General features: G+C 34.7%; 2 protein-coding genes across 5 annotated transcripts; both read left to right on the forward strand.

The window, feature by feature from the left end:
- Positions 1-37,540: 37,540 nt before the first annotated feature.
- LOC149550638 (uncharacterized) lies at positions 37,541-76,295 on the forward strand. Of its 4 annotated transcripts, none has more exons than XM_089793625.1 (8): positions 37,646-38,017; positions 73,474-73,522; positions 73,597-73,699; positions 73,800-73,895; positions 74,041-74,115; positions 74,243-74,312; positions 75,692-75,795; positions 75,908-76,068. In XM_089793625.1, exons 1-7 carry the CDS (start codon positions 37,754-37,756, stop codon positions 75,773-75,775), a joined length of 741 nt encoding a protein of 246 aa, XP_089649751.1. In that variant the 5' UTR covers positions 37,646-37,753; the 3' UTR covers positions 75,776-75,795; positions 75,908-76,068. The 4 variants fall into 4 exon arrangements, with proteins under 4 accessions (XP_089649752.1, XP_089649751.1, XP_089649754.1 ...); XM_089793627.1 differs by having other exon boundaries at positions 37,697-38,017; positions 73,467-73,522; XM_089793626.1 differs by lacking the exon at positions 75,692-75,795 and having other exon boundaries at positions 37,541-38,017; positions 75,908-76,295.
- A 24,871-nt stretch (positions 76,296-101,166) lies between these two features.
- LOC149550639 (uncharacterized) lies at positions 101,167-104,483 on the forward strand. The gene has a single exon (XM_089793629.1). It carries the CDS (start codon positions 102,200-102,202, stop codon positions 104,093-104,095), a length of 1,896 nt encoding a protein of 631 aa, XP_089649755.1. The 5' UTR covers positions 101,167-102,199; the 3' UTR covers positions 104,096-104,483.
- Positions 104,484-144,179: the final 39,696 nt, after the last annotated feature.

Raw genomic sequence — 144,179 nt, forward strand, 5'->3', positions numbered from 1 at the left:
ATACTACATGATCCATCATCAGGATGTAAGAGGACATGAAGGGAAAAAAATGATGATGGATCATGTAGTATGATCCGAAACGTTGATGGTAAAAAACTACACACAATCAAATCCATAATTTATAACTCATAGCTTTGCAATGTCGAAATTCAATCCCCCCATGTGTTGCATTCCATGACTAGCTTTCCAATATCTTTTGTACAGCTTCCACACCTGCCTTCGATGGACATTTCAATAGTAATTTTAAATGATGATTCTTAACCAGTCCAAAAAAGCCCACCTGTTGGTTTTTTTGTTTTGAATGTGAATGTAGTGTCCATGCCTTCCCCATCATTCAGCTCACGAATCTCTAACTCCACCACACCCAAGAAAACCAATTCAAAGCCTTTCATAATAACTTTGTCTATATACACAATGCCTAAAAAGACCTTGCACTTGTGCAGTCCATCAATCGTACAATGTCATGTGTCAATATTTGCCACCACTGCTTCATTATTGGAACATAACAATAGATGTAATATGTTATGAGCATAATTTGAAATTAGAATGAAAAATCAATAAGATGAAAGGATTCTTGCTTGTTTTATTTTGGGTAAGAGCGTAACATAGTAATTTAAGGTCTATATCATCGATTCTGGGCAAGAAAGATTATTTTTATATTTTAATTTGTAAATGTGATTTTTCATTCTTGGAAAGCATTAACCAGTGTTAGGTAGTTGCCTTAATAATAATTACATCCTCTAGACCTTTGTAAAAGGTTCATGGTGAACCTAAGGCATATCTTGGTTAGAGTACAACCTTGGTTCATTCAGGGTGCTATATAGAGCATGTGGGCTTGCCCCATGTAGTGTACCTTGAGAAAACATGAGGCAAACTTAGCAGAATAAGTGTAGTTTTTGTTTCTTACAATCCTAATTTAACCAATGTCTCATCTATAACAAGCCTATGATCAACAAATGTTTGTGCCTAATAATAATGCTTATTTTAGGAAAATGATAGAAAGATTTAAGGCCTCTCTTATAATCCACTAAAGCATCATGAGTAAGAACCTCTCAAGTGAAGGAATCCAACAAAATTAGCATTAATAGTGCCCTCCCAAATGACACACAATTTTATATTTCAGATTTTCCATTGGCTTTTGGCTTTATTCTTGGCAGTCTTTTCCATTTCTTACATGAAACATTTCATAGAAAATATGATTATAAGAGTTATTTCCATCTATCACAAGAAAATGATGCATGATAGCCAAGTTTTCTATGCATATTTTTAAACCTAGCTTTTGCATGTTGCTGCCATGGACACATGTGGCATTTTTGAAACTAAAGTGGCCACTGCATGATTCCATATTATGCATGTATTGTCATTCTTAAAATGTTCCAATTCAATTTATTGTTTGCTACAACAACAAATTTATAGATATTAGGAGGGCTATAGTACTAAAAAAAGATAAATTATCAATGTTCACAATGGGTAGGCTAGGATTCAAGTAGGAGATTCGTGCTATGAGATTTACTCCCTTAAGCATCAAATTCAACCATATGGAACCATGCCTGGGTGAGTTTTATTTCAATTATTTTATCTTATATTTTTGGGATTTGAAATTGTGTCGATCTCTTCATTAGGAGCCTTCTCTCAGTGGGTTTTTGTTTGGTGAACTAGGTTTGCTTCATTTATAGTGGGTAGGTTCCAATTGAGATTTAATGAATTTTGACTTGAAGTTTTTTTTTTCTTGGCAGTAATTTCTCGGTGGGTGTGGCACACGAAGCTTTTAATATACTCTTCAACAAAACTAGTGTAGGGAAGCATGTGCCTAGAGCTATGTTTGTAGATTTGGAGCCGTTATTAACGAGGTTTGAACTATGAACTATAACAACATTTTCATCCCAAGCAGTTGATCTCTAGAAAATAAGATGTTGCTGACAATTCTTCTCATGGTTATTAGACTAGTAGCAAAAGAAGACTATTCTATGTCACTTGACTCTATCCGAATAAATTTGTGGTACCATATTCATCTATTATTTTTAATGTCTATTGTGTGAGTTTATGAGTTGACTTTAGGTGATTTAGGGTTAACTTGGATAACACTGTTAAGATATTTTAATATGGTTTAGTCTTAATTGTTACATTATGACCTAGGTCATGTGAATGTTTTCCTTACATTTCAATACTAAAGTTATTTTCAAGTTTTTAAAAAATGTTTCATGATGCGAATGAGATTCTGCACTTTTGTGAAATGTGGCAAGTTTGGATCATATACACACACATGGGATAGAATAGAATGAACTTTATTATGTTCAAATCATAACCTTGGTCACACAATTTCATTATGAACTTGTGCTTCTTTATGTTCCTAAAGGTTGCATTTGGACATAGGTCCCAACCATTATTTTCTCCCAGGTCTTCCAAGTGGATGTTTTTCTCCTGCATCAACTCAAATTCTACAAGTGAAACCCAATTTCCCTTACCCACACTTTATGTTCTACTAATTTGTTAATATTTCCTTATGGATACAAGTTGCCTCCCTACAAAATTAATATGTCCTCTTGGTTGTTGGTCACTGCACCAAGATCTTAGTGACATGTTACTCAAGTAAGGGCTCACTACTCCACTTGCTTAGTAATATATTGTCTTTGTTAAGGGACATAATATTGGTTAGGTTTACATTAGTTTTTTATTTTCATTGTTGTTGGAGGAGGAACTAGATCTAGTGGGTTCATTTCCTTCTTGAATGGCTTTCTAGTTGACCATGGAAAAACATCAAAGCTTGGGGATTTACCATATATCCATCTCCTCAGGTATGCTATGATTAAAACTACATAAGAAATTAATTTGGGTATATTTTGAACATTTTGCAAGAACTAATTAATGTTGGTTCTAATGTATATTGAGTATTTTGGTTTAATGGTGTGATCTTCCAAATACATCTCCCAAGATAAAGATCTTAAATCTAATGACATACAACAACTAACTAGTCACAAAACTCTATAATACAAAATTCATAATAAAAATTATTTACATTTAAACTTATTTTGACCTTAGGTTCATATAAGTAGTTGAAATATAGACTGCAATTGTCAAATTTTTGTTTTAATGATCTTTTCTCTTTCTTGAGTACAATAAATATTTCAAAAATAAATATAATCTTATATGTGTGTTAGTATTATGTTTTAAAAATAAAATAAAAATATTAGTTTTCTCCATCTTATACCTTCTTTTAGTTTCGTATTCTATTTTTTACTTTAAAATATTTCTAATAAGTTTATTTTACAATTTCATTCTTCTAATAAAATGGAAGCATTCACAATACTCATTCACTTACTTTTTAAAGTTGCCTTATAAAATGAGTTGGTTGCAATATTGATGTACATTATTTTTTTTAATAGCTATAGATTAAGATTTTTAAATTGTATTTAAACCAAATTTTTAATGTAACTTTGGAAAATGCACACGTCTCTTAAAAATATTCATTTAAATAGTTTGTTTCATTTCAAATCATCATTGAGCCATGTATTTGAAGCAAGTTGATGATTATTTGTTGTTTGAGATTTCATGTAGACATCCAATACAAATAGTTCTCCGTGCTCCTTTAGACAGGGACTTGAACTGCACACAACCCTGTATTAAATAAGAAATTAATCTTATTTATGAACAGAAGAATTGTTAGAATATATTTTTATTGAGGATCACATTTTTAATAATATTTATGTATTATTCTATAGAAAGTTAAAAATTGAATATTTTATATGTTTTATTTAATAAATATAATTTCAAATAGTTATAGTATAGTGATTATTGGATTATCTATGCAAATACATATTAATGTTTTGATTTAGGTTGTAATGGACTTCACTATTTTACATGGATCTTGCCTTAGAACTTCAATATCTTATGTAGGTCTTGCTAAAGTAGGGATTTGATGGAGGATAGGAAGGCAAAAATGTAGACACTAAAGCATCGAGAGTTTTTACTATATATAGGAGCTTAGGAACATGCACGTACAAAGACATCAAGGGATTTTGTATCTCTCATCTATTAGTATTATAAGGTCCAAGATTACTAAGACGGGGGCTAGGAGGGGGTAGTGGTGAATTGGTAATCTATTAGATTCAAACTTTTACCAATTATTTAGCCCAAATTAGATAAACTCATTAATCATTCAACCACATGCATCTAAATTTAACTTGTGAAGAAATAAACAATTAAACACATAAAATCATGCACAAGATGTAACATAAGAATACCTAGATTTTTTACATGGAAACCCTTGGTTAGAGGGAAAAATTATGATGGTAATTAGTAATCACAAATATTTGCACTCTTCTAAATTACATCTTGTTAAATGTCTATCGTTGTTAAGAGCCTACAATAATTATGAGCATACCTCATTAGGAGTCAACCAGTTAAGGGATTTGGCTCTAGTCCCATTAGGAGTAACTTTGTTAAAGGATTTCAAACTTAAATTAATGATCCACTTGGTTAAGAGATTTAATTTTTAGACCTTTTAGGATCCTCTTCACTCTGTTAGGAGTGTGATGATCAATGGATTTAGCTTGAAGAGCCTGTTAGGATTCAACAAGACATATGATTTGAGAGTAAAATGTCTTCTTTGCTTGTACATGTCTATTTAAGGTTCAAATTCTACATCTTCTTGCAGATAACCAACACATTGCTCGATCGCACCGTAAATTGAACATCTATAACCTTGCAAATACATCAAAAGGAAATACAAACACATTCTTCACTTGTAGGGAGTTCACCGCCTTAACCAAAATATATTATATTTGAATTTCACTTATGGCTTGCCAGTATGTATTATCAAACCCTAATTTATCATTTTCCAATTTCAACCAGCTTCTAATTTTAATTGCACATTGACCTAACCAAGAATAGCTAGAATATTTCTCTTTTTCCAACATACTTCCATGACTTCAAGAAATTTGATTACTATAATTGATGTGATACCATATCATCATTAAATGTCATACTATCACATCACTACAACACCTTGATCATGAAAGGTTTACTAGAGTTGGCCCACAACATCACTGGTTAAGGATCAAACCTAAACTATACTAAGTATTTTATGAAGTTCTCACATAATGATCTTCAATCCATTGAAACTATGGCTTTCGGTAGACCAATCATCATGAAATTGCAACATAAACCACATAGCATAGTATAGATAATGTGGATTGAATCACAACAATTGAATCCACACATATTTGATTGACCAATCAAATCATTCACCATCTATCATTGATTGTTCATTTGCTTGCACTAACATCCTTCAATTAATGAGAACTCTCTACAAACTTGATTATTGCCTATGTGATTGAATACACAACATCTAGAGACACCTATGAGTTTCCCATTCGAGTCATACACTCCAATTCAATCTCCAACAATGTCACAAGACATGATTCACCTTTTGCTACATTTTATTAGTTCAGTCGATAAACTATCCACCAACACAAGCCAAGTTGATATAAATATCAATACAATAACTAATCTCTTAGACACAAAACATGTATTACAACACTTCTCAATACAAACTACATAAGTTATTCTAACCATCTCCCCCTTTGGCATTGATGGAAACACCACCAACATAAATGGTAACAACATAAGATATATGATAATTAGTAATCCATGTTAGTTGATACTTCATCTTCTTTATGTCTTATGCAACCTTTCTTCCTCTCTTTCTTCAATCTTTAGGTCTTCCCCCCAATAGTCTTCTTGGTAAACTTCTCCCCCTTTGACATAAATGCTAAAGGTGTCATACAACATGAGTTATTTTTTTGTCACAACCAACTTATTCACCTCTAATTGCACATCATGAGGAGTAGTCCCCTTAACATTAATCCAATGTGAAATATTTAGAATGAATCTACTAAATTGATGCTGCAATAGCATCTAAGTTTATTTTAAGTATGTTTATAACCCCTAACCTCTTGAATAGTTAAAATTATCCTTAGGTAATGGTTTGGTGAAGATACCTTCTACACATTCTTTGGGTGGTAGATATTGAATCTTCACTTCCTCTCCTACACTTTCTCTCTTAGAAAATGACATTTGAGTGCAATATGTTTAGTCTTAGAATGTATAACACAGTCCTTACAAATATTGATTGCCTTGGTATTATCATAGAAGATAGTCACTAGTTCATTTACCATCTCATAAATCTCTTCTAATACCTACCTCATCCATATGGTCTGTGAATATTTTTTAGAAGTTGCCACTATTAGATAATTGGACGGTGGGGCGACGGGGGGGGGGGGGCAGTCAGGGTGAATATCCTATAGGACTTAAAATAATTTTCCACAGACATAAACACTTTAGACTTTCACTTAACAAGCATGGTAAACATATCAAACATTCAACTTAAACTTTCAGTAGATTGTTAACTTCATATATTGAGTATCAAAGTAAACTTTCTGTGTATACCAAGTTGCAACAATGAATGATAAACATGAAATGAACATGGAACACAATAAGCATCCACACAATCTGACCTTGTTAAGTTAAAAACCACCTAGGACTGAAAATCCAAAAATTTCACTCTTATGATGTGAGCTTTGTTAGGAGCTAATCTTGTTAAAGGTTACAAACACATTGTTAGAGAATTTTCACCAAACCTCATCTATACCTTATCACTCTTGAATATCTATAGAGTGGCCCTCTTTAAAAGACTTACAAAATATTCGATAGAATGTCACCATACAATGGATTTACAAATATCATTTTCGAGGTTCACTCTGTTAAGAGATTTTATACTACAATGATTAGAGAGTAACAATGAAACTACCTTTGCTTGTTCAGATATATATTTTTCTCTATCTCTTCCTCTATTAATTCTCTTTCTTCCTTTTGTTCCCGTTTGGTTGATCCCCTCACTCAAACATCAACTTAACACTCTCTTTCTTGATCTTCACAATGCACAACTGCTTGATTATCCTCTGGCTATCAACTTTCTTCTTCAGCTTGATTAGAAATAATGAACAATGCATTCATCCCTTAAATAGAATTTTTTTTGTTGCTTCACTAGGTTCTTCCATATTTTTTTCCTTAATCACAATCATCTAATCTTCATCTAACTTAGATTCATTGAATCTAGACAGTCGGGTATCATGCCTTCACCTTGAAATTTGTGCTTCAATTCAAATCATCAAATCTCCTTCATCAGACATTCTTTTCATTTCTCCAGGCATTGATCTTGTAACTAACTTTATCCTTATCTTCAAAACTTTTCAAACAATATTTATTTTCACCAAATGTCGGCCTTAGATTAATTCATCTTCAAAACTATTATTCCTTTCCTTTCTTGATCAACGATAGACTTTGCTTGGTCAATACTAGGCTTGAAAAACATTGTTCTTTCGTAGTTAATACTACACATCCTTTACTTCATCATGTGCTCAATGAAAACTATAGTAGCTCGGTTAATACGAAGATTCTTAATTCACTGACCAAACTGTCTTTCTTATACATGATCTCAACACTTAATCAAATCATGTAATATAATCAAACCAACATTATATTGTCAAAGTCTAACTCATTCAAGTGCCCATTGAATACCATAAAATTATCAACACTTACATCATCATTACACCTTCAAACCCTCTTCATCAATTGAATGCCACTCTATTAAATTAACATAATAGCTCACCAATTAAGGCTTGACATTAATGACAACATAACAACTAATATGACTCTTTCACATACATTAACATCATTATTAGCCAGAACTAGAAATATCTCAAATTGATGATAACACATTATTATTGTATATCATTACATTCAAACACTATGAAACAAACAAAAAATACCAAAACATCTTCAACTCTTTGACTTTACTTAGGTTCTCTATAACTTCATGATCTTTTCTATACCAGGTTCTTTATTTTGCATCTGGTTCTCATCTCCCCCTTTGGATATTCTCCTAGAACATGTTCTATCCCCCTTTGACAACAATAATCAACATCAAACAACATAAACTCCATTATTTTCTCTTTTTATTAATACATACATTTGCTTCTTTTGCATCTCCATACTAATTCTCTTTTGTTTCATAAGCATATCAGTAATCACTCATCTAACTTACCAATATCTCCCTTCGAAAACAATGCCAAAGGTCACTATAAGCTTCAATGAAAAACCTTGTAGTTATAACTTGTACCTTGCATGTACTGATTATTGTTAGAATATATAGTCCACTAATATAACTAAGTGGGGGGGGGGGGGGTTGTGAATCAATTATCCAACTATTATCACAATTATCAACCTTAAAAAAACTTAACCATATGATCAATATAAATTGAAACCACAACAAGATACTCATATTCAATAACATTATATATGTTAACTAGGGAAACCCTTGATCAGAGGGAAACCCCTAGTGGGGACGGTACCCACAAGATGATGTACTAATATAAATATTCATTTTTAGAGGATGGACCCTATTAGGAGTCTATGAATACATTCAATACATATGAGTCCCTGTTAGGAGTTATGGAAGACAAATGGACCCACTGCCCAAACAACTTCAAGGGCAAGACCAATGAACCCACTGTCCAAATGATATTTGTTTTGTTCCTTGCATAGTAATAGAAATGAAATTTACTTCCTTCCTCTTCCTCTATCCTTTCAACTAGACCCTTGTTCCCTCTGATCTTGTAACTAGATCACAACTCTCAGATCCAATAATCCCTTGGATCGTTTACACGCATTTAATAGGCACTCTACTCCTTTTCACACTTCGCACTTCAATAGATTTCCCACACACTTATGCTCACTTTTACAAATAAGACAAACATCTTTTCTTTATACCATATCTTCATAATAATTACTTGAGTCAGCCTTGAGGATTTTCCAATTAATTATAATAAGATAATTAATTAGTTACAATTACAATAGCACAGTCAACTCATAGTATATGCAAAACTTTACATGTGCGATGCTAGGGCTTGTACACTTGCTAACATCATTAATGAACTATCCTATGTCAGTTCCTGATTGCGCATCTTCTTACTCCATCTCAAATGTAATGTAGCAAACAAACATTAGGAACTACTTTCCCAACACTCTATCTTTGAACTGCTCTCTGTAAATCAGGAACAAATTTCATACCTCTTTGACTTATACTCTACGTACTTGACATTATCATTAAGACAATGTGTAGAAAATGTCCATGACTGTGCATCACTAAACAATCAAACCATTGTTTGTACCATTAAGATCTCTATATGCTACTTAGCCAATCTTTATAGAAACTATGTTTTGTTGACATCAATGAAAAACACAGTCATGAATGCAACATGTCAATACTCTCTAATGATTAGAATACTCCTACAAAGTGGTATCATAAACATTCATGCTAACAATCTCCCCCTTTGGCATTGATGGCAACATAGATGAAAAACCATCTAAGTTCCAAGAATACCAAACAATCTTCTTCTATTGTTACTGACCAGCATCAGTTTTCCACATCCTAAAAAGTCTCAATACAACAGCATACTCCTTCTTCTTAGACATCAATTGTTTACTTTACACTAAACAATTTAGTGCATATTCCTGCTTCCTTTCATGAATCTTTCTAAATCTCTCTAAAGAGATATTTCTCATTCATGCATATTCTCTCTCCCATACGTAGGAGTTATTTTGTCCCATACTTGGGAGATGTTTTTCATGCATACTCTCCCCCATTGACATCAATGTCAAAGGCCTCAATCTCAGTGTTACAACATACCAATTGCTAATATGTTGTTCCAAGTCTTCAACCAGCTTGAGTGTCCAATGACACTATTCAAAACCAAATACCAAGAGCTCTTAATAACTCTGCTCATCATAAATAGTCCCCCATATGGGAAGCATCAACATTTAGTCTAGGCTAACAATAGTGCTTTGTACCACTGGACTAATGCACTCTTTGCATCATCTACTCAAAAGTAGGCAGGGGTATAACCCCAAGCATACCTCTCAAGTACTCAAATGTATCTTGAGGCGAAGGCTTCATAAAGATATTTGCAAGATCTTTAGTACTCACATACTTCAATCTAATCTCTTTTTCTCTTTCTTTCTCTCTCAGCACATGATACTTAATAGATATATGCTTAGTCTTAGAATTCAATACAATATTCTTAGACATACTCATTGAACTTCTGTTATCATGGTAAATGATAACAAGTTCTTCAAACTCAATTCTAATATCCTTCAGCATCTGCTTCATCCACATAACTTCATTACATTTACTTGTTGCTACAACATACTCTGCCTCAAAATGTACTTCAAGAAACACGATCTTGCTTCTTGCTTAGCCAAGAAACCAATCTTCCTCTAAAAAAGAATGCTCCACCACTGGTTCTCTTTTTGTCATCTAGACCACCTGTCCAATCCGCATAAGTATATGCACATAGAGTGAAATCACTTGATATATCATACAAAATTCCATAGTTAGATGTTCCTTTCAAATATCTGAATATTCTCTGCATTGCTGAAAAATGATACTCCTTAGGATCTTCTTGAAATCTAGCTACAATCCCAACTGTATTTGCTATATCTAGTTTGGTGTGAGTCAGATGCCATAAACCTCCAATCATGGATCTATACTTCTTCTTCTCTACTGTAGGTGTCTCATCTTTGTTGGATAACTTGTGACCAATTATCATAGGTGTACCAAAAAGTTTACAACTTTCTAAATCTAACATTTGCAACAACTCATTCAGGTATTTAGCTTGTGAAATAAAAATACCATCATTGTTCTATACTATCTGCAATCCTAGGAAAAAATTCATTTCTCCTATCAGGCTCATTTCAAACTCATTCTTCATTTCTTCAGAAAACTTTTCACTATCTTCACCATTACCTCCAAAAATGATGTCATAAAAAAATATTACTATTATCAACAAACCATTCTCAACTATATTCTTAAACATCTTAAACTTCTCAAAACCTTCAAATTTCTCTTTAAGAAATGCTACCCACATCATTCTAGTGAAATCATCAACAAAAATCATAAAATACATTTCCCCATAGAATCCTGTTGTTTTAGAAGCACCACTAAAATCTATGTGAATGATCTCCAACTTCTATGTGCTAGTGAACTTCTTGCTAGGAAATGACACTTTCTTCTGTTTAGTCAAAATACATTCTTTACACACAACATTGGTAGGCTTTGTAATTTAGATAGTCTCTTACTATAAATGTGCTACTAATATTTACAATATTATCAAGGTTTATGTGACAAAATCTTCTATGCCACAACCAACTATTGTCCACTTTAGATACCAAACATGTCATTTCAATAGGATTCAACTAAAATACATTGCCTTTGGATCTTGTGCATATTCCAATCAACTTACCATCTCCGTCTTTGATAATGCAGGTCTTCTCAATAAATTGCAACTGATAACCCTTGTCCACCAACTGTCCAACACTCAACAAGTTATGCTTCAATCCATCAACAAAATAAACATCACCAGTGTTAGTTTTACCATCAAGAGTAATGGATCCAATCCCTGTTATATGGAAGGCCACATTGTTACCAACTCTAATAATACCTCCATCATATTCTTGAACTTAACAAAATAATTCATATGACTAGTCATATGATGTGAACAACCATTGTCAATTATCCAATAAAATTTATTTTCCACTTGGGAAATTAGAGCTCTTTCTTCTCTAATTTCTCTATCAAGACCATATTCCTTGATAGCCACAAATCCCAATTCATCATCACTTTCACTTTGACCTTTCTCATCAGATTCTTCATCTTCATTTGCATACAGGCAATTTCTATCTCTATCTCTTCTAGGCTTAAATTTTCCCTTATGCTTTTTCTCTCTGGTAGGACATTTAGATGCATAATGACCAAATTCATCAAAAGTCCAACATTTAAAGATTTTCTTATCATCTTTTTCTCTTCTCACAAGAAGGGCTATTCCTTCGTCAATATTTTTCTCTTCATCATATCTGCTGTTACTAGCAAAATATCCTGATATGCTTGCACTCCTTGTTAGATTAGGTCAAATGTTTAGGGCACTGAAAGTTGTTTCGACTCTAGCTAGATCTCTAGACTATCTCAGATCTACTTCTGCAGATTCTAATCCTCCAAGCAACGTTTCTTTTATGAAATCTTTAATGCAGGGCATTACTAGCTGAATCATCTGAGCTACTTGCTTGAATGGTGGTCTCAAACTTTTCAAGATCTTCCATATTACTTCATCTTCTTCCTTGGTTCCACCATCAGTCCAAATTCCTGTAACAATTTCTGATATTCTACTAATATAATTTCTTACAAATTCATCTTCCATCATCTTACTATCTTGAAATGTACATATCCAATTCTATAATCTCATTCTCTTTACATGTGTATCACCTTCAAAAATATATTCTAATGCTTTCCAAATTTTAGAAGATGTTTCAAGTGACTTTACCTAATTGTATTCATTCTTTAGAAGAGTTGATAGTATAGCTTCTCTTTCTCTCATGTTACACATGGAAAAATCTCTCTCATCTTCACTGCACCCTTCAATCTTTTCTTCTTCAATGATTTTGTTCTTACTCTTTATCAAGATCCAATATCTTGGACTTATGCACAATAGATGAGTCTTCATCTTCTCCTTCCAACTATCATAGTTGGCCCCATCAAATCTAGGACTATCCTTTTTGAAAAGATTCACCATCAATCTCCCAAAGTTGTTAAGCTTATCCTTCAAGGACATGATGCTTTGAAGCTAACTATTAGAATATATAGTCCATTGATATAACTAAGGGTTGGGGGGGGGAGGGGTGAATCAGTTATCCAACTATTATCACAATTATCAACATTAAACAAACTTAACCATATGATCAATATAAACTGAAACCGCAATAGGATACTCATAAACAATAACACCAGATAGGTTAGCTAGGGAAACCCTTGGTCAGAGGGAAAATCTTAGTGGGGATGGTACCCTGTTAGGAGTCTATGAATCCTTGTTAGAAGATTGACCTTTTTAGGAGTCTATGAATATATTTAGTACATATGAGTCCCCGTTAGGGGACTTTGAATCTTTGTTAGGAGATTCCAACCTTGTTAGGAGTTGTGGAAGATAGTTAAAACCACTGCCCAAATAGCTTCAAGGGCAAGAACAACGAACCCACTATCCAAATGATCTCTATATTATTCCTTGTAGAATAATAGAAATGAAATGTACTTACTTCCTCTTCCTCTGTCCTATCAACTAGAACTTGTAACCATATCACAACTCTCACATCCAATAATCCCTTGGAGTTTACATGCATTCAATAAGCACTATGCTCCTTTTCACACTTCGCACTTCAATAGATTTTCCACACACTTATGCTCACTTTTGCAAACAATGAAACCATCTTTCCTTTATACCATATTCATAATAATTCCTTGAGTTGACCTTGAGGCTTTTCTAATTAATTATAATAAGATAATTAATTAATTACAATTACAATAGCACTGTCAGCTCATAGTCGATACAAAAATTCACACATGTGATACTAGGGCTTGCCCACTCGCTAATGTCATCAATAGAGTGTCCTCTATCAATGCCTAACTACACATCTTCTTATCGTATCTCAAATGTAATGTAAAAAAAAAAATCAAGAACTACTTTCCCAATGCTTTATCTCTAAATTGCTCTCTGTAAATCAAGTACAACTTTCGTACGTCTTCAATTTAGACTTTGCGCACTTGACCATGTCATCAAGGCATTGCATACAACATGTCGATGACTATGAATCACCAAAAAATCAAACCATTTTTTGTTCCATTAAGATCTTTATCTTCTACTCAGTTAGTCTTTAGAAAACCATGCTATGTTGACATCAATGACAAACACAGTCATGAATGCAACATGTCAATACTCTCTAATGCTTAGAATACTCCCCAAAAGTAGTATCATCAATATTTATGGTAATAATTACATCTACTTCATTACAATCATTTTCACAACTCTACGATTGTGCAATATTGGGTCTACTATGTGTAGAACTAGATCTTAGTGTGCAAGGAACATTAACATTAAAGAAAGCATTCACAAAACAAAACTAAGTTCACATATATGCTTAGACAAAGAAAACAAACAAGAGATGCAAACCTCAAAAGATGAAGCACTTCATTGCTTTCTTGATTTTGTAGATGTGTCCTTTGATGTGGATGTATGCTCAAGATGCTCAAAGTTGCTTCAATGGTGGAGATGGGTAATAGCAAATTGGTAGCTTTGTGAGCTCTCAATTTGACATTATAAGGGTATGGGTATGGATTTTGGCTCTCAAAAGGGCATGATAACTTTAGCTCAAGGATTGTGATTGAAATGGCTTGGGAGGGGATTCAATTTATAGGCTAAGGGCTTGAAGGATGGAGGGCTAAGATGCAAGGAGAGATGAAGGCTTAAGGAGGGCTAGGATGCACTCAAAGGAGAGCACATGGATTGTGCTTGTTTAGCACCAATGGGAAGGTGACACTTGTCACAAGGAGGATGAGTGTGAGAGGGTAGGGTAAAGGGTTGGTTAAAGGCATGATGAGTGGGGTTGAGTATGTAAGAGAGATGTAAGAGGAATGAGTGTGGAAGAGGGAAGAGTGTGGAAGATGGATGTAAGAGTCATGAGTGGGCTTGTCAGAGTCTTTTATGATTTGTAAGAGCACTCATGACTTGGTGGTTGGGATTTTTGAGGGGAGACTTTGGTTTGGTTTAGGAAAGTCTTAAACTTGCTTAGGGAATGTGACAATATTAGGGGGTGGATTAGGCTTGAGTTTAGGATTAGATTAGAGATGTTAGAGATGTGCAAGTGGATGGCATTAATGAGGGTGGGTGAGTTAGTGGCTAAGCTAGATTAGTATGGGTGGATGGGGTGGATTAGGCTAAATGGAGGATTAGGGATAGGTTAGGGGTTTTTAGATTTGAGGATTTTATTTATCAAATAGATTTATTTAATAAATGGGGATTTTTGGAATTAGATAGAAGAATAGGATTTAATTGATAAATAATAGGTTATTTGATTTATCAATTAGGACTATAGATGATTAATTAAATTAATCAACTAGGGATGGAAAAGGATTAATTAAATAAGAATTTAATTAATGATGCCTTTAGAGATGGCTAAATTAGATTACCAAAGCGGTGTAATCAAATTTAGGTGTCTACACTATGTACTACATACTGCAACTTTCCAATCATTGATATGTACTACGTCTCATTCAGTTCAACTGAGTTGTCTTCTTTAGATAATTTACATCCAGATACTATAGGGTTGCTAGCTGGTCTTGAATCATTCATGCCAAATGTTTTCAAAATATCCTTGGTGTATTTAAACTGAGCCATGTATATTCCTCCTTTTTTTTAATGAACTTGTAAACCAATGAAGAACTTAATCTCACCAAACATAGACATTTCAAATTCTTTGCTCATCTAATCAACAAATGAATTACACAAAAAATTGTTACCCCCAAATATTGTATCATTTACACATATTTTTGCAATCAAGACTTTATCTGTAACTTCACTTTTCAAGTACATGTTATTGTTATCACTTGTTCTAACAAATCCAATTTTGATCAAATATGAATGCAACCTTTTGTACTATGATCTTGGTTCTTACTTCAATCCATATAGGGATTTTTTCAGCTTACATACTAGGTGCTTCTAATTTGCCTCCACAAATTCTTCAGGTTGTTCAATGTAGACCTCTTCCTCCAAAATTTCATTTAGAAATGCATACTTGAAATCCATTGATAGACTTTGAATATCTTGTAAGTTGCATATGCCAATAGTGTTCTAACTCTTTCTAATCTAGCAATAGGATTCAAAGGTCTCACATAGTTAATTCCTTCTTCTTATGCATAACCTTTACAAAAAAGTCTAGCCTTGTTCCTCACAACTTCTCCTTTCTCATTCAACTTGGTCCTAAATATTCATTTAGTTCCAATAATATTTTTGTCTCTAGTTCTCGGTACGAATGTTGATGTATTAATATTTTCAATCTAATCTATCCCTTCATTCATTGCATTAATATAATCATCCCTCTCAAGTGCATCTTTTTCAATTCTAGGCCCAAATTCAATAGTCAAACATGTATTATCTCTCAAATCACTTCTTGTCATGACTCCAACTCTCATGTATCCAATAATTTGATCTTGTGAATGGTTCCTTTTGACATACTTTTCTAAGAGAGGATCGGTTGTGTCTTCTCCAACATTATCATCATTCAGTTGGGGCTCAACATTCTACTCAACATGTTTTATGTATGGCTCGGTATTGTAGGCAGTTTCCTGGTAGCCCTTCATTGTTGCTCAGTTGTTCGTTGTTGTTTCTTGGTGTACCATTGTAGTGACTTGTTCAAGTGCATAGGTACAATATCAAGTGCATCATCTTGAACATAAATAAATCTGTTGTAATCCTTAGGCTCTTTCTTGCTCTCCTCATCGTTCTTATCTACAAACTCATCAATTCTTACATTGGCCTATGAATATACCTTCATCTCCTTTTGAATCAAAATTTCTATTTCTTGCATCTTTATGAATATAATACCTACTTCCAAAGATTTTGAAATAGCTTTCATTCAGCATATGACCATACCAGAGTTCATATGGTATCTTGTTTGTCCCTTTCTTCAACTGAACTCAGTTGAGGTTATTTACAAAAAATATTATAGGTTCTCTCTAGAATAATTGTGCAATTTTTTTTCAATCAACAGTGTTCTAACACAATTAACAATTGATCTATTCCCTCTCTATGAAATGCCATTTTATTGTGGCATTCTAGGTGCAAACAATTGTCATTTAATTTCATGTTCAATACAATAGTTAGTAAATTCATTAGACATAAACTCACCACCTCTATCATATCTCAAAAATTTCAATTATTTACCAATTTCCTTCTCCATTCTTGCCTTGTACCACTTGAACATTTGAAATGCTTCAAATTTTACCTTTAGAAACATCACAATCAATCATCCTTGAATAATCGTCAATTAATAGACCAAAGAATCTATCACCATAATAACTCTCGAATTTGATAGGACCACACAAATTAGAATGAACTAGCTCCAAAATATCATTAGTTGAATGTGATTTTTGTGAGAAAATACACTTAGTCATCTTACTGAGTTAACATTCTTTACACATAGCATTATCAAGTTTATGCAAGCTCCCTCTTACTTTCTTCTTCTTACTCACTTTAATCATATTATCAAAGTTCACATGATAAATTCTCTTATTCCAAAACCATACATATTCAACTTTAGAAAATATGCAGATACTTACAATAGGATCCAAGTAAAATAAGTTACCTCTTAATTGTTCTCTAATTCTGATCAATTTTTCATCAGCATCATAGATTTTCACATTAATGTTCAGAAACTCCAATTAATTACCTTTTTTATTTAGTTCTGCAATACTCAACAAATTATACTTAAGACCTTGAACCCAAAAAGAATCAACACATTTGATCTTATCATTCAACATAAATGATCCTCTACCTTTCATAGGACATGGAACATCATTTTCAGGCTTAATAGTTCCACCATCATATTCTTCTAAATTATCAAACTTATCAATGTCACATGTCATGTGATGTGAACAACCACTATCAATAGTCCATGTATCATTTTTTCTAACATGAAATATAAGGGATTATTCATTTTCATACCTTTCTTCATCTGAATATTCTTTAACAACAACATATAAAACTTCGTCACCTTCATTCTCATCATTTGATCCTAACTCGGTGTGCTCTTCCTCTACAATGTAACATGACTTCTTTCCTTTTTATTTATAATCCTTATTCGTTCAGTATTTTATCTCCTTCTTTTCATTATTGGTATTCATGTTGTTTTTAGGGCATCTAGCAACAATATGACCAACTTAATTATATTTGAAACATATCAAGGATAAACTACCTTTGAATCTTCCTTTACGTCTCCGTAACCTCCTAGTCAACCATGCTTCAAGATCATCCATCTCTTTGTCATTTGAATTTGAATCACTATCATCCTTGCTACACTCATATTTATTTGAGCTTTCAATAGTTAGTGATGTCTTGAAAGAATTCTCAATTTTAGGTACACTATTATCAAAGTTACTCAACTCAAATGCAACCAATCTACCTATTGGTGCCCAAATTAGTAGATTAGGTTTCGTATAGAATGATGATTCAATTTTGGGAAATCCTAATAGAAATTTCCCAATTGACGGGTTCCACTCTAATTGAATGTGAACATCTACAATTTTGGCTCTGCAGAACCAAGGCTAGTAAGCCTATATCTCACACTCTAGATGCTTTTTAGAGAAGATAATTTGTGAGATTTGAATGTTTTAAGAATTTTTAAAAGTTGATAAATATTTGCAGGTTTAATACATGAATGTGTAATAAATTTTATGAACTTTGTCACTTGCATGTATGTCCTTTCTGCAATCAAGATGAAGATTCAAAATAATAATCAATAGACTAATGCCTTAACTAATGAAGTCTTTACCACTATTCTATCAATCATCCAAAATGTTTAAAGTAACCATTAGAGACAAACAACAAATCCCTTTGAGATAAATTTTTATCAGTTCAAATTATCCTCCTTAAGAAGACCTAGGTGACATAAAGTTAGGTATGAATCAATGATAATGATTCACCCATATTGCTGTACAACCCTTCCCTTTAACTGATTGGCTACATGTACAACATAGGGATTCTCAATTAAGATTCATTATTATCATCTAGGATCACAAATCAATTATCTCTCAAATTTTGAAATTGTCGTGCTTGCCACTTTTCAAAAAATGCATGACGAATATAAGGTTGAATCAAATTCTTAAATCTGTCCATAAATGTTACAATAAGTAACTCCTTTTCAACATATTCCAACTTTTTTGTCTCTTTCCCCAACTTAGTTTCATTCTTCACATACTTGTAAATTTTGCAATTCAACTTTTTTGTTACATCAATATTTTCAATTTTCAAAGGAAATAGAGCCAATTCACCACATGTTTCACACAATCCTTTGATGCAATTTATTTGACTAGTTGGATCATCTATTTTGTCACATAGAATGGATGATATAAACTCACTTCTCCTACTAGGAGGAGAAGCATGAAAACTATTTGTGTCTTCTACAAACTTTTAAAATACCTAATAGTGGAGATCAAACTCAATATAATGACAACAACAACATGTTTCAAACACCTTGTTTGACCTCACAAAGTATGGCTTCAATTTTTCAAACAACTTTTACCCAATTTTTACATTAGGATGTTCACTACAAAATGTCATATATAACTCATGTTGTGTTGTGTCCAACCAATGTTTTGTATGATGTTCATATTGACCAGATGTAATCCTATGCCTAATAACATCTCTACCATTTGATGAAGGATGAGTGTTATTAATCCAAAATGATATGACTAAATTTTTGAATCCCTCATCAATCCTATCAGAATGAGGTAGTCTACACATGATTTCCCAATTGCCTTCCATAGTATTGTCATTCAAAACTAATCTTCTCTTAACATATTCTCTCATTGTTTTCCTACTAAAACCCATTTCAAACGAAATTGAAGATATTTGTCTATTTTGGGTCATATTCTTATTTACAACAGACATCAACATCACTTTTCTTGCCATGGACTTATCTTTAGTTCAAGACTGCTTTCCTATGTTTCTCAAACCTTGTTTAACATTTTCAATCACATCAGTTTGCATGTTAGAAAATCTTTTCTTCTTTGATGTCGTGTCTACACATAACAATTTCAATGCCTCTTGCAACTTTTTGTGTAAGCAAAAGTGAAAGCAATTGAGCTTGTTCAAGTGTTTCAATGTTATCAAATTTAGTTATTATTTCTCTTATCTTCTTATTCATTGAACAATATTTGCACCTTTTTCTAGCCCCATAATTCACTTATTAACTAGAACTTTGATCGAGCATTACCTATGTGAACAAACTCCTTTTTTACTCATTCAAGTTGCATTAGTTTTAGTTTTTTGAGCTTTTCACAGTGATGTTGACTTTGAGAGATTCTGACACTATGATTTTTTTGGCTTTTCTAGATCCATCTATCTCATTGCTCCCTACTAAGAATAGTTTGGACGTCTTAAAGTCTATTTTTATGTAGAAATTGTTTCATCCATTAGACCACTTCACTCGTCATTACTAGTAGTCAGAGATTGTGGCACTAAGGGTGGTTCAATAGGTGTTGGAGTTTCAAGAGATGGTGATGGTGTATTAGGATGGGATCTTGACACTAGAGGTGCATCAATAGATGATATGATGGAGTTTGATGATCATCCTCCAGCTCTTGAGACCTAGGTACATATATATAGTATTTTTAAATTTAAATATATGAAATTTAAAAATAGTTCAGATAGATATTAAAAAGTTATAATAAATTGTGTAGGCACAAGTTGTTGAGCACATTATTACATCTAGTTTTGGGTCATGGCATGTACATCAGAGAGAGGATTCTACTGAGACACCCAGTAGTGCTCAGGCACAAATTTTAAATAGTTTGTAAAGTTATTTATGTTTCAAACTATATGCACTCATATTCATGTACATATGTATATATATGTTTAGATAGTTCTAATATATATATTTGCAGGGCTCAGTTGTTGCACCTCAGCCACAACATGTACAGGAGACTCAATCAGAGAGTCATTCTGTTCATATGCATCTTGAGAGGTCCCTCCAGTAGTAGTAGATTTATATATTTTTTTGATGCATTTATATATTGGAGACTTTGTATATTCTAGAGACTTACATACATGTGTATTTCAGTACCTCAATTACATGCACATTTCACTATTTACTTGAGTATTTAGTACTTCAATAGTTGGATGACATGCATTTGTCTATTTATATTTTACATATACATGTTTATTCAAGACTTACAGTTTGCATACATGCATTTTAGTATAGATATTAGATCTAGACGTTTATTCTTGAGACGTATGTATGTGTATATTTTTGTATTTTAGTAGAACATTCTTCATGAATTAGATTATATATTTAAACTTTAGATTTGTTTGTGATCATTATAAAATAATCAAATTAACTCCTCTTTACCTACTTCAATACTTAAATATGAAGAAGTTCCAAATTGATCTATGAACCTAATTTATAATTTTGAAAAATAATAATATAGGGTGATTGAATTGAATTCATTACTTTTTTTTTTTAACATCAACTAACATTTAATTATGTTGTATTGTTATCATCACTAGCTTATGTTCAAATAGTGTGCCCATTTTATCTAAGCGATTGAATTATTTTCATGCCAATTATATTAATATAGGTGCTTAAAACTACTAAATTAACCCAAATGAATTAGATTATAGATTTAAAATATTATATTTATTTGTAATCACTATAAAATAATCAATTAGTAGGACTAAAGATACATATTTTTTATGTGGATAAATATATGCTAGTAGCTAAGCCAATACATTATTTTAAAAAACTTTTATAAAATACAATATTCTTAAAAACCTTCATCCATGGTAATTAATATTATTAAAATGTATACATTTAAAGGTCCTGAAATTTGATATATCAAGGCAAACAACTTTAAATTAATTCAAATTATTATAAAATAAATCTTAAGAAGAACTAATATCTATTTAAGGTAATATTATTAAATTAATATAACAGTCATCCCTTCTAATTGTCTACATTTAAAGGTCTTAAAATTTGATTTAAATTAAATTAGACCATCTCAAAGGCTAGTTCAACAATGATGTACACTTATAACATGTAATATCTTCTCATGATCTTCACTATCTAGTCTCCACTTGCGACGTAGACAAAGCCCGATAGCAACAACTAGGTGGTTGTATTGTAAAACCTTGTTGTTAGGTTGATAATCAACAAAAGTGTATTCCATGTTGGACTATATTGTCTTGCTTGAAATATGTTCCCTGTATGACAACAAAAATTGCACCACAAATTTAAATATTTTAAAATTTGATAGATATAAAGTTACCTAGATATATATATAAATTCATATATGTACGTGCACATGTATGTATAATACCTATGGGGAACAACATTTCATCACTTTCTTCAGGATCATATAACTTTGTCCTCTCTGCAGTACATCACAATAAATAATAACTGACACCTTCATGATTTCTAAGCTCAACAATTACTACAAAGACATCTCTTGCAGAAAAAGTATACATACATGTACAATATCTAAGACAATACATTGATAATTGAATAACAAGTTGAAATTGATTGGCAAGTTGAGATTAATTTTTATGATACTTACCCACTTTTACCAATCCAGAGATATGATTATAATCATTAGAAACAAATGGAATATCATCAAAATTTCATCATCTTTATCAAATCTATCGATAACATCAAGTGGTACCGAAATCCATGCACCTATATATCCATGTGTTTGATTGATGCATTCTTGATAGTCTTCATCAATGCAATTGTCACAAAAACATGATTATTCTCTTGTCTTCAATGTCCAATTGTGATTTATTTGTACTCACGACCGAATGTAAGGAACATGTCTTTTCTATCCTCTTGCAACCATGCATATTTTTTCTATTAACACATGAAAGTTCATTACATTGAAAATATGGACAAATTAAATTTAAACTTCTAAAAAATCAAGATAAAACTTTAAAATGAAATTTTAAAACTTAATTGCATAGAATTTAAACAAATGTACACATCCATATTTGTTACCTCTCAAAAGACTATATTGTACCTATTGACTCATTCTTGATGATGTCCCAACCTCGTTTGATGCAACATGTGTCTTACATCATTCAATACCATTATGTGCATCATTTATACAAATTCCCTGATAATTCATTTGATATTTTTGTAGAGAACATTTGATGCAAGCTCCAACACCATCATGTTCACCTTTTCCATGCCCAGTCTCGAAGAAATTTCATGTGTTCTATATTCTCATTATGATGATATCTACATAATGCATAAAATGGTCTAGATGATTTGAACTGTGTGGCACATCCATCAAACCAAACATAATGTTTATCAACATTTATGTCTCTTTATTTCAAATAAGAAAAGAACATATTGAAGCAATGTTCTACATAGTGAATGACATGTTCTTTATTATCACTTATATAAATGTGATATTCCTTTTTAATGACTCATGTTTTAAGTGTACTTTGAACACCATCCAAATCTAATTGTGCATGTCTATAAAAAACATGTACCATAATAGTGACCTACTTAGAAAAGATATAATCTGATCGAATTGCTTTATGATGAACAAAGTAATAGTTCTTTGTAAAATCAACGACTGATTAAACAATTCATAACATCCTCAATACTGACCTAGCAAGAGTTTTACTAAAAGTGGAGGATAAAATTGTAGGGGCAAATTGAATCAATACAATGTTTAAAGATTCAATGACCGGAATCAAAGGAATACATGATTTTGACAAGAAAACATGTTGTCCCTACAACCATGAATGACTCTTAATAACAATACTTCAAATAGAGATTGAATCAAAAGTAACCACAAAGATAAGCTTGACACAAGGGGAAAGTTTGATTTCAACTATCATAATAGGCCTCAACTTCTTTAAAAATATATTTATGAAGATGACCAATCTACAAATTAATCTTTTTTAAGAGAGTAACTCTTTCATTTTTTAAAACCTCATCCTTAAAATTGCCACAACAATTGTTTGGGTGTAGAAAATCACCTAGCTCCCAAAATTTGGGGAAACAAAGGTAAGAGAAGTAATACAATACAAATCAAGAAGTGAAGAGCACATATGCCTTATTTCTTATAGAGGAAGAAACTCCGGTTGCCATAGTAGAAACACGAGAAGCACCATTAACACAAATAATAAGAACCTTCTGACAAACTAGAATAGGAGAGAAGGAAAGGAGAATCATGACAAGGTGAATTCATAGAAGTTGAATCCACATTGATAGTATTAATATCATGCTCTTAGACAACTCAATGAATAAATCATCCTACAAGAAGTAAGACACATCAAATATGAAAATAGGAAATGCAAATAGAATAAGTTCAAACCCTAAAATAAACCTCACATTAGCATGAAAGAGAACAACAAAACATAGTTCATTTTAAAGTCAATGTATATAAAATAAGAGCTCTCAAGGAGCTACAATCCTTGCCTTTTTTTTGAAGTAAATGATTGATTTGTGCCTAGAACATAATGCGTAAATATTTGTGCCATGTTTAGTCACAATAAGGGCACAACTAAATATATAACAAGTTTTCAGCATTATTTTCATCAACAACAACTATTTTATTACTTCGACAATTGTTAGATGCATTTTGTTCTAGTGGTGGTTATTATAATCACTCATACCCATTAAAATAATATTCGAATAGGATCCATTTAAAGCCTAGTTTGTAGAGAAAGCCAATAGTTTGTGTTCTCCAAAGCTGACGATTAATGTTGTATGAAAAAAATCATATATTTGAAATCATATAACTTATAACTAGAAATAGTTTAGCTATAGAAATTTAGTTAGTTAACAAATTATTTTAAAGTGGCTTGGAAAAGTTTATAGAGAAAAATATTTACTAAGTTTTTGATTAGGATAACAGGTTTTACAGGGATCCTGAAACCCAAAGTTTTACAGCTTAAAACAACTTAAAGCTGAAAAGATAGAAAAAAACAAAAGCTACCTCAAAAAGCTAGAAACAAAAAGGCTCGAAGCCTAGAAACAAAGGCCAGGAACAGAGCCTGGCGGGCAGACTAGTGTCCCTTCTTAAAGTTATTATTTATAGTTTTATACTCTTTTAAATTTTTGTGGACTATTTTATTATTAGTATTATAGATTTTATATGGTCTTAAATATATTTTAATTTTAAATTCAATATTCCAGGCTCTAGTAATTTTTATTTTAAAGATTGACAAAATAAATATTTTTTATTTTGTATTATATATTTTGAGAAAGAGGGTGAATTTTTTTTACAACAATACAAAATGTGTAATAAAAAAATGATACAATAAATTTAATAAAATCTTATATTTCTACTCTTAATATTAATATTTTTGTAAAAATATAATTAAATATAGAATTAATTGTAAAATTATTGATATAGTTTTTTGATATATAAACTAATGACAAAATTGTTTTTGTTAATGTTTTATAGCTTTAGTCGGATAAACTTATGAATGATTATATATGAGATATAATAGATTTATTATACATAAGACTATACATACATACATACATGCATACATATATGTTATTATATTAATTATATAATTAATGAAAATAGACATGTCCCTCTAAGTTTCTTCATAGACTTATTCTCAATATAAGTGGAGAAAGATTGTTGCATTTGAAACAACATTATTTGATATCTAACAATTCTTTAACTTTAACATGGTATCACAATATATGTCATTGGTATCAAAGCTGACACAAAAAATAATTAATAATACGAGATGTAGTGTCATGAGCTTGGGTACACTATCTTCACATAATAAATGCAAGAGTTAGAGAGCTTGATATCCAACAATGAGGTTCATTGTAGTGTTCATGGTGAATGACTGTTGATCTATACCATATGTAGCACGATAACTATGAGTTGTAAGCGTGCCATTCATAGAGGGCAACGTCTATACAGCCACGAAAATGCACTTTCTTACGAAGGAGAGGACTTAGAATTTTTTTTGAAAAGTTCTAAAAAATAATGTAAAGGAAGTGCACTTTCGTGGCTGTAAAGGAAGTGCACTTTCGTGGCTGTATAGCCACGGGCTTCATAGAAGAGTGGATGGAGCAGTCGTAGTTTGATTCATGAATTAAACAATCTTTCTAATTGGCCTAGGGTACAACTCAAACAACTACCCACTAACACTTAGGTTAGATACTCGTTGTTGACAAACTATGGTTTGCGGCTCAATAAGTAATATCGTGGAATAGTCTAGGATTGAAATTTACCTTATCAACGAATTACAAGAAGCTATGCACTAAGTTCTTACACAAATTGATCTACATATATGCAACGTGCCAACTTTGATCGACAAGTATCTACACTAGATTGCACAAACTTATTCATTATGGGACCTTCGACAACAAAAACTATGAGACATATGCAAGATCCATCATACAAATTATGATACAAAATAACAAATGGAGACTCCATTTCAAGTTGATCAAAGTAATTCAAGACCTTGTATAGATGCATCTTTCTATATGGGTGAGAAGTTTTATTGGCATGGTATTAAGGATTGAGTTTACTGGCATGGTATGAAGCCAACTTGCAGATTATCATGGATATGCCCAATTTTGATCTAAGAGAGCTTCATAACTTATTCAAGTTGGCATTGGTTCAGTCCTTGCAATAGTTGTAAAAGTCGTAACAAATCTATTTTGAAGGCTAATCAACTACATATGAGGTCAAAGTTACTAATAGATTTGATGGAGGGACTACCCTTATTTACTTGGCATGAAGGATGCTATGCCAACTTTCAGAGAAGGAACTAGATGTCAAACATTTTGTGGGGGCAACCAACTGCAATGCACATATAATCACATTTGTTGGTAGTTAACAAATGTTGAGTGTATGGAGTTATCTAAGTTTTTTTGGAGGCAATGTTATTACAAATATATCAAACTTTGGCAAGGAAAGAAGTCACAACATCAATTGGGTAACAAAGAGATATTTGAATTAATACTCCATCTGAGAAGTCAGATTGACATAGACAAGTAGCTTCCTAGAGTGATGTCATCACTATTAGTCATTATTTGATTAGGATCTAGGATGATTACAGAGGAATGCTTAACATAATTACATAAAGTTAATTCAAAGAATTATTTAGCGAATTAACATAAATTAAATACTTAAATGAACAAAGCATAATAAGGAATGACTGAAAGAAAGAGAGAAGAGAGATAGAAGACAAAACATAATTGATCACAGAGTTTGTCTGCGGGTCAGACTACATCTCTGGGTCCTGCTCCAATAGAGGGACTGATCCGATAAGCTCCAAAATCAATTACAAGTGTTTGAAATAATTCCTTTCAAGCACAATTACAACATTATTCTCCAATGTGCAAGAATAATCACCAAGTCTCCAAAATCATAATCTCCTTCTCATCGCCTAGATGAATTTCCAAAGCCCACTACCCCATTTTATACATCAATTTAGCCATGATTAGGTTATAGAAAATAATTACAAAAATAATCCCCCATAACCAACTTCATCTTTGAAGTCACCCCTTTTATCATTTTTTTGGTTACGATTTCACACTAAATTTGGGGATATTTTAAACTAATAACCTTATATAAATAAGGTTGGGCAGATTTGTTATGGATAACTAATAGTTCTTCCTTTAATATTAAATAGGTCATAAACAACCCTTTGGTCACCCTTAATTTTAGGAGGGCAATGGTTAGGAGTTCAACTCCCATTATCTAATTCCTTTAATTCAAATTAAATAACCATTTTAATTTTAATTTTAATTTTTCCCCTCTCTTTAAGATTTTATGATGTCATGCTAACATCATCAGAATCCACACCTTTTACTTAAACTTTAAACCGTCATAACTTTCACATCTGATCTTTGTTTTTGATGAAATGAATGCCATTGGAAAGCTTTTGATGAGCTCTTTTATTTGAAATCCATTGTTGACCACTTTTGAGATGATTAATTTTTTACCTTTTTACAACCTTTGTTCCCAGTTTGACCAAACTTTGACTAGCCATAACTTGGTCATCTGAACTCTGATTTTGCCTATTCAAGTTGCATTAGAGTCATAATTTTGCACGCTTTGTAATGATGTTAATTCTTGGAGCATTGGGGACATTTCATTTTCTACTAATTTTTATCCCTTGGATCACTTCTGGAGAGATGACAAAAGCATTAGGGTGATTGTGATTGATTGGTGTTCAATGTTTGATTGTCTGCATGCAGTATTATGATGGGTTTTTGACTATGGTGACAATCTTTAGAAAAGTTGAAGTATTAGCAAAGGTGCTTTCAAGAGTTGCTATGTTGAGATGCAAGTCTAATCACAAAAATATTTTTGGAACTTCAAGTTCAACTTTAAATGAATTTGTGGAACGAAAGTTTGATCATTCAATTGAAGATTCTTGACCCTTATTCGAACACATGTTTTGTTGTGTTCTTGGAGGACTCTGGGTGTCATTTATTACTGAAAGAAGATGAATACTATAGCAAGAACTATGCAATGCATGAGTTCTTGAGCTCTATGGGATGCCTTAGGCCCAGTTTGGTTGCAAGAATTGGGCCAGAATAGGAAAATCTAAATACCGGCATTCACCAATTTGACATTTGTTTGCAAAATACAAAATTGGAATTAGAATTCGCCTATCCTAATTTGACCCCAAAATGAGCATAACAGAATTCCTAAAAAAAGGTGGAATAAGAATAGCTTATTCTTATTCTAGTTTTTAATAAACTCAATTTGATGGGTTGTCAGGTTTGTGACTTTGTTGTTTGATTGTATTTTGCCACTAAAATGCTTTTTTTGACTTTTTTTTTTGTTCTTCATAAGATATAAATTAGGTCAACATTATTTAATGTTTAATATGTGTTTATTTTTAAATGACAAAAAATACTAATATCATATTTGATATCTTTTTAAAACTTTCATAAAATTATCTTTACAAATAAATCTTGTGTTTAGTCTTATAATTAAAACTATGTTGAAAAATCATCTGAATATCATTTTAATAATCTCAACTTATTTGTATTTTTTATTTTCTTTAATATATTTAAAATTAAAATAATTTTAGTTTTGATCTTATTAAAATAATTTGATTTGATTTAAAATTAAATTTATAATATAAAATATAATATGTCCTTTGAATTTTGATGAATTTCAAAGGTTGTAGTATACCTTTCACTTATAAAGTCAATTTAAAAAATAAAATAAAGGCTAATTAGAATAATTTGACTTTTTCAAAAATAAATAAAAAATCAAGTTTTATAAATAAAAATTCTTGTTTATTTAAAATATTACCAAATTAAAAATAATAATTTAATAATTAAAATTTTAAAACAAAACTTATTCCAATTCCTATAAAAATATTTGCAACCAAACATAGAATATGCATCTTTCGACTCCTCTTCCAGGTCAACCAAACAGGTTGAAATGATATTCTAGAACTTATTTTAAGGATGCACGAATACCAGAAGAGAGCTTATTCTAGCATAGATGAATGTCGCATTCGACAATTCTTGCAGCCTAATGGGCCCTAGGGACTTTGATTACAATAATGATGTGAATCTTTGCTAGGTTTGAAATCTTGTTCTAATTGCTTCTAAATAATGAGATAAGTTCATTATCTCTTGATTATTACATATATTTGCATATTGTAGTTAATCTCTTAACTAATCCATGCACATAATATAAGAGTTATTTGCTTTATTTTGCTCTTTCTCTTTTCCTTGATTGGTAGAGATGGTTTTACAAAAAAGAAAATGGAAAGAAAGAAGTTTTCCATATTCAATATGATGAAAAAAATTAATGATATACGAGTGAGAATTATACATCGTGGGGAGGAATCATAACCAATATTCCATCCCAATTTGTCTCATTCTTAGAGGAAATATATCATAGAAAAGACATCAGAGTTCCAAGTTGAACCATCCTTAGAGAGGATATGTGTAGATAAGTATTTATCATCCTTAAGTATTACTTTTATCTACTCATTATAGTCTCTCTCTCTTATTTGTATTTCAATACATACTTTAAAGAGCTATTTCGTCTTGATCTTTTCTCTTGTCTCCAAGGATGTTCTTGCAAGAAAAGAAGAATGATAGATTAGGCATGCTAGCAAATATGAATACCCTTCCATAACAAGTGGTAGTGTAGCACATCCATATGAGAAGGAGTAAATAGATGATATGTTTCAGTTTTCTTCTAAGAATCTTGGTCATATTGGATTAGGAGTAGACAATGTTGAGATGGTTTCTCTACTAATCAAAAAATTATCACAATTAAAGGGACTATGATTCATGGGATGAAGTTCCATGGGAACCAAGACTATCTTGACTATAACATTCCTAGATAGATGGATACATCTAGAAACAAGGAGTATAACAGTTCATTAAAGGAAACCTTGGACAAAAAGAGGGAGTATATAAAGGATATGTTTCAGATTCAGAGGGAGTTTTAACACCTTATTGGAAATAAGCTTGACAAAGAGATTAAAAGGTTAGTAATTCTTCGTGAAGAAGAAGTTCCAAGTGAAATCCCTTGTAATGCATTCTTCTCTATGAGAAATAAGTTTGAGGTGAAAAACTTATTCTTTGATATGATCCATGGTAGATGTCATGACATCACCGCGTGATGGTATCCGTGGTGATTTCACGTGTATGGGCAATCCTTCTATGTACATCATGAGGAAGTGACGACTTCCAAATGATTATCCCTTGTACTTACATAAGTATTTGGAAGGTGATGACCTTACAATAACTTATATCATGATATACATTTTATGTAAATGTTGAAATAGATCATGAAAGGCTTTGTCTTGTAAATCAACAACCAAGTATTAGATTCCATTAAATTGGTTGTCTTTAAGTTGTTTGTATAGATATATGATAGGTATTTGGTAAAAATCTTGTCTTAATATTTTGATAGGCCATTGTCGCATTGAATACTTGGTAAATATCATTTATTTGATGTTCTAATATGTCATTACTAAGAGTACTTGATCAATATCATTTGATTGATGTTCTGATAGGCTAATACTCAGGTTACCTAATATGATATGAAAAGAGTATTTGGTGAATATTATGTGTTGATATTTTGATAGGTCAATACCCATATGATATTATACAATAGAAGTCTTTTGATCAAATATTTCCTTGATGTGATTTACTAATATTACCAATGGTGTAATATTAACAACAAAATAGGGTAAGGGTTGAATCCCACCAAAACCGCATGAGCCAAATAGGGAAGATCTTTCACTTTCGAAATGGCGAATGATCTAGAACTCCAACGGGAATTTGCAGTACATAGAAAATAATCCAAAAGTATGCCCAAAGACTACCTACAAGCCATGCTTAAATACTCATCATGAAACTTTCGAAGGCTATACAAAGATAGCCAACGATGACAAAAACTACGAAAAAGAAGAAGGGTCTGAGATATATTAAATCAATCGAAACCACAAATAAAAATATTAACTTGGGCCCCATCTTAATTAATTAAAGTAACTAATTACAAGTTCTTATATTATTTAAATTTTGGGACCAATTAATTAATTAATTAAATTTAATTATTACATTAAAATTTTGAGACATGACAAATCCTTGCTACCCAAAGATTGCTTGCCCTCAAGCAATCGATCATCTAACAAAACATCAATAGCTCCAGGGTCCCAAATCAAACACATGGGCAAAATGAGTGAATTGTTATCAAACCTCCCTTGCACTACACTACCATTAAGCATCTATTGCACCACTCTGATATAAACATTGTCAAAGCCTTCACCAAGATCCCACTGACACAAATTGATGAAATCTTTCATGTCATTATGTTAAAAAATCTCTTTGGGTATGGTCATGCACACATACGCTAATGTTGGTTGGCACAAACTTACTCACTCACACAACCACAATGATCACTATTATATTCCTAATGGATGAAACCTTGATGAAGAGAGCTTCAATGGTGAGAATGTCAACGAAGGGGGCGTCGATTGTGAGAACCTTGGTGACAAGAGCTTCATCGAAGGGTGTCATGATGATGAAAGCCTCAGCAAAGAGTACCTCAGTAAAGGGAACCTTGGCAAAAAAAACCTCAATGGAGAGTACCTCAGCAACAAACAAAATTTTAGTTGTAGATAAAACCTCAATCACATGCGAAACCTCAGTTGAAGCCTCAATGATGGATAGAGCCTTGACAGTGAGCAATGTCTTAATGGTGGCAAATGCAGCTATTGCGATTGATGCAACCACAATGATGGACACACAATGATGACAAAGATAGCAACAGATATAACTAAAATGATGGATACACCCTTGACGACAAATGTAGACTTGATGTTGGTGATGGACACAATGACGTTGATAGACACAACAATGGTGACAAACATGATGATGGACTTGACAATAGACATAGCTATAGTGATGACAATGGACACAATAAAGATGACATACATGACGATGATGGCAGTGTTGGACATGGAAACAGACAAGGTAGTGGTGATGACAATAGATACAATGATGATGATGGATATGGTGATGGTGACAACAAAGGACATAATGACAGTGATGGACACAAACTCGACAATGAACACAAACTCGATGTCAGTAATAGACACAATGGTGATGGATATGAACTCAAAAAGGGACATGAACTTGGTGTCAGTAATTGACACAATAGTAACGGGCACGAACTTGATGCCGGTGATGGACATGACAATGGTGATGAACATGAACTTGACGATGGACATAGACTCAGCGTCAGTGATGGACACGACGATGTCGAACACGAACTTGACGATGGACACGATCTTGGCATCGATGATGGACATGATGGCAATGGACATCAAAATGACAGACAGAACGATGGTGATAGACACCAACTTGATGATGGAAAAAAATACTAACTTGGCATTGGTGATGGACATGACAGTGTTGAGCACAAACTCAACGATAAGCATAGACTCAACGTTGGTGATGGACACAATGATATTAGACACAAACTCAACGATGGACATGGACTCGGCATTGGTGATGAATACGAACTCGATGATAGACACAAACTCTACGTTGGTGACGAACATGACAGTGATGGACATGATGGTGATAGACACAATGATGGCGATGGACAAAAACTCGACAATGAACACGAGCACAAACTTTGCATCGGTGACAGACATGATGATGATGGACATAATGGTGACAGACACAATGATGGTAATAGACACAAACTCGATGACAAATAGGGACATAGACTCAACGTCGATAATGGATAGGATGGTGTTAGACACAAACTCAATGACAGACATGGACCTTAGCAATAGACATCACTTCTATGATGGACACAACTTTGGAAACTTATAGAGTTTCCTCAATGGATAGTGCATTGGTGACAAGCACAACCATGGACACAACATGATCTGTCCATGTCTTCACAAGATCCATGCAAGCAAGCTCTTCATTTTTTTGGCATTCTCCCCATGTTGGTGTAGTAGAAAGATTTAGCAAATCCTTTGGAGTGACCCTATAATCATGACTTCATTCTCCTCATGTAAAGCATCACCCTTATCGTTGTCATCCATTTTTTCCCACTTGTGCAAATGAGATATTAGTTTTTCTTCACAATGCTTGAAAACAATATTGACTAATCTATATATTGCTATAGAGGGGATACAATCTAGATTATGAATAGCCCATAACATAGATGTGATGGGTTGGGATGTTTCATCCATCTCTTTAATGCACAAAATCATAAGACTCTCCATAGCAACTGGAATCTTAGTATCATGATCTTCCTTGATGATGACCAAGAAGCGATGAAACATATCATGGACCAAATTTTTCAATTTGAGATCTAAGAGAAGATTACTTTGACATTTGCACAATTCTCCAATATTGTAGATCTCTTATCAAAAGGGTCACTATTGAAGTCTTCAAGACTTTGAAAGCTAGCAACTATCAATTGCAATATCTCTGTCATGGTGTTATAATCATACGATGCTTTAAGAGCCAAAATTCTGAAGACCTCGCTGAGACATGCTGCAACTGCCAATCTTTTATCCATGTCATGATATCTCAAAAGCTTGGGTTGACTTAAGGCATTCTTAATCGATGAGAGGATTCTCTGTATAAATCTTGAAGGTAATTGGTCCACCTGACACAAACATATTTCCAATATATCTAATGGAAGATCAACACCTTTATTGAGCTCTTTGCCAATCCTTTGTAGTGCCTTCAACCACCACTCTCCATTGCTATTCAGGGCCATTGTGTGATCCAAGTACCAAAATCTCTCAATCATCCCAATAGGCTTGCAAGATCACCAACTCTAATACCAATGTAATGCTCTTGAACGGTTTCAGTAATGTTCCCAAAAGTATCAATTTTTTTTTGAATGGTTTTGGAGATGCTCCCATGCTACGCAGTCATAGCCCGTGTTGCATGGCCTCAGTTGCCCATGTTGTGCGGCTACTACCTGTGTTGTGCGACCACTTTCCTGAATAGTTTCAGAGATGCTCCCATGTTGCCTAGCCTCAGCCCGTGTTGCACAGCCCCAATTGCCCATGCTGCACGGCTATTGCCCGTGTTGCACGACCACTGCCGGTGCTGCACGACCACTGCCCGTGCTGCATGGCCTTAGTTGCCCATGCTATGCAGCTACTGCCTATGCTGCACAACCACTTTCCTGAATGGTTTTAGAGATACTCCCGTGTTGCGCAACCTCAACCCATGCTGCGTGGCCTCAGTTGCTTGTACTATGCAGCTACTGCCCGTGCTGCATGGCCACTTTCTTGAATAGTTTCAAAGATGCTCCCAATGGTTTCTACTCTAATACCACTATTATGTTACCAAGTATATAGGACTAGGTAATTGGTGGAGATGAAGCTTGAATAATCTGTACGTGAATGAAAAGATCAGCCATACAATGTAATGGGGTTCGTACAGTGGAGGAAAGTGGAGAAAATATGGAGTTGCTGTCAAGAAGTCCGTATGGTGCTAGAGAAAAGCACAGGAGAGGCCATATAGTATCCATAGGAGGGCCATATGGTGAAGAAGTAGAAGCCATACAACGGGTGTGTCAAGGTGACTCTTGTATGGTGGAAATCAAAAGGTCGTACAGTAGAGATCAAGGTCGTACGGTGAAGTGTTTTAGGCCGTATGGTGATGGTATGTTTTAGGCCGTATGGTGGAATTAGCAAGCCATACGATGCAAATGAAGGGTACTATGAAAGTTTGGAGGAGGGACAATCATCAGTGAGTATTTGTGTCAGAAGTGATACAACCACAACAAGGATGATGACTTTGCTCATACAAAAATAACAACAAATTTAGATGAACTCCAGAAAATAATAAAGACTTCAATAAAAATAATCCTTCAATTAATATTTGCCAAAGATGATGCTTTGATTCGCCAGATCTAAGCAAAGTAATACATGCAACAATGGAATAGGGCGAGGGTTGAATCCCATCGAAACTGCACGAGCCAAATAGGGAAGATCTTTCACTTCCAAAATGGTGAACAATCCAGAACTGCAACAAGAATTCGTAGTACACAGAAAATAATCTAAAAGCATACTCAAAAACTACCTACAAGCTGTGCTCAAATACCAGTTGGAAAACTTTTCGAGGGTGTACAAAGATAGCCGACGGCGACACAAACTATGAAAACAAAATAAAATGGGTCCGAGATATATTAAATCAATCGAAACAACAAATACAAATATTAACTTAGGTCCCATCTTAATTAATTAAAGTAACTAATTAAAGGTCCTTATGTTATTTAAATTTTGGGACTAGTTAATTAATTAATTTAATTTAATTATTACATTAAAATTTGGGGACATGACATAATATTTATCATATGTTTATTGCACCCAGCTAAGAGGGAGTGTTAATGTTTTATAGCTTTAGTCAGATAAACTTATAAATAATTATATATGAGATATAATGTGTTTATTTTTCATTTTATTTTTTGGTTGGTTATCACGTTTGACTGGAGCTTTGAACCAGTGGGGCCACATTTGGGGGATCCCATTCACTAGGTATTTCCATATTCTGCTCAAGATATGTGCCAACTAGACTCCTTATCACTTCAATCCCTAATCACTCTGACTCCTTATCACTCTGATTCCTTATCACTCCATTCCCTTATCACTTTGACTCCTTATCTCCCCAACTCCTTATGACTCAAGTTCCTTATCACTCCTAACTCCTTATCTCTCCTACTCCTTATCTCTTCATTAATCTTCACCTTATCTCTCCAAGTGCTCCATGCACTCTTCTTATCACTCTAGATAAGCATCTTATTTCTTCATGTGTCAACTAAGTAGCAGTTGCGTACACTGATCATATTATCTAGGAAACCAAAGAAGTATTTATCACTCCTTATGACTCTTGAAATGACTGCCACTATGCACCTTATGAACTCCAAACAGTTGACATTGACCCCCTCAAAGATCCATCCAACATGGTTGTTGACCACAAGCTCCAACAAAGTGTAACACACACACACACACGCGCACGCGCACATGCGTACACACACACACAAAAAAAATTTCCAATTAGCCATGATGTTTTCAATTTAAAGTGCTTTTGATTCACATTGTTTGGAAACATTGAGCCCAATATATTTCAAACCACTAAAAATCCTTTCTCCCAATTTTCATTGCTTGATGTCACTAGTAGTACAAGTACTAGTTGGATGTCATCAATTAGATGGGAAGACAATTGACACCCTAGTTCAGATGAAGAATTTAATGACAATATAGATGGAAGTCCCATGCTGATAGAGCGATGTAAACAAGTAAAGGAGCTTCACCCATTGATAGTGTCACAAAACTAGTTCGTAATATATGTGGATCTCCCATGCTTGTCCAAGATCAAACAATATTTATTGTGACATTCTTATTTCACACAACCATCTTTCTTTATTCCCATTGTTTGCAGGGACCCATGTTGCACTGAAGAAGCTTCCAGACAACTAGATAGCAAAGCCATAGTCATATTCTTCAAGTGTTTATCCTTTCACCGTCCTTGTAGAACTGCATTTAATTCATCTTTATCTATAGCTATCATTCATTTCTTTTTTTTTTCCTTTCTAATTTGATTTATTAAAACACTTCAACCCCAAAAAATTGCCAATGCCCAATAAAAAATAGGGAACATAAGGTCTCTACCTCATAAATAAGATAAGAACTAATAATGAATCTAATTGTAAATAGATAAACTTTTAACTATTATTGAATGTTATTATTAAATCTAATTGAATGAATGAATGGTTTTTAATGACATTCATGAGACTAAAGCAGTTTGAGGGACCAAAGAACAACTACACTGGATAATTTTTGAATTCCTTTCAATTTCTAATCTTTTGATATGAATCTTAACCAAAAGACAAGCCTTTATCTTGTCCCCTTCAAATAAGCTATGCATGTTGTCCACCTTTAAGATGATATCATAGAGAGATCGAATGTTGTGTTATGTAAAAAAATTGTAATAGATCAAATTTCTACCTATTGAACATTATTTTTATATTAAAACTCAAGAGTTCAAAAGATCTTATACAAAATTAACAAGAGGGGGCAAAACAACTAGCCTATGAGTCCAAAATAAATGACAGAGTTACATAGTATGATGCAAGACTAAACAGACAGATACAACAAGACAAAAAAACGGCTAATGTAAGATATCATCACGATTCTTGATCCAAGTAGTCCACCCATGAGACCCTTCCATCCAGACCACCTTCTTTCTCTCCAAGATCTGGACATACATATCCAGCTCATCAAAACCGGGAACATTGTTATCTGCGATGTCTTTGATCAGCTTGTGATTGAACATTATTAACCATGCATCTTATTTTTATGTTGGGAGGCCTAACCTAAAGCAACGTCATGTAGACGAACCTCTATTCGGCGGTAAAGGAGGTAATCTACGGCCCACATGTCTCGACCGCAGCGGTAGGAAAATACTGTAAAGAAACGCGGAAACTTCTCTTATATTTCGGTAAGTCCAATTGGAAACCGCATTTGTGAATCTTAAAACAACTTTCCAACCAAAGGAAGGGTCCAGCCTGAATTTCCTCATGCATTGTCTACAATCTATTTGCGTTGCTGCCCGACAATGTGTTGCGAACAACATCTGCAATTCATCCAAATTTACAATCTCTGCAAGCTGCAAAGGCCTCAGAATGTTTCCCAAGAAAATATTTCAATCGCGAGCCCTCCATCGATGCAAAGGTGAAGACATGCCCTCATGTACATCTTTCAAGTTGAGCGAATCCTGCAAACTTGTTCTTCAAGCGGGGGATATAACCAAATGGCACGTCAATGGCGAGACTGATGCAATTGTAAGTATCAACATAATACATAGACAAATCCTGTTATGTATGCCTACTTTTTGGGCTTTGAGTTCAAGTTTATCAACGAGTATCCTCATTCTCAAATCCCCTGTTTTTACAGTATTCCCAATTAGTTTAGTTAGCTTTAAATACAGTCTTTACACGTATTTGACCACATATTCAAATTCTTTCTTTATTTGATTACTGCTGTTTACTGCTGTTATCCTTTGTAAATATCATAACAATTGACTCAAAATAAGAACAGTGACAGTTTTGCTATATACTACAATCAATTAATTAAAAAAAGCAAAACTTTAAAAAATCAGATGAAATCTAGAAGTAAATACACAAAATCCTGTTCAGATGTAAAGTGGCAGCATATCCGATTTCAAGTGCGAGATTGTTGGATGTGAAGTCCAGCGATCATTTCATCTCCCCTTCTTGGTCCCTTCATCAGCTCTTGAAGACTATTGTATATATATGAGGGAAAAATCTTGTGTATGCTCTGCAATGAATAATAAAGATTAATGCCTGACTTTCCCATGGATGTAGTCTAACTGGCCAACGACATTACATTCTTGTGTCTGTGTGAAAATATGAGTTTTAAAGTTTGTTTAATAACTTAACTACTAGTATTAGAGCTTGTGAGATCCAAGGAGAGTGGGTTAAGAAAGGTAGGAGCAACAAAAGCAGGATGAGTCACAGGAAGCTTGAACATCCCAGGCATGGATCCCTTGGATTCTTGCATTGCAAGAGAGCTTTGTTAGGATGAGGAAGCACCGAGAGGGGGGGTGAACCAATATGGAAATATTTAATAACTTTCTTCTTGAATTTAGACCACAATTGATAAATGAAAGTAAAAACATTTAAATAAAGAAAGATCCAACACAGCACATCATAATACCATTATTTGTTATTGAGAAAAAGTTGGTTAAAGAAAAACTCCAGTGAGGCCCAGTGGGGGTGATACTCACAAATATCTCACTACAACAGTAATAAGGCGCCCTATCAAAGGCTTAAGTACAAAAGGGGAATGCACTTGCATTTAGGCCTACAACCTAGACCTCATTGCTCAATTACATAATCCAGTACATCAAGGCATAAAGCCAATTATGCAATCAAAATGGACTTACAGTCCTATACTGAACTGACGAGTAGCATCACAAATGCTTGTACAGTCCCAATGAAGCTCTAGTACAAAATGTTGTTTCTAAACACTAGATCTGTATCTGCATATAATTTTCGCCAACCATTCCATGCATCACATATCATCTATATCCATTGCAACCAAAAACTCAATCTGAAGTATCATTTCATAACACAAAATATAGCTTCGTTGGCTTCCTCAATGAAACATGCATAATCCATAACTCTTCCTTAGCCAAATTACCAAGGTCCAAAACACAACGTGCTAACCAAAATAGATCTTCTTTGATGTCGGTTCCATCAAAATGTAACATTAACCAAAGAGTTAATACAAAATATTCATGCATACCGATGGATTAAACTGAACCACTGTCTTTACAAAAACTGCCAACCAGATATTCAATGACAAATATCTGATGCACATGCCAACACTTAAGTCTGTGATCATCAGATTAGACATAATCCTATGTCTACTTGATCTATATAAATATAGGGAAAATATAAAATATATAGGAAAATTTGCATATATACATTACATTCATATGAAGACATGGATAAACCATGCCATTTTTACATCATAGAACCTTAACATACAACATTTCAATAATCAAACTCAATGCTCAATATGCTATAGTGCATTCATAGTTTAGAATAATTGTTAGTGTGCATGTAATATTAAAATAATAATATTAAAATTTGAAATTTAGCCAAGAACATAATTTAAAATTCATTTCCAATAGCAACAAGAACAATAACCCACCTTCCAAATTGAAACACACTACTATCATTTAATTCTGAAATTACACTTCCAATTCATTGTAAGTGGACTGATTTAATACAAAAGGCTCCTCTATACAGTTCTGATCATGATATAGGTTTGTTACAGTAAAACGATATATTGATGCAACTTCCAATATTCACTATATCTTCCACAAATGACCCAGATCAACCCAAGACCAACCAAGCACTGATGTATTGCCAAAAAATGACATAAGGATGCATGTTCTAGGTCTATAATGCACTTTTCAGACTTTCCCAACACTTTGCAAACAGTTTGCTATATAATTCTGAGTGTGTAGCGTGATTGTAACAACAATATTAATTCCATGATTCTTAACGTAATGTTGTCAAATACTAATTAGAGCACCCCAAATAGTAGGAGTTAACTACCAAACAATAATAAGAATTTTAGGGGAAACCTAGAAGGAAGGGCCCACTTTAAAATTAAAAAAGAAGATGTTTTATAAAAGAAAAATATTTCATAAGTGTTGATGTTGCCTGTAAAATTGGGGATGCCTGTTTATCTTGGGGACTTCCAAGGCATCCCCTACCGTCCCCAAATTTTTTTCCCAAAGTCCCCAAGTTTTGGGATGTTTCCTGGGAATTTTCAGAAAAGGGGGATGGGGTGGGGACATCCCCTAGCTGTCCCCAAGGCCTTGGAATGTTTCTAGTACGGGGACGGGGGTTTTAGGCTAGGGATGCATCCACAGGTAACACAACTACTCTCATCTTAGTCAAAAAAATTCTTCTCCTACTCAATACATCAACTACCTTGTTTGACTGTCCACTCCTACACTTCAAATACAAAAGTATAACTCTATAAGAACTCAATCCATCTCATGTGTCTTTGATTCAACTTGTTGATTTTAAGGATCACTAACAGAGTAAACTATTATATCAGAATGTAACAACTGTAATTATCCTTACTTGATATTTTTGTACTATAGAAGAAATGATCCATGGTTTTAGGCTAGGGATGCGTCCCCAGGTAACACAACTTCTACTCTCATCTTAGTCAAAAAAAAATTCTTCTCCTACTCAATACATTAACTACCTTGTTTGACTGTCCACTCCTACACTTCAAATACAAAAGTATAGCTCTATAAGAACTCAACCCATCTCATGTGTCATGCTGATTCAACTTGTTAATTTTAAGGATCACTAACAGAGTAAACTATTATATCAGAATGTAACAACTGTAATTATCTTTACTTGATATCTTTGTACTATAGAAGGAATGATCCAAACCCATGTCTTTATATTTCAGATAATGCAATCTTCAGATCCGATTGCTATCCAATAATCTTCAGAATTATTCACCAGTGGAGTATCAACAATTTAACTATTATAATCTGCAGAGAGGAGAAGTAGAGATGCAACTAAACAACAATAGAAGCATAAAACACATATAAATTGAAAATTTAAATTCAATATCCAATATTACAATTTGATCATACCAAGTTTTCTTTTGAAGTGTTCCAACTTCACTTTAGCAAGAGGCTTGGTAAAGATATCTGCTGTTTTCTCATTATTACTTATGTACTCCAATTGAATGACTCCTCAATCCACCATATCTCTAATGTAGTGATAAGGAATTACAATATGCTTGGAACGATTGTAGAAGACTAGATTAGCTGAGAGCTTGATACAACTCTGATTTTCGTAATGAATCACAGTGGGCTTCAAAGGTCTTTTGAACAAATCAACTAGCAATTTTCGTAACCATACAGCTTCTCTTGCTCCCAAAGAAGAGTCAATATATTCTGCTTTGGTAGAACTTAATGCAATTGAAGACTGTTTTTTGCTGAACCAAGAAACCATTCCAGATCCAAGACTGAAGCAACATCCAGAAGTACTTTTACGTTCAGTAGGGCTGTTTGCCCATCAGAATCAAAATATACATGAAGATTGATTTTTACTTGATCATATTTGACTCCCATGCCAATAGTGCCTTTTAGATATCTCAAGATGTATTTAGCTGCATGTAGATGTATCTTTTTTGGTGCACACATAAACTGACTTAAGGTGTTAGTTGCATAACATACGTCAGGACGAGTATTCACTAAATACATTAAGGATCCAATAATTTGCTTGTAGTAAGTAGGACTCCATAGATTCAAATTTGATCATATCATCCTTCAGTTTGTATAGATTGACTTCCATAGGAGTAGTAGTTGGTTTATATTCCATCATCCCAAATTTTGTTAAAATATCAATTGTATATTTTTCCGGATTCGGAAAAATGTAGTTACCCTTTTGCCAGACTTCCAATCCTAGGAAGTAGTGTAGAAGCTCTAAATCTTTCATATCAAACTCTATTGTTAGTTCTTGTTTTCATTTCTTTATGAGATGTTCTTCACCTGTTATCAACAAATCATCAACATATAACACAAGAATAATCATATCATCACCATCTATCTTGAAGTATAAGTTAGGATCAACTTCATTTTTAGAGTATCCTAACTTTGTTAGATAGTTGTCTATTCTTTCATACCATGCTCTGGGAGCCTGTTTGAGACCATATAGTGCTTTCTTTAACTTACATACGTGAGATTTACTGTCATGAGTGTAGAACCCTTTTGGTTGCTCGATATAAACTTCTTCTTCAATTTTACCATTTAAGAATGCTGTTTTAACATCCATTTGATGAACTTTCCATTCTTTGGATGCTGCAAGAGTCAGGATAGTTCTTACTGAAGTGTATCTAGCAACTGGAGCAAATGTTTCTTCATAATCGATACCTTCTTTCTTTGAGAAACCTTGTGCTATAAATATCTCAATGTACTTTTCAATGCTGCCGTCAGGTGCATGCTTAATTTTGAACCACTTAGAAGAAACAACTAATTTGTTTTTAGGTCTAGGTACAATATTTTATAGATCATTTTTTAGTATAGAATTATATTCTTCAATCGTTGCTTCTTTCCAAGGTTGGCTTGATAGTGCTTCTTTAACATTTGAAGGTTCTGTTTTTATAAGTTCAGTTAACAATGCTACTGTTGGTACCCAGTATAGACCCAATGATTAAAATTTTCAGTGTGGAATTTTGAACCTCTTTGAACTAAGGTTCAAAGTAGTTTGAAGTGGTTCAAGCAATTCGAAGTGGTTCAGGTGTTTCCCATAGGTTTAGTCCAATTCAAAGACTAAGTTCGTTAATTCAAAAGTGCAGCCCCTCTTTCTAGAGAATCAAATTCAAAAGTTCAAGGCACACGTATAAAAGCAAAAATGGTCAAGTTAAAGTTCGTTGATTTAGAAGTTAAAAACTTTGTCAAATAGTTATTGATGAGAATTATATAAGATGTGCATATGGTCAAATGCCAGTGGTTAACAAGAAATCATCTTTAGATGCAAGCGACTTCAAATTTGACGACCCGCGTGTGTGGTTGGAATGTTTTGGGATCAAGTTCAAAAAACTCCAATGAACAAAAATAAGGGGCATAATTGTATCTAGTGCATAGCCTATCAATTTGAATATGTAGGTACTTCGAGTTTGGGTTTTGCACATACCATTTGAAATTGTCGGCTAGCATAGTTACACAAATACCTACATCCAAAGGAAGCTGATAATCACAGATCATAATGATTGTGGGTCATTCCATCACCAAACATTTAATGAAATTTTCATGTGCAACATTTCATGTTCCATGATTTTACAATTATCATATGTGATACATAATGATTTGAAGCAGATACGTGTTGAGTGACCCACTATCCCACTTTGAATAAGCATGCTAAGGCTCTTGACAATTGTCCATGAAGAGCCACGGGTTGTGGAGATAATTTGATCCAAGGACTTTAGATTTTGAAAACCATATTCCATATGTGCAAGGCATAAAGGAATTCAAACCCTACATGCATGTGAGTTGCAGTCATAAGAGAATAAAGGCAAGAGTGAGCTCGGGTCTTTAGGGTCAAGGCTGCGGACCAACACATGGAAAATGTTCATGTAGATTCAAGGAGTTATTAGGTACTCAGTCTAGATTGATAATGTTTGGGATTAAAATATGTTCTCACATGCTCGAGCCTAAGAAAGTAGTGTTGAAACATGGCATCATCTCAGACGTCCTCTCATGATACAGTTCTATATGACAAGCGGAAACCAGTCATAAAAGAATATTTATTGCCAAAATTGTCTCGCAACTGCACACGGTGGCCGGTAGTATGGAGATTGCAATAGACGATGCATGCAAAATGTTTGACATAATGCTCGAGGTTTAGCACAGTGAACCCGACCCAACATCTGGGCTTTGACAGCAATCAAGATCCCCGATAGCTTGTCTCATGTCGAAGTTATGATAATCATGCTCTATGAAGAGTACAAATCCGCATGGTGACCCTGAATGTGTGCAGAGATAGGAAGATTGGAGCTTGAAGGCAGTTTGTTCACCCATGCAACACAGGCATGATCGTCATTGTGCAAATTCAATACAAGAAGAGGCTATACTCCCTCCCCATCCAATGGTAAAGATGGGAAACGAGGCTATAGCAGTGGTACTTCCCTAATAAACATCTACAACACTCTAGTCGCTTTTCATCATCAAATAAAAAGGATTACTCGAGTTGTTTTGGTCAGGTCAGAGTGTGTCGAAACGTCGAAGGTGGGAGCTATGCATATAACAAATCATGACAATGGTAATGGGAATAGCGATCACCATATCATAGTTAGCTAACATTTCATCCACCTGGGAAGTATGTAGATATTTCTAAGTTCAAGAATCTTGATTAAAAGAGTTAATTCCAAACTTGACGGTGGGAAGATACTATACATTCATACCTCAGGGACAAATGGCCCATCCCGCAGTACGACTCTAGTTTCTCTTGAGTTATAATTCAAAACATTCTTGTATGATCACAAAGTAAAGAGTCTGATCGAGAATCTCATCTAGTGTTGTTCATCGAGATGAAGGAGCAATGTATATGTGTGATGACATATAACATACAACCAAATCAAACTGATGCTAGAGGGATTTTCTATATCAGAGCAGCATGCTCCATCCCGATAAAGAAACATCTCCATGTCACATATCCTCATATATGGGAGCTTGTGAAAGATATGAGCTGTTGGCTAAAAGTAAAATTTTGATGAGTCATCCCCAAAATTTACCATCAACATTGGGAAAATGTTGTAGATAAATTTAAAAGACTTAACATGAGATGAGGCCACCAAGAAATGATTCTTTAATGTGATTTTAAATGCCAATATTAGCGGTTTTGGGACAGAATGGTGGAGCATTATGTTCATAATGTTAAAATGGAAATATGAAAGAAGAAGAGGTAATTTCCAAGAATCAGTTTTGTAATTGAAAAAGCTCCAAGACCGATCAAGATAAATATACATCCATGAGATCAAGAAGGGGTTCCAGTTCTTCGGAGAGGGGAAAGAAAGCAGATTATGGACTATGGAAGAGTAGAGCTTTTATTCTTTTTCTGGACTTTGTGTTGGGAAAAGGAAGAAATTTTGATTTTACATAATGTAAGGGAGGGAATTTTTGTTTCTTCTAGATGGTGATTCTAATGCAAATATGTAATGAGATCTATGTAATCTTTTACATTTTAGAGAAGGGAGATTTGAGAGATAATTGCACACCAAAACTTGGAGTTTGGGCAGTTATCGTTCCACTAATTGTGATCTTTGTATAGCTTTCAGTTTTCTTTAAATGCATTTTAGTGTCACTGTTTTCTAAATACGTTTTGATTTCAATATGTCTTTGAAGCTTTGATTCTTCACTTTCTCAAGAGGATGAAAGATTTATTCCTTGTTTTCGTTCTCTTTGTAATGTGGTGTTCAGGTAAATGAACTTTGTGTCATTTACTGTTTATTTTCCTTTTAGTCACTTAGTTTCTTCGCATCTACGTCACGTTTATGAGTAGATGTTTGTATACCTTTTGTGCTTTTTGGTTAAAAACATCCGTATTTGTATTTCTGTGAAGTCATTGTAAATTATACACGAGGAGCTGTACCCAGACAAATTCAGAAGGCATTTACACTTTTCAATTGTGAAGTGACCCAACTATTAGTGCATATTCAGTCTTCTTAACTGGGCTTTGGGGTTAATTTGTATTTATTTCTTTGGAGGACAATCTGTTGACTAACAGCTACATAGCATGACTGGTTTCTTGTTCTTTTACTTTCTCGAATCACTTTATTAGGTTCAACATGATTCTCTTCTATTATTTTCCTAACCCAAAGTGGCCTCTTTTTATTGTTAACATTTTCAGAATCTTCATGATGGTTCAATATCATTCTCCCTCTCAATTTTTGTTGTGTGATTTTCATCTATTTCAGGAATAGGTTTTGTAAATGATTCATCATTGTTTTTAGAAATATTGAAGGCAATATCTTCTTCAAATTTCACATCTCTACTAATCTCAATTGTTCTTTGACCCAAAACAAAAACCCTGTAGCCTTTGGTTGTTTCACTGTATCTAATGAGTATCCCCATCTTTCCGTATGGTTCTAGTTTTGTTCTTTTCTCTTTAGGAATGTGAATATAAACAGGACACCCAAATATCCTTAGGTGACTTAGATCTGGTTTAATATTTGTAAATACTTCTTTAGGAGCGGTGTTTTCTAAACCTGAGTGTGGACATTTGTTTTGAATGTAGATTGTAGCATTAGATGCTTCAGCTCAAAAGGAAGTATGAAGGTTTTAATCGTGCATTATTAGTCTGGCTGATTCAACAATTGATCTATTTTTACGTTTTGCAACTCCATTTTGTTGAGGATTATATGGTATAGAAAACTCCCTCTTAATCCCACCAGTAATGCAAAAGTTTTTAAAAATTTCGGAGATGTATTCACCTCCATTGTCTAACCTTAGTATTTTTATTTTCTGTCCTGATTGGTTTTCAACTAGAGCTTTGAATTCCTTGAATTTTGATAATACTTCAGTTGATTCCTTCTGTTTTAGGAAGTAGATCCAAGTTCTTCTAGAATAGTCATCAATAAAAATTACATAAAAGAGACAGCCGTTTAGTTAAGGTATAGACATAGGACCTCAAAGGTCAATGTGGATCAGTTCAAGAATAGATTTTGATTTGTGAACACTTTTAAGAAATGATTGCTATGTGTTTTTGCCTAGGGCACATCCTTTGTAGATGCTTAAGTGATCAATTTTGAGACTAGGTAATCCTTTTGCAATTTTTCTTATAGATGATAATGCACGATAGTCAAGATGACCTAGCCTCCTATGCCAAATTTTGGTAGAATTTGAGGTTTCATGGCTTAGGGCTAAGTTTTGATTATTACAAAGTTTATAAGACTTCCGTCTCTAAATCCAATAGAAATAGCTTTCTTGATATTAGAGTTCTTTGGCTAAGATAGAACTTTGTCCTCTTGAAAAGTGACTTTGAATCCTTGATCAGCAAAACCAGAAATAGAGACCAAATTCCTTTTTATATCAGGTACATATAAAACATTTTTGACTTGGAAAGCAATTCCTGAATTTAGGTGAATTGAGCAGGAGCCAATACCTTTGATAGGATGAGTAGAATTATCTCCAATAGTGACTTCTTCTAAGAAGTATTTTGAGAAGTTTTCAAAATTGTCTCTAAAACCTATTATATGTCGAGATGCTCCACTATTTATAATCCAAGTGTTCTTGTTTGAGTTTAATTCACTTGAAAGAGCTAAATAAAATGCATAGTTTTCTTTTTCCTCTTTCTCTACTTCCTCTCCTTTGATTTCTGCTAGGGCTGCTTGAATTTTCTTCCGTTCAAGGCATAAGTTATGAGAGTGACCAATTTTATCACATTTGAAACATCTTTGGACCAATCACGTTTCTTATATGATTTGTCAAATTCCCTTTTACTATGTTTGAATTTTCTTTACTTGTTTGAATTTGCATGAAGAGCTTGAATGTCTCCCTCTTGCTTTATACTTAGTCCTCTTGAGACTAATCTTGATCCTTTTTGTGTGCAATCATTTTTTAGTAATTCAAATTTAGGAAGCTCAAGTTGGGAGCTTAGACCTCGAATAAATGTTTCCCAAGATAGAGGAAGTCCTTTTAATGCTATCATGCTAAGTTCTTTGTCATCAACTTGATTTTCCATTGTTGCAAGTTGATCTTTTAATTCAGAAATTCTTAGAAAATAGGATGTAATAGATTCCCCATTATTCATCTTTATGCACTGTTTTAGAGTTAGCAGTCTGTGGAAATCTGTTCGCATTATTAGGGTTAGTAGTCTACTAGTATTGTTGATTTCAAATGTGTCTTTGATAGTAGAGAACATTTCAAATGTAGTCTTAAGAGTGGATATAGAGGGAAGAATATGATCTTTCACAGAGTCTATTATAATTTTCATTGCCTTGTTATTGTGTCTTTTCCATGTCGTTTTATCTGAATCATTTCCAGGCATGGATTTGTTTGTTTCTATGTACTCCTCTAATTCCATTTCTCTTAATATTATCATGACTCTAATTTTCCATGATGAAAAATTTGATGCTCCCTCAAGTCTATCCAACAGTGATCACCATTTTGATTTAAGGATATAATTTAAATTTTATAAATCTGAGATTTTAGATTTAATTCCGAATAAGAAAGTTTCTTATCAAAATGGCTCTGATACCATGTTACTTTTAAGGATCACTGACAGAGTAAACTATTATATCAGAATGCAACAATTGTAATTATCCTTACTTGATATCTTTGTACTATAGAAGGAATGATACAAACCTGTGTATTTGTATTTCAGATAATGCAATCTTTTGACTGCTGTCTAGTAATCTTCAGAATTATTCACCAATGGAGTATCAACAATTTAATTGTTATAATCTGGGACTTGTATGCCTTAGATTGATATAGTTCCCAGCGATCTCTTGACACATATATATAACCATGAGAAGTCATGTCTGTTAATTCCGTAACTTTATAATCCTACTGTTCTGATAAAACAAATTGTACAGATCTGATTATAGAAATGATGGCTTTTGAAACCTATAAATATGTTATATTGTTCCTTAGAGAACTGGCACCTATCTTAGGTTAATCCTTGTTTGTTTTATCAGTAACAAAGATTAGTTAACTTAAGTATTATATTGTTCATGTCTTAAATAGGTGCTGATTTATAGGAAATAGTCCTGGCCGATCAAGGAAAATACATGCCACTTCTAGGGTCATGTTCATTGGTCAGCGTATTTATAGAGGAATGTTTTGTGGATAAAAAGCACACAAATAGATTTCAAGTCTGCTTCTTTAGCAATTATTTCCTCATCGATTTATATCAGAATATAAGATATTACTTGCAGAATAATAATCAACAAAGGAAGATTTCATATTCACTAAGGATTAGAACAAGACTATAACCATTCAAAGAAAGATATTAAATCGGAGTTAGTTGCAAAATACTATCGAACATTTCATCAGAGTTTTGCAGAAACTTTACATGGTATCAGAGCCAAGTTATCAAACCTAGGGCTTTGCAAAATTCAGTTATCAGACTTATTTTAGCAACTTTCTCCTATCTTTAATGGCATACAAATTAGACTCGAGGATAGGTTTGATGCAAAATAACACTTTGAAGCTTGGAAATTTAGAATCATGATAATTCTTGAAGAGAATGATGTAAAACAATTTGTTGATGGAGCATCCAAACAACCTCTAGTCGAACCTCACAAATCTATCTGGAGTAGAGGAAATAGAAAAGCTATTCAAATCATTTTAGATGGAGTTAAAAATGATATCGTATCTATGCTTACAAAACATCAAACTGCATTTGATATGATGAATGCATTACAAAATGCATATGAGTTAAACAATGCAACTAGGGTTCTTGCACTAAAAAGACAACTAAATCACATTCAGATAAAGAAAGGAGAATCTATAAATTCTTACTTCCTAAGGGTTGCCGGCACAATAGATGAATTATCAAGTATAGGAACCATTATTAGTGATACAAAATTAACACTAATGGCCATAGATGGATTACCAGATTCGTGGGAGACATTTGCACAAGGAATAAGTTGCAGAGATAATCTTCCGGACTTCAACAAACTTAGGAACGATTGTCTTCAAGAGGAATCCAGAAAACTTAAAAAATGAGGGAAATCGAAAATAGAAGATGAGGAACTTCATGTTCTTAATACAAACTCCTATAAGGGTAAGAAAAAGCATTTCAAAAAGAAAAAGGGAAATCAAAAGAATAAAAAACCAAGAAAGACTTATTCAAAATAAAGTGCTTCAAATGTGAAAAATATGGACACTATAAATCCAATTGTCCTGAGAATTCCAAACGAGCTAACTGTACAAATGTTAGTAGAGAAGAAGATACTTATAAGTCATCTAAGAATTTTTGGTTGTCTTGTATGTATCCGTGTTCCAAAAGAAAAGAGAACCAAGTTAGAACCCTCTGGGAGGAAAGGTATTTTTGTAGGGTATAGTGAAACATCTAAGGCATATAGGATTTTCATACCTGGATAGAAAAATATTAAACTTAGTAGGGATGTAATCTTTGAAGAAGATCTTTCATTCAAAAGAGCCATAAGTTCTGATGAACCTTCTCCTTTATCTAGTTCTAAAGAAATAGTGAATCTAGGTCCCAGAGGGAGAACTTAGAAGAAATCGAGGATGAAATTCAAAAGATGAACCTTGAAGAAAATTTAAAGGAAACACCACTTTGGACCATTAAAACAGTTGAAGCAGCTCAAGACTTTGCTACACCTTCTGGAATAGTCAAAGAAAGCAAAAGACCTAAAAGATTCTCTAGTTATACATCAAACATGAGTGATTTATCCAAAATAAAACCAACCAATCCTTTTGATGCTATTAGACATACAGCTTGGAAAGAAGCTGCGAGAGAAGAATACCAATCTATTATGAAAAATAATGTTTTGAAAATTGTTCCAAGACCTAAAGGAAAATCTGTTGTTTCTTCCAAGTGGATATTTAAAATAAAGCATGCTGCTGACAGTAGTATTGAGAAGTATAAAGCCGGATTTGTAGCTAGAGGATTTTCTCAAAAAGAAGGGATTCCGATTGATTATGAAGAAACCTTTGCTCCTGTTGCTAGATATACCTCTGTAAGAGCAGTCTTAGCAATTGCCGCATCAAAGGGATGGAAGGTGCATCAGATGGATGTGAAAACAACATTCCTAAATGGAAAGATTTCAGAAGAAGTATATCTTGAGCAATCAGAAGGATTTGAAACTCATGATCCTAACACTTTTGTTTGCAGGTTCAAGAAAGCTCTCTATGGGCTTAAATAGGCTCCCAAGGCTTGGTATAAAAGAATAGATAAGTATCTCACCAGCTTAGGATTCTCCAAGAATGTAGCTGATCCAAATTTATATTATAAAAGAGATAAAGATGATATGGTAATTCTGATATTGTATGTTGATGATTTACTAATAACAGGTGATGATCATCTCATAGATTAGTGCAAGAAAGATCTAACTAGAGAATTCAAAATGAAAGATTTGAGACTCTATTACTTCCTAGGACTCGAAGTATGGCAAAATTCTGATAGTATCATACTTAATCAACGAAAGTATACATCAAACATTTTTAAGAGATTTGGAATGTGGAATTGCAAACCTATGTCTTCTCCAATGGAGACTAATCTACATAAACTTAAGGAAGCAGCAACAGAATCACCTTTCATAGATTCTACTCTCTATAGATAGATGATTGTGTCCCTTATGTACTTAGTAAATACAAGACTGGATATTTGCTATGCAGTTAAAGCCTTAAGTCAGTTTATGTGTGAACCAAAGGAGATTCGCCTAGTTGTGGTTAAACACATTATGAGATACTTACAAGGCACTCTTAATTTTCGACTCAAATATGAGAAAGTTGCTTTAGACTTGCATGGATTCACAGACTCAGATTGGGGTGGAAGTGTTAAAGACAAAAAAAAGTACTTTAGGATGTTGTTTCAGTTTAGGATCAGCTATGATATCTTGGATATGCAGAAAACAGTCTTCAGTAGCTCAGAGCTCCATAGAAGTTGAATACATTGTAGCAACAATGGCCTCTCGAGAAGCAGTCTGGCTAAGGAAGTTACTTGTAGGATTATTTGGACAAGCTATGAATCCTACGATTATTCATTGTTATAATTAGAGTTCCATCGAGCTTTTAGTGAATCCAGTGTTTCATGACAGGTTCAAGCATATTGAAATTCCTTACCATTATGTAAAAGATATGGTAGACAAGAATTCTGTAAATTTAGAATACATTTGCATTGCAGATCAGACAACAGATATTCTCACCAAACCTCTATCTAGAGTAAAGATAGACCACTTCAGGAGAAGATTTGGTGTGGTTGAATTGTAATTCATTTGTATTCTTCAAATTATTAATAAAATAATTTTTTTTGTTATGCTATTGACTGTTATGGGCTCCACCATTTGCATTCATTATTTTAAAACATTATGAGAGGTGATGACCTCTTAGATAATGTGCTAAACAATAGAGTTCTATTGTAAGATTTAGTTGAGTTTTAGATCGTATTGTGATATGGATATTGCTATGTCTATGAGTCACAATTTGGATAAAGGAAGAATTTTAGTATTCTCCGGATTTATTCTGTATTCTAGTAGATCTTAAACTCAAGATCTTGTTGTGATATAGAAGAGCCAGTACCTATGGATCACAACTTGGATAAATGAAGAATTTAAATTATTCTTCGGATTTTATCCTATATATTGCTTTCATGCAATATCATTATCACTAGTGTAAGTGATGATTCACATCACAGGTATAGTGATATAAGTATCATTTGTTCTATAATACCTCATGCTTGAGGATTCAGATAGATATAGAGTATCATTCTATGCTTAATAATATTATTTGATGATGCTAGATATGTTATCTCTCAGTATGATTATCAAGTTAAGAGGGAGTGTTAATTCCGTAACTTTATAATCCTACTGTTTCAATGAAACAGATCGTACAGATCTGATTATAGAAATGATGGCTTTTGAAACCTATAAATATGTTATATTGTTCCTTAGAGAACCGTCACCTATCTTAGGTTAATCCTTGTTTGTTTTATCACTAACAAAGATTAGTTAAGTACTATATTGTTCATGTCTTAAATAGGTGCCGATTTATAGGAAATAGTCCTAGCCGATGAAGGAAAAGACATGTCCCTTCAAGGGTCATGTTCATTGGTCAGTGTATTTATAGAGGAATGTTTTGTGGATAAAGAGCACACAAATAGATTTCAAGTCTGCTTCTTTATCAATTATTTCCTCATTGATTTATATCAGACTATAAGATATTAATTGCAGAACAACAGTCAACAAAGGAAGATTTCATATTCACTAAGGATCAGAACAAGACCATAACCATTGGAAGAAAGATATTAAATCAGAGCTAGTTGCAGAATATTACTGAACATTTAATCAGAGTTTTTGCAGAAACTTTACAATGTCTCCATAGAGACATGACTCTATGTGACCAAAGGTCACGCAGGGTCATGCCTCTACGTAGGCATGACTAACTAAACATAAACATAACCAATCATTGCCTAGTATAATCCATGGCAGTCGACGACAATTTAATTAGTAATTGGTGGCAGATACAAAGCCTCGATAATCTCCAATCCATAAGCCCGATATGAATGAAGTACATTTTGTGAATATCTGAGAACCTATGTATATATATATATATATATATTTTTTTTTTTTCACTGAAGAATGTACAGAATTCATTAAATCATAATTGCATGTATATAGTATTACTTCAACTGATGCTATACATCAAAATAACTTATGCTGACTACTCAAATATTGCAATGCTTTATGATCAGTATACAACACATTCCTTTAGTAACAAGTAATGTTTCCATTTCTTTAAAGCTTAAACTATGGCATAAAATTCCTAGTCATAAACTGAGGATCTCTTCTCTGCATCATTCAACTTTCCACTATAAAAAGCAATAGGTCTATCTTCTTGACTCAATAGAACTCCAAATGCATTTCCACTTGCATTACAATCCACTTGAAATATCTTAGTGAAATTACGTAAAGCCAATACTAGTATCAATAACTTTTTATTAAAGCAATTCAAAACTTTTAGCTTCTCCTTGTGTCCCCATTAAATTTTTCTAATCACCTCTCACAGTTTTGTCATACGATTGCAAACCGAACTGAAATTCTTGATAAGCTGTTGGTAAAAACTAGATCCATGAATGTTCTAACTTCTCCAACACTCTAGTGCAGGCCATTCAACAAATGTTTTAACCTTCTCAGAATTCGTCTTCAAACCTTTGGCTTAAATCACAAATCCCAAATGAACTAACTCTTCATAAAAGTATATCTTGATATTGATCAACAGTTACTCTTCCTTCAATCTTTGCAACACTTTCTTCAGATGCAACAAATGCTCCTCCTTGCTCTTACAAAAAATCAGAATATCATCCAAGTATACAATCATAAATTTACCCAAGGATTTCTTCAATACCTCATTCATTAGCCTCATGAAGGTACTAGGTGCTTTGGTCAAATCAAAAGCCATAAAATTCCTTCGGTAACAAGTAATGTTTCCATTTCTTCAAAGCTTAAACTAAGGCATAAGATTCCTAGTCATAAACTAAGGATCTCTTCTCTGCATCATTCAACTTTCCACTGTAAAAAGCAATAGGTCTATCTTCTTGACTCAATACAACTCCAAATGCATTTCCACTTGCATTACAATCCACTTGAAATATCTTAGTGAAATTATGTAAAGCCAATACTAGTATCAATAACTTTTTATTAAAGCAATTCAAAACTTTTAGCTTCTCCTTGTGTTCCCATTAAATTTTTCTAATCACCTCTCATACTTTTGTTATACGATTGCAAACCGAATTGAAATTCTTGATAAGCTGTTGGTAAAAGCTAGATCCATGAATGGTCTAACTTCTTCAACACTCTACTGTAGGCCATTCAACAATTGTTTTAACCTTCTTAGGATCCATCTTCAAACCGTTGACTTAAATCACAAATCCCAAATGAACCAACTCTTCATAAAAGTACATTTCTTGATATTGATCAACAATTTCTCTCCCTTCAGTCTTTGCAATACTTATCTTAGGTGCAACAAATGGTCTTCCTTGCTTTTACGAAAAATCAGAATATCATCCAACTATACAATCATAAATTTACCCAAGGATTTCTTCAAGACCTTATTCGTTAGCCTCATGAAAGTACTAGGTGCTTTGTTCAAATCAAAAGCCATAACCAGCTACTCATACAAACCCTCATTAGTCTTGAAAGCAGTTTTCCGTTCATCTCCTTTGATTTTGATCTGATGATAACCACTCTTTAAATCAATTTTGGCAAAATACTTTGCTCCACTCAAACAATCCATTATTTCACCCATCCTAGGTAAAGAAAATCTATACTTCACAATGATTTTGTTTATAACTTTGGAGTCAATTTACATCCTTCATTCTCCAATTTTTTGGTGACAATACAATACATACTTCACAAGGACTCAAACTTTTCTATGATCAATCCTTTCTCCAACAACTCTTGCACTTGCTTATTTAACTCTTCATTCTTTGCAAGTGTCATTCAATGTGGTGCCTTATTTGGTAAGCTTGCTCCCGGAATTAGATCATACAGTGATTGCTACTCCTAACAGGGGTTAATCCATCAAATACATTATTTGAAATGATGTCTTAAAATTCTATCAGCAATTCCATTACTTACAGTGGTTGCTCATCCACTGTTTATCAAATTAGGTTTCTTAGGAATTAAAGAAAAACACATACTCTCTTTTTTCAAGCATTCAACTAAATAAACTCTTACTCTTGTATAATTCACATTCTTAGAATCTTCTATCAATGGTAACAATACTCACTTCATCCCATTAGCCACAATAACCTATTTAATCTACCATCATGCATTACTTGTCTATCATATTACCATGGTCTACCCAACAAAATATGACAACAATCCATCAGCATAATATCACAAAGAACTTCATCATGATATGACCCAATCTTCAATTTCAAAAGTCATTGTTCACTTACTAGAACCTTATGATAATCTTTGACCCATGCAATCTGGTATGACTTTAGGTGCTTCCTTCTTGGCAACTGTAACTTGGAAACCAACTCCCTTGATACTAAATTATCTGAACTTTCACTATTAGTAATGAATTCGCAACAGTTTCCTGCAACTTTACATCTTGTTTTGAACAAATTTTTCCACATCACCAGTTCTTGATTACTTTCCTCATTACATAGGGCTCTTCCATTAGGGATGCTCCTCTTTTACAAATGCATTTTTGCTATTGCTACCGCTCTTCTTGCTTGAATTCCCATGAATGCACTCGAATGCTATACGACCTTTGCCACATTCAAAGCAAGTTCCTTTAAACCAATTTCTCCTCTCTTTTGTGACCATTACCTCTAGGGTATCTACCTCCTCTTCCTTGATATGCGTGATATCCCCCTTCTGAAATAAGAACAAATTATTGATGTATGTACAAGAATATACATACATACATACACACACACACGCACACACACACATATATACTTATTTAGTTATTGCAAATACCATTATAGACATGATGATTGTTTACAATCAATATTAAAAATAATAATAATTAGTTTATTAATAATTGTTAAGGATTTCAGAGTAACTTGTAATAGCACTTGCTTTTAATTTTTGTGTGTTTCAAGTTACCTTCTCAATGAATATGTATATAATATTAAGAGACGTGGGAATAGTGTGCTCTACACTATTCCTAGACCCTCTCCCGCCACATAGGGAAGGGAAATGAACAAGCCAACATTTGAAAGAGAGGGAGAGGGTCTAGAGACAAAAAGAAAGAGGGATCTAGCCTGGTGGAAAGCTCTAGAGATTTGCTTTTCAGAATAGCCATTATGCTTGAAAACATGTTGAAGACGGGTCAGCTCGAAGTCTAAGTTATCTTCATTACAAATTTGAGAGGTCCTCAAAGGGGTTTGACGCCCATTTTTTGGCATTTCCCCTCTCAAGGACACCGAGGATGTCTTTTTGGAGTCTAGTGTTTATAAAGCTTTTTGTTCATGCGGCATGCTTTACATAGGTAAAATAGGTCGCTCCTTAAACACCAGAATCAAAGAGCATGCTGCTGATATCAAGCATGAATGTATTCTTAAGTCTGCCCTTGTTGAGCATTCCTCCACAACTAAGCACCACATCTGCTTGGAGAACACTCAAGTTATGTTCAAGGAAGACAACTTCTTCAAAAGAAAGCTTAGGGAGATGATTGAAATCAATAATAGCCCCTCTAACCTTAATAGAGATAATGGTTGGTCTTAAGTAATTATTGGCAGCCTTTCTTGTGTAGCCTGAGACACTCTCCCCATCTTGACCCTTCTACCTAGCCTCCCCTCCTGCTTCCCCCTTTTTCTTTCTCGCCCCTCTTCTTGCTTCTCTCATCTATGTATCCCCTTAGGAGACTCTCTCTCTCTCTCTTCATGTGTTTTGGCCTCGTCCTTTCCTTCCCTTCCCTTTCCTGTTTTTGTGGTTTGTTTGCTCTAGGTCTTTGGTTTAGTTCCCTTGTTGTGTGTTGGATAGTGTGTTGTGTTTGATTTTCCATGCTCTATTGTGTAAACTCTCTTGTCTTGGGGATATGTTGGTTTTCTCTTGTATCTCTATGTGGCCTTTTGGCTTGTTCTTGTGTTATCTCCTTGTGGCATATTGCTTGTTCTTATCTTGTTTTGTTTGCATTTTCTTGCTTGTTTTTATGTTGTGCTCGGTTTCACATTTTTTCCTTTGTAATTTCCTTTGCAATTTTGGAGCGTGCTTGGTAGTTGGTTAATACTTAAGTTCATTATACAATAATAGAAGTAAATAATTGGTTGGGTTAAAAAGATTCAATAAATGGATTATTGTTAATTCATGCAAGGAGTCCTTTTTTAGCATTGTTTTTCTTACTTCTGCTATTGTGTTATATGTTGTACTTAGTATTATTATGATTTTGTTATTTTGGATTGTAGATTGTATGGATTTGATTGAAGGAATTGTTACCAATTCATATATTAATTCCTTTTTGCATTTTCGTAGTTCTTTAGTATTTTTCTTACTTTTCTTGTTCTCTTTAGTTTCCTTTTATTTTAGGTCTATGGGTTGTGCTTTAATGTGTGGTTAGATTTTAAGTTTAGTATAGTATATATTAATAAAAGTAAAAATAGTTTGATTTATAAAGAACTAATAACTGTTTGGTTATTAATGCAAATATTAATTCTTCCTTTTATTTTCGCATTACTTTTACTATTAGATATTATACTAAAGTTTCATTATATATATTTATATCAATGCTTTATTTATTTTGGTGTGTTTTTTCTCTTTCTTTTTCATTTTTCTCTTTTTCATTAGTTTAGGTTATTTTTATTTATTTTTGAGGTGTTTGGTTTTACTTTCAAAATTTTCTCATTTTTTGTTGTGTTGTCTTGTAAACCTTGGTTTGTGTGTTTGCCTTCTCTCTCCATCCTTGCTCCTCATTTTAATCTATGCTAAGTTTGCAATCTAGATTTTCAATTCCTTGCTTTCTTGCATCTTGATGATGGATCATGTTTTATGATTCAAAATGTTGATGCTAAAAACTATCACACGATCTATCTCAGAAGAGAAATTAAACAAACAATGTTCTCTTTACTAGTGGAGTAGTGGTGGTAGGAGCTTGAGTTGAGAAAGGGAATTTTAATACCTTATCCGGTTGTAGACCAAGTAGTTGAAGATCCTGTGTTGACTCTTTCCCTTTTTCCTCACTTTGTTGGGTTGTCTTTGCTCCTCTTTCCTGACCTCTTTGGTTTCCTTGCTCTAAGGCTATATTATCCATTGTGAGATCAATGTTAGGCAAGGGACTTTCTCTACGAGTTGGGATAATTCACCATCCCTTTTCTTCTGGCTACCCAAAGCCTCCTCTAGCAACACCTAATGGATGATCTTGTGGTTGGTGCACTTGGAACTGCAACATTTTGAGTTGGTGGGGGTGTTGGATTCTCAGTGGGAGCAATAGGGGTGCTTGATGGTGCAGTGTCTTCTCCCCCTTTCTTCTTCATCAACTAAACTATGGTTCTTTTTAGGACAAGTGTTGTTCTTGTATCAAGATCGTCCAACTTCAAGGCTTCTCAATCGATTAGATCTAATGGAGTAGGATTTACTACATTTGATTTCTCCTCTATAACTCCATAAGTATTGAATTGGAGATGGTATTCTTGAATTTATCCATTGGTCATTCTAAACCATGACCTTTTTTACACTTCATAAATATTTCCATTGTTTGCCTAGAAATCCTTTAGTGCAAAGACATGATTGTATATTGACCCTAGCTGCATGTTACTTCTCACAAAATAGCTCAGATCAAAATGTCCTCTCAAAATATCATATGTTTGCATTGTATTCTTGTTTTCCACCTTGGCAATGTTTATAACATTGGAAGAGTATGAGCATGTGCATACTCCCCATGAAATGGGGAAAGTGATGCCTCCCTTATGCCTCTCTACACACCTTATTGCCGGAGATTTGTCTACATAGCTCGACCATAATAATTTTATTATCTACGTAAAGGGGCGACTTCCACGGAAAATCATCAAACACACCATTCCTAATATAGGTGAAAATGAGGAGCGGGATGAAACAGCTTCCATAAGTTTGAATTAACATGGTGGCTTGTTGGTAAATGGATTTGTCGTTTCTATAAAATAAACGATTAAAACTCTTTGTGCACAATTCTCAAGACAAAAACAACTTTCCAACAGTAGAAGAATTGTTATTCTCTAATTCTTCTTTGAATTTTACTAAGGTTCAGCTCCCTTGTCAAATGTTCAATAGAAGTACTTTTAAATGTGAAATACTTTTAACTAGAAAGCAATAAGGCATCCCGTCTATTGTTGGATAGAGGGAAAAATGAGATAAATAAAAATGAAGTAAAATGATCAACATATATAACAATGGAAATACACAATTTTTCCATCAGCACATGCATTCAAGAGAAACAATAACAGATTAATTAAATACATATGGAATCTGCATTATTTATGGATCCAGTAACAGAAAGTAACTCCACAATTCAATATTGATTCAAGAATAAGCCAACAAAGAATAACCCAAATCATAAAATCTTTGAATAGTTTATGAGATCTTTCATTCATTCAAAACTCATTCCATTTTTGTATGTTACTGATGATTCAAAATACTTGCAGACAAACCAAAAGTAAGTACTAAACTGAAGTTTTCAGTTTGATATCAATCAAAAACTGCCAACCTTTACTACTACAAAGTTTCATGTATATATAGATCATTGCCCAATAATCTCCATTAAAGCTCAATTCTCATACAATTTAAGAAAGTAGTCGAAATAATCAATCCACGGGTATGCCAGACCCAAAAAATTACTATTAAGAGTTTATCTCAAACGAATGTAAAGCAATAAATTTTTTAAAGTTAGTCATTTACTTGCTGCTTAAGTGGCTTCTCTTCTTCTTCGTCATCTTTTGGGTTGATTGGTCCTCATGCCAGTTTCCATCCTCTAAACATGCCTATGAACTCGGACATCATAGTCGTATTTGGACTCTTTATACTTTGAAGCCGGTTCTTCCATGTGTCCTTATCCTGTTTCGTCTTGGTCACAATGTCTAGGTATTCAGGAAGTTGTCGATTGCACATGTCTATCATTGGCTCAACCTTGGCTACTTTAGTAAGATCGGATGTGATAATATCAACATTGTTTTTAATCAGGTTCAGGGGTTCTTCATACTGCTTCATTAATGTCTCAACATTAGAACCTCCTTCTTTGAAAGGTGCAGAATTGGTTGAACTGATTGTCTGAAAGTCCTTGTTCACACTCTCTAGTGGAGTTTTGAACTCTTTCTCGAAAGATTGCATACGAGAGATGGCTGAACCATAATTAGACACCCTCCAAGCTATGTTTTTTTTGCAAAACATGAATGAACCCTACATTGACATGTTGCAACGGATTCTCCTCTAGGAATTTGCTTGAACCATATTCTTCTACCTCTACCAATTGGGTGATCATGGTTGACAACCCTTCAACTTCCGTTATCCAGATTGTCACTTGAAGACGAGATTCATTGAGAATGATCTCAGCAAGAGTGAAGATTTTGTGCAAATCTTGTATGAACTTAGCAACTAGGCTTATCACTTGATCAATCCAATTATAGACAACAACGATCACAACTTTCCCCTTTTTCAAATCATCCATCAATTGTTGATTCTTAGGTGCACTTGGATCAAATGTGAGTTGTGTTTGATCATTGGATGTCAAACCTTGTCCTTTTAGTGAACTTATATATTCAGCCACTGCATTTATTTCTGCCTTAAGCTTTTTCTTCTCAATTCCATCTTTTTGAGATTGCAAAACAATTTGCTCGGTTGATGCTTCCAACCAATGCTCTTTTGTTTCACATTTGATTACTCCTAGGTCTGTGCAAGTAACTTCAAAGTTGCTCAGATCAAGCTCATCTGTACCCTCATGATTATATGTAGCCACTTCTGCAATGCTTTTACATGTCACGTTGTCAAACACTATCCTGGCTGTGCTCTTAGTTCTCTTAGGTTTTGGAGTCCTAGTAGTGTACTTGCTTACAATATCATCTACAGGAAAGCAAATAGGTACCAAGCTTCGTATCTTATTTATTGAAGCAACTAACCAATTTGGAGTGGAAGCAACAACGTTTTGAGGTTCATTACTCTTGGCTGGAGTATTCATAATTTCTATTCTCTGAGGGGATGTGCCCATTGTCATCTAGACTTGTTGATGATTGTCAATAAATTTGCCAATTGGTTCTTTGTTAGGTTCACTATTGACCTGAATGGCTTCATTAGATCCCACTGGTGTTGACATCTTGGCTTTACTCTTGGAACGGGTTTTCCGCACTGAGGAAGTATCAATACCTTTCACACTACTAATTCTTGAAGATCTCAACAGCATTAGAACATTTAGGATCAATGGATTTTTGAACATGTTTTCTCTTTTTCATCTTTAGCCAAGAATTTGCTCTTTCAAAGACAACTTTCGTCCTTTCAAGAATGTTATCTTCGTCTTCAGAATCCAAATTTATAACAACTTGTTTGTAAGTCAGAAACTCAACTGCTTGAGTGTCAATAAGATTTGACTTATCTTCTATAATACCTGTGGTGTCCACATCCATACTCGGCTGATACAACTTAATCTGAGAAACGGTAAACCTGGAAGATTCTCTTTTCCATACTTCCAGCTCATCTGCACAATCCTCCCAAAAGTCTTCAACATTATGAACAGGCAAAAACTTTACATTGGGTCCAAACAAGTTATGAAATATCTCCTTGCTATCAAAATTTGGCCTAGCATGATAGAAGCCAAAACAGAAGTTGACTAAATGTGAACCTATACATATGGCATCTTGCATGCTTCTACAAATTAATTTGCCTAGTTTAAGTAGGAAGATAATATCTGATGCTTCTTCAGCAAAAAACTTTATGACAGTAACTAGTTGCCGAGACACTTCTGCTAGGATAAAACAATCAAGGGCATATTTGGGAAGTCGCATAGGTTCATCATCAAAGCCACCTATCCTCAAATAAGTAAATTTAGGATACTAAATGTATATGTCCCATAAGATTGAACAAGTTTCTGAGACTTAGAAGATAATCTATGATGAGGAGAACCTATCATTTCAAAACATAGCTTCCCAGAGAAAATATCATGGACCTTTTTGAAATTATCCAAACCTTTATCCTTTTGCAACACAGGACAATAATTATACACAATGATGTTTTTGGTCCAGGATTCATGAGATAAAGATTGCAAATCTTGGGTACTAGCTAACATATACATCAAATACGAGGACATATAAAAATCTTTCTTTAGGTTCAAAGCCCACTTAAGCTGGTCCCTCAAAGAGCTAGCAATTAACTCATTCCAGTCTAAAAATTGTGACCCTTTCAACACTATCTGGATGTAAAAATACATCCAATCTTCAAATAACATCACATCTAGAGAACCACATATCCCGTGTAGCAAAACTATTATATCATGAACTCATGGAGACATATGATCCTTCATAAGGGTTTTCGGTAGCCTAGAACCACCTTTGTAAAATGATACAATCCAACTCTTTGCAATGACATTCCTACAGATATTTGAAGTTCCTGAAAACTTCACCAAAGATGATGTAGGAGTCAAATCGACAAACTCTTGTTCTTCAAGACGGAACAATTTAGACACAGATTATCTAGTGATGCTTAGCAATACACTCCCATTCTTTTTCAAAATACTCTTGCTAGGTACATTATACTTTTGAATACATTCTTGAATCAATTCTGGATAGGGATATGCTGGCGGGAAGGTGGAAGCCATAAGAAAATTACAATCCAAGACTTTAGTGGAAAAGAGTTTTGAAAGTGTCTCGCATAACCTCTCTGTAACCCCCCCTAAATCAACCCCTAGGAGGTTTGTATTTGATATGACAGGTGACTTACTATACAAGCTACGAGTATTTCCAAACATATGCAGGGTAGACCTCATGACTCAGAATCTCTCTTTTGGAAATGAAAGAAGCAATTACTACCCTTTCTATAAAAAGATGAAAGGAAAAAAGAATTGGGAAATATGTAAGTTACTTGAGGAACAACAACTAGAGCAACTATGAAAGTTAATTCTCTCTCTAGACTTCTGCAGCGAGCATTTAAATCACCTGAGGAAACTTTTTTTTTTTTTTTACAAAGGATGATTTACCTCATATAGACATTGAAATAGGGACAAGGCATTGATTATGAGATGAGCATAATGAATCCTTACATGTCATGAAAAAAGGGAGGATGGGACTGTATATGAGCAATGTTAGTATGCTAATAGAAACCAAATTTAAATAAAGCTTCTACGAACTAAACAAAATTCATAAACTTCAAGATAGACTAAGATGAGCTCTCAATTGAGAATATGAGCCATTAATGGGCTCTCTCAATAAGAAGCTCTCTTGTTGAGTGGCTTTGTCTAAATAGATAGGATTTATGTTCAAGCTTATGCTTCAAAAAGGGCTTCAAATGGAGTTGGAATTTGGGTGTGAGTGTATGGTTTTGATGTAAAATGGCTTCTTAAAATGGCATTATGACTTTACTTCATGGATTGTGTTGTTTTGCAAAGGGGAAGGATCCTATTTATAGGCAAGAGGCTTGAGGGATTGAGGGCTAAGATGCAAGGGTGGGAAAAAGCTCATGGAGGGCTCAGATTGCATGAGAGGAGAGCACATGGATTGTGCTTCCTTACAACCAATCAGGGAGTGACACATGTCACAAAGTGAGAGGATGGAGGAAAGGGGAAGGATGAGTCAACAAAGGAGGCTCAAGGGATAAAATCTTCATAAAGACCCTCATAATGGCTTGTAAGAGCAATAAAAGGGCTTGGAAGAGTCATTTATGGCCTAGTGGGCTTCATAAAGTTTTATGGTTGGGATATTTTGAAAGAGATGAGAGGAATTTCGACTTGGGCTTGATTAGGAAGGTTCTAAGTTTGCTTAGGATTGTGCAAATGATTAGAGGATGGATTAGGATGGTTTAGGATTAGCTTAGGGATAGGCAAGTGGATGGCATTTAATGAGGGTGGGTGAAGGAGGAGATATTTGTTAACTTTGGCTTGGGTTAGTAAGTCTTAACCTATTTTTAGGGAATGTGACAAGGTTAGGAGGGGATTAGGATTAGGTTTAACTTTAAAGACATCTTCTAGAAGAGTCTAGACTTTGGATGAGGATAAAGACTTTCTAGAATAGTTTAGAACTTCCTAGGATGAGGATAAAGACTTTCTAGAAGAGTCTAGAACTTTTTAGGATGAGGATAAATTAGATTTTAGGAAATAAATAAAGTTTTATTTATTTCAAGGGTTTGGGTTGAGGAGATATTTATTAAATTTTTTTAATAAACATGAAGATTAATATTTAATCTTAATTAAATATTTTCAGTTGGGATTAGGGGTAGGAAATGATGGGATTAGCCTTTAATCAAAATTAAAGAAGGATTAGAAGATTTTGGAAGAGGTTAGTGATTTTAAGGAAATTGGCCAAGTTTTGGGCAAAAAAATAAATTTTTTATTTATTTTGGGTTTTTTGGTCAATTTATTAATTAAATAATTAATAAATAAGGAAATAATGATTAAATAAGATTTAAACATTTTTGGGAGGGATTCCTTAATTAAATATTTTAAATTAAGATAAAGGGATTTAATGGCATAAAAATTAATTAATTAATTAATTAAATAATTAATTAATAAATGATGATGTCATCAGGAATTTTTCAAAAAATAAAAATACTTTATTTTCTAAAGGTTTTTAGGTGTCTACAGGGACTACTACGACATCTAGCATTATTTACAAGGCAAGAAACTCAAATGATATTTTTCCTTCGCATGCGCCAAATCTTTACTTTAATTCTCTTAATCAACATCTTGGCGCGATTATTAATGATGACCCTATCTCAAAACATTAACTATCTGTCACCTTTCCACAATTGATCAAGTTACACACGAGTGTGTCAGTTCCAGAATGGCATCTAGTTGTAGCGCAATTTTTCCCTAAACTTTGCAGCACGTCCAGTGAGGGCCTACCAGAAATTGTTGTATGAGAACCAAAGATAAGTTGAACTAAAGGAACCATTAAACTGTTGAACCTGATTCAAGGGGTACAAAGAGGTTTTGAACTACTTTGTACCTTTTGAGAGTGGTACAAAGTGGTTCAGGATTACTTAAAGAAACTTTGAACCTTTTGACATGATAAAAACAATACATTTGTCATGGAGGTTTTATGGGTCAAACTTGGTCAATAATAGGCAAAGCGAGAGACAGATACCATTAGGAAAAAATTCATTAATGAGCCACTGGAAATTGTTTATTGCATCTTAAATTAATAGATTGACAAAAGGCAGAACCAATGGTTCAAAATAACAATGAAAGGAGTGAATCAGAAAAAGAAACCAAAGAAATGGTGACTCTGACAAATCCTGAACTAAGATGGCTTTAGGTCAAATTCTCCTCTTTGGGCATCCCTATAACTTACAAACCAACTTCATAGCAAAAACATCATTTACTCTAAAGAAATTAGCATAACTATTATGTAATTGTAAATTGGGATAAAAGTCATAAATATGAATACTATCTTCAAAATTTTGCACACGTTCATGCCTAGGCCAACATTGAGTGCAAGCTTAGGGCATACACCAAATATGAAGACATGCAACAAAACTGATTCAATGGGAATGCATTGATCAATTGGTGTATCTGATTACTGATAACCCCTACCTATTTCAAGTATCCTGATTTGACTAAGATCATTTGAACAAAAAAGAACATTGACTTGTCTAGGCAAATAATAATTCTCATCTCCCTTGAGTTTGTGTAAGAGTATTGTAATGTTTGCAATTTCTCATTTGACAAATGCCTGAAGGATGGTTTAAGGGTAGTTTTGATCGACCCTTCCTTGGTGGAAAGAACACTTTTTAGCTTTTTTTGTTTTATATATACCCCTCTTATTGCTAAATTCATTTTGGGGGGAAGTGAAATGCTAATACTGGTAATTGGAAGAAATTTTGTATGTTTTCTCTATCAAGTGTGATGAGGACTTTCATCTTGGGTTTTGATTTCCCTCATGTTTGAGTTGTATCTAGTTGTGCATTCCATAATCAAATTGACACTCTGCACGGTGAAAGGAAATTTGACAACTTCTAACAAGCCTCTTTCTACTAGATTTTGTGTGATCAAGGTGTCTATTAGGCTATCTACCCCTACCACAAAATTCTCTTAAATTTACATGCCCTGATTTGATGTCATGCACTTTTGAAAAAGCACGTTCTAATCCATTTAAATGATCATAATTTAGGTGTTTAAACCTCATCTTTCCTCAATTTTTTAAAAATTGACTCGTTTAACAACTATTCACCCAGGCAATAATCAAATTGGAAATAGGGAATGGGAGAAATTAGAACATAACTCACCGGTGTTAAAAACCATTGCTTGTAGGTTAAATTCACTAGATCTCCTAGCTTTTCTATGCTTCCTTTAATTCTCTTTGAAGGATGATTAAGATCCTCCTCTCAAATCTTTATTAGGTCTCTTTAATCGCATTCAGTGAATGTTATTAATGTAGGTCATTTTGCGCATTAAATGATCAAGCACTTTACAACTATTGAGATGTTTCAGCTTTTTGAAATTTGAAAATGAGCCTTTTTTTCACAATGTCCAACTCAAATCTCAGAAATGGAGCTTCCACTTGTCTTTATTACAACACGTTTATTCTTGTTTTTACTTTAAAGGTTTTGTTTCTAGTGTCACACTCTGAAGGTTGTTCTTGAATTGAAGATTCTCCCAGCCTTGTGTTCCTTTTGAGTATCATGCTCCCCACAATCTTGAATAGCGACCATTTATCTCAACTTTCACTTTTCCATTTCAAACTTTGGGCTCCAATGACCTTTCCAAAACCAATGTTCATTTTTGCTTCTTTTCCTTTTCAACTTCCCATAAACCTAAAGTCATAATCTAGGTGTTTAAACCTCATCTTTCCTCAATTTTTTAAAAATTGACTCATTTAACAACTATTCACCCAAGCACTAATCAAATTGGAAATAAGGAATGGGAGAAATTAGAACATAACTCACTGGTGTTGAAAACCATTGCTTGTAGGTTGAATTCACTAGATCCCCTAGCTTTTCTATGCTTCCTTTAATTCTCTTTGAAGGATGATTAAGATCTTCCTTTCAAATCTTTATTAGGTCTCTTTAATTGCATTCAGCGAATGTTATTAATGTAGGTCATTTTGTGCATTAAATGTTTAAGCACTTTACAACTATTGAGATGTTTCAGCTCTTTGAAATTTGAAAATGAGCCTTCTTTTCACAATGTCCGATTCAAATCTCAGAAATGGAGCTTCCACTTGTCTTTATTACAACACATTTATTCTTGTTTTTACTTTAAATGTTTTGTTTCTAGTTTCACGCTCTGAAGGTTGTTCTTGAATTGAAGATTCTTCCAGCCTTGTGTTTTTTTTGAGTATCATGCTCCCCACAATCTTGAGTAGCGATCATTTATCTCAACTTTCACTTTTCCATTTCGAACTTCGGGCTCCATTTCCAAAACCAATGTTCAGTTTTGCTTCTTTGCTTTTTCAACTTCCCATAAACCTTAAGTCATAATCTAGGTGTTCAAACCTCATCTTTCCTCAATTTTTAAAAATTGACTCATTTAACAACTATTCCCCAGGCAATAATCAAATTGGAAATAAGGAATGAGAGAAATTAGAACATAACTCACCGGTGTTAAAAACCATTGCTTGTTGGTTGAATTCACTAGATCCCCTAGCTTTTCTATGCTTCCTTTAATTCTCTTTGAAGGATGATTAAGATCTTCCTCTCAAATCTTTATTAGGTCTCTTTAATCGCATTCAGTGAATATTGTTAATGCAGGTCATTTCGCTCATTAAATGTTAAAGCACTTTACAACTATTGAGATGTTTCAGCTTTTTGAAATTTGAAAATGAGCCTTCTTTTCACAATGTCTGAATCAAATCTCAGAAATGGAGCTTCCACTTGTCTTTATTACAAGACATTTATTCTTGTGTTTACTTTAAATGTTTTGTTTCTAGTGTCATGCTCTAAAGGTTGTTCCTAAATTGAAGATTCTCCCAGCCTTGTGTTTCTTTTGAGTATCATGCTGCCCACAATCTTGAATAGCGACCATTTATCTCAACTTTCATTTTTCTATTTCGAACTTTGAGCTCCAATGACCTTTCCAAAACCAATGTCCATTTTTGCTTCTTTGCTTTTTCAACTTCCCATAAACCTTAAGTCATATAAGAATGTTGGATTACCAATTTCTATAGGGAACACAAACTCAAATAAATATCAAGGCTAATTAAATAGATTGAAGGGTCGTAAAATCTAGAATATATATATATATATATATATATATATATATATATATATATATATATATATATATATATTAAAGAAATGAAATGTGACACTTAGGTCATGTTTTGATGATGGAATATAATATGTGCCATATAATCAGCAATATGCTTAGAACATTAGTATAACATTTAAACATAAATATAACATTAAGAAATCGTTTACACTATAATTGTTTCCTAGGAATATATGTTTCATTGAATAAGTAAAATTAGGTTGAATAAGTAAAACTAGGTGTCTAAAATTTTATTTAGAAAAATCAAAGTAGAAGCAATTACAAAGTTTTGTGAATCATGCATTTGAATTTGTACAAACTACAAAGGGAACTCATGTGAACCCAATCACGTCTCTGGTAAACCCCATCGTGTCGCTAAAAACCTTACCTATGTTACCAGAAATTTGGCAATATGACATCTAAGAAAAAAAAATCTAACCCATTTTTTTGGATTTCTATATATTTAAGGGTGAGTTTTTCTTTTTTCCCCAGAATAGCATGTGATTTCACAATTATTTGTGAAAAAAGAACACCAGATATTTGCAAATTATCAGCTTCAATATATTGGGCAGTTAAATCATTTCCCTTAGTGATGTGCGATATATTGAGATTTCCGTGATTAACTACCCATGGTATGAAACAAGGAATTCATTATACATCTTCGCATTTCTCCATTAAAATGAACAAACTTCAACCAAAATTTGAGTGGTAGAAAGTTGAAACCATGCAAAATGTCAAAAGAACACACAAAAATCTACCATATCTTCAATGGAAATTGTATATTAACTTCAATGTAATCTTGGAAACAATTTTTGATCTCCTACTGCTACTTCTAACATCTAATCTATTAATGATTTTACAAATGAGAAGGCTAGGCCTTTTATAGACCTCTCAATTAGAAATAAAGGGTCTAGATTGATTTGAAATCAATAGACCTCTCAAATGTCATCGAATGAGATTATTGAAAATCTTTAAGTAACAAGGATGGACCAATGAGAAAATTCATTGTAGTATTACATTATATGCTTTTTGCATGTGCAATCGCGAATGAGTCAAGTTGGAGGGCTCTAGACATGTCGATTTGGAATCCTTTGCTTGGTTGAAGATGACCACGCACCACCTCAGCTTTCATAGTTCATGAAATGTTCTTGTTTCTTCATTTGTGTTTCCACTTCTTCAACATCATAAAGAAGAATTTGCATCTCTAGCAATATCGCTTGATACTCAACCTTTGGTTGATTGTGATGGCTCACATTCTCAAATTGCTTCATCTTCATGAATTTTCTTCATCCTTCATAAATTTGGAAATCTCCTCTTTGCTCTTGAAATTGTTCATCTTGACATCTCAATCCTCTTGTTGTGATTAGGTTTCTGATGTTGATCTTGGATTTCCATGATAGTAGTCTACGTTTGTAGAATTATCCATCTTTGTCAAAGTGTGATTCTTGTTCCTCCTTTCGTTGAGCTTGCTTTGAATCTACTTAGTCTCCTTCATGCATTCCTTTGAACATCATCTTCTATCTCCATGTATCAACCCTTGCAAAAAAAGAGAAAATACTTGTATTAAAAGAAAATGCTTTAGAAGAAAATAATCATTAAAACATACATTTGTCTTTCAATTGAGAATTTGAAAAGAATCAAAATGTTGTAAACAATTTGCAAATTTTAATCTTCAAGAACCCAATCTTCTTCACATATTTGTCGTCACTTCACTCACTTCACTCACTTTACCTTTGCAACAATCTAACTTAGGCCATTTCTGATTTTTGCACTCATAGATCTGATTGCATTTTGGATTTCAAGTATATAACTCGCTCTTTAGCTGGGAATTTGCCTTGTTTCTCATTAATTTGCCCTTTACCATAAAAATTCTGCCAAAAAAATCAGTTGTTTATGAGATGAATTCACTTTTGATCAATTGGAGGTTTTATTTGCAAATTTGTATCTCAGGTTCACTCCTCAATTTCAGTGTTTTGGTCTGATTTTCTGCTTTGAATCAATTTTGAAATGATTTAATTCATCTCCCATTTACAGAGATCATGAGGCTTGTTGAAGGGTGTTATTTGTTGATCTCTTCTAGAAAATAAATCTGTACCTTTGAAGAACAGTTAGCAATGTCTTCTTGTGATTCTCTTAACACCTTTCCTTTGTTTGCTGATAAGGCAGACTAGACGATTATCTAATTTCTTTGCTATTATAGAGGATTAATGAAGTACAGGCTGAACATCTTGAGATCAATGACTGCTGGAAGAGATACAATGCCTTGGTGATTTATTGTATTCTCCCAGAGTCATTGAAGATATAAGTATAATCCTGGGGGGTCACGATCATGAATGGTTGTGACTACCCCCATGGTACTTGTCACGGGGAGTCACACATTCATAATCTTTACTCCTCTGAATCACAATCAATGTGAATGCCAGTATACTAAATCTGCCGATTCAGATTAGTTAAGGATATTTGACCATAAAATGAAAGACACTAATACTAAGATATATATATTTGTATGTGACAACCTCACATTTACGTGTTCGTCCATTACTATGAATGCTTCAATCCAATGAAGCTATAGTCTTAAGAAAGGGGTGTGATCCAATGTAATGAGAGTTGACCTCCAATTTTGTCTTTTGCAAAAATGTTAACATCCTCACTTGGGCACAATTTAGAAGACAAGCTGGGAATGACACTAGGTGAGTGCAATTTAAGTTTTAGGTGGAAATGAACAGATATGTTGAGCACATTTCTTGATGTCAGCTGGAAATCCTCTCCAAAAGGTAGGTGGGTTTGAGCATGTAAGTTGGAAATGTTAAAACGCTTGAGTGGTTTTTGCAAGATAAACTGGGAATGCATCTTAAAGGGGAGTGCATTTGGAAATTACCACTACAGGCGGGTGCAATTTAGCAATAAAGCTAGAAATTGCTACTTACAGTCCAAGTTTTTCATTTTGAAGTTTGAAATTCATCATTTGATTACACAATCTCTTAAGTATCTATCATGCAGACTTTAATTTTCTTTACTTCTCCTTTTAGACCTTGAATTTCATCTTTATTCCTAGAGCTTGTTTCCAACATGGAGTTGAAAATGGTGAGTGTATTTGAGAATGGGAGCTAGAAATGCATCCAAAAGGAGGGCATGATTTCATATAGGAGCTGGAAATGAAGTCATCTTGGGCGCCTTTGAGCATTACCTGAGATCGCTTGGAAGATGGGCACATTTGACAATAAGAGCTGGCAATGCTCAAGCTGTTTCACTTTTCACTTAAAATTCACTTGGATTTCTTGCAATTTTCAACTAAAGATTCAGAATTTATATTTATTTTCACTTAGAAACTTGAATTCCAACTTACACTTAGCATTTCTCAAATTTCACATTCATAGCTTGGACTCCCAACCCCTACAAGATTTAAACATCACTTTGGAACTCTAATGACATTTCACTATATTTTGACAACTTTTCACTTGGTTAAGGCACAAAACTTGCTGAAGGTTTTTCCTCTAGGGTTGCAAACAAAGTGGGCTTAACCTTGGAGGAAACTTTATGGTTCAGCGCACTTGAGCTGGAGTGGTACTAGGATGGGTGACCTCCAGGTAAGTCTTGGTGCTTCACCTTGTGAGCATCACCTAGAGGCTAGATGCAATCAGTGCTAAGTGTTTCACTCATTCTCATGAGACACGGGTTCTTGTAAACCACTACTCATGAAACACGGGCCAATGAGTTTGACTCAAAAGTACATATTTGAATTTTGATAGCAATAGCACAATTTGACTTGTTGTGGAAAAGATTGCCTACTTATTGACATGTTCGCAACGTTGACCTGAAATTCTGAATTTGACAATTACAATTGATCAAAGTTTCCTCTCGGATTGACAAGATACCACAATATTCCCAATTGCTAGGAGATTGAGACCAAAATACTACCAAGATAAGTAAAATTAACCGACGCCTTTGATAACTAAGCTAGCAAGTGAAAAAAAGAGGGGATCCTTATTTGCATTAGGGTGTGTGTGTTTACAACGCAATAGTTAACCTTTAAAGAAACTCTATGGTTGAGTACGCTTGAGTTGGAGTAGCACTAGGATGGATGACCTATCGAGAAGGTCCAATGGTTCACCTTTGGAGCATCACCTAGATGCAATGAGTGCGAAGTGTACCATTCATCCTCATTAGGGATGGGTTCTTGTGAACAGCTATTCATCAAACATGGATCCATAAGTTTGACTCAAAAACTATACAATTGAGTCCCAATAGCAATATTATAATTTGACTAGCTGTGGAAATTCTCCTTATGAACAAGACTTTCACTACGGGTAGAATCCAGAGGATGAAATTATTAAATACTTCATGATCTCTTCTTGTTTAATGTAATATTCTTATTTTGACTGCAATGGACTGGCCCACGTTTCTGGAAAAGTTGTATAATGCACTTTGGTAGTTTAGATCTCACCACGGTGTGTTTTTGTATATGGAAAATTGCAATGAAAAATTGCAGGTCATTTCTTCTTTTTTCTGTTCTCTATTCTCTTGAAAATGAAACTGAGAACATGTAAATTTAATCAATTGATAGTATACATTACAAAGAAAATTTAAGGATGGTAACCCATGATCTTATTCTATGCCCTAGAAGGTGGATGTTTTGTGAATGCTTTTATATAAATATTGACAACATGCAGGAAACAGGTTAATGCGGCTAATAAACGCTTGCTGGGAGGTGGGGGAGTAGATGGAGGTAGTTGAATATTTCTTTAATTTATGAATTTGATCTCAACAAGTAATTGTTGCTGACATTTCTAGTTCTCTCAGCTATTCACAGGGCTGCTGGACCAGAACTTTTAGCAGCATGTCGAGCTATTCCAGAAGTTGAACCTGATATTAGATGCCCAACTGGTAGTGCCAGAATCACGAAGTAAGTTAAGTTCACACTAAAGAAAAATCAATTTTGTTTGCAAACATGTAAATGTTGCACTCAATTGAATTATTTTGCTTAATGATATATTGCTGTGCAGAGCTTTCAAGCTCCCTGTATCACATGTTATACATACAGTTGGGCCTGTTTATGAAAGTGATGAAGACCCACAAAATGCCCTCGCAAATGCATATAAGTATGCTTATGCCTTTCTTTAGCTATTTATAGAGGGGCTATCAATATTCAACCATCCTGTTCTGTTGGTTTTAACTTCAAGGGTTTTTGTAAGAATTGTTTTAATCGATAAATATTAAAATATGTCCCTGTTTGTTTGAATGAAGAAACTCTGTAATGGTTGCAAAAGAGAATAATATCAAATATATTGCATTTCCAGCCATATCCTGTGGTATATATCGGTGAGTTCTGGGCAAATGTGAAGTTGACTAATGTTGGGTCATTGAAACTATTTTTGGAGGCTAACGGATTTGATTATTCTTCTCATGTGTTTCCATTTATGTTTACATAAACTGATTTTTATTATAGATATCCTCCCGAAGCAGCAGCTCAAGTGGCATTGTCAACACTTCAGGAGCACACAGCTGATTTGAAGGAGGTACTTATTATTTTATTCTAAGTTTCAACTGGCTAGCAATCACTAACATTTTGAAGGAGGTACTTATTATTTTATTCTAAGTTTCAACTGGCTAGCAATCACTAACATAATCTGGTATTTTGCTTGAAAGTTTTCCCTTATAGCCTCTGTTAACAATTGTATCAGCCATTATGTTTTTCTAATGATCTGTTCCCCTTGCCCCCAATTTGTCAGCCTTCTTTGCATTCTGAAAATTGCTTCCTAAACAATTATTTGGAGCTCTCTTTTGGATTCAATTTTCTATTTTCTTATGGAATGTAAAAATATTCATTTGAGGAAATAGTGCCTTCCTTGAATCCTTTTTTCTGTGATACTGATAACTATTATGGAGAGTAACTTACAGATGAGTCTTTGCAAGGAAGTTTAATGAATTCAATTTGTCAACTGCATGTGGAAATATTCAAAAAATACATGCACATGCACATGACACACCCCGAGACTATTCTGAATTGCTTTCCATTCAATTGTTCAATTTATGATCTTGTCTTGTATGTGTGTGTGCCCAAAATGCGATGCTTTACAGAATTTGATTTTGGAAATAGCATGCTGGTCTCTTCTGCAACTATGTGACGGCCCTTTAATTGTTATGGCTCATAGCTGTCTGGTTTCAATTTTGGCTTAGATACTTTTTGGATCTTTTTTGTATCTGTTGCTGTTAACCATTGTCAGTCCTTTGGTGCTTTCACTATTTTAAATTTCAGTTTTGTTTTGTATAAGCACTTTGCATTGTCATTGAGGGTAGCGGTTTTGCTGCTGTTGTATGGAAGCTCAAAATTGAAAATTGAAATTGATAGCAATATTTCTTATGTATCTTTGTGGAGTAATTATACGATTTGTTCTGTGAATCAATGGAGTATTATCATCTATGGCTGTGCCCTGTCAGTTTTGCCCTCTTTTGATTATCAGCTTGAATAGAGCATATACAGGCTGTTGCATGGGTTGTGATTATGAATAATTCCTGTGTTTTGTTTTCTTTGTTCTAGTTTACCATTTAAAAATATTCACAGGATCAGAAGATCCAGTTATGTGAGTAAAATCTGCAGGAACAGACATTTGTCTTTGTCAAAATAGTTTCAGAGCATCCAAATATTCAAGAATTAGGTATTTCTGAAAAGAGTTTTGAATTGTTCAGAAAATTTTGTTCCAAATTATCTCTTCAAAAATTTTACTCTTAGTTTCAGAAGGAATTCTAATGAGCATGGTTGAGATATCATGTTTGCTAAATTTTATGTTGAGTTTGAAGAACAATGAAATACAAAAGGAAGCAAAGTAACTGGGGTAATTACAGTACATATAGCTAATATAATACATTTTTTCATTGTTATCAACCTAATTTGCAGAATGTGGTACCTACAAGAATATTAAGGTTGATTTGGGCCCAAGACGGAATTGGATTTGATATAGGGGTCATATATGTTGCTTAAACAAAGAGATTAATTATGTGGTACTGAGTAATTTATTCACAAAATTATAATAGTATTAGCTCCCTTCTTCATACTTCGCAGAATGCCTGGTAATCATTAGAATTAGGTATTGACTGATTATGGTAATGGCAGGTGCACTTTGTTCTACATGGTCCAGATACCTGGAAAGCATGGTTGAAAGTATCTGACAGTATTTGAAAATCAAGACAATTGCGTTGAGCATTGATTATTTGTTGGGAGAGCTTCTGGAGAGTACAGACTAAATACATTCTAAGAGTTCTTTCAATAGGAAAGCACTGTCAAGGCCTCAAAAGCTTTAATGGTTATTTGCATGGCCATCTATCTCATAATCTTCTATTTCGTTGGGAATCACAAATGTTAGACTGCATATAACTGGAAAATGTATGCTTTGAGTACTGTCAATCTTATATGTTGTTGGGAATCACAATTCTCAACTGAATTGAGTGTTACTGTAAAATGTTTACATTGAATACCGTCAATAGAATAAATTTCCAGACAACTTTGTCCCATGTTACTTAAATGCTTTCATCTGATAATAGGGAGCATTAAAAGTGTATTCATGCTCCAGTCATCTTTTCCTTTTTGTCCACATTGAAAATGGGACAGTGGTTACACTCATACACTCCTTAGGTGTATTAACCATGTTCTGGATTTCTTTTTCTTTTTTCTTTTAAATAATTAAAGGTGGCAGAGCCGCCTAATATCAATTGAAAGCAAAAAGATTTAGGTCATGGCAGCAACAAGATTTCTTTTACTTGTTTTTTGAACATATGTTTAGAAGATTGTGGAATAATTTGAAAAACATAGGGGTTTATCCCACAATGTGATAGTTAAGTTGTGGTGTTGTTAATGGTGCCACTAAGGTTCTAATCCCCATTGGGCTGATTCTGAACCATTATGGCATTCAGGATAGTTGTGCTAGGCCGTTGCTGGGCTGCTGTGCTTGTAGACTCTATGCCCCTGCTGGGCTGCCATGCTCGCAGATATTGGCTATTGATGCATTAATGCTGGGGACGAGGTTCCCTGATTGTGGCCTCAAGTTTACCAATAAATAAAAAAATTGGAAAACCTAGACTATATGACTAGATAAAGTGGGACTTTTGCAAACAAGAAGAATGACCATCTATAACAATGTACAAAAGTAGCAGTAGTTTTATGGGACTTGTGTGAACAAGAAGAATGATAATATATAACAATGCACAAAACTAGCAGTGGTTTTATGTTTGATGAGTTGAAAAAGTTTCTAATGTTAATTGTCTTGTAAAGTGGTAAGTAAAACATATGAATTATATTCTTCATTTTTTTTCTTCTAGTGTTCATTTAATCATAGATGTACTATTGGCAGAGTACTGACCTAGTTTTTAAGACTTTTACTGGAACTGAAAACTCTCTGAATTTTTGGTTAAAACTGGTCGTGTATTCACCAAGTTTCTGCCAAAAACTCAATGAGTTTTTGCCAAAAACTCCGTCATAGTTTTATAACAGTACTTAAAGGTAAAAAAAAGTCCCAAATTAATTTCATTTCTCATTTCTTCACCGGTATTTTGCTGAGAGGGGGGAAATAGTATTCCAAACCCTTGTGCTCCAAACACTTGCAAACTGATTTCTATCATTTTGAGGCAGATTTGAGGTGGATTTGTGGTGGTTTTTGAAGAATATGACATCAATCATTTGGAAAAGTAGGCTATGGACGAGGACAGTGGATTTAGTTGAATTAATAGTCATTGATAGTGCTAGGAGAAGCTATAGGTAGGGCTACATCCAGGATGGAGGACAAGCCATAGAATAAGTTAGACATACTGAGCGAGGATACATAGTCATGCCCATTATAGACTTCTAGGACTAGACCCTTTACATCTACCTCTCCCTTAGTTTTTACTGCAGCTGGGAAGATGATTTATACAAATATAACATTTAAGTTATACTTCATATTTGTATAAATACGGTTAAGATGTTTGAGATAGGTTTCAACTTCATAGGAGTAAAAATACAGATTCTAGATTTTGAGGGTTTTCAAAAAATTCCAAACTTAGCCAAATTTAAGGATTCTGCATATCTCCAATAGTGTTATCTATCACAACTTGTCCTAGCTATTTGAGGTCAACTTGAAGCTAGAACAAGGGTTTTCTGATGATTCTAACTCATTTTCTCATAAATCACTTGGTTTCAATGCTATATTTCTAAGCCCTGATAGACTTGGCTCAACCACTTGCTCACACCAAAGACGAGGATTACTTCCAACAGGCCAAAATTATTCAAACACACTCTTGGACTATTTTGCTATGATGTATTTACTTCTAGTTTTATAGAAACTATTTACTATGATGCATTTACTTCTAGCTTTATAGAAACTAACTGCAATAATGTATTTACTTCTAGTTTTATAGCAACTATTTACTAGTTTGCTTCTCGCCATCAACATTTCGCATGAGAGTGTGATTTTGTACTCACTTTGCATTTATATATATTTAAACTCTACTTGTTTCTTTTGTGTTCTCATTAATTAACTAATTGGATGCATCTTCTCATTGAATTTTGCCAAAAAAAAGAGTATTTTTAATTAAACATAAGCTGTTTTTTAGGTTCCCGAGATTTTTTAAGAATTGGCCAAAAATTCCCAAGTTTTTTATTCGGGCTTGGTGAGTTTTTGCTGAGTGAGTTTTTCATCTATGAATTGAATATTATGTTTTCATAGTTAGTAAAAGCTAAACTACACCAATAGATAAAGAGCAACAAGAGTTGTGTGATTTAATGGATATGAGTTGAAAAAGGTTTTTATCAATTTATAATCTTACCAACTGGTTAGTAGTACTATATTAGCCTTTAGGTTTGATCTTAATACTTCAAATTATAAATTGCTCAAAACAAAGGTATATAGATTTTGAAAGAGGAATCTTAGATCAAAATTATTTATCCAAATCCAAAACAAACAAAAAAATACTGAAATATGGGAATAGAGTAAAATACACGAATTGTTTTAAAACTGATAGTAGAGTCGTGTCTGACCAGATTAAACAGATATTAGATTCCATATAAACTTTTCCATATGTATATTCAAATTTGATTTATTTGCATCAACATTTGCGTAGATACCTTGAATCTTGCCGACTTGAATGCCAAACTTTACCAAAATTTGCACATTGTTTTTCTAAATTTTACCAAAAAAGAACTCTCTCTTTTTTGCCATGGTTTTTGAAGTCATATATTCCTTGGACACAGACATGTTGAATGTAGATTCTTGAGTTGCTATGATATTACAATTGATTAATCTTGAAGAAATCAAAGCAAAGAATTTGCTAGTGTGATGTCTTTGTCCCTTCTTTGTGTCTGAAAAGCACTTATTCATTTAAGTAGCCTATTAAGTTTCAATTGTTTGAATGTGTAAATAAATCTTTGTATTTGTGGAGAAATATGTCATGATCTTGTTGCTTAATCTTGTATGTGTAGTCGTAATTCCATCCAGATTTTTAAAATAATAATATAGCATAACCCCAAAGTTTGGTGAATCAATATTTCACAAGCTTTGGCTCAAAACTAGAGATCTTTAATTATTTTATAACTTACATATGAAAGTAAACTGATTATGTTGAACAGTAAACACAACCATTAAATAATGCAACTCATAACACCATAATTTGTTAACTAGAGAAACCCTAGCCAAGGGAAAACCCTGGTGGGGATGGTACCCACAAAATGATCTACTAATCAAAAGTATATTGTGAAAGATATTGACCCTGTTAGGAGTCAGTTACATCCATAAAGTGTCTCGATTTTTGTTAGAGGACTTAGGGCTTGTTAAAAGGTTCAATTATGTTAGGAGTTGTTATTACAATTTACAAATGTATGCAAGATGACCCCACTACCCAAACATGCAATATATAATGAAACTTTGAATATAGATGGCACTCTGCATAACTTTCGAATGTGGCATGGGCGAAGCTGCTTCCATAGTACCAACCCAACTTCTGCCCATAAAAAAAGTAGGGAAGAGCCGCCTAATTGAAATCGAATTGTGCATAACCATCCACATAGCCTTTTGCTACTCTTCACAAAACTTTATTACAATTCGCATTGCTCTAATCATACATAAAAAAATGACATAATAGAACATAGCATAATACACTTACAAGTTCGCTTACTTGCTTCCACAACATTACAACCAAAACCTTTTCCTATACCACTTATATTTAACTGTCGGCCTTCATACCTTCACACATTTTCCAAAATACAAAATTGGTTCCTGCTAACTTAGGGATGACATCTAGGATGTTGTTCCTAATTAGTTAAATAATTATTTTGGTAAGCAAGATAATTTATTAACCCAAAATACTTAACTCTTTATCTTTACTTTGTTCTGTCGGCTCAACATTGTCACTGTCAAACTAAAATATCTCTATCTATACTATCTTGCACTTTTGCATACATCATCTTGACATACTGTCCTCCCTCCAAGTAAGGGCACGCTTACCATAAATACCTCTATTAATTGCGTTGACCAAAAAGGTTCTTGTGCTAAAAAATATACTCTGTGACACACAGACATTTCTTAAAGTTTACATCTCAAACTTTAACTTCAAGGTCTGCAGACTTAACTTGGTTATATTTTGTCATAAATGATAACATCATATCTTGCTAACCTAGCCAAATTACCAACAATCTCCCCCTTTGGCATTGATGGCAACTTATGGAAAAATTGGCTGAGTCCCAAAACAAAACTTCTAAATTTATAAAAAACTAGTGGCCTTTACAAAATTTGCAAAACTGTGGATCATCATATATACCATCTTTTCCTTATATCTCCTAGTTACAATATAACTCCCCCTTTGACAATATTTCTTCGCTCCATTACACTTTCTATGCTACTCCCCCTTTCATATACATATACAATTTTCTTTATATACTCCCCCTTTGACATCAATGACAAAAGTGTCAAAATTGTGGTAACTTACCTTGTTCTTCATGTTGAGTTTTCTATTCTAGAGATACAATTTGTAAAGTTTGTTTTCAGGTTCTCAAAATCTTTTTTTGCATATGTCTTTCACTACTTTAGATACACTTATCAGGGCACACAGTCCATAAGACACTATTTCAACTGTACTAAGATCCGAATAGACAAACTTCTCATATGATGTCTTAAGTTTAAGACATTCATCAAGCTGCTTGTGCACATAACTGATTTTCAAAGTCAAATGCTCCCTTGATAATGAAAATATTTTGATGATTTTTTCTCTTCATCTCAATTAGATTTATATCATCATGTATATATGCAACTTGTGATTCCAAGTCTTCAATTTTTGTGGTTGGCTGTTGAAGCTTGTTTACAAAGTTTTGTAGCTCATTATGCGTCTCTCAGCTCTTCATTCATATCGTTAACAAAATGATATGGCATGATACATTGTCCATACCATGTTCTACCTTTCATCAAGCATCTTCTTAATTCTTTGATGCAAGTGTTGAGTGTTATTAGATCATTTCTTATATTTGTACACACTATATCAAATAGTTGTGCATCATGCTTAGTCTGTGCTTGGGTGTCTGTCACTTCTGATAATTGGGTGAATTCATTATCAAAAGCTTCAACCAATTTTCTTTCTCTCAACTAAGGGTCTTCTTCTATCACCTTAGCTATCATAGCACTTTGTAACTTTTTTGAAACCTCCTTTAATGTTTTCTTAGGGCTCTTCACTTTCTTTTTTCTTTCAAATAATTTGCTCAAAGATGATATCAATCCCATCTTATCATCATCACCACTAGACAAATTGGCCAAAACTGATTCCAATGGTGACTGGGATTTGACAGGTGTTTTTAAGAGAATGTCTACCTCATCCTAAAATATAACCTTATCAACTTTTCTCTCTGTATGTTTCAAGTGTGGCAATTCTTGCATGACTATCCTCCAATTATTTATGATCTACTCTTCTTGCTTATGTTCCTCTGTTTTCTCCTCTTCTTCATCCTTCTTTTCTTCCTCTTTTGTATCCTCTTTCTTCTTTCTCCTTCTCCTCTTCTTCTTTCGTCTTCTCCTCTTCTTTCTTCTTTTCTTCTGTTCTTTTCTATCTCTTTCTTTTTCTTTTCCTCTTCTCCCTTCCTCTTTTCCTCTCTCTCATCCTTAGAACTAGTATAGCCTACCAAATCGTCAACAATGGAGGGTCCATAGTCCTTAAATGGATCCTTTGTTGTGTACAAGGTTATGTTTGTGCTATCAATTTGCATTATATCAGTTTCAAGTTTTACTTGTGGCATTTTTGTTGCTTCATCTTAGAATATTTTGTTGTTGTTGTTGGTGCGATCTCTGCTTCTTTCATCTCTACTTGAGTTCCAAATGTAGGGATTTCTCCCCTTATCGCAATACTTTTCTTCTCTTGTGCAAGTGTCATTGTTAAAGATTTTTGCAGACTAGATGGCTTCAAATTAGTCATCATCTTTACAATTGTTGTCTTTGTTTCTTTATTTATTTCCTCATAATTACCTCCCATAATTAAAATGGGTCTTGTCTTGTTTCCGAGGTAGGGTCTAAGACTATCCAGCCTAGGGTTAGTAAGGGTATGGGTTCCCTTCCTATGCTCAAGAGACAATTCTTTAGAAATCACTTCCAGGAAACTTTGTTGAAGTTGTCCCTCCTGGATACCTTGGTCTAACCGACGGTTCTTTATGGCTCTGTGATTTGGGGATCCTCTCTCATTAATTTGGACTGGGCTTCCATCAAGCATGTCTACACCCTTTTTCTTCGGCATATTATTAGATGTCATCAGTTCACCCCTAACCATTATTCTGGTCGAGTTTGGGGCCCATCCCTTTAGGTTGGTTGCCATTTTCAACCTAATATGGTCTCTTCATCGTCATCATGGTTTTGCTGACTCTACTGGTGACCAATGTAGATACTCTTACTTGGCTTATTGCTCCTCTGTCCTTGTGGTGGAGTTTAATCTGATCTCTTGGGTTTGTTGCTGGTTCGCATAGGCTTTGCCTTTGTTGGGTTCAATTGGGACAGATATTGATCACTTCCCTCCATTCCAGTTCTCTCTCGATGCTCTTGCACACCTCCTCCCTCTCAATACGAGTTGAACCAACATGTCAGACTTGATATTTATAAATAGGATATCTCTATGACCTGGTGTAACTCAACTAATAGGTTATCCTCGAAGATGGCCTTTTATGCAGAACACTTTTTGATTATCAGGGACAGTATCATTGTGCCCCCTAGTTATGGTGCAGAAGCACCTAGGGGTAAGATAAAACCCTAACTCAAGTTTTGGTTTGTAAATGGTCTAACCAACCATTGAGTGAATAAGGACTCAATATAAAGTCCCAAGATAGGTTTAGGAGATGTGGTTAGGTAAGAGTTGAGTGTGAGTCAAGTTTTGACTAATGAAGTCCTGATAGGTATAAATTGCTCAATAAGGAGAAATTTGGAAAAATGCCTAAAAAGGGGCTACAAGTGTTCAAAGGAGGCCCTTAGGTGTCTTAGGTTCATTTCATGAGGTTTGAGAACAAACTAGTGAAGTTTAAAGGCTTAGATTGCAAAATTGCAAAAGTTGTCAAAATTGCTCATTGACAACTTTGCAATTTGTGCAAACTTCCAATAGTAATTTTTGCATAGTTTGACAAATGAATGACACAGGTAGTTATGGCTCAAACCAAAGGACAAGGTGGTGGGGAAAACTAATATAAACACCTTCCAACTCATTTCCAAGGGTCGGACATGCAATTGTACGGACAACACTTGTGTGAAGGAGAGTTTTTGTTGTCAGAAAATGTAGTTTGAAGGATTGAGTAAAGAAATCAGATTGATAGCTTACTATTTTGAATGGAGTAGTGTCGTGAGATCATGTGTTAACTCTATGCATGCTTGTTTTGATCTTGAACATTCATTTTATAAGGTTTACAAAATTAGTTAGGTTATGTGTTCCTCCTATCCAATTTTGAGTAACCAATGTTCAAATGACTATAGCTTGAGTTTCCATGGTCAAAACACTATGATCCTTGGAAATCAAGTAGTGGCCCTTGTATATTATGAAAATAATGAGTTTGGAGTTTTTGGCAATCAAGAAGAATTTTTTACAAGCTAGCCCTAGGCAAGCAAGGAAGGCTTGGCAAGGTGCAATGAAGGCTTGTAATGAGAATAGAGGATTGACACGTGCCAATCTGGGATGGGCAATGGTAGAGTAGGGTGTTAAGTGTCCATAACCAAAGGAGAAGGTTTGATGCAAGGATTGGAGCATTTAGTAAGAGCTTTGTTGTCATTGCCCATAAAACCCTCAAAATAGGGGTAAATTGGAATCATATAGTATATACACCATAGAGACCTTAGACCTGGAAAATCTTCAAACCTAGGTCAATTGGAAACAAATTCTTGAAGACATCAACAAGCCTTATTAAGAGTTTTTGTGAGTTATTGCTTGTTCCTTATTTTTAGGAGGGTTAATAGGGGCTCCTAGGGCTACAAAGGAAAATCAAAGATGTGGGTATGGTAGACCTACCTGATGAGAGCAATTTATATCCCATATTATGCCATATTTTACCCTTCATATAAGCCTTCAAGTTCATTTCAATGCCTATTTTAATATTCCATTTTATCCTTCTATGTTGCATATGATCTAATATTAATGAGTAATATTTAATATAGTTATTAGATAGAATATGTGAATAAACAAATGAAATTGTATTTATCTAACAAGTTGATAATATGCTATGGCTCTTTCGGTCGCTTGCTATGTATCTTCATGTAGCTCTTTCATTAATATAAAACTCCATCAACTTTGAAATAAGATACATTTGATGCACCCTACGTAAAAATGTGGAAAGGGCCTCTCCAATAATACATGAGGCTGATATGCTTTTACAGGACTGTATAACTCCCTCTCCACCAACTATTCTATTTTGGTATTATAAACAATATTATCAAGCCAACCACATGCCTTAATGGTCAAATCTCCACATATAATATTTGTACGGTGGTTAAAATGATATCAAGTGAAGTAATATGTGAGAGGATAGAAATTAACATCCAAACATAGATCATTTTCTATTGCTGTTGATAATGCGACTGAGAAATGCTTAAGTTTCATAGCCCACGTGGACAAGGAGCTCACTAGTCACCTTTTTGCTATATTAAGATTTTGTTATATATTAGCCATTTCAAACCATGGCTCCAGATTTACAAGTGAACATAATGTTATTGTGATAACAATAAGTTACCTATTTTTGGCATACAACAGATTTCTGTTCTATTGCCACATATTGCTTATTGTACATATTATCAAAACGGTTCTAAACCTGTTATAAGCTTTTCATATAAAAGTAGTGTAGCATATAGGAGAGGTAGATTTGAATATATTGTTTTCAATAGGAAGAAATTGTTGTACGCAGTTTGAGACTGCATTATTTTGAAGTAAATAAAACATTAGTTGTTGGATGGTCACAGCAACGTAGATCTTGTTTCGTATGCATCATGCAAACTAAGGAGTTTGGGCCTACTCTTTGGTAAAGCACGATGATTATTTTATTTAGTGTAGTTTATTTTTTATATAGTGTTAATAGTTTTATTACATATTCATGTCTTTTAATAAATTAGATGTTCAGGTTTTCATCATTGTATTGATTTATAGATTAGTTGATTTATATTCTAGATTAGTTAATACTTTAAATTATTATTGATATTATCTTATTATAGATTGATGTTTCTGTGTTTGCTTTATTTCTGATGTTCCTGTTGCTGGATTTATTTCATTTCTCATAGACTCAATTTCACGTGTTGTAGTTGCATTCATAACCCCTCATCTCACAACTATCATCCCTTGATGGCATACTGCTCGGACACCTTTCGCAAGCTTATGCTCTCAGATTGACACATATAGGCCAGCTGAATTCCATCATAAATCATTAACTCTTTCATAATATTTGCCCCAGTGTTGGCCTATCACTATCCAAAGGATGCATAATGGAGTGAAGAGCATCAAGAACTATAGAAAGATGGTGTAAACTTGATTTTGACCCTTTGAATGCATTTGGTGGAGTTTTGGCTCACTAGGTCAAAAGATGCATAGTTGGGGTTGTGAAGTGAGAAGTGAATCCTAAGTTGATTGGTGAGTTTCTTGGGGAGAGGGGATTGGAAGTGAGTCCTCTAAGTTGGGGTTGGAATAGAAAAGCTCTAGAGTGAAGAAGCTCCCCATCAAAGTGGTATCAGAGCCATAAGATTGTGGCTTGTGGTGGTATCTTGTATTCCATTGAATTAAGTGGATCTTCAAAGATGGTTATCAATGCAGAATTGAACAAAAGAAGCTCATGGAGGAGAAAACCAAGCTTCTTGATGAGGCCATAGAAGAGATAAAAGATAAGCTGAAAGAGATGGAAGATGCAACCCAGGCAAAAGAAGATGACGACTTCAGTAAGGGTAAAGAGAAGGTGAGTTTGGAGGATGAAATACTTGAACCTGATCCTCCACTTGGTGAACAAGAACCATTCCACAAAGCCCTCAAAGAATTTGGATGAAAGAATCTTGAAAATGTGCCATTATTCCATGGCAATATGGATGCAGAAGTGGTCCTAGAATGGATTGAAGGTATTGAAAATTACTTTGAACGTGAAGGGACAACAAAGGCTCAGAAAGTGGGATTTGCAAAGTCAAGACTGAAGGGACAAGCACTTACTTGGTGGTAGTTTGTGTAAGAGGAAAGAGTGAGTGAAGGGAAGAAACCAATAGCCAAGTGGAAGACTATGGTAGCAAAGATAAAGGAGACCTATTAACTAGAAGATTATGAGATTCAGATTCATAAGCAAAGGCAAAATCTCAAATAGAAGGATCTTGCTGTGACTACCTACACTGAGGAGTTTCAAAAATTGGCACTAAGCTCTAGGGTACAAGAGGCAAGGAGCATCAAGGTAGCAAGGTACTTAAATGCTTTAAGTGGTCTATACAAGATGGAATGAGCTTGTTCAGTCTCACCACACTGCAAAGTTGTTTTTAGATGGCTAGGAAGGTGGAAGACAAATTAAGGAAGAAAGGAGACTCAAGTTCCAAAGGCAGAGGTAGAGGTAAAGATTTCAAAGGTGGCTCTACAGGTGGTTCTAGTGGAAGGACCAATGAATAGAGGAGCTATGGAGACTCCAAATGGAATGAGCAGGCCAGTGAGACTAGTCAAAGGGGAGGCTCTAACAGAGGTAGAGGATCCAATAATGGTGGCAAAGGAAAATATGGGAATACCAACAGAGGCTCACACTTCAGCAATATGAAGTGCTATAACTGTGGCAAGTTGAGGCATCCTACCTATAGATGTCTAGATAAGGCATCAACATCTTATGGAGAGAAGAAGATCACTTATGTCCAATCATAAAATAGGAGAAGTGGACCTTGAAATAGAGAAGGGTGAGAACCTCATGTTGATGAGAGTCTGAAGACAATCATAAAATAGGAGAAGTGGACCTTGACATAGAGAAGGGTGAGAACCTCATGTTGATGAGAGTCTTGGTTAAGGAGCCAGTAAAAGAGGAACCCAAGCAGAGAAGAGCACTATTCAAGACTATGTGCAAAATACTAGGTAAGATATGCAAAGTTATCATAGACTCAGGGTCTATTGACAATGTATTGTCAGAGGAAGTAGTACAAAAGCTTGGTTTAACAAAGATTCCCCATGTGTGTCCTTATAGGGTGACTTGGTTGAACAAGAGGCAAAACATATTAGTGAATGAACAGATATGGGCAACTATCACTATTGGTAAGTACCAAGATAAGATCCTATGTGATGTGCTTCCGATGGATGCTTTCCATCTACTGTTAGGAAGGCCTTAGTAGTATGATAGGGAGGCAGTGCATCATGGGAAGGAGAACAAATACTCTTTCAAAAAGGATGGAGTCACCTGTAGGATACAATCAGTAGTGGAAGAAGATAAGGTAGAGAAGGCTACTGCTAAGACATTACTAATGAGTGGAAAAGAATTCCTCAAGGACTTGAAGGAAGGTGAAGGAGTAGGGTATGCTATCATGTTGAAGCCAAAGGAGGAGGAGACATCAACACAAGCACTTATACTTGCAAAGGTACATAACCTATTGGATCAGTTCAAGGATATAATTTGTGATGGAGGATCACCAACATTACCCCCAAAGAGAGCCATAAGTCATCAAATTGACTTCATACCAGGAGCATCACTACCAAACAAAGTTGCATACAAGATGACTATAGAGTAGATTAAAGAGATTACAAGACAAGTCCAAGAGTTGCTTGATTAGGGGCTGATTAGGAAGAGCATCGATCCATGTGTAGTACCAGTTGTCCTAGCACCTAAAAAAGGAGGTAAGTGGAGAATGTGTACTAATTCTAGGGAAATCAATAGAATCACAATTAGGTATAGATTTCCTATTCCTAGGATAGAGGATCTAATGGATTGTCTAGGTGGAGCTAGATACTTTTCTAAAATTGATCTCAAGATTGGCTATTATTAGATTAGGATGAAGGAAGGTGATGAATGGAAGTCTTCATTTAAGACTAAGAGGGTCTCTATGAGTGGTTAGTAATGCCATTTGGCCTTACCAATGCACCAAGTACCTTCATGAGAGTCATGAATGAGCTCTTGAAAGACTATATAAGAGTGTTTGTTGTTGTGTATCTAGATGACATCCTCATCTTCAACAAGACAAAGGAGGAGCCTATGAAGCATCTAGAAATGGTGTTGATGAAGTGTCAAGGGGAAAAGTTGATAGTGAACCTTCAGAAGAGAGTTCATGAAGGAGGAGCTAGTGTATTTGGGTTTTGTAGTATCCCAAGGAAGCCTAAAAATGGACAAAAGTAAGGTAGAGGCAATCTTAATTGGCCTACTCCTAGATCTACTACTGAGTTTTCAAAAGTTTCCATGGCCTAACATAGTTCTATAGGAAGTTTTGAGGAAGTTTAGTGAGATTTGTGCACCAATGAATGACACCATCAAAGGAAGCATGAAGACCAAATTCACATGGACGAAGGCAAAAGATGAAAGTTTTGAGAGATTGAAGAGGGACTTAGCAAATCAACCAGTATTGGTTCAGCCTAGTTATGAGAAGCCATTTTTGGTAGTGTGATGCTAGCAACATAGCAGGTGGGGTAGTTTTGAGCCAAGAGGACAAGCTTATGGCATTTCTTAGTGAGAGGCTGAATGAAGCTAAGACAAGGTATTCAACATACGATCTAGAACTCAATGCACTTGTTCAAGCTCTTAAGAAGTGGAGGCATTATCTATTGCCTAAGGAGTTTGTTGTCTTTACTGACAACCAAGTACTAAGTTTCATCAACTTCCAAGAGAAGCTTAGCTTGAGGCACATTAAATGGATGGAGTTCTTGCAGCCCTACACTTTCACTATTAAACACAAGAAGGGTACCAATAGCAAGTTGGCATATGCTTCGAGCAGGAGGTTTATGAGAGTACAAGAAGTCAAGTTAAGGAGCATAGGTCTAGATGGATTCAAGGACTAATATGAGGAGGACATTGATTTTTCAAAGGCCTACAAGGTATGTACTAACTTTGAAAACCATTTCTATAGTGACTTTTCTAAATATACCTTGCAAAATGGGTTATTGTTTAAGGGTTAGTAGTTGTGCATCCCAAGGGAATCTATGTGGGAGAATCTCATACAAGAGAAGCACAATGGGAGCATGAGTCAGCATTTTGGCCTTAAAAAGCCCCTAGACCTTGTAGAAAGCTTTTACTATTGCCCCAAGATGCAAACGGATGTAAGGACCTGTATGTGGAAACAATGTGGTATATGTCAGAAGACAAAGGATACTTCATCCAATGTAGGACTCTACCAAGTTCTAACCATTTCTAATAGGCCTTGGGAATGCATTAGCATGGATTTCATAGTGGGATTGCTAGGGACAAGGACAGGGTTAGATAGTGTGTTTGTGGTGGTAGATAGATTTAGCAAGATGAGCCATTTTATTCCATGCAAAACAACATGTGATGCAAGCAATATAGCCAATCTATTCTTTAAGGAGGTGGTCAAAATACATGGTTTATCAAGAAGCATAGTTGCTCATAGAGATGTCAAATTTATGGGGCATTTTTGGAAGACCCTATGGAAGAGGTTGGGAACAAACCTAGCTCATAGTTTTTCCTATCATCCCCAAATAGATGGGTAGACAGGGGTCATCAACAGAGTCCTAGGAAACCTCTTAAGGTGTCTTACCAAGGAGTATGGATAGAATTGGGAGCAAGTTATACCTTAGGCAGATTTTTCCTGCAATTATAACAAGAATAGGACAATAGGATTAAGTCATTTTCAAGTAGTATATGTCACTAATCCAAGGGGCCTAATGGAGATAAAAGACCTACCTAAACATGACAACATTAGTGGGCATGTTGATGACTTTATTCAGCCTATGAAAGATGTGCATGATCAGGTTAAATAGACCTTGATGGAGGCAAATCAGAAGTTGAAGGAGAAGGAGGATGAGGGGAGAAGAGAGCCACAATTTCAAGTGGGAGACTTGGCAATGGTCTATTTGAACAAAGCCAGGTTATAGAAGGGCATCCCTAGTAAGTTGCAGATGAAGAGGATTGGGCCATGCAAGGTACTAGAGAGGTGTGAGCCTAATGCCTACAAAGTAGACTTACACAAAGACATGGATATCTCTCCCATCTTCAATGTCAAAGACTTGATACCTTACAACGGTCCAAGGGTAGATGAAGAAGAGTACCATACAGAGCTAAACAAGGATATATTAGACTTGCAAGTACCTGAAAGGAAGTAACCACATGTGGAGAGGATATTGGATTCTAGAGTGAAAAAGAGCACAACAGACAAGGTTTATAAGGAACATCTAGTGAAATGGTTAGATATACCTGAGGCTGAGGCAACTTGGATTGCTGAGAGTGATTTCAAGAAGCATGGCATTAGCAAGGAGTTCCTCTCTCCACAAGTACCTTGGACTTCTTCTTGTAGGGGGAGAATGGTGCAGGAGCACCTAGGTAAGGTAAAACCCTAACTCAAGTTTTGGTTTGTAAATGGACTAACTAACCATTTAGTAAATAAGGACTTTAGGAGGTGTCATTAGATAAGAGTTGAGTGTGAGTCATGTTTTGACCAATGAAGTTCTAATAGATATAAATTGCTCAAATTTGCTCTATAAGGAAAAATACCTTAAAAAGGGCTAGAAGTGTTCAAAGGAGATCCTTTAGGTGTCTTAGGTTCATTTTATGAGGTTTGAAAACAAACTAGTCAAGTTTGAAGGCTTAGATTGCAAAATTACTCATTGACAACTTTGTAAATTTTGCAAACTTGCAATAGCAATTTTTGCATAGTTTGAGAAATGAGCGACATAGGTAGTTATGACTTGAACCAAAGGGAAAGGTGGTGGGGAAAACTAATATAAATACCTTCCTGTTAGTGTAAATAATTATTACGCTCTACTTAAGTTTACATAGGATAAATGCATTATTTTATTATTTCTTAGGTTAGACACCTAGGAGTTTGCGTACTCATATGAGTTGTCTTGTTGACAACATAGGAGTAAGCAACTCTAATTTAGCACATCGTGTCTACAACAATGGAGTTTGCATAATCAACTGAGTTTTTATGTTGACAACACAGTTGTTCACACTCTTAATTAAGCACATGGTGTCTACAACATAATTTTACGTGACACACCTTTGTAGGCTTATCCTCTCACCATCACATCGACTCCTGTGCTTAATGGAGGATAATCCACTCTTGGTGGACATATGCTTAGTTCTGAGGCTTATCATATTACTAACTCCTAGACATTCTAGAAGCATTCTAGAGGCCTTTATATGTAGAAACTTCTAGTGTACTATACAATCAATTAAATTTCATATTGTTATTTTGATCATACTCTATTGGTCTATTTTGTGCTAGTTATTGAGCTTCTTGGTCTTGGGTGATTTTTCCCTAAGAAAAATTATTACATGGTATCAGAGCCATATAGACGTCATTTCATAGCCACTGGAGACCATTCTTGCTTCACCTCTTTGAGGACACCTCGACACAGATTCTGAGTATCCGCAACTATTGAGAGCGTCTAGAGCCAAAGTGGACCTCACCATTGCGTCCAAAGCATTGATTCAATGAAAATTGACTATAAATTCACTTATATTGGGCCATAGTCAAATTTGAGGCAATTTATTTTTGCAAACTGGCGCCTGAAGGACTGATTTGCAAGTATAGTATGATCTATTAGATCTACAATTTATTTTGTTTCAGATCTATATTTTATTTTCTCTATAATTTTTAGAGCATTTGGTTCAATTTTTTTTTAAAGCCTATCAAGCCTGTAGAGAAAAGTTTTTTGCAGGAACCAGGTGGTGAAATCCTGGCCCTTGCAAGTGGAATATTCTATCATGGATCAACATATTCCTTCAATATACTAGCGACAGTTCCATTTACACCAAGCAGTGTTCATCAATTCTGGCAATGGCTTATATCCCTTCGGCCACACATAATTTCTAGCATACAACAAATTGGTCATTAAACATCCCTATGGCTTCAAAGCCAATCTAACTTGGTGGTTCATTTGTTATTAAACACATTCAAAATCTCTCTCACAATTGACGTGGGACTAGCACCTCCCACCGTTGGCTGTCTTTAGTCTTCCAGCCACTTGCATACCGCAGCGTTTCTGACAGCTGACCATTTTAAAGCCCCTCACCGCAGTCATCTTCCAAACCACCGGTGAATGCCTGCATGGAGTCTCATTTGCCATCTGGAGTCCCATCCTCACATGCGATGATGCCACTTAGAGACAGAAAGTGACACCTTGCTGGCCCGATCAGATGTCTAGTCAACCAAATTGCCAACTCAGCCTCGTATGCAGTTGGACCAGCACGATGCCGAGTCAGTTGCCCATGTGGATCCCTTCAATCTGCCACATCAACATAGGACAATCCACATCATCATCTTCCATATAGACTGTATGGTCCATATGACTAGTCATTTGCCATGTTAGCAAGGACATTTTTTGCTGATGTCATCAAAACACTATCTTAAATTTTACAGTCGTTTGACTATCACCAGTAGGAAAAATTGCACTATTGTGATGGCTGTTTGGATGTCAAATTTAACATCGCAGTTTGCTAATTAGACCTTTCTCCATATTCAGTTTTGATTTGACAGTCCAACTTTGGGAGGCCATATCTTAGTCATCCAGACTCTAAATCAAGTATAATTTTTTTATATTTTGGCCAGAATTTCTTGAACTTTTCAGTGGTGCTATTATTTTTTAATTTTGGTGCATGGATTTGTCATAAATTATAGTTTTTGGTGATTGTACCTATCTAATCCTACATTTTGCAACTTCAATTGCTCCGTATAGGCTCATCTAGACACATAAATAGGTTTTATTTTTTGAAAGTGCATAGTTTTTCATCTACTTTCTAGATTTGCAACCATATTATAGGCTTCTGTGGACAGAAATATCACTTTCAAAAATCGATCATTTCTTTGCTTTGCATTGCTTCAAAAGTGTTGTATTTTTGAGCTACATTGTAAAGTTCTAGATTTGAACTATAAAAGGAAGTTGTAAACAACAAAACCAGAAGTCCATTAAGGCCTAAATTGGCAAGTAGCCTATTGTAAAGTGCCAAATCATACATTGGGCGGGGGGGTGGGGGGTGGTTGATTGCTTATTTTTGCATTTTGGGGGGTGCATACATTCATTGATCTCATGGAGTTTTGTTTCAGATGTCGGTTTGGTGTTAGACCGAGGTTGACAAAGAGGAACTATTAGAAATGGAGTGCTTTGATAATTGATCATCTAAGAGAGCATAAGGAAGTATTTTCTTATCTATGCTCCAATGAACTGCTCCCTACCATTGATATACCATCTGTTAAAACAATTTTAGATGTCATTTACTTCAGTGTCACTCATTCTTGCTTTGAATTCATTGATAAGTACAAATATCCTTATGACATTTCGATGGGTCTTTGGAAAGCATATGGAGATCCTACAGTTCCTCCATTTCTAGAGGACCTTCTACCTCCAATAGCTCCAGTTATGGTAACTCCAACTCTAGATTATATCACACATCTTGATACTCCTATTGATTCTACTAATCCAGTTCTAGCCATAGATGCTTTTGATTCAGTGCAGTAGGATTTACCATGTCTTCCTATTTCAACTTCATGGGATGACTTCCAGACATTGTAGGGTTTTTTGTGGAGTCTCACATTGAAGATGTGGGAGACATCATTGATGACATCAATCTTCTCTTTGTTGAGGAGACTTCTTCTTCACTTGTTGCGAGGGCACACTCTGACCCTCAATCACTTGAGCTTTCTTTTGAGACTGACTTGATTGTGGACATTTCTTTATAGCAATTGGAGGATAACTCTTTCATTTTAGAGGAGACACATCAATCTTTGAAGATTGTATTCAAGATTCCTCAGACATCATATCTTCTGAGGATTCTTCCTATCAGTTGGGGGGCATTCTCTACTACACCTATGGCACCATTTCTTCCTACAAGGAGGAATTTCATTTAGCCTTCATGGTGTAACTTCTTCAATCATCGAGGAGCTTCTTTCATGGGTGTACCTACATTATTGATGGGAGGCAACATTGCTTTTCTTCCATTATCTTCCTATCAGGATGCTTCATAGTCTTTGGAGGTTGATCCAGCTTCATACATAGACATGTTACCTTGTTTTCCACCTTCTCTTGGGCATTCACCAGATCGGTTCATGGCATCTTCATTCATCAAAGACTTGTTGACATATGAGCAGACTTCAAAGGCAACATCCACAATGTTATCAACTGACTGCCATTCCCATTCAAAGACTCTATTAGAGCAAGATTTAACTTTGTAGTCACTGACCTTGCATCCCCAAGCATTAGTCAAGTATTGCTTGATGCTTTCAGGGATCCCCAAGCTATCTACTAGGGGGTGCCCATCCTAGGAATCTTCCCAAAAGAGGGCTTCTCCCCCATCCTTACATCCCTTGTAAGATATCTGCAAATAAGATCACGACACTTAGTAATGAAGTTCCAACTCTTGAAGCCTTTAGGGAGAGACTTCATTCTAAAGATAGAATATGGATCATCTGCATTCAAATATTTATTGTATAGAACTTTATCCCATTTCTGTTGTCTTTCAACAAAAAGATGCCAAGTGAGTTTAGCCCCAATAGCTTCATTTTGCCAACATAATATTTTAATACTTAAACCCCCTAAATCCTTTGGCTTATATATGCTATCCCAGTTGATAAGTGCCAATTTATTTGAATTATCTAAATCATTCCAAAGAAATTTCCTAAATTTGTCATCAAATTTCTTATCATATTTTTAGCTAAAGGAAGGAAAGAAAGAGGGTAGGATGGTAGCGAAGAAAGAACAACCCTAATCTTAGTTGATTTACCTGCTTTCATGAGCCATTTATCTTTCCAACCTCCAATCTGGGAGTCTACTTTATTGAAAACACTTAACCATGCCTTATTTGACCTGCTACCTTTTTCTAAATCTATTCCTAAATATTTACACGAAAATATCCTTTTTGATAACCCATGATGTTGCAGATCTGGGATTCCTTTTCAACCCTGGTGTTGATGAAGAAAAATTCAGATTTAGAGGCATTCACTTTTTGACTTGATGCTACCATATACCATTGGATGATAGATTTAATATTTAGAGCCTTTGTTGTAGAACTTTCACAAGGTAGGATGGTATCATCTGTATATAGTTGATGAGTAATAGTAGGAACATTTTTCGTAACCTTGATACCATTTATTCTCCCTTCTTGGTGGGCTTTGGTTAAAGCCCTCCCGAAGGCTTTTGCCATGATAATGTATAAAGAGGGAGATAGCGGATCTCTCTGCTTAATGCCTATTGAGGTCTCAAAGAAACCTTTAGGGGCTCCATTAATGAGAACTAATATTTTGGTTGTGGAGATACACTAATAAATATAATTTATCCATTAATAAGAGAAGCGGAATGCTTCTAAGACTTTGCATAAAAACCTCCAGTCAACCATGTCATAAGCTTTTTGGATATCTAATTTCAAAAGCATGCTAGCTAATTTATTCTTGTTTGCTAAATGCAATGTTTCCTGGATAATCAATAGATCATCTAAGATAGATCTACTTGGAACAAACCTAGTTTGTTCTTCTAACATAATTTTGGGAAGAATAGGTTTGAGATGATTTGCAAGAATTTTAGATAAGATTTTATAGATGGTGTTGCAAAGGCAAATCAGCCTAAAATCCCCTAGACTTTCAAGATCCTCTTTTTTAGGGATTAGAGTGAGCAAAGTGTTATTTATTTCTGAAAGTATCAAACCCCCATTTCTTGAGGATTCAATGGCTTTCTAGAAATCAATTCCAATGATATCCCAAAACTTTTGGAAGAAAAAGACTTGGAAGCCATTTTGGCCTAGGGATTTGTCTAGATTCATATCAAAAACCATGCATCTGACTTCTTCTAAGGTTATAGGTTTATTTAATAGTTTATTATCTTCATGGGACACTACTCTCAGAATAGCCTTCAACATCTTTGATTGAGCTGTTAAATTCAAGTGATCATAATTATTTAGTAAGTTCTGAAAATGGTTAACAAAGACCTCAGCTATTTTATTCGGATTGTGTATGACTAAACTCGAAGGGTCCTTGATTCTAGTTATCTTTCTATGAGTTTTGTTCTGGAGGGTCTTGTTATGAAAATATTTTGTATTTTTGTCACCTTCTTCTAGCCATTTTTCTCTTGACTTTTTCTCCAAAAAGCTTCTTCTTTGGCCAAGATACTTTCCTGCTTAGCCAATAGTTCTTTTTCTAAGTTGTAGCTGTCATTATTCATTCCCTTTTTAATTACTTTTGTGTTGAAATCTTTTAGTTTCCCTTCTATTTCTTTTTTTTTCTTTGAATATGTTGTTGAAATGAACATTATTCCACTTAAGATAGATAAAATAAGATCAATAAAATATTTATCTAAGAACCACATTTTTTCACACTTAAATGGGTTTCTTGCTGGTTTAGATAGTTCTAAAAATGTAAACCAAACTAGAAAATGATCTAATCCTATTATAGGAAGAATTGAAGCATGGATCTCAGTTTTAAGCTCACTAAGATCGCCTCCAATGGAAAATCTGTCAATTTTTTCTGCTATATAAGTGAAGTCTTTCCTCTTGTTGTTCCATGTAAACTTCCCATTATTAAAAGGAAAATCTATCAGACTGTTCAGATTTGACCAATTCTTAAAATCCTTGGTAGCTTGGGAAATATGTTGAATACCTCCATATTTTTCATCTAAAGTTAAAATGGTATTAAAATCACCACCCAGCAAAATGAGTTCACTACTATAGTTGTTGATAAAAGTACTAATTGCATCCCATAAAAGTTTTTTAGCATGATTAGTGGTAGGATCATAAATATTAACTAGAATAAAATGTAAATTAGTTTTGATGCTACTAACTCTACTACCCAACCAAGAGTATTTTGAACTTAGAACATTTAATGTGACTTTCCTAGGATTCTAAATCATACCTAAACCCCCTAGAGCTCCTCTAGATTCATTAAACTAACTATTCCAACTACCTTGTTTCTTTCCTAATTTAGATCCTCCTATATTTAACTTTGTTTCTTGTAGCATTATAATATCTGATTCAATTTTTTAAAAAGTTTTGTTTTAATATCCATTTTTCACTAGGGGCATTTAGGCCCCTAGCATTCCAAGTTGTGATCTTCATGTTGCCTTGGGAAGGATCTTCCCCTTCCCTACATTATATAGATAGTTCATCTTCTAATGTTCTTTTGCCTTCCCATCTCCTTTTCTGAGTTCCTTAAGGGTTTTCCTTCCCCTCTTGGCTTTAGCTTTACCATAATTAGGTGATATTAGCCCTTCTTGATTCTTCTGGATGCCTAATTGATTTGTGTTTTTAAGTATATTTAGTGCAATATTTGGTCGATTTCCTTCTACCTTGTCTATATCTTCAGTGACTAATTCTTCCATGAGCTGCTCTGCTGTGAGAGGTAAATCCATTTGCAATATTGCATGTTGAAGTTATTAGGATCATCAAACTAGGTCGTTGATGCTATATTATCTACTCTGTGAGCAATTTTACTTTCCTTATTTCCAACTTCAAGAGATAGAAAATCTCTTTTGAGATCTTCATAAGTGTAATTGTCACCACCTAGCTGTAATACTCTTTGCATAAGTTATTTCTGTGAATTGCTGCTCTTGTCTATATTTTCAAGATCAAATACTCGGATCAATTCCTCTAAAAGCTGTTCTAAATTTCCTTTTTAAACCTCATTTAATATCCCTACTTCTATATCTTCATTCTTCCTCAGATCCTTGTTCAAAAAATCTTGAAAATCTTGTATTAGAATGTCTTTTATCCTGTTTTCCTCTATATTGCTCACGTGAGGTCTGAGTTTAGAAGAATCTTTCCTTGTGAGGGGAGTCTGCCAAAATTTGGTGAACATATTCGTAGCCTTAATATTGGATAATTTGGTTTCCTTAGTGGGTTCTTCAAATTGCTGCTTCAAGACCTCCAGTGTATTTGTTGTATGCTTGATTTTCTTGTAGATTGGATCTTCATCACTGAATAAGAGTGAGTTTTCCATATCTTCCATATTATTAAGTGGATTATCAGAGCTCTTAGTATCCTTAATTCTAGGTACAACTTCCATTGCAATTTGTGCTTCATTTGATACTCTTGGACTCTTATCATTCTTAGTTTTCTTTTCTTTCCTTTTGAGTTTTTTGCTGCAAACTATTATGCTCTGCCTTCTAATGTTGATCCCATCTTGGATATGATCATTTACTGCCTTGTTAGAGATTTTTTAGATTTTCTTATTTGAGTTAGAAGGAATCTCTGAGCTGGAATTAAAGCCTTCATGAACCAAAGTATCTGGGAACTTCACTATATCTTTGATCATACCTGTTCCTGGGGATTTATCCATGTTTATGGATCGAAGGTTTCCTTTCTTATTCCCCTGCACACCGATCTAATTTCTTCCTTCTGAGAGTCCTTGTCTAGAGGAGGTAGGCTTATGCCACTTTTTGAAATTATCATATTTGCTACCATTCTATTCTCTATCACTTCTTCCCTTGAATGTTTTTTGTTGTTCATCATGTAGTTTTGTTCTGAACGCTCCTGATGCATCATTCTTTGGTTCCTTATTCCAATCATGGGGAAGGAAGAATCAAGATCCAAAGAAGTTTGTAGGGTTTTGAAGGTGATTTTCCTCTCATCATCTAGCTTGATTATTTCTAAAATTTTGTCTTTCCACCTCTAGAATTTAAGATTGTAGATAGATCTATTTGTAATAATTTTGATTGGTTTGAGATTTATATTATTTGCCTTACATTTAATCAAGAGTTCAATGTTATTGTAGCATTGAAAGGAAGCGTCTAATCTAATTAGATCTCCCATTGACCAACCTATTTTCTTAATGATATTTATCTATTTTAGCTTTGGAGGGATATAATTAATGGAAAACTAGGTTGGAATTAAAAAAATTAAGTTATCTTCCTTGTAGTCTGGTAACCATTCAAAAAATTTGATAGCATGACCTTTAAAAAAAAAATCAGGAGCGTATAGAAAATCTTTTAAAAGATATTCTTCACTACAATGAATATAAATTAATCTACCAGTATGATGAGAAATACTTACCTGATTGCCGTAGTAGTCCTCAAGCCAATCAATAAGATTATGCAATTATGCTCTTGGCCTGTTCCAAAAAGCAAACAATCCAACCTATAGGCATTCATGCCAACAGATTTCAATGTCGTGGTCATTGATAATGAGGACCTTATCTTTAGATTCGGTTGAGGAGTGGCTAAGGAGCGGAGGGGACAACACTTCAAAAGGGAATTGAGGGAAAGAAGTCAAGGACCTACGATGGGGAGGGATATAAGATTTTGGGGAAGTTGGAGCAGAGGGAAGACCAAAAGTGGCATTATTCCCACATTGCTTTTGGTCAGGATCTGCAGATGCTACAATGAGTTTGATAGCGAAATCTATTCGCTGGGTGTATATGGAATTTAGGTTAGCACCTGCATATTTGCTTAGATTAAAGAAATAAATTTTCTTATCTAAACTAAGAGTGGAGTGGATAAAAGGGTGAATTTTGTTTGAATGTTGTGAAAAGAGATGATCAAACCAGCCGCTACAGGAATACTTTGGAGATGAAGTCCTAAATTTCCCCAAACTATTGGTCTAATTTAAATCCACCTTGACCCCTACTATGGAGGTTCTTTTTCCCTAAAAATCAAATGCCTCTGATTCTTGCAATTCATCTACAGATGCAAAGGAATTCAAAGTATTGACTACAAACTCAAGGTAAATTTGATTCCTATTTGTGAAAGTAGTTGAAAACCCTAGCTTTTTAGGGTAACAATGCTGAAGGTTTCGCTGAAGGTCTAATTTCGAATGTAATGATCTCGCATAATTCACTTTTTCACTTATCCTTCTGCTCACCCTTTTTTTTGCAGAGAACAAAGCCAGTTATTAACATAGTAGGTTACAATTGTTTATTAAGTTACTAGCGGTCGGTGTGTAGACATTTTTTTTATTGGATCTAAAATTAATCTTTTGCCCAACTTGAACTCCAAATTACTACTACTCAACTTGAGTACTTTTTATCTATTTTTATGAATACAACTTGTTTCAATTAGAAATTAGTGTAAAATATTTATTTATATATTGTTGTAAATTGAAGTTATCGAAATTAGAAGTAGATTCAAAATTAATATTAATATTGTTACAAGTAATAGTCAAGCATAAATTTGTTTCTTCTTTTATTTTCTTAATTCTTTAAATATAAGAGGTTACGTTAGAGTATATTTCTATGTACATACTTAAACTAACTTTAGTTATGTTTCTTCTAATATTAAAATGTGTGACAACCTTCTTCTTTAGTTTTAAAAAATTATTTCTTATTACTATAATTTGACATAATTAGGGATAGTAAATAATTTACCTTCATCGCTACTCCTAGATTATTACTACTAATTGACATAATTAGGGATAGTAACATATTGACTACTAATTGACTAATTTATTCTTACAATGAGTATATACCTCTAAGTGGTACTTATTAAAATATATACAAAAGATTGCTAAGTAAGAGATAATTTCCATGGCAAGTCAGATTGTGATATTGCTATCGAATTTAAACAATGTGATAGCAATATCACAATATACAATAAATATTATATCAACTTAACTATTACATTACCTTTTTGATATGAGTACTAGTTTTAAATTATTTTTACCACATAATAATACAATAAATTTTATATCAGCTTAACTATTACATTACCTTTTTATCCAAGTACTAGTTTAAAATTATTCTTTATCAAAATAAAAAATAATTTAGTACTTCATGTCTAATGCTTATTTGCTCATAAAATCAGGCTTTTTCTTTTCAAAATTCTAAAATCTGATTATACCATGTTCTTAATTCTACCACCATACGATCCTCTCCGGCGAACTTTAAACCCTAAGATATCCTTGACTACCTATTCTTAAGTTTATCTCTCCACCGACCCACAAATATCATCGCCAAGTCATCCACCGAGCAAGTGATCTTCTTTTGATTAAGATCTAACGCGCTTTGCACATGAATTAACAGAGATCATTTCTAGAAAGAGAATTAGAAGGGGAGAACTGCTGGCTTTGCAACAGAGCCTAGACTGTAAGATTGTTTATGTATCCTGGGCTTCTGCCATCGTTTTAGAGGTAAAGGTAAATATCTCTGTTTATAACGTGTAGGCTTAATGGAATTGAGCTGCGAGGATATCAGTTTTATGCTTTTGGGTTACTAAATTTGTATAGAATTTTGGCTTCAAGACAATATATTTGTTCGCGGTGTTTTATTTTCAATAATATTTGGGCTTGAATTATAAAGGATGAATCTGGACTTGAAGCATATAGAAGAAAAAATGTCTATGGTTTTATATTCTCATTATAGTTCGGGCTTGAAGCGAGAATTTATCCTTTTGTCTTCTTAAGGTCTAGATTTAAAAATTTATTGGAGCAAAAAAAATGTCGTTTGGGTTCCGTTGGTCCTGATACATGTGGATTACAAGAAACATGTCTGCCTAGTTGATTGATTAATATCTGTCCCTGAGTTTATCGCGTAAGGATTTGGGCCTTTAGGGAATCAGTATATGCTTACCGGATCCCTAATTTGGGATTGATTAGAGATCTTGATTTGTGGGTCCGTAAATTTTGGTGGGTTTCAAAGGATGGAATTCGGCCATGAAGAAGTGAGATTACAGGATGGTTGTTTCGGCGTATAGGTTGGTGTTTATGTTTTTATGGAGTGCGGGCCTAACGGAAAAAATCGCCCTCTGAATTTCAATTCGGCAATAGGATGTGCACCTGAAAAATTGTAGGCACATGACGCAAAATCTTGAAGAACAAAGTCCCTGCACTAGACAGGGTAAATAAAAGCTTTACTTTTTGTTTCGGTTGCTGACCATGGACACTTGTTCCAATGGACAAAACGATGAGATACAAACAGGGGACAAATCTGATCCAAACTGCGTGTCCCATATGGTTCCGGATCCCAAAAAACAGGCAGGCAATGCATTTTCCGTTAGTTCTTCTCAGAGAGGACTTCTAGAAATTAGTGGGTCATTAGATAAACAAGAGATTAAAGCAACAACACCCAAAAAGTCCAAGAAAAGATTTTCAAGATACTTGGTTAGGCCTCCGAAAAGAGCAGGATTTCTTAAACTCGGATCCCCAACTCTTCTTGTCTCCCCTTCTGCGAAATTCAGGAGGATAGCTGATCAAAGGGATGGATTATCTAGAGCCACACAAACGCCACAACCTCTCCGTGGTTTGAAGGATGGTTTTAGCATGCCTTACGTTGGAGAAATTAGATGGGTAGTTCTGAAGGGTGCACTGAAGAAATGGCTAAGGAACCCGAAGAATTTGGCACTGTTTATATGGGGCGGCGCTGTGGCAGTGTCTGGGGCTATACTCTTTTTGGTTATGGTTGGGTTTCTTAATGGGGCTCTTCCCAAGAAGAGTCAGAGGAATGCGTGGTTTGAGGTTAATAATCAAATTCTGAATGCTTTGTTTACTCTGATGTGCCTCTATCAGCACCCACTACGGTTTTATCACCTTTCACTTCTTTGTAGATGGGAACCTCAGGATATTATCAAGTTGAGAAAGATCTATTGTAAAAATGGAACGTACAAACCCCATGAATGGATGCATATTATGGTGGTTGTGTTACTTCTGCATTTGAATTGTTTTGCGCAATATGCACTATGTGGTCTTAATTGGGGATACAGGAGGTCAGATCGTCCTGCCATTGGTGTTGGTCTGTGCCTTGCTGTTTCAATTGGTGCCCCTGCTGCAGCTGGCATATATGTAATTGCTAGCCCTCTGGGAAAGGATTACGAGACCAAAGATGATTTGGAGGCCGGAGTAGTCACAAATGCAGAACAAAATCAGTCAGATCTGAACTCTGTTGATGGGAAACGTTTAACTTCTCTGCTGGAGAGAAGATATTCTTTTGCTTGCAGGGAAAGTAAGAGAGTGGAATCAAAACCAGAATGGAAAGGGGGCCTATTTGACTGCTGGACAGATCTCCCCTTGTTATTTTTTTCAACATTTGCTCTGTTTTGTGTTTTTGGATGGAACATGGATAGACTAGGTTTTGGGAACATGTATGTACACACAGTCACCTTTATTTTGTTATGTATGGCCCCTTTCTGGATATTCAATTTGGCTGCAATTAATATTGACAATGAGCAGGTTCGAGAAGGTCTTGGTATTACTGGGATTATTCTCTGTGTTTTTGGACTTCTTTATGGTGGATTTTGGAGGGTTCAAATGCGGAAAAGGTATGGCTTACCTGGGAACTACTGGTGTTTTGGGCAGCCGACCTTAACAGACTTTATGCAGTGGCTGTTCTGCAGTGTTTGTTCTCTTTCTCAAGAGGTTCGGACAGGAGACTTCTATGATGTGTCTAATGAAAACAGTATTCCTAAAGCATCAGATGTGGGAGATGCTTCACTTGTGTTAGTTCCTCTGAGTCATGAACCAGGATCTGCGGCATTTATACAACCTTTCACAAGCCCCCATTCTTTGAGCACTGGTCAACCACTTTTCAGTGGGCAAGGGTCAGCATCACCCATTCAAAGTGCCATGTATTCTGCCGGAAGCTTACAGAATGAAGCTTCTTGGCAAGAAGAATTAGATATTTATGCCTCTCCTTCCCCAGTGAGAGGAATTCATTTATCAGGATCTTCGGCATTGATAACAGAGGATGCACAGTCAGAACTGGATCAAATGGGAAATTTGAATGCTGAAGTTGATCCGATGAGTGCACCTATTCCACTACATGTGCAAAGAGAATAAGATGGCAACTAGACCCAAAATCATTGGTTAAAATGATTTTATGCTTTTGGTATATGTGGTTCTGTATCTTATATTTAGAAAATTTCCCATAATTTATGAGTGGCAGGTTTTATCCTGCTTCTTCAGAGGCATGTTCCAAAGGCGGTGAATTGTGTTTGGACAATAAAGTGCGTTGTAACATTGTCCATGGTGTTCGTTGTCACATCATGCATTTGAGGGTTAGCTAATTCTGTTGTTGCTGTGTGCACTACTTAGGCATATCCTTCATGTGGCACGTTTTTCAAAGTGCTTGTCCTGTAATATTAAATTGTGTCCATTAGTCTTAGACTTGTTTCCGCAAATTGATAAAATAAGAGCAATAAATGACCTTGCAATATAACGAAGATAATGTGTCATTACAGCTGTACAATACTTGAAGCATTTTGAGTTATAACTATGCCAATACTTCTATTTTCATCTATTATCTGATTCCTCAAATCTATATATGTATGGCAATAAAATTATGAACACAGGAATGAGGAGCTTCGTTCATTTGAATAATACCTATAGTTCAAACTAAAATCAGTTTTAAAAAATGAGTTTCGATGGTTTGCAGTTCATTTCTTTTTTGAAGAGATCTATAGAGAATGATCATGGAAATATTTGATTTCCTTTACCACGTGGATCAAATGTACTAGACCGAGTCTCTTGCTGGTAAAAGGAGGTTCCAGGATTTCTATAATGCAATTATAACTTTGATAAAGAGGATAGATGACAATTGTACTTACTGGTGAAGGCCTGTTGGATTTTGATCTCAGTAGCAACTTTAGTGCACTCAGCAGAGGTGAATGTTTTATGCTTTGGTCAGTTCTTGGTCATTGTTGACATCTTTTGAACTCTGAAGTCACAGGATTTAGGATTATAAGTTTTGCAATGTTTTCTAGCATTAGTGTCCAACAGCAGTCTGCAAGTGTTGAGCATTGAAGTGCATTTGCGTTTTATTGCCCTTCATTTTTAATTTGGCTTGTGAAATCTGATTACTGCTTTTTAACCTGGAGTAAGCATATGAGAATTTTCCAACTGGTAACAATCCATAGCATATAGCACCATATTCCTTTATTTTTTCCCTTTGATATACAAGGGTGTAGCAACTTGCATTTTACATGATCCTAATCGTATCTTACATAAAGTGGGAAACATGCAATATATTTTTAGCAGTTTAAGCCAAGCTCGCAAACTAAGATAATGTGAAGTAGCACTGCTACTGTCTTAATATACTTTTTCAATTATAAGAAAATATTTACATCAGAACTAAAAGTGTATCAAAGCTGACCAAACTCCAACAACATGAACGAAAGATCAAACAAAAAAGCTGGGCAATCCTGTCCAAAACAATCGCCAACCAGTGAGTATCCACCCATATACAGTTGTCACAAGCTAGGGGGTGAAAGAGAGAATATAAAAAGCCTTCACCCACCAAAAAAAACACTGAAGTAAACTTCAACATAGAACATTAACATTCACCAGGTAACAACACTAATCAGGCAACATCAAACAATAAATCAAAGGCTCCGAACTGTTGAAGGTTGAAGCTGCAATAGAGATCTTATCATTAATTTTGCTATCTGTCAAAATTGAAATAAATCTAATGAAGAGATGAAGCGTCTCTCAATTCTTTATATATATATATATATATATATAGTATTCAGTTGAAAAAAACATTGTATTTGAACATTTGATGAATAATTAAAGAAATATTTTGTAGTGTGGCTGGGTTGTCCCTATCATATAGAAGGTCCAAGATAAAGTTGCTGTATCTCTTATTTTTCTGATGCAGGAGCATCTTAAATAAAGGGGAGACATGTTGAATGTAAAATTTAAAATTTAAAAAATCAAAAAAAAAAAAAAAAAAAAAAAAAAGTGGAAGAGAGAGAAAGTGACGAAAATAGGAAGAAAAATAATTAAAAATAGAAAACAGGAAAAAAAGGAAAAAATGATTTCTATTTTCGAGGTGCATAGGTGGCATAATAATTAAAAAATAAATAAATAAATAAAAATGGTTGTCATTACATTTATCGAGGTGTGGGTAGAATTCTAGAAAGTTATGAATATCGTAGAAAGTTGTGGATATTGTAGAAGGTTATGGGAGTTGTAAAAGGTTGTGGATATTGTTTAGGTGGAATTCTAGAAGGTTGTGGATAAGTCATGCATTGGGTGGTAAGTGCCTATTTAAGCAAAGGATATGAGCATTCCTAATCAAGTTTGAGAAGTAGAATCTAGAAGGCGTGAAGAATTCAAGGTGTGAAAGCTTTAAAGGTGTAAGTCTTCAAGTAGAAATTCTTGGTGAAGCTTGGAGTGAAGACTCTTATTTGGGATTTCTCTTATGTTGAAGAATTTGTAAACTTCTTTTTGAAGAAGTCATATCTATGATATCATCTTGTGGGTGTTGTAAGAATTTTCAAGTACAATAAAATTGCTTGTGAAGCATTTTTTTTATTTCTCTTCGTCTCCATATTGTTGCACTCTTGGTTATGAGTTGGTAGGGTGGTGTGACCCTCCATCATTTTCCTTGCTATTTTTCATTATTCTAGACAAACAACATGGTATTAGAGCAAGGTTTTGCATTGAATTCCCGCTTTTAGTTTATGTAAAAAATTATTGTATCATTTATATCTACTCGTGCCTTGTAAAGCTAAATTTCTTTGGATGTTGCGGTCTCGTCGGCCTTCTGTACCAAGGAGTCAGGCTGCAGATATTTCCTTTTCTTCCTTTCCTGAATCTTCTTTTCTTCCCTGACCTTAGCTGGAGCCTCGGCATCCATTTTCCTCATCTTTTGATACATTCTGGGAGGGAAGTCCATGAGGGACATCTAACCAAATTGAGCCTCTGCCCTCCTCTCCTCCTTATCAGACATTGTACTCCATAGAGGAAAGGGGTGCTAACTCACCAACGTGGTGCCATTCCCCTGACTCATTCCGTACAACAAATCTTCTTTCCACATAAGTCAACATAACCCATTCAACCTCCTCCTTCAACCCAATTTTAGTCCCTGCGCCACAAACATTGATACCCCATTAATGTTGTTCGAAACTGGTACTGTGAGTTGATATAGTGCTCATCGGACAATATCTCCACAATCTGAAAGAAAAGGGGATCATCAATCTTGAAAATTTGCCGTACCTGTCTCTCAGAGATTTGGCCAAGAAACACAAGTTGTTGTTTGGGTGTGATCCGAAGTAAAAGTTGGCCTCCATGCTTTGCCAACTTACACGGACAATAGCATCAAGAGTTTCCATGTCGACACCTTACCCACTGTAAAAACAAAACACCACACCCAAAAAGCTCTGCACCTTGCCAGCTTAAAGCATAGAGAACACTGCCAAACAAAGTCGAACATCACAATATAATTGAGGAGAAATCATAAAAGAGGTGTTCAGATCACACAGTCTGAGGCTCATAAATACCCATGCACTAGTGTACACACCACCTCATGCACCGACAAATAGTCCCAATATGTAATGTCCCATTTTTGGAGGAGTTAATTATTTATAAAGTTATCAATAATATATATATATATATATATATATATATATATATATATATATATATATATATATATATATATTACAAGGTAACTTTATATTTAATTAACTTAATAAAGTGATATATTTTATTAAGTCATTAAATAAAACAATGTACTAGAGGTTGTTGGAAGAAGTGAAGAAAAAATTAAAAAAGAGGTCGACCGATCGAGAAAAAAGAATAAATAGGCATTGAGGGCTCATTGTCTATCATCGAGATTTATTATTGATTTTTGCTAATGTGCATTGTGGAGCTTAGGGTTTCTGCAAGTAGTCACAAGTAGCCATTGAGAACGAAAACTCTCAATTGGTATGCAATTTTGAGGGTGTGAAAGATCATCTGAATTATTGCAGCTGTGTGAAGGATATTTCAGTCCTTTCACTTGTGCTTAATTGCCGGTTTGGAGTTTCAAGTGGAGTTGCACTTTCACCCTATCATCTTTAGCAGTCAGTCTCCAATATCTAATCAATCCATGTTCTTCTTTTCAGTTTGTAGTTGTAACAAGTTCTTAGTTGGATTCAGACAGTTAGGGTTTGTCTGTAATGTGCCATGTTGTAATGTTTCAGTGCTGAAAATTGCATATCATATGTAAAAACATTTTGGTGAGAACAATTTCTTAATTCAACAATATACTTTCAGCAGTGTATTAAATTTAGGGTTTTTTTAGTGGCTTATTGAGAAGGGTCATTAACTTGGTATCAGAGTCGGAGGTCTCGAGGTCGAGACCCGCAGAGCGTGGTGGGCTATGATGTCTCTAGAGTGGGCCCCTAACGGAAGGTGACGTAGGTCTACCCGTGCGGTTTGTCGCTACCATGTGTCCGAGGTCCTCGCCAGCGACGCTATGTTGGGGTTGCCCCCTTAATGCGGGGAGGTGCCGTTTACTAATAGTCCGGGCTTTTGGGGCAACGGTTACTAACTCTGTAATGACGCTTTTCAATAGGCCACTAAAACAACCCTAAATTTAATACACTACTGAAAGTATTTTGCTGAATTAAGAAATTGTTCTCACCAAAATGTTTTTACATATGATATGCAATTTTCAGCACTGAAACATTACAATATGGCACATTACAGACAAACCCTAACTGTTTGAATCCAACTAAGAACTTGTTACAACTACAAACTGAAAAGAAGAACCTAGATTGATCAGATATTGGAGACTGACTGCTGAAGATGATATGGTGAAAGTGCAACTCCACTTGAAACTCCAAACCAGTAATTAAGCACAAGTGAAAGGACTGAAATATCCTTCCCATAGCTGCAATAATTCAGATGATCTTTCACACCCTCAAAATTGTGTACCGATTGAGAGTTTTTGTTCTCAATGGCCACTTGTGACTACTTGCATAAACCCTAGGCTCCACAATGCACATTAGCAAAAATCAATAATAAATCTCGATGATAGGCAATGAGCCCTCAATGCTTCTTTTTAAAAATTTTCTCCGCTTCTTCCAGCAACCTCTTGAAGATTGTTTTATTTAATGACTTAATAAAATATATCACTTTATTAAGTTAATTAAATATAAAGTTACCTTGTAATATATATATATATATATATATAACTTTATAAATAATTAACTCCTCCAAAAATGGGACATTATAGGTCCGCCCCTCCTAAAATTGCTTGGCCTCAAGCAATCTTAATATTGGATGCTGCAAAATCACTTCTCCCTCCCAAGTAGCATCTTCAACAGGTAAATCTTTCCACTTAACTAGATACTCTCTGATTACTCTCCTGTGAAGCTGCTTTTCTCTACTATCTAGAATGGATTCTGGCACTAAGATCAATTTCCCCTCATCATCCAAGGGAGGTAATATTGCAGAAGGCATCACATTCTGACCCAACGCCTTTTTAAGGCATGACACATGAAACACATTGTGCACTCTACTGTCTGTGGGAAGTTCCAACTCATAAGCCACCTCACCAACTCGCTTGATGATCCTGAATGGTCCATAATAGCGTGGCTTGAGTTTCTCTGCACCACTCTTCTTGAGAGTGGACTGCTTATATGGTTGCAACATGAGGTAAACCATATCATTTACCTCAAAACTACGCTTAGTCCTCTTCTTGTCTGCATACTGCTTTTGTTGGTTCTAAGCTCTAGCAATGTTGTCTCTGAGAGTAGCAACTATATCCCTACTTTCTTGTAATAGTTCACCTGCACGAGGTACTTGACTATCTCCCAACAACAAATCTAAGAAACTAGGTGCCTCATAACCGTAAAGTGCCATGAAGGGTGTCATTTGTATAGTCATATGATATGTAGTATTGTAACAATACTCACAAAGATATATCCATCTGACTCAAGCTCATTGTTAATCTGCCACATAATTCCTCAAATACCCTTCCACCCATTTGTTTACAATCTCTGTTTGACCATTAGTCTGTGGGTGATAACTGGTGCTAGGTGTAAGCTCAGTGCCACACAATCGAAATATCTCCTGCCAAAAGTGAGTCATGAAGCGGCTGTCCTTGTCACTCACAATGCTCATAGGCAAACCATGTAATCTAAAAACCTTCCTGAAAAAGACCTCTGCCACCTGAGTTGTGGAGTATGTAATAGCAATAGGGAAGAAGTGAGCATATTTTGTCAGCCTATCCACCACCACATAAATACAATTGTGCCCCTGGGCCCTGGGCCCTGGGCAAGCCCATGATAAAATCCATAGAGATGCACTCCCACTTCTTGTCAGGAATAGGAAGTGGTTGTAGGAGTCCTGCTGGATAACTGTGCTCTTGTTTGTTTTGCTGGCAAACTTGACATTCACGCACATACGCAAAACATCAGCCTTAAGTCCCTTCCAAGTGAACCGCTCTCGTACTAACCTGTAAGTCTTGAAATACCTAGGATGGCCTGCTGTAGGTGAATTATGGAATGCTCTCAAAATCAACTGCTTCACTTTCGATCCTGGGACTAAGTAAATCCTATTCTTGTAAATGATTAAATCATCTATGAGAGTGTACCTAGTGTCGATCGCTTTTCCCTCCACTATATCAGAGGCCCATGTGTCTCTGGCATATTCTGCTACAATCAAGTGTCGCTAGTCCTCTGATATCTAAATCATAGAAGTGAGGTGTGGCCTTCGGGATAAAGCATTTGCAACAATATTCTGTGTCCCCTTAACATAGGTGATATCAAAATCATAGGCCTGTAACTTACCCACTTCTGCTGATGATCATTTAGGTCCCGCTATCCCAAAAAGTGCCTCAAACTATTATGATTAGTTTTAATACAAAATTTGCTGCCCACAAGATACTGTTTGAATTTGGCCAAGGCATGCATGATGGCCAACATCTCCTTATCATATATGCTGAATGATCTCTCAGGCCCTCTGAGTTTCTTGCTCTCATAAGCTATAGGATGCTTGTCCTGCATGAGTACAACACCAACTCCCTCTCCAGAAGCATCACATTGAAGCTCAAATGGCTTCGTGAAATTAGACAATGCTAATACTGGGCATGTAGTCATTATTTCCTTGAACCGCATAAAATAGTCTTGTGCCTCTCGAGTCCACACAAATCCCCCTTTCTTTAGCAAATCTGTCATGGGTGCTGCATGTCGTGAGTAGCCACTGACAAACCTGCAATAGAATCCACATAGGCCAAGGAACCCCCTTAATTGTGTAAGGTTCTCCGGTGGTGGCCAATTCACAATAGCGTGGATCTTTTCAGGATCCATTCGCACTCCTTCTGCACTAATGATGTGTCCAAGATACAACAGTTCTGTCATCCCCAAATCACATTTGGACTCCTTGGCATACAAGGACTCTCTCTGTAAAATGCTCAATACTATCTTCAAGTGCTCTAAATGTTCCTGCCATGTCCTGCTATAGATCAAAATATCATCAAAGAACACTAGCACAAATTTCCTCAACTAATGGTAGAAGACCTTGTTCATAGTGGACTGAAAAGTGGCAGGTGCATTAGTCAAACCAAAAGGCATGACTACAAACTCGAAATTCCCACAATGACATCTGAAAGCAGTTTTTTCAATATCCTGCTCTCGAACTCTAATCTAGTGATAGCCTGATCTCAAATCATTTTTTGTGAAATAACAAGCCCCATGTAATTCGTCTATCAACTCATCGAGGCGTGGGATGGGATACTTGTTCTTTATAGTTCTCTTATTCAACACTCTGTAATCAATACACATTCGTAGAGTTTCATCCTTCTTTTTTACCAAAACAACAGAAGATGCAAAAGGTGACTTACTTGGTTTGATGTGTCCCATTGCTAGCAACTCCTTGATGGTCCTCTCGATCTCATCTTTGAGTCATTTTGGGTGCCAGTATGTTGTGATTGTGACAGGGTTAACGCCTTCCTCCAGCTCGATAATGTGCTCTATACCTCTGTCTGGTGGCCTGCCTGGTGGAATCTCATTGAATACCTTCTCATACTTGATTCTCAATTTCTGAATATCTGGATGATATTCAGTCTTATGTTTCTCCTCCTGGGTAGGGATCAAGGTGCATATTGCTGCCCACTCTATATTATTATGCCTAGCTAATCTCTCCAACTGCCTAAATGAGGTAGTCCTGACATCACCATTACGGATAGCCTTCAACGCATGAGTCCTGCCATCCACCATGAATCGTATCTCCATATCCTCCAATCTCAAGGTGACCTCCTTCAAAGAATGTAGCCACTGCATCCCAAGTACTATGTCCATGTCACCCATGTTGACCACATGATAGTCCGCCTTAAACTCATAGTTGTTCAAGCGCAAAGGTAGATCTCACACCATCCTGTCACAACGAAGAGTATATCCATCGGCTACCTTGACTCTCAATCCCTCGAACTTCTCAGTAATGAGTCCACGCCTCTCCACAAATTGTGCATCAATTAAATTTTGCGTGGCACCTATATCCAACAAAGTAATAACCTTCTGTCCGGCCAAGACTCCCCAAAATATGAAAGATCCCTCTCTTTGAATACTAGACAGACGTGCCTCCTATAAATGTAGCTTTGGAGCCTCTTTTTTCTTAGCACTATCTACCTCTTGTTCACCCTTTGCCTCATTAGGATCCTCATCATGGTTCTCTGAGATGTTTGAATTTGAACCTTCATAATAAACCCACAGCGCCTAGTTAGCCTTCCCCTTAGGCCTCATAGGACAATCATGACCAAACTCATAGGGACCTTTGCAAAAGAAGCATAGCTTCTTCCTACGCAGGTCATTAAGCGTTTCCTTATCCCAAGGTGCAGCTGGCTTGCCTTTTGAGTCACTAACCTTCTCTTTACCCTTCTTGAATTCCCCTTTGTTATCTCTAAATGATGAAGAACCCTTTGAACTAAACCGGTTTGCTGGAACTACAAGTTCCATAATGCGGGCTTTCTTCATGGCTTCCTGTAATGTAGGAGGATCAAAGGCCTTTACCCACCCCTTGAGTGGTTTAGTTAATCCTTCTGTGAATAAAATGACTAGCCTCCATTTTGAAATGTCAGGTACCATCACTGCAAGATTCTAGAAGTCATTGATAAATTGTTCTAAGCTTCCTGACTGTCTCAACTGGGCTAACTCCCAAAAATAAACTTCAGGATTTTTTTTATCAAACCTTTCTATCAATCTATCCACAAACTCCTGATAAGTGGTTACTTGATTGTGTTGCAATGTCATCATGCCATGTGTCCACCAATCATGTGCTACCCCATCTAAGTGTAAAGTGGCATACTTGAGCGCTTCAAATTTTGTCATAGTCTTCAGAGATAAGAAAGTATCCACCTTATGAATCCAAGCACGAGTAGTCATTTTTCCACCACCATCAAATGTGGGTAATGCCAACTTGTTGGTGACCTATTGCAACTCGCTGTGTTTATCTGCCTGCTTCTACCTGGCAACTCTGTAGTTCAAGGACCTGTCAAATGTCCATCCATCTTGTACATATCCTGGTAATGAATCCCACTCATTCCTTGCTTGTCAGAGTTCGTCTATAATATCTGTTACCATAGCATCAGGTGTGCGTGCTGGAGTTTCTTCCCTGAATGTAGGACGTGTGGGTCTGTCAGCTATTCCAGACCGTGTCCTATGTTGCGATCTTGCTATGCTCTTGTCATCCTGGTCAGTATCATGATTATTTCTCCTATTTTTCACAATCAAATGTTGTATCATAACCATCATTGCCTGTGTACTTGCCTCTATTGACTGTAGAAGCCTCTACTGATGCTATAAAGTCTCATCATCTCGCACACTTCTGGATGGGCTTTGAGAACGTCTCTCAGCCATATTCTTAGTTATGTTGGTTCTCTGTGTAAATTGGCTGGATAAACTCTACCAGGTTGGCAGGAAACCTGCTCTGATACCAAGTTAGTAACCGTTGCACCAAAAGCCCAGACTGTTAGTAAACGGCACCTCCCTGCATTAAGGGGGCAACCCCAAGACAGCCTCGCTGGCGAAGACCTCAGACACGTGGTAGCAACAAACCACACAGACAAACCTACATCACCTTCCATTAGGGACCCACTCTAGGGACATCACAAAATAATTTCGTCTGTCGGTATCTTAATAAAATCACCCCAAATCCCGCCCCATTAGAAGTCACCCCCACATTAGAAAGGGTGTCCAGTACCCAATAAGGCCAGGGGGACCAGCAACCAAGAGCTCTAACATTAGGGCACTGGCTATGCCATTCAGTATTTATGTTTTCGTGATGTAGCTTTGATTTGTGTGCAAAGTGGGCTGTACTTTACATTCCGTCAGCTACTCACAGTGCATCTAATCTCATAAATGCCTAGTCAAGCCAATTCTAGCCGTTGGGTTAGTTGAACAATAAAAATATTACATCATTTTCAACGTGTGCTTTCTTTTTATTAATTTTAGATGAGATTTTTTAATTATTTATTGTTTAAAAGCCATAAAAAGAGTGTTATATCATATAGAAAATATGTTCGGAAATGTTTTCAAAAGATAAATATGATTATTATTATTTTTAAAAAATAATTATTTACTATTAGTAAATGGATTATTTATTATGTAGATTTCTATTAAGATATAATTTTTGAAAAACCATTTGGAGGAAGGCTATATTTAGAATAAGTTATTATAAAAGATTTTGTTTTTCAATAATATCAACCATCATAAATTTGAAAAGAGCAACCTATAGTAAATTTTAATAAAATTTAGCTCAATGTTATCTCTTTTTTATTTAAGAATTATGTTCCTTGTAGAATATACATATGATTATATTGGGTTTAAATATTTGATTACTTAAGTTTTTAAAAATTATTTTATTTTTATTTTTTACTTATTATTTATTATTTTTTCATAATTTAATATTTTATTCTTATTGTTAAATATTATATGTTTACATATTTTTACAATAGTTTTAAAAGATTTTTTATATTTTATATATAAAACAAATAATTGAAATATATTTAGAGTTGTATAAAGAGAAGTGGAAAGCTTTAGATTTGATATTTTTTAAAGAAGAAAACTATCATTTAATAATCAAAACTTAAATCAGCAAAGATGAGAGTAAATTTTTTTTTAGACAAAAAAAATCAAAATTTAAATAAGTGTAAATGCAAATTTGCATGTAGTATTAAAATGCCAAATGTATTATAAAATTGTATCTATTTAATAATTCAAATGGTATTTTTAATTCTATTACATTAAAATCAAAATTTAAATCAATGTAAATGTAAATGGAGCACAAATTAAATGTAGGATATAGGATAACTATTAGCATTAAATGACATATGATAATGATTAAAGAAGTGTCATTGAGTTGAGCTCAAAAAACTGCTTTCCTTTAGAGTCATAATTATGACTATATTGTAATGATACAAGTGAGGTTGTGATATTATTATTAGAATTAAACAGTGTAGTTTTTTGAGTTGAGCTCAATGAAACTTCTTTAATCATTATCATATGTCCTACATTTAATGCTAATAGTTATCCTATGTCCTACATTTAATTTGTTCTCCATTTACATTTACATTATTGATTTAAATTTTGATTTCTATGTAATAGAATTAAAAAAATCATTTGAATGATTAAATAGACATAATTTTATAATACATTTGACATTTTAATACTACATGCAAATTTGCATTTACACTTATTTAAATTTTGATTATTTTTTATGTGTAAAAAAAAATTTACTCTTATCTTTGCTGATTTAAGTTTTGATTATTAAATGATAGTTTTCTTTTTCTTGTTTAATATCAAATCTAAAGCTTTCCACTTCTCTTTATACAATTTTAAATATCTTTCGATTATTTGTTTTCTATATAAAAATATTTAAAATCTTTTAAAACTACTATAAGAATAATAAACATATAATATTTAACAATAAGAATAAAATATTAAATTATGAAAAATAATAAATAATAAGTAAAAAAAAAAAATTCTTAAAAACTTAAGTAATCAAATATTTAAACCTAATATATTCATATGTATATTCTACAAGGAAGATAATTCTTAAATAAAAAAGAGATCAACGTCGAGCTAAATTTTATTAAAATTTACTATAGGGTGCTCTTTTCAAACTTATGAAGTTTATAAGAGAGGATCATGCGATTGATATTATTGAAAAACAAAATCTTTTATAATAACTTATTCTAAAAATAGTCTTCCTCCAAATGGTCTTTCAAAAATTATGCCTTAAAAGAAATCTACATTATAAATAATCTATTTAATAATAGTAAATAATTATTTTTTAAAAATAATAATAATCATATGTATCTTTTGAAAACATTTTCAAACATATATTCTATATGATATAACACTCTTTTTATGGCTTTTAGGCAATAAATAATTTAAAAATCTCATCTAAAATTAATAAAAAGAAAGCATATGTTGAAGATGATGTAATATTTTAATTGTTCAACTGACGCAACAACTAGAATTGGCTTGACTAGGTATTTATGAGATTAGATGCACTTTGAGTTAGTTGACGAAATGTAAAGTACAACCTACTTTGCACACAAATCAAAGCTATGTCACGGAAATAGAAATGCTAAACAACACGGTGCAAATAAGTTGCACCGTAGCCGATGCCTTAACATTAGAGGCTCTATTGTTCTATAGGTCGTGCCCTAAAGAAAGTAGTAAGTCCAGTGTGCTGGGCTTGATTCCTGCCACTGTCCATGTAGTCAGTTGAAGCTAAAGTGCCCCCTACCATTCTATAGGTTGGAATGGAAGATTTGTCACTAGTTTTGCTCATCATTCTATCTAATTATTAACAACCTCTCTAACACATCGCATTGGATAACAAACTCACTCATCCATCATCCCAATTCTTCCATTTCATCGAAGGATGCCCTCGACCTAGTCCTTACACGTCTGTAGTGTTAGGCCCAAAAAATTGATGCAATAGAAAATAATGTAAACATAATGGAAACTTTTCTGTATTCTATTCAGTGAGATTCATTACATAAATAAAGTAGTCATTTAGCAGTTCAATTGCTATTTAATAACTACCAAAACTGAAATTTATAACCAAATTCTATAACCCTAATGATTAATACGTTAACACCCCCCCTTAATCGGAAAGGGTTATATGAAATTAGGAGTATTCTAAACTCTTGAAACTTTGAACTCAACCAGAAACATTTGTTGGTCGATCTGAATCATCTTTTGAAATCTTATACCTGTGATGTGATCTAAAATCCATTTGAACTTGCAGGGTTCAAAATTTTATACTTCAACATGTTCTCCATTATTGGACTTTAAATTTATATAATGAGCCAATTGCTTTGATAGGTCTCAGTTCGAGACTTATTTTGTCCCATCTGAATTATCACACTTTGGGTGCATAATATCTGAAAATAGCACACATTGGGTGCAACGAACTTGTATTGTTCATGTTACAATTTGAAAAGAGCACACATTGGGTGCAATAGAATAACACACATTGGGTGTTATGGACTTGTTTGTCTATATTACAATTTGATAAGAGCACACATTGGGTGTTATGAGTTATTTTGTCCATATGAAATTTTGATAATAGCACACATTAGGTGCAATAAAATAACACATTGGGTGTTTTGTATTTGTCTTTCATTTGAACTTGAACCTAGAACTCACTTGAACTTGAATATGAAATTGCATTCACTTGAATTTTGATAATATCACACATTAGGTGCAATAAAATAACACATTGGGTGTTTTGTATTTGTCCTTCATTTGAACTTGAACCTAGAACTCACTTGAACTTGAATCTGAAATTGCATTCACTTGAACTTGAATTTGACATATAAGAATATGCTTCCCTTGATAGATGAAAGGAAATGAATTCATATGATAAGCTATTGGATAAGATACCACATATTTATCTTCACTTTGTTTGAATTTTTATTTATTTATTTTATTGATACTTCTCAATCCCTGTTGCTGCTGCCTTTTCTACCTTGTAATATTGTAAACTAAGCATTGGATATCTTGAAGACAATCTGTTAGTTTTCAAACTTTCTGCAATAGTACTTCTGCAAAATATACATTGTTTGTATAACCAATTTCAAGCTTCTTAATACACATAATAGCTATGATAAACTTTGATAAGAAATTTGATGTAGAGCATTAGATAGCATTTCTAAAACCTTCGTATCAAATGTCATTTACTATCATCAAATTGATAGAATAGAAACATATTCACATATTTTCCCATATGATACTCATTTGACTAATTACTTAATCTTCTCCCCATAGAAAATTCCTTTGATACTAACATTCCAGACCATATTCTTCAACCATTCAAAATCTTCTCATAAAAACCAAATTTTCTACCTTCAAAATGTTCCATACCCAAATCATTTTAAACTATGGATAAATCTGAAAATGGTGGGAATAATGGATTGATTCCATAACCTTTCAAAGCCTATGCAGATTTTGTAGACCCAAATCTGCACTATGAAAACTAATTCCTTGCTTTGCTCAAACACATTAAAATCTGATTTACCTACAACAATATTACCAACCAAATTATTCCACTTTGAATCCCATTTGACAATTTTGTTTACTTATATATTGCAGCCATCCATTTAATAGATGTCATACGACCGAATTTAAATCTGCACTATGCTTTACCTAACCGATATCTTTCAAATTCAAATTCATGAATTTTCCCAAAACATTACAAATTGAAATCAATTCCTCATTTTATCATAACATTACCAAATTTGCGTTGTCTATTTACACTAAACCATGAATCAATACCATAATGTACTCCATTGAATAAATCAAAACCATAATTGGTTTGTTTTATGAATATGATTATTGTTGCACTTTAAATTTACACATAATTGTTTCTTTATTTGTTTCCACATGTAAACTTGATACCATATATGATTAAATCCAACTCACTCACATCCAAACCAAAGTGTGATAGATATCTTCACTCAATAACCAAAACTTAGGGCCACAAACATAATGGAATGGAAACAAAACTTCATTTCTTATTTTTCTAATTTTCAAATACAAAAATAAAACCAAACCAAAATACCATCCTCAGATCCTTCACTTGGATGGTTTCGACTGTACAGTCAAAGAGCCATTTTTAATCACATTTCATCCCCTTTCTGTTATGTCAATATTCTCTGCTCTGATACCACTGTTAGGCCCGAAAATCTGATGCAATAGAAAATAATGTAAATATAATGAAAATTTTTTTGTATTCTGTTCAGTGAGATTCATTACATAAATAAAATAGTCATTTAACAATTCAATTGCTATTTAATAACTATCAAAACTGAAATTTATAACCTAATTCTATAACCCTAATGATTAATACATGCAATAGGGCTCCCCTTCTATATTATTGTGTCATTAAAGAAGGATGGCTCACTTGAAGTAGGAGGGTAAGGAAGGCTTCTGAACTGGTAATTGTTAAGAGTAAAACTGGGCCTATCTATCAATTTTACCCATTAACACTAATGCTATATTTCTATAGGCAAAGTGATAACCAAAAAAGGTTAGAAATTTACTATTAGTTCTGGTAAATTTAGTAAGCAAAGGGGGAATATGTCTTATATAGTATAATTTAAAATCTTCAAATTTCAAAAAAGAGTTTCTAATAATAGTGATGATTTTATGAATCTTTCATGCTGGAATCGCCTCCTTGATGAGGCCATTCATAATAATCAAAGAGTCACATTCTAAATGGATTTGTACGAAAAGTTTCTTGGCCATTTGAACAACCAAAAGCGTTGTGTTGGCCTTTGCTTCAGTGTTCGTACTTGAGCCCAAATCCATCACTTCAATTGTAAGAATGTTACTTTTTGAATCATGGGCCACATAGCCTACCCTCGATGAGCCCAGATCCTCTTTAGATGCTATGTCAAAATTGATTTTGATCTATCCACTATCCAGAGCAGACCATTCAACCTTGTCAACATCCAGTGCCATCAGATTAATCCAATTAAGTCCATTAGTGATGCAGGAGCATCTTGCATGGGAAAATTATTGGAAAAAAAAAAAGTTGAAAAAAAAAAATTGAAAAAAAAAAAAACAATTGTGGAGGAGAGAGAAAGTGACAAAAATTAGAGGAGAAATAATAAAAAATAAAAAGGAGAAGAGAAAGGAAAAGAGGATTTTTATTTTCAAGGTGCATAGTTGGCGTAAATAGAAAAATAAAAAAAAATAGTTGTCATTACATTAATCGAGGTGTGTAGGTGGCATCTTAGAAGCTTGTGGAAAGTTTCTTAAATCTTGCATTTAATATTTGTTGTGATCCATAAAGGAAATGTAATAATCTAATTGGGCCACATGGTGGTGCTTAATTGTAATTCTAGAAGGTTATGGAAGTTTTAGAAGGTTGTGGATATTGTGTAGGAGGAATTCTAGAAGGTTGTGGATAAGTCATGCATAGGGTGGTAAGTGCCTATTTAAGCAAGGCATATGAGCATTTCTAATCAAGCTCAAGGGGAAGCTTGAGGAGTAGAAGCTCGAGAAGTAGAAGCTTGGAAAGGTGAAAGTTGTGGAAGTGGAAGCTTGGGAAAAGTGTGAAGGCTTCAAGGTGTGAAAGAGAAGGAGAAAGTGAAGAGTGAGTTTTCCTGAGTCTGTAGACAAAGCGCCGGATGTGAGGCAGTTTACAGCAGGATTGTGATGGAATTGTGAGTGTGTAGACAGAGTGTCGAATGTGAGGCAGTTTACACTTGGATCTTGGATTAGGTTTGTGAGAAGAGCTAGTGACTATGGTTTAGAAACAAGAAGGTTGCTTGGTGGCTTGCGAGCACAAGTTGAGATCTCATAGGTTTCTACCAGAGTGTGGATCTGGACTAGCTTGGGTTTGGATTGGATCTTGAGAGATCTTGGAAAAATGTTATTGTAATTGCTATTGAATTTTCAGGTATAATAAAATTGTCTTCATATTGTTGCATTATTGGTTGTGAGTTGGTAAGGGTGGTGTGGCCCTCTATCAAGTGGTATCAGAGCATACCTCTATCAATTAGCAGGCCCAAGCTCCTGACTTATCTCACATTACCCTTAGACAAGATATAGTTTTCACTTAATATTCTATAGTATATGGAGGGCCCTTAGAGCTACGCTGATTCTAAATTCCTATTCTATATTAATGACGCCTTGGAAGAAAACATAATTGAATTCCTGTCTGAGTCTTAGATTTTTATATTGGTAATCACTGGCAAGTTGTATTCTATGTAATTTTTTATTCTCCAGACACATTTTTAGAAAGATATCTACAATGTATCTTTGGTTTATTTTGTAAGCAAGATTTTTGAATTTGGTGTTTGAATTTATGGATTTGATGGATACATTTATCGGGAAGAGCAAAAAGGTTATAATGGACTCTTGAGTCAAATGTTATTTTAGCCATGCAGGCTTTTCTGATTATGCCTTGGATAATTTATTTAAACTTAAAAGGCACAAAAGGCTCGTTTTGAAAGAAAGTATCAGCCAACAGATTGAAAATAGCATACATGAAAGAATTTCTCAATAGAAGTGAATTTAGCATGATGTTAAGTTACATCTGAAGTTAATACTTAGTAGAAACATGTATATGCAACATTAGACAACAGACAGTGGAAACAAACGTTTAGTTGATAATACTCAAAATGTATAGTGAATTTATGAACAAGAAATTTGTTGGAGTTATGGGGTACTGACAATTTCAAAATATTTATTTATTATTATTATTTTTTTTTTCAGTTATTGGGCTTTTAAGTTATTAAATAATTATGCCCTGTTATAAGCGACATCCCCATGTTTCTTTTAGTAGTACATGATAGATATCAGTCATGTGTGTATGAAGAGGGATGTAATTGGGTTACAAACAAGGTGTATGTGCCCTATTTCTTAATGGAATTTGAATTAGTGACCTCTCTTTCAAGAGTACAAATTCTCCACCATCAGACTAAATAAATTGTTAAAAGATGCTTATCACATGATATAACATGAAAGGCTTAATTTTAAGGATGTTATTATAGGTTATGTAACAAGTCTTATTATTAATAATGGAATGGATTATTTTAAAGAGAATTCTTTCACAATTTATTGAACCTATAATGCCTTTGAGTATTTTTAAATTTTTTTTGAGATTCATATAAGAACTTGAAAGATGGTATTATGTTGTAAAAGAGACATGGTTGGAATGTAAGGGTTGATTATATTTTTATTGTGGTATTTCATAATCTTGTTTTGACCAATGGTTGTATTTCATAGTGATTTTTGGTGCTCGTGAGTCTATACTTTGAGAGGTTGAGTTGGAGACTATAGAAGATGTGTTATAGGTATTCATATCATCTTATTTTTAAGATTGAGGTAATTATTATGTATTACAATCTCTTTGAAGAGTATCATAAAGTTACCCTCTTTTCTAGATGGAGCTTCTAGAGTTTCTCTATGTAGTCATAGTGTTGTGTGTTCAATTTTCTTTGGTGTTCTCTATGTTGTTACAATTGGTTTTATTTTCATTTGGTAAGCACATTAAAATATGATTTACATGTGATTTGAAGCATCTTATATTGTTGTCCATCTCTTATTTTCTATTATTGTTTAAAAAAAAAATTAAAATATTGACAATCAAACATATTGAGTACATGTATAAAAAAGGGTAGTTAGCAATCCTACATGTTGGAGTGATTTTAGCTTTTGAGTTGGAGAACTTGGTGGAAGAAGGGTTGATGCTCGGTCATTATTGAGTAGTTCTTGGGTGTAGTCATTATTGAAGCTCGACATAGCTTGTGGTGCTTAGCAAAACCTGCATAGTGTTGGCCAAGTGGGCTTGGCATATACTATTTTGTTCGACGTATATTGGACTCAACATATACTTTTTTGCTCAACATATATTGGGCTTGACACACAGTGTGTTACTTGGCATTTACTATTGCTCAGTGATGCTTGGCAGTTTGGCTCACTAAATGGTGTTCTTGTAGGTTGGATCAACCGACCTGGTGCATTTAATTCACATAACATATGATTGTGAGATGGATCAATTGTTGGGGTGTGTGTGGACCTATTTGGATCTTCATTATAAATCCTATGCTTATTTGATAATGGATGTAAGGTGACTAAGATATTTTATGTTCATTGTGTTTTAGATGATTTTATTTACAATAGGTTGACTTGTGATTGTGCAAGAATTTAAGGAGGACTTGGGTAGAGTTGTAAGCATGCAATCAATCATGGAGGAATAGAAATTCGAGTCAAGAATTTGGGGTTGTGAATTTTTGAGTAGAGTTAGTAGTTGCGCTTTAGAAACTAGGAGATTACTTACTGGCTTGTGAGCACAAATTTAGATTTTGCTAAAGGTTTCTACCAGATTGTTGTTGTGCTACAGATCTGGACTAGCAAGAGTTTGGGTTGGATCTTGAGGGATCTTGTTGAATTATTACTTGCTTTATATTTTGTTGTAACCGAGAAGACCTTATAGCCTGACACATTGCATGTCAATGTGGCTCTAATCTAAAGGAAACAAAGGTGGTGGAAAAGGATGATAAAACCCATGTATGTCAGGTGCAGTTGGAAGTCCTAGCTTATGCTCAAAGGAGAAAGCATGAGAATCTTGAAATAGAATCTCCAATGAAAGAGGGATAAAAGGTGTGTTAGATATGTTATATGAGAGGAGATGTGTGTCCTCTGATATATCCTCAACAACTATAGTAGGTGACTTGATGATTGGAGATGCAATAATAGGCAATGCTGAAGAGTAATCCTATGTGAGAGATGAAATTTGAAAAGGAGGTGGAGGTGTAGAAGTCACAACATTGGACTTGAGAACAACACATAAGTTCAAGCGACTTGACTTCACCTCAATAGTTTCTCATGAAGAAGGAGAGTGAGTCTCCGATAGTGGAGATGGACCAAAATGTGAGAAGGAATATAGGCGAGAAGCATGATCAATAGTCCTTGTAGCAACAATATTTCCTATTTCACTATATCTAATGTGCACTGAATCTTGTGCAAACTCAACCGTCTTCCATGTCCCATTGTGTGTAATTTGATAAATAGAGAGAAAGTTAGAGGACAAATATTGAACACAAAGTACATCATAAAATGTACCATCATCAATGTCAATAGAACCTTTCCCACATATAGTCATAGTAGTGTTGTTCCTCATCAAAATGTGTGAAGTAGGAGAAGCCTCAAAAGAAAAGAACAAATCCTAAGAAGATACCATATGGTGTGAAGTACCTGAATCTAGTAACCATCTAGAAGAATGTGGAGTAGCAGTTGCACATAGTCCATGACCCTTTCCTATATTTTTACCATCTTACTGAAATGATGATGATGAAGACAATCTATGAGGAGTAGAAGGAATATCAATGTTTCTCTTTTGAAGGAGAGCAGTCAAATCTAAAACCTGTTTGGCATAGCCATCTAACTTCTTCTCATAGAAATGTGACTCATCAGATTAGGCTTATTACAATAAGCACACTTCGATCTTTCTGGCTTTGGTTTATCTCACTTAGGATGATGTGGCCCTGATGAACTGTGAGTGCCAAAATCAATCTGTAGAATGAGATTTTTGTGTCTTCTCCTTCATCCTTGAAGATGGCTAAGCTACCAATGCATAAGTCTGTGAGCTTGTGACAAAATCCAACTGAGAGAGCTTAGCTTGCTCTCAAGTGAAATGATAAAAAAAGACCTCAAAGGACGACATTGTACATCTATTACCCAAAGCACCTTTGGTGGAGTAGAAGGTAGAAGCAAAAATTTGAAAGTTTCCATGAAACCTAGAAAGACTCAGGTAAATGCACTCAGTGTCAGTCTTTTTCTTCCAACAACCCTACAATAAAGATCTCTATTGATTGAACTTCATCAAGAAGTCCTCAATGGAAGGAAAAGAATCTAGTATAAGAGAGGCAAGCTCTACTTTAATCTGAAGTTCCCTGAACTCATTCATTGTACCAAACAAGCCTTCAAGCTTGGTCCACATAGCTAGAGGGGTTTTGCACCCATCAAGATGAAATTGTAGATTATCAAATACCTATAAAAAAAAAAAATCCTATTGCTATTGGAATATTCAAATATGGAAAGAGTACTTATGAGAGGGGGGGGGGCGTGAATCATAAGTATCACACTTTAGCCAATAAAACTTTTAATTGATAGTAAATTGCATACATGTAAATACATCAAATAAACATGTACAAAACACATGCATCAATAACTCATAACACTGGAATTTGGTAACCCAGAAACCCTCCAGGAATAAGAAGGTAAAATTGGGGTGGGGATGATACCCACAAAAATTACTGCAGCAATATTGTTCAACCACTTCTGATGGTCTGCCCTGTTAAAGGCTTTACACTGTGTCAATAGTGACCTGGTTAGAGGATTTCAAACACTTAACATGAAGTGTCACCCTGTTAAAGGATTTAATCACCTAATTAAGGATTTACAAAATAGCTGTTAAGCTAACCTATCACCATAGGATTTTCATTCTAATACAATTGCTAGAGAGTATTAGGTACAATAAACCTGATTGATTACAATCCTTGATTGCTGAATGCGGGCACTTTTTTCACTTTCTCTGATCTTGATCCCCTTTTTGTGATCTGATAATCCTTCGCTTCTGAAAGTAGAATTCCTTGTGCACCTCTGTATGTCTTCTCACACTTCTCATCTACTTTTACAATGAAATTTCGTCTTCCTTATAAAGACATTTGAGAATTTAGGGTTAGGTATGGATCTACGATCCATATTCAATCTTCATTTTCCGCTCAATACTTATCTTTTGCTGATTGGTTGCATGCCTTCATCATTTTTCTTATTGGCTGCATGTAGATTGCATAGGAAAAATAAAAGATTCGATCTCATCATTAAATCCTTCGAGATTTACCTTATGTCGGCTGTGACAACTGTTTGCATCATAGTTTGTGCAATTTCAAACTCTTATGTTGATATACTGAGTTACTCGGCTCCTGAAGTATTGCTAATACTCGGCACATGCTGTTTCCTAGATAGCTCGACACCTTAAGTAGCTCGACACCTTATGTTGCTCGGCACTTGTTAACACTCGGCACCTTGTGTTGCTCGACACTTATACTTCACTCAGTATCTGATCTTCACTCGGTATCTGATCTTCACTCGGTAGCTGATCTTCACTCAGTATTTGTTGTGGCTCAGCATGCATGATGTACTTGGCTTCCAATGTAGAATGTGATTAAGTGTGTTGGCACTCAAGTGTCAAAAACCATTATGAGGTTAACAATCTCCCCCTTTGACATGAGTGACAAAAACACTTAATTGACCTTATAAGTACATTTACTAATCTGATTGATATGTAGAGATTATAAAGAAAATTTGATCAAAATTTGTAACTTACAATCTTACAATATATACCTCAAAAATTTTGTAACTCCCCCTGAGTTGATTGTGCCTTATCTGTATATCAAGCTCCTCCTTTGTATCTGTTCTCCCCCATTAATTCATCTCATAATATCTATATCTCCCCCTATTAATCTGTATCTCCTCCTTTTTAATCTATATCTCCCCCTTTTTGACACTTATGTCAAAGAATGTTTAAGGGTTAAGACCATATTTAGCTAAAAATGTGCTATTTACCTCCATAATCATCCGAAGAGCTGCATCCCAATTGTTCAAAGCAATTTCGAGTGACTTATGCTGGATAGCAGTCTCGGCAACAAGATGAATAAGTCCATCTAATGTAGAAAGATTTGGATCTTTCTTGAGTATAGTTTCAGCATATACTTGCTCTTTATGGAGTATCTCTAAATGTGGGGTAATGGAGGACTGGAGCTGTATTAATTTGGCCTTGATATTAGCCTCATCTGTTGTTAAGACAGCTATTTCTTTATGAGTGTGAAGTGATTGAGCAAAATGCTTCTCACTTTGAGTTGGATCACTTGGTAGTTGCATGCTTGAAATGTTTAAATTTCTTTCCAAGCTCAATATCTTTTGGCTTGTTTCTTGTGTGAAGTATGAAAAATCACACAACTTTTTGTACAATAAGAATATATTCTCAAGTACCTTCTTCACTTTATCAATAAGCTTTGCCAATTCAACTTGTGAAAGTGCTATTTGGCTTGATATTCTCTCATTCACTTTCCCTTGAAATTTTCTTTCTGACCATTCCATAAGTTTTGCATTTGTTTCTAGGTCTTCATTTGTCACCTGGTCAACAATATCTGTTAGTTGCTCTGTTATATGCTTTGACTCATCTGGTGATTGCAAACTGAAGGCATCCATAAAGATGTCCTTGATCTCATAGAGTCTTTGCTTATGTTTATACTCTTTCCTGAGTATTTCCTGTCTTTTCCTTCTATTCAGTGCATCCTGCACCTCATTGATTTGATCAATGGTTATTGATTTTGAGTCATAGCTCGGAATGACTATCTCCTCATCTAATTCAGGGTCTCCATAGTGAAGTACCCTTGCAACTCTGGTAGTACTGGATGATGGTATAGAAATTTGCAGTGGCTGGTGTGAAGGAGTTCCTGAGGTGGGCAAATTTATTAATGTTTGTATTGCCTCCTGTTCTTTAGGGGTTTTCACTATTTCCTCCTCCTTCTGTCTATCATGATCAATTATTGTAATTTGGGGAAGTGCACCTTGTGTTTGTGCTGTAGGATTAGATGTAATAGTTTGTCCTGTTTTTTCTTTTCCTTTTTCTACAGCTGCACTTTGCTTTTGTCTTGCAACATCAATTATGCTTGTTGGTATTTGGAATTGATTACTAGTAGTTGTGATAGAAGGTGGTTCTTGTGGATTCACTTTATCTTTGACTGTATTTTCCACTAGTTTCTGCAATTCATCTATACTGACCAATATTGGATCTGTACACAATATTGCTTGTTGTGTTGATTGGTCAAGAATTCTTTTAAGATCTTCTGCAGTTAATGGATTGATATTCTGACCAGAAGTATCAGGAACATCAGTAATTGTTATAGTGTCTGCAGGTGAGATGGATGCTTGAGGAGGGCTAGGGGGTGGCAATTGTGTGTCTTGCACATTCTGATCTGATTGCTGCTCTTGCTCAGCTGTTGCCATTGTATCCTATTTTTGTGTCTCTTCCTCCTCTCCATCTTTCTTTTCTTCTTCCTTCTGTGTCTTGCACATTCTGATTTGATTGCTGCTCTTTCTCAGCTATTTTCATTGTATCCTATTTTTGTGTCTCTTCCTCCTCTCCATCTTCCTTTTCTTCTTCCTTCTTCTCTTCTTCTCTTTTCTTTTATTCTTCTTCTTTCCTCTTTTCTTCTTCTTCTTTCCTTTTTCTCCTCTCCTCTATTGGTATTGCAGCTTCTTCCTTGTATTCTTCCTCAAGAAAATCTTCAATCTTTTTGTACAAGTTCTTCCATGATTTCATTGTTCTTTGAACAATCTCTTCCATTCTGTTTTGGAGTATGAAGAATGCCCTGTATTTAGGTGTGAACCTACTATTGTGCCTTTTGACTGCCTTCCTTACTTTTTCTCTAGTCAAATCTGGCAATACACTGGCTAGGGTTGATTCCCTCATCTCCTTCTCCATTTTTAAACAAAAATGCCATCTGTCTTCTACAATTTTTGATAGTTCTTTTGGCAATTGACCATCTAGTTCAAGTGGACTGTACTTGAACTGTTCCATCATTCCATAAACTATTTCTTCTATTTTATTTTGTTCTTCTTTAGTAAATTTACTAAATTCAACTTTATTTAAATTACTCAAGTCACCATTTCCAATCTTTTTACATAAGATATCAACTGATGAATTGCTTACCTTCTCTGATTGATCTTCTTCATCAGTGCCAGGTTGAGCCACATACCTTCTTCTTTTCCTCGGCTCTTCCTGTGATTCCTTGACTTGTTTCTTCTTGGTAACTTCCTCTTTAGCTTTTTGAGTGGAGGCCCTTGTTGATGCTCGTGTTGTTGGCTTTTGAGGTGATGGCATGGCAGCTTTCTTTGATCTGGGCTTAGCTGAAGGCTGTTTTGTTGCCTTTCTCTTCTTTGGTTCAGCTTCAATTGGTGCTTCCTTGGCTTCTTCTTCCTCTGCACCTTCCTCCTTGTCTTCTCCAAGACCTTGAGTTAGTTCCATTAGCCCTTGTTCTTGCTTATCTTCATCATCACTGTCATCTTCTTCTTCTTCTGCCTCAGCCTCAATTTCTTTGCCAAACTTCTTCTTAATCTTCTTTATTAATTTGTCTTTCTTCTTCAATGTGGAAGCAGTTTTTAATTCCATATTTATTTTTTATCTTACCACATCATAAGTGCCAAAATGTGGAGCACTTTTATCTGCTTCTTCTGCCAATAATGCAGTTATTGCTACAGATGCCTCATCAATATTGATTTCGTATCCAAATGGCCTTAGCCATCTTACCCTTGGTATAACTGCTTGAATATAGGTAAAATCTATGTCAACTAAAAAACATATATCATTAGTATGTTTTTCTACTAATGAAGCTGGTATCCTTGATCTTTTCTTCATGGATTTCTTGAAATCCTCAAAATAACTTGTCATCAAGGTATCAAAATTTTCTCCCATTTGCTCTATATATTCATTAATTTGTGCAATGATGTTCCTATCATTCCTCCATGCTACTTTACCAAAAGAAGGAAATTCATTCTGTACATAAAAGAATATGCAAACTAGGATTGCTCCAAATTTGCATTGTGTGCCCTTTGTTCTTCTTATAGCAGCTAGGTTTTCATTGATCTGTTGCAATTGCAGTTCTGCAAGATCATAAGTATGATCCTTTTTCACCAATTTGTAGCCCACATCTACTGCAATGCATGGTACACTGTTGAGTCTACTGGATTGATAGAATTTATGGGCAATGACTCTAACAAAAAACTCAACTAGAGGATCCTATATGGTATGAATTGTCATTCCTCTTTTGTTCCATTGTGCACCAGTATTCTTTTCAATGACCTCCTTTGATTACTTCTCAGGGTTTTGTACCAATCTAGGGTTGGGTACCCTGTAACTATATGTATAATTTCTTTTGTTAATTTGATGGGAATATCTTCTAACCACAAATTTCCACCATGGATTCTGCTTAGTACAAGTCTAACCCATTCAGTTTTGAATACGGTGGGAAAGCTTAAAACTCGGGTCAAACCCTTTCTTTCTATGATTTTGAATTCTTCTTTCAAGACTCCATCTACACACAGTTTGTCATATGCTTGTCTAATTTCCATATCTCCTAGGGCTCCTATCTTGCAATTGTAACATTTCCTCACATCTTGAACCATTACAACTTTTGGGGGAATGTGGGAGAGAGCTCCGACTGGGTCATTTTTGTAGGAAACTTCGGGAATAGGGCGGAAATTAGGTTGCTTGACCTCATTTGAAACTAACTGGACTTCAAAAGACTCTTTTTCCTCGATTTTCTTTGAACTTGACGCCATTTATGCAAACTAGGGTTTATACAACAAATGGATATGAAACTACGTAGCTCGAGACAAATGAAAATACCTTTAGATTGATTAAAAACGTGTTGAATGTGGTTGCAATCTGCTTGAAACACTAGATTCTTGCTATGAAGTCGCTTAGCTCTCTTTCTTCTCCTTCCTTTGCTTCTTGATCGCGATGCGAAAAACTAATTGAAATTGCGATAATATACCCTAATTTCATTGCATTAAATGTTCAACTGCCAACTCGGCTTTTGAAGAAATTTTGACCTAACTCGGCTTCCACTATATTTCCACTTTACTCGGCTTCCATTGGAGTTTTCCAACTCGGCATCGGTTATCAGCTCAGTCGCTATTGGGAGCTCGACATTTGTTTTAACTCGGTATCCAAAGACAGCTCGGCAACAACATTTAATTTTTGTCTTGACATCTTGTTTCATGTAGATTTATACCTTGCTTAGTTTCCTTGTCTTGGGACTGATGTGTGATATAGCTTTGTATATCAGTCCTGTGTACTTCTCATGCTTAGTTTGATGAAGTGTGATCACTTGACCCATTGGGTGAAGTGATCCCTCCACTTGGTGTGTTGCACTCTTCTTTCTTTTTCCAAGTCTTATTCATTTCCCCTCTTATCTTTTCAACATCAATCTTTTGTTTTCCTTTGTTATCTGCAGTCTTGGGTGCCTTTGATCTTGTAGGACAATTTTTGCTAATACGACCAATTTTCAAACAACTGAAACATGTAGTTTGATTCAACCATCTTTTGTAGTTCCCTTTGAAATGTGTTCTTATACAGTTCTGTGGTATATGTCCATATTCTTGGCAATAGTGACACCTGTACCTGGTGTTGTAATCCCAATGATAATGACTTTCATTTCCTTCTATTTTTGCTGGTTGATTTGATGTCCACATAGGTTTTGATTTGCATTCAAATGCCTTATGTCCATACTTTTTGCAATTATAACAATGTCCATCAAATCTCTGAGTCCTTGTGACATTGGATCTGCAATTTTGTGTCATATGTCCTTGCATGTTGCACTTGTGACAGAAACTTTTGGGTATGTTTGATTGATTGAATCTCCTACTCCTGCACACATTAGCTATATGCCCCTTCTTATTACAGTAATGACAAGTGGGTTTTGAATTCTTACCTTTGTCACTTCTTTGTTCAGCACTCTTTGATGATTCTCCAACTTCAGTGCTATTGTATCCTAGTCCTAATGTATCATGGGCAAATTTTGGGGATTTCAGCAACTGTTCAAAATACTTGATGGCTTCACTTGATTTATTGAGATTTTTTGCTACCTCTTTTTCTCTGTTCAATTCATTCTACATCTTTAAAGTAGAGATCTCAATATCTTTTAAATTGAGTTCATGATGAAGGTTCATCATTTGGGCAAGTGTATCCATCTGCATGTTTGAGATCCTTGTCAGTTCAGTACATTTTTCTTCAAGTCTATTTGCAAGATTTCTTTTGTCATTTTCCAACATCACTTTATCTTCAACTGCTCTTTTCTTGTGTTCAGTAATTTCACATATCATTATGGCCTGTGATTCATGTTCCATCTTGAGAAATCTTATCTCATCTACTTGAATTTTATTTTTCTCCATCAGTTCTGCTATTACTGCATCAAACTCTTTTGTATCTCCATTGGAAAATATGTTGGTGGTATCAATATCCTTGTAGTGTATATCATTTTTAGCTATGGCTAGATCCTTCCTCTTTTTTAATGAGTTTCTCAACTTGTTTCTGAATTCCTCCAAGCTATGCAGAGCAAGTTGTACATCTATCACCTGCTTTTCAATGATCTTTCCAAGTTTGAAGGCTTCCATCTTTAGATCTTTTCGTCCAAGCTATTAGGCTTTTCCTTGTGAGAACTTGGATTTTCTCTAATACCAATTGTTGGAATATTCAAATATGGAAAGAGTAGTTATGAGAGGGGGGGGGGGGGGGGGGGTGAATCATAAGTATCACACACTTTAGCCAATAAAACTTTTAACTGATAGTAAATTGCATACATGTAAATACATCAAATAAACATGTAACAAAACACATGCATCAATAACTCATAACACTAGAATTTGGTAACCCAGAAACCCTCCAGGAATAAGAAGGTAAAACTGGGGTGGGGATGATACCCACAAAAATTACTGCAACAATATTGTTCAACCACTTCTGATGGTCTGCCCTGTTAAATGGTTTACCCTGTGTTAATAGTGACCTGGTTAGAGGATTTCAAACACTTAACATGAAGTGTCACCCTGTTAAAGGATTTAATCACCTAATTAAGGATTTACAAAATAGCTGTCAAGCTAACCTATCACCATAGGATTTTCATTCTAATACAATTGCTAGAGAGTATTAGGTACAATAAACCTGATTGATTACAATCCTTGATTGCTGAATGCAGACACTTTTTCCGCTTTCTCTGATCTTGATCCCCTTTTTGTGATTTGATAATCCTTCGCTTCTGAAAATAGAATTCCTTGTGCACCCCTGTATGTCTTCTCACACTTCTCATCTACTTTTACAATGAAATTTCGTCTTCCTTATAAAGACATTTGAGAATTTAGGGTTAGGTATGGATCTACGATCCATATTCAATCTTCATTTTTCGCTCAATACTTATCTTTTGCTGATTGGTTGCATGCCTTCATCATTTTTCTTATTGGCTGCATGTAGATTGCATAGGAAAAATAAAAGATTCGATCTCATCATTAAATCCTTCGAGATTTACCTTATGTCAGCTGTGAAAACTGTTTGCATCATAGTTTGTGCAATTTCAAACTCTTATGCTGATATACTCAGTTACTCGGCTCCTGAAGTATTGCTAATACTCGACACATGCTGTTTCCTGGATAGCTCGACACCTTAAGTAGCTCGACACCTTATGTTGCTCGGCACTTGTTAACACTTGGCACCTTGTGTTGCTCGGCACTTATACTTCACTCGGTATCTGATCTTCACTCAGTAGCTGATCTTCACTCGGTAGCTGATCTTCACTCGGTATCTGATCTTCACTCAGTAGCTGATTTTCACTTGGTAGTTGATCTTCACTCGGTATTTGTTGTGGCTCGGCATGCATGATGTACTTGGCTTCCAATGTGGAATGTGATTAAGTGTGTTGGCACTCAAGTGTCAAAAACCATTATGAGGTTAACAATTGCCTCATCCATCTTGTTAGTATATTGCATGATCTCAAAAGGCCTCTATAAAACTAGCTGCACTGCATCTAAACAAGACCACAACCCTTTTGACCAAAGAAGATGTGTCATCTGTTGGAAATATATGATAGGCTAAGTTACTTAGAGGGTTAGGGTGAATCAGTAACTTATAAAACTTAATCTTTATTTACCAATTAATCCTTCATGAGTATTTTGATCTAATTGCATGTATGAAAAACTAAAAGCTTTAAAACATTCATAACACTCTAACACACAATATGGTGACCCAAAAACTTTCCAAATAGAAAGTAAAACTGGGGTGGGGATGATACCCACAAGCTTTAGTATTGCAGTATAAAGTTGGCCTGTTAAGGCTTATAATGATCACTTCTAATGATCTACCCTGTTAGGAGCAATAAGGACTACTAGGTCTACCTTGCAAAAGGATTACAAACATACAATAAAGTACGCACTTGGTAAAGAGATTTATAAAAGACTATTTAGTCTACCTTGTGAAAGGATTTAAATGTTCCAACTATTAGGATGAACTAGTGGTTGATCTTTGATATGCAACTATGATATGTTGAATGAGATACCCTTTGTGTGTAATGATCACCTTGCTGTGATAGATAAATCTTTGCTTCTCCTTATACTGCTTATAGCCTTGTACTTCACATTCTTGCTTAAGAATCTTGCTTGCTATATTTCTCATTAGATGTGATACAATACATTACATATATACTAATCTAATTAACAATTAATCAAAGTTGGCTACAATACAAGTTTCACCAAAATATACAAAGTCGGCCCAACTATAGGAACTCGGGTTATAAAGAAAAACTCAGTGAGGTTTTGATACTTGGCAACCATTGTCAATGCTCAGCATCATCATGCAATCGGTAGACGTAGAAGCTTGGCTCATACTAATCACTTCCAAGTAGTCTGAACTCAGTCTGCACTAGTGACTCAATGAACACTGTGAAACTCAATATATAAACAAAATCACTTGGTTCATACTACATAACTTGGTCAATATTATCACTATGAGCTTGGTATAAACTAAATCACTTGGTTGATACTACATAGCTCGATCAACACTAGATTCACATCGCTGAAACTAGCAAACTCGATAACCACTATCGAACTCAGTTTGCACTGAGAAACACGGTAAGCATTATGAAGCTCAGTCTACACTAATAATCACCAACTTGGCAGTAATTGCTTGTTGCAAACTGAATAATGTTCCTAGTACTCGGTAGCAACTATAGAACTTGGTAGAGCTTGAATTACTTGGTTAACACTCTTAACCATCCAATAAGCTCGGTAACTGCTAGCTGTCTAAATAATTGTGTTGTTGAAAATATTCAAGACTATGCTAAATTAATAAGAGGGAAGGGGTGAATCAGTAACATCTAAAACTTCTACCAAATTCAATTTTTAATTCAATAAACCAATTAGCATTTAATTCGTCACATCTGATCTAATTGCATGCATGAGAAACTAAAAACATGAAAGCATCCACAACACTTGAACATAAGATTTGGTGACCCAAAAACCTTCCAAATATAAAGTAAAACTGGGATGGGGATGATCTCTACAAACTTTAGTGTTGTAGCATAAATTTGGCCTGTTAAGGCTTACATTGATCACTTCTGATGATCTGCCTTGTTAGGAGCAAATAGGAGTGCTAGGTCCACCTTGTGAGAGGATTTACAAATATACAATGAAGTACACACTTGGTAAAGAGATTTAGAAAAGATTGTTAGGTCTACCTTGTTAGAGGATTTTGACTAGTTCACCTATTAGGATGAAGTAGTAGATCTCTAATTTTACAACTGAGTTTGTTGATAGAGATTCCTTAATGTACTGGTCACCTTTATGTGATAGATTTGTCACTATTGCTCCTTGTATCGATATGGCCTTTATAGTTCTTTATCTATTGCATTCATAATACATATGCTTACACATTCACATTCTTAAACTTTCTTGCTGTTGCTTACATTTCCATACATATTACATTGGATATGACACAATACATCACATATATATACTAATCCAATTTACAAAATAACAAAGTCGGCCATGACACAAGTTAACACAAATATTACAAAGTCGGCCCACATGAAGATACTCGGGTTCTGAAGACTGACTTGGTGAGGTTCTGATGCATGGCATCCACTGTCACTACTTGGCATCGTCATGCTCTTGGTAGATGTAGAAACTCTATCCAAACTGATCACTTTCAAGTAGTCTTGAACTCGGTCTGCACTAGTGACTCGGTAGATATTGCGCAACTCGATAAACACTGAATCACTTGGTTACCATGAAGTAGCTTGGTTAACGTTGGCTTCACATCCCCTAAATTGTGAACTCGGTAGATATTGCAATGCTCGGTAAGCATAGGATTCACATCACATGAATTGCGAACTCGGTAACCACTTGATAAACTTGGTATACACTAAAATGCTCGGCTTGAACTATTGAACTTCACACTAACTGAATCTGCTCGGTAACCACTAGAATTAGTCCAAAACACTCGATAGCAACTATAGAACTCGGTGGCTACTAAATTACATGGAAAACACTGTAAACTATTCAATAAGCTCAGTAGCTATGTAGAATTTGAATAAGTGTGTGTCACCAATAACAAACTTGACTGATATGTCAACATGCGTGTAACCAATAAACAAACTTGACTAAAATGTCAATAATCTCCCACTTTGGCATTAGTGACAAAAACACTTATCAGTCAAAGTTGAATTCTAAAAAAAAAGTTTCAAACAATCTTTAGTCTTCAACTTGTGTCTTCAACTCGGTAACATACTTTTTTTTGGAGATTTTTCCAAAATTACTTTTATAAGAGATGTTTATTTGAATAATGCACCCCCATACATATATACAATATACATTATATGAAAGAATTGATTAATACCAATTCTACACAACCCAAGAAGAACCTGTTAGCCAATAACCTGTCACAAGAGAAGAATAATGGAGATAGAAGAAAAGTTTCTCTCAAATGTGAAAAATGCATAAGAGATAATGAGAAAAGTACAAGGCTCAACCTTATAAAGGTGAGATAGAAACCCTATACTAAAAAAACTAGGTTGCACATTATTAATTAATAATGCACCTAAATGAAGCTTAAGTAACTAGAGTAATAGAAACTTATGTAATTAAATCAATATGATTTAATTAATAAGCATAAACAAAAAATACTCTAATACCCCCCCTTAAGCTGAAAGCAAGGTGTAAGCTTACCTAGCAAAGCTATGAAAGAAAAACAAGTGGGTCCCGGAAACAAGGCCTGATCAGGTACCCAGTACAAAGAAATCTCTATAAACTGGAGTAAAGGAGAAAACCCAGTGGGAAAAACCCCTCTCCAAAAAGAGATGTAATGACTTGAAGAGACTCTCTCAAAGCCATAAGTACAATGCGTGACTTCAACCCCCCCATGAGAGAGGGTCAAAAATCCCCAAGAATGAAAGAACCCCTGGATCAATGAACAAACCACTGTGACTCCAATGCAGAGGAGTGAAAGGTAGTGGACACTATAGAGGGAACCTCGAAAGCTGAGGTGTCACTGGAAGGCTGAGCTGATGCTCAAAGGAGTAGACATGAGGATCCTGAAAGGGAATCCCCAATGTAAGTGGTATGACAAGTGTGTTGACACTATCATCAAAGAGAAGATGGATGTCCTCTATAGAATCCTCAACAATTGCACTTGGTGGCTCGATGAATGGAGCTGGAGGATCAAGCAGTGTTGAAGAAGAACTCCACTAAACAAAAAAGAGCTCAAGAGGAGGTGGTAAGGCAGTCACAACAGTAGTCTCAGGAACCACACATAGGTTCAAGAAACCTGACTGTACCACATGATGCTTTCTCAAAGGAGGAGAGTTGTGCTTTGGAAAAGGTGGACCAAAGTGTGAAAAGGAGTAGAGACAGGTGGGAAGATCAACTATCCCTATAGCAACAATACCTCCTGTCATACTATCCCGGATGAAAACTAAATCTGGAGTGAACTCAACTGTCTTCTTGGACCCACTATGAGAAATATAATAAACTGAGAGAAGGTTTGCAGATAGAGATGGAACATAAAACACATCATTGAATGTGCCATCTTGAATGCATGTAGTGCCTTTCCCACAGACTGTCATAATAGTGTTATTCTCAATGATAATATGGGGAATAGGAGAAGCTTCAAAAGAAGAGAAGATCTCTCGAGAAGATGCCATATTGTGAGAAGCACTTGAATCCAGTATCCAAGGGACCTGTGAAGGGGATGTGAAAGAAGCCTGTAATGCATGACCCTTTCCAAGATCCTATCTAGTTGTAGGATTGATAGAAGAAGATTGATAAGCAAACCCCTGTGAGCCAGAAGAGGATGGAGAGGAAAGATTGCTCTTCTAAAGAAGAGCTTGCAAATTTGCTATTTGTTTCTCGTAACCATCAAACTTCTTCTGATAGCAAAGTGACTCATCATGTGTTCCCTTCTGACAATAGGAACATGTAGGTCTTTCAATCTTTTGTTTCTCCTTCTTAGAAGAAGATGGTGGGCCAATAGAGTGTTGAGAAGAGGAATTTGATATCTACTTCGACTTTTGTGTGCTCTGAGGTGGCTTGGCAAGAAATGCCTGTGACTATGAACCTGTAAGAGAATCCATCTTAGTGAGCTTTGATTGCTCACGAGTCAACCGATCACAAAAGGTCTCGAAAGAGGGCATAACATGTTGTGCACCTAGAGCATCCATAGTGGAATAGAAGGTAGAAGTGAAAATCTGATAAGGTCCTCGAAGCTTGGACAATATCAGGAAGATACACTCATTATCAGATTTTGTCTTTCCAGAAACCTGTAACATAGATCGAAGAGACTTGAATTTCATCAAGAAATCCTCAATACTGGTAAATGATTCAGGAATCAAGGAGGTAAACTCCGCATCTATCTGTAGAATCTTGAATTGATTCATTATGCCAAATAAGGTTGAAAAATTGTCCCACATAGCCCTGGGTGTATTCAAACCATCCAGGTGAAACAGTAACCCATCTGAAATATTCATTGCAATGAGGCCCATTGCCTCATCCATTTTATTGCATTGCATAAGAAGCTCATAAGGCCTCTATAGAACTGGCTGAGCTGCATTGAGACATGACCATAACCCTTTCCAAGTATGGTAGTTGTGTGGTGTAAGGTAGGCGACATAGGAGTCCACCATTGAGAGAAGAAGACGGAAGTAGAAGGGTCTTATTCTGAATTAAAGTATAGAAAAGAAAGTGCCCCCCCCCCCCCCCCCCCAAAATAGATAATGATATCCTTCAAATACCAAAGAAAACAACCATAGAAGGCATAAAAACTAAGAAAAGAACTTGGATTTTAGATGAAGAGAAGAGGGAAATAAAAGTCTCTACTTCAATGCTAAAATTGGAAGCTCAAATGAACTCAAAATTAAACAAAACCAACACCATTGTCTCCGTCTCTGAACCAGTTTTTTGGCGCTTCTTTCGAATCGAAAAAAGACCTCCATATGCCCAAGTTATGACCAAAAAACCAACTGCATGTCCAAAAGAGGAGTTCTCTAGAAAATTATAGACCCGAGAAAAAATTTGACGGCCGTACGGCCGTCATATGACATTTTGATGACAGTGCGCTGATGTGGCAGTTGACTAGGCGTTGATGTCACTGGATGACTAGTTGCTGATGTGGAGGTTGATTGGATGCTGATGTCACTGCTGACTACGCTGATGTGGCACCTCAAAATGCATGCCAAAAAATGCAAAAAAAATTTGCATGTGCAAAAAAGCCAAAAAATTTGCCAAATTTGGAGGATCTCCAAAATTCTTGCCAAAAAAGGCGGATCTCACCAAAATATCCATCAAAAATGGTGGAGGAGAAAGAAAAAAAAGTTTTAATTTAAAAAATGCCAAAAAACGACATATTCCCTTCACACGTGCAGGTGTAAGGTGTACCCTACTAAAACATCCTTGCGTACCCTACCTGCACAGGCTGTACCTTGACATCGACTGTACGCTCTGCGTAGGCGTACCTTCCTCTTACGTAGAGTCCAATCAAGTTTTTAAAGTTGACAAAAAGTTTTAAAATGCATGCAAACAACTTTTTGAAAAAGTTGTAATAAATTTTTTAAAACTTTTAGAAATCAATCCATTTTATTTTTTTGCAAATTTTTAAAATAATAAAAAACGTTTGCATGTTTTCCAAAAAATTTAGCTCGAATTGCGTGTCAATGGCTAATTTTTTAATAGATTGCTCTGGTAATCAAAATAGGTCGAATTTTATATCAAAATTCTTCAGATCGATCCTCTAAATCCATTTGTGAGGTCTATTTTTTCTCAAGAGGCCTCCAAAAAAAGTGTATCCCCAAATCCAATTTAAAAAAAACTTCTGAAAGATCAAACTCTTGAAGCTCCAAAAAATTCTTCAAATCAAGAACAAGCAACCACAGATCTGAGCTCTGATACCATGAAAGAATTGATTAATATCAATTCTACACAACCCAAGAAGAACCTATTAGCCAATAACCTGTCACAAGAGAAGAATAATGGAGACAGAAGAAAAGTTGCTCTCAAATGTGAAAAATGCATAAGAGATAATGAGAAAAGTACAAGGCTCAACCTTATAAAGGTGAGATAGAAACCCTAAACTAAAAAAACTAGGTTGCACATTATTAATTAATAATTAATTAATAATGCACCTAAATGAAGCTTAAGTAACTAGAGTAATAGAAACTTATGTAATTAAATCAATATGATTTAATTAATAAGCATAAACGAAAAATACTCTAATATTATATACATCTTCTCATCTTCTCTCCTTTTATTATATCATTATATATTAAATCTTTTATTACATCTTCTCCCCCTTATGCTTTACATGTCTTCTTTGACATATATGCCTAAGGTGTATTTTACATGGTTATTCCAAAATGTGATATGAAGTTAGAATGTACCTTTAGAATCAATGAAATTGTCTTGTCCCAATTTTCTTGCAATACCTTTCAATTATTGCATTTGTAGCTACAATCTGTCTTCTTTCTCCATCATTAGGTCTGCTCTAGGATCTTCCTCTTTCATTACCTTTCGGGTTAGTATTCCTAAACATTCTACTATTTTCATTATTACTATCAAACTTAAGTTTCTTACACTCTACTATTTTATGTCCATAAACATGAAAATTATAGCAATAGAAATCAATAATAGGTCTAAAAGACTTACCTATGCAATCTCTCTTCATATGTCCAACTTCATTACATATGAAACATTTACCTTTGAATTCATGTCTAACTTCTCTAGATGATTTATCTTGCTTACATTCACCAACATGCTCTATTATCTTAGGTTTAACATCTTTCTCAAAAAAATCAACTTCTCTAGATACTTCTATAGATATGCTTGAATCAATCTTACTTTGCTCAAAATCTTTAAATTTATGTATCTCAACAATTGGATCTGGTTCTTTTCTACCTTCAACTTTCTTGGCTGATTTTTCAATAAGGTATCCAAGTCTCGTCTTATCATAAGAAGGTCTCTGGTGAAATATTTGTTTATCAATCTTTTCACTACTAGAGTAAAGTTTCTCTAACTATTGCTTAGCTTGTGTCAACTCTCCTTTCACAATGATAATATACTTCTCTAATTCAACATGCTCAATATTGATAGAATCTAATTTAGATGTTACTTGACTTAATTGGGATCTAAGATTTGTATTCTCAGCTTTTAGCTCAGATTCACACTTACTATCATCTTTCTTAAGACTTAAGTTCAACAATTTTCAACTCATGTTTTAAGATCTCATTTTCTTTCTTGAGATTTTATACATTTTTTTTGTCACTAGTCTGTTCATTTGATTCCTTTCTAGATTCCTAATCATTAATCTTATCTTTCATTTTACCAATGTACACTTTTGTATTTTCATACCTATCTTTCAAGTTATCTCTTTCTTCAGTAAGAAGGTCAATTTTGTCAAGAGCTTCTACGTTTTTTTTCAACCGTTACATGTTCATAGCGATCTTACTCAAGTTGTTAAGCCTCTTTAGAGTAACTGCGCTCTAATACCAATTGTTAGAAATAAATAATACTAAGGAAGGGGATCAGTATTCTACAAACTTTTCCCCTTAATTGAATATTGTTAATTACTTTATAACTTGTATAGGAAAGTAAACCAACAATGTTGAACAATAAATATAACCATACACATAGAGAACTCATAAGACTATTATTTGTTAACTAGAGAAACCTTGGCCAAGGGAAAATCTCGGTTAGGATGATACCCACAAGATGATTCACTAAACAAAAGAATCTTGTTAAGGATATTGACCTTGTTAGGAGTCTATGAAGTACATGTAGTGTCTTGAGTCCTTGTTAGAGGACTAGGCTCTATTAAAATCCTCAACCTTATTAGGAGTTGGTAGAACAATTAAAATGTATGCAAGAAGAGCCCACTTCCCTAACATGCAATTATACAATAAGGTTCTTCACAAGAGTAGATATACATACAATACTTGCTTACTGTTTTAACTCACACTTTATCTAATCATACATATGATCTCACATCACATAAGGCTCACATAACATATAATCTTCCTTCACAATAGTTCACATCACTTATATTGCTCGCATATCACATCACAAAAGCATACTTATCTGTGTAAGATAAGATCTTTACTTATACCTCTCAAATCATAAAAACATGTTTTGTTCGCCTTCATGCTTCCACATGATTAACCAAATATAACCTAGGATGTTAGCTAACCATGACTAAGTAATTATTTTGTTACAAAAATAATTCCCTAAGCTATACAACTCAATTCTTTGTTATGCTTTGTTATATACCTGTACTAGTATTTTAACTATTACTTGTGTTGTACAGTCCGTACAAGTCTGCAAACTGGAACACATCATCATGATGTCTTCATAAAGTTATCCTTAATTGTACATAAGCTAATTCAAAGTGTGTGATCTATACACATCACATCTATCTTTGTACTGCTGCAAATTGTCTAACACTTAGACAATTTTCTAACTCTAAATGCATAAGTGAAATGTTGAATGTATGTTATCATAAATAACAACACTCAAGACATATATATGACCATATTGCCAACATATTGTTACAATATAACTTATCACATGTCTATTGGGATGGAACCTTTCAAAGCATTGTACATGTATGAATCCCTTTCATTTATGGACATGGTTATGGGCGATAGTCATGTACTTAGGGAAAAGGTCTGGCTTTAGGAGGGGTAAGACATTCTAAAATTCTTGAGGGAAAACTTGAAAAGGGAACATAATCAACAAAAGATCTATGCTAACTGATAATGAATTGACAGAAGTTTTGAAGCGAGTGACTTGGTCTATTTGAGGCTCCAGTCATACAGACAATCCTTGTTGTAGGAAAAAGAGAAAAAGAATTTGAAGCCACATTATTATAGTCCTTATCGTGTACTCACCAAATTAGTGAAGTTGCCTATGTATTGGAACTACTAGAAGGGAGTTGCATCCATAACATCTTTCATGTATCCTACCTGAAGAAAGTCATAGGACAAAACATCACTATCACCATAGATCTTCTGCCACTCAATGAAGAAGGTAAGTTCATGTTGCAACTGATCGAGATCATTGATGTATGAGAGAAGACACTATGGAACCATACCTTGAAGGAAAACTTGGTACGTTGCAAATACTTGCCGCTAGATGATGTGACTTGGGAAGGTGAACACATTCTTCAGCATCTGACATTGTATTTTCTTGAGGACAAACATATTTTGGGATAGGAGGACCATAAGCACTGCCAACATAACACGTGATCCTAAAATTATATGGGGTAATGTGAACCTCTCTCTAGCACGCTACTTTCCCAGTGCCCCCATAAAATTTTAGGCATTGCTTTGACCCAAGCGACGTTCCATCCATAATATTACCCATAAAATTCTAGGGGCCCATAAAATTTGAGGGGAATGGGGGGAGTGAGAAGGGTGGAAATGGGAACATTTGAGGGAATGGGAGGTGGGACGATAGGAATAGACACTGATGTTGTAGAAGCAGGGCGGGCAAGAGGCGGTAGTAACAGAATGTTCTCATCATAAAATAAATAAATAACCAAAGATTTGTGTAGACACCTAAAATTGTCCAATTGAACACAAATACCCTTATCTTGACCAATTAAATAGATATTTATTATTTATTTAATTTTAGCCTTATCCTACCTTTAATTGCATTCATCTTTATCCTCTATCCTCAATTTAAATAAATTTACATTTATGTTGTCCTAGCCTATTTCCCCTCATCCCACTTACATATTTGACTTAACCTTTTTGAGTCTTCGATTAGTATTTGTAGGATGCTTTTCAATTGCTTATAAAGAACTGATTGGTTATTGTGAATTATCTTTTAATGTTTTCTAGTCACTTGTATAGGACTAAGGAAAATACTATGATTATTTGATTTGTGATTTAATGAGCGTAGGGTAGGATATGTAATGTCGAGAAGTGGCTTGCAATGGAGGTCGGGGCCCAAAGTGGCTACTAGGGTAACCCATTGTAAGTTGTTTAATAAGTAAAAGCACTACATTAAAGGGGATTAAAATGAACCTAATAAGA

The sequence above is a fragment of the Cupressus sempervirens genome, chromosome 7 (assembly GCF_028749045.1).
Source record: "Cupressus sempervirens isolate cs-2001-9-10 chromosome 7, ASM2874904v1, whole genome shotgun sequence".
NCBI lineage: Eukaryota > Viridiplantae > Streptophyta > Pinopsida > Cupressales > Cupressaceae > Cupressus > Cupressus sempervirens.

What these genes read in the sequence shown, in the direction of transcription:
- LOC149550639 (XM_089793629.1), top strand. Translation starts at nt 102,200, where the DNA reads ATGGACACTTGTTCCAATGGACAAAACGATGAGATACAAACAGGGGAC.
- LOC149550638 (XM_089793625.1), top strand. Translation starts at nt 37,754, where the DNA reads ATGCATTGTCTACAATCTATTTGCGTTGCTGCCCGACAATGTGTTGCG. An exon ending in AGGTGGGGGAGTAGATGGAG is followed by an intron (nt 73,523 to 73,596) that starts GTAGTTGAATAT and finishes TAGTTCTCTCAG; the next exon opens with CTATTCACAGGGCTGCTGGA. An exon ending in GCCCTCGCAAATGCATATAA is followed by an intron (nt 73,896 to 74,040) that starts GTATGCTTATGC and finishes GTTTGAATGAAG; the next exon opens with AAACTCTGTAATGGTTGCAA.